We start from the raw sequence: 144,179 nt of genomic DNA, 5'->3' as shown, positions 1-144,179 counted from the left end.
CCTGTCCTGTCCTCTTCCCTTTAACCTTCTAGAAAGCCCATCTGCTCCACAAAGGCTCCCCACTACACAGACCACACACACTACATCACCTACATGTGGGACATTTGCTCTTGCAGTTTGTAGACCCAGTTATGCTAATTAGTAGGTCGATTTTTTTCTTAAGGTAAAAAGGAAGTTGGATGAATGGAGACCTCACCTGGAAACTGGGAGATTTTGAGTTCTCAATCATGTCATGGTGGAGAAAACACTTTGACTCTCTGGGTCAATGGACATCTCAGTAGCCTAGGGTGAGTAGGAACAAAGTATGTCAGAGGAGCATTCTCAGTTGCTGACCCTTCCTACAATAGGCACCCAACAGCTCCATTTCCTGTACTGTTCCTAGGCTGAGCAGGTATTCTTGTTCCTGGTCCTCTTCCTTCCCCTTCTTTCCCTAATCTGGACTACTTGGCACCTTCAGCATTTATTAAAAAAAAAAAAAAAAAACTGAAGCCTTAGACATTCCAAAAGTCAATGTTCATCCAATAAGCTTGATGAATATCTACCCTGAGGATGCCTGAGGGCCAGCTATGTATCATAAAGAGCGTGAACCTGGAAGGAATGAATATGTACATGGAGTTTGCAACCAAGAATTCTTGTGAGTGACTTCTCATCCCAACTTCCATACATAAGAGCCAGAACATTTAATAATCTCAAATAATATAATTTGATCCAACCTAGCTGAAACCAAGAAAGCAATCCATGGGTTTACACACCTGGATGCATTGGATTACAGGATGCATTGGATACAGGTGCTTATAATGTCTCAAACAGGGTCATCAGAGCTCTGCCTCTGTCTCCATCTGCTGGACAGGTGTTCTCCAAAGGTGGGGAGACTGTTGCCAAGTCCAAATCCCAGTGGAATGAGGACTTTCTGATGATTCCAACAGAAATATCCTTGGAAGATTCTCTAAGGTCGGGTGCCCATTCCTATCTTTCTCCTGAATCATGAGGCCTCCAGTGTGGCAGGGTGGACTAGGCTCAGGTTGTGAAAATTCTCCATGAGACAGAAGCACCCAGTTCCTAGAAGGATGGTAGCAGGGATGCTGGACAGGCAAAAATATCCATTGTCTCATGAACTACCCTGAGTGAGCACTGCAGCAACATCTATCAGACAGGGATGCCCCCATGCACCCTGGGCTCACCTTCAAAACCTCCAACACAGGGTAAAGAAAGCCCCAAGGCCGTGGGCTAGACAGGCAAAGCATAACCACGTGGTACTCAATTTTCTTCTACAGCGGGATCAAGCTCCTCCAGCTTGGGGGAGCTAAGCACAAACAGCCTGGGACTTTGCAGCAATCATCAAAATATTTCTATGACTCATGAGATAAAGAGAACAGCACAGGGAAGAGTCAAAGTGACACTGAAGTTAGATTGCAATCACACCCTTTAGTGCTGACAAGCCACTGACAATGTTTCCTGCAGAGAGCATACAAATTGACTCCTCTCTCTCCACAGGGAGTAGTGATGAGCCCCAAGCAGATTATCACCTCTAGGCATTCTGTGAGATGAGCTTTTCACACTCAGGTATCCCAGCAGCCACCAGCCCAGCCACTGAGCCACTTGTTAAAGGGAAACACTGACCTGCTGGCCCCAGAACCCAAATTTGGGGATACCAAATTATCTGGTGAGCCACAAAGCCGCTTACAGGACGGCACTCTTTCTTCAAACACTGACACACTAGCTTCTAAGTGGATCAGGCGGCTTTGTGACACTGAGGATCAGTCCTTCTAGCAGCAAGGACTATTTAACACTGGGGAGTAGGGCTCACTGGGGTAGGCCTCACTATCAGAGAAGAAAGGCTTCAGAAGCAAAGCTTCTCCTGGCTTTGTAGGAACCTGGATTTTCTCACTTAAGTCTCTGTCTCCAATGGGCCCATGTCTCAGTTAATAAATCACCAAAATTCATGGTGCACAAGCTAGTTGACAAGCATGGGAATGCCAAGATGCATTTGGAAGAGCTTTTTTCCCAGCAAAAGGATATTGTGAGTGCAACTTTTTTTTTTATTTGACAGATAGAGTTAGATAGTGAGAGAGAGACAGAGAGAAAGGTCTTCCTTCCGTTGGTTGGCCGCTAAGGCCGGCGCTGCGCCGATCCGAAGCCAGGAGCCAGGTGCTTGTCCTGGTCTCCCATGCGGGTGCAGGGCCCAAGGACTTGGGCCATCCTCCACTGCCTTCCCAGGCCACAGCAGAGAGATGGACTGGAAGAGGGGCAACCTGGACCAGAACCTGGTGTTCATATGGGATGCCAACACCGCAGGCGGAGGATTAACCAAGTGAGCCACAGCACCGGCTCCATGAGTGCAACTTTGGAGCTCCTTAGTTCTACTTTAGGCCCAGCAAGGATACAGGAATTGTTTGGGACACACATTTAAAACAAAATCACACTGAAAAATCAGACAAATATTTCCACAGAGGAGAAGCACATAGTGGCAAACAGAGTCAAAGCCCTGGACCTGTCTGTCAGTGTCCCACTCAAGAATGTGTGATATTTCTGGGGTGCCAGGGGGTGCAAGCTTCCAGGCATGGAGGAGGACCCGAGTCAGGATCAGGACCTGAAGCCAGGGTGGTGCTGAACTCCCTTGGTGGAAAAAGAGGTAATAAAGCTTAGCTTGCACTTCCTATAAAAGCCAGGAACCTGCAGTGTTGGGAGAAAGCAGGTACAACGCCAGAGCCCCATCCTGGGTAAAGCCACTCACTACCATAGTGGCTAGTGGTATACATCTCCAGCAAGCAACACTCCACCTGGGGCTGGAACAACACTGTAAGGGCCAGGTATAGGAAATATCAAACCTTTGCAAAAAGCAAAGGGCAAGAGGTGGAAGGAACAAAACCCAGTATCAGGGGTCAGTTACTGAGCTCTGGGATGGGACAGAGAGGAGGGATTTGAAGAACATACACGAGGAAGAATTGGCAGACAGACAACCAACTGGAGTAGGCTGAGTTTGGAGGATGTCTTGCAGAGAACTGGCAGAGTTTGATGCTTGGCATCATCATAGGTAGGTGGTGGCTTAAAGTGAAGGTACCAATAAAACTGCTCCAAAGCATGAGAGAAACTTAAGGGTACTCACAAAAGCCATGCAGAAGACAAGGATCTAACCATAAAACCCCCAAGGCAGACAAGACACAGAGAATTCTGTCATGTAAGTCACTGATTTGGGGGAAAGAGGAGGCAGTGTCATCAACATCAGTCCCAGAAGTTAAGTACCAAAAAGCATATGGTGGATTTGACAGTAAGAAATACCAGGGAACTTTGGTCTCATGGAGCTAACAGGTCTAATGTCAGACTGAATCTCAAAGAATCAATCCCATTTGCCCTCAGATTTCTCCCCATGTGACAATGGATGTTATTCTGAATTTAATGCTCTCATTAAGTACTATCTTCCAGTAGCCCGAATCTTCTCTGAACGCTCTTGAGGTTTCTCCAAACTTCAACAGTTCCCATGTAGTACACATGAGAGGCCTTCAAAAGGTTCACGGAAGCATGGAATAAGATAATGTGAATTTTTATGAACTTTTTGAAGCCCTTTGTATACTCATACATCATATACACATACATAAACCTACTTCAACCTTTGAACAGAAGAAAATCCTGCCATTTTCAATGACATGGATGGAGCTGGAGGACGCATTGCTCAGTGAACTAGCAAGACACAAAAAGAGAAATACTGATGATCTCGCAGATGTGAACTAAAATGATCAAACTTACAGAGGCAAAGAGGAGAAGGATGCCAGGGCTTGGGTGGTGAGTGGAGCAGAGGAAATGGGATGACGTGGATCAAAGGATACAAATATGGTACCAGCCTATAAGTAGAAGTGACAGATGTGTTAATTACACAGTGCTACAGCTCGAGTATGAGTTGTCTCCCTGAGCTCAGACAGAAGTTTATACCCCAAAGTCATAAGTGAATGATAAGGCTGGAAACCTAATCCAACTACTATGTTGACAGAGGGACCCCTGGAAAAGGGTTGGATTAAATTAGGTTGGTTCATTAGGGTAGGGCCCTCATGATCCAATCCTAGTGTCCTTATAGGAAGACAGACAAAATTAGACATGTCTATCTCTCGCCATGAGATGCTCTGTGCCTCCTCAGGACCCTGCAAGCCAGGAGGCCACCATGAGATGAGGCCCCTAGCCCTTGAACTTCCAAATCCTGGAGCCCAAATAAACCTCCTTTCTTTATAAAGTTCAGCTGCCTCAGGTATTTCATTATGGTAGCAAAAAAGCTAACACAGCTGGACTGTGGTCATAATTTCATCATGTACATGAATTTTTTTTAACTTTTATTTAATAAATATAAATTTCCAAAGTACAACTTTTGGATTATAGCAACTTTTTCTCCCCCCATCCCATCTCCCACTCCCTCTCCCATCCCATTCTTCATCAAGATTCATTTTCAATTATTTTATATACAAAAGATCAATTTAGTATATACTAAGTAAAGATTTCAACAGTTTGCACCCACACAGACACACAAAGTATAGAGCACTGTTGAGTAGTAGTTTTACCGTTAATTCACATAGCATATACATGAATATTAAAACATCCAGTTGTACACCTTACATACATACAAATTCTATATGTTAACAACAATAAATAAATGTTAGGAAAAAACAAGAATTCCTAATTCCTATCTTTCACCAATTTCAAAGTGGCTAGCATAGAGGACAGATTCTTTGAGCTTCATTCTCAGACTTCTGTGCTCCTATTTCCAGGATTTTCTTTTTCTCTTTCAAGAAAGGGATCAGTCTTACTTTATCTTGAAGGAGGAAAGGAAGTCACCCAACTTTCTTTCGTATTCAGGGTAAGCTCCTTCCGTATACCAGGCCCTGAACTGGGGCTTTCACATATTTCATTTTTCTCCTTATCAACTTTTGAGGAGGAAGGCACTCTGTCCTATTTTGCTGAAGAAAAAATTGATCAAGAAAAGTTGACAAAAGCTGCTTCTTTTAAGCTAAGGACAAACAGGAACACCCCTGGGGCCATCCTTCCAGAATCAAAGTTCTGTTGCAGCCACACTGAACATAAGTAATATCCCATGGGTCTAATACTCTGAGCCAAATTTTGGAATTATGAATAGCTTCTTAAACACTTGGGTATGGAGTGCAAGTGGAACTGTTCAAACAAGTAGATTTCAGAAGGAAGGGAAAGAAAGAAGAGGAGGAGGGAAGAAAAAGCAACAAGGGATTGTGGGAATCGTGGCGAAGACTCTGGTGGCACCAGGGATGTGGGCCAGAAATGTACAACCACCACAGGAAATACCCAAACAGGACCCAAACAGCCTCCTGGCCAGGAAGAGGAGACAGCTCACACCTGGCTTCAATAAACAGCCTGTGCTGTAAACCCTGCCCGCTCTTGCAATGGTCATGAAATATCAGTTATTTTAAAACCCCAAAGGCAACTTGCCTGGCACTCTGCCACTTGAACTGAAATCCTTGTATTTTTTGGAAGCAATGAATTTATTGATGCTTGGCTCATTAAAATGCTGTTTGAGAGAGAAATCTGCTATTTAAAATGCCCAAATCGAAATGTTCTTTTCCAATGTAGGCAGAAAAACCCATTGACCATTCATTGTTCCTTGCTACCCAATACATTAATTTTTCAGTGGATTTCCAAGTTTGACAAATTAAAAGTGTTCCTTCCACCCTTTTTACAGCCTGCTCACAAAAGCACTTGGCAAAACACTTTAATGGTCTTTCTCCAGTCTCCTTTCTAGCTTCTCTGTCATCAATACCATTTGAATATTCTCTATTTTGTTGTCTGGACTTGGGAAAAAGCCATTGTCAATCTGGTCACTTATGGTTTCCTTAACTTAGTGATTAAGCCAGAAAAGTTCTGTTTGAAATGACATCTAATTTCAGGCTTCAAGATCCAACCATGTATTTCCACTTGCCTGTGGTCCCAAACGATTTCAGTATTTCTTAACGTCTCAAAGTCTCCCCGGATCCGCAGATATGACCTCCAGCCACCCCACTCAGCAACCTAAAGAAACTGGTGGGCTTTTTCCACCTAAGGCCACAATTTCTGAAACCACTTCCTCCCACTCTCCTTGACCTTACTTCAGCATTTGGCTATATTAACCACACCCTTTCCTTTCTCTCTCTCTCTCTCTCTCTCTCTCTCTCTCTCTCTCTCTCTGTGTGTGTGTGTGTGTGTGTGTAGAGCAAAGATTCTTGCATCAACAAACCTGGATATGAATTGCAACCCAACAATTTCTAACTGCAAGACATTGAGGAAGTTGCTTAAAAACTGAATCTCTATTGCCAAATCTGTAAAAGAGGAATGATTATCCCTGCTTCACAGCAGTTGTGACGAAAACTAAACCAGCTGCTTGTAAAGTGTTTAAGTCTCCATGAGATAACACTTGACTGATTTTCTCACCTTCACAATCTTTATTTACATTGAGGGCCAGACAGAGAGAAAGTTTCCACCTGCTAGTCCCCAAAATGCCTACAACAGTCAGAGCTGGGCTGAGATTGAAACCAGAGCCGGGAATGCAATCCGGGTGTTCTGTGTGGGAGGCAAACACCCAATTACTTGAGCCATCACCACTGTATCCCAGGATCTGCAGAAGCAAGAGGCTGGACACAGAAGCTAGAGCCTGAATTCGACACAGTTCCTCTGATGTGGGATGCATGAGTTTTGACTGCTAGCCTACACAGGCACCCCCAACCCACGCACCCCTGCACATTTTTTGTCTCCTCCACTGCCTCCTAGATATTGACATTGTCAAGATTCAGTCTTCAGCCACCTGCTCATGCTAACCTCTCTCTACCCTCTGCATATGTCTCCAACTTCCCCTTCCTATCCCAAACCTCTCCTGAGAGTCAGCAAACCAGCACAGTAGTCTTCCACTCACAATATAAGTCATGCAGAAGTGGATTTATCCCTAAGTCTTGGTTTCCATGTCTGTAAAATAATAAAATGAGGAGGTGAATGATAAGGCATGATTCCTCATTGTCCCTTCCTGAATAAATGAAGTAATTTTCCTCACCTCTTTCTTAATCTTTCCATTATACCCTCATTATTCCTCTCTTCTTCTTCTAACCAATTTCCTAGACCTGAAGTAGAATTTGGATAGTTTGCCAGGCTGCAATTAGCCTAGACTGGGAAATACTGGTATAGGATTTTCTCTTATCTCCAATCACCTGGCTATGGTTTTGGAGATGTGGAATGACTTTGATGCCTCTGGTAGGAAGGTTTTTAAGAACACTCTAAATAAACTTAGTTCAGCCTAGTGAAAGGCATACAATTCATTAAGGACAATGAAGTGTCCTCCCTTGTCAAGCGCTGTATAAGAATGGTCACTGTGGCATAGACGAGGTGAGCAAATGGGTAAAAGGAGTGAAGGTAAAGGATGCAATTCAACAGCAGAAGCTAATAATTTGATGTTTACATAGCAGTACAACTAGACCTTAAAAGCACAGTGCTGAATTTCTGTAAAGGGAATACACATAATGCAATATTTAGCTCAATATCATTTATGTAATTAATGCCTGCCTGCGCAATTGGCCACCTTGGAGAATGCAAGGTAATCAATCATTACTTTTTTTTTTTGACAGGCAGAGTTAGACAGTGAGAGAGAGACAGAGAGAAAGGTCTTCCTTTTTCCATTGGTTCACCCCCAAAGTGGCCACTACGGCTGGCGTGTTGTGGCCGGCATGCTACGCCGATCCGAAGGCAGGAGCCAGGCGCTTCGTCCTGGTCTCCCATGCGGGTGCAGGGCCCAAGGACCTGGGACATCCTCCACTGCACTCCTGGGCCACAGCAGAGAGCTGGACTGGAAGAGGAGCAACCGGGACAGAATCTGGCGCCCAACCGGAATTAGAACCCGGGGTGCCGGCGCCTTAGGCGGAGGATTAGCCTATTGAGCCGCAGCGCCGGCCAATCATTACTTTCGAAAACTCATCAATAAGCATGAAGAATCAACCATTTATTATGACTTTCCTTGATGAAAATTATACCACGGATAACCAAATAGTATAAGGCGGGGGGAGCTCCTTTTTATAGATGTATTCCAGGAAATAAACACAGAAGAAATGTTCAAATTGGAATATCACTGTTTTGCAATCCCAATTGTGGCAGGTAGATTCTAAGACAGCTCCCAATCATCCCTGATATTCACACCTTGTGCAATTCCATCCCCTTCAGTGTGGGTAGAACCTGTGACTTGCTTCTAACCTGTGTAATACATAAAAGCAATGTGATGACTTGTCCACAGTACATTACGTGAGATTGTAGCTGCCATCCTGCTTTCTGTGTGGACTCTTTCTCACTGACTTTGATGAAGTGAGCTGCTGAATGGAGAGGCTCACATGGCAAGCAACTTGGAGCAGACTCTGACCACCAGGAGCAACCAGGCAACCCCCAAAGAACCAACTGCCAACAGTGCAAACAACCACTAAACTTGGAATTGGGTGCTTCCTTAGTCAACCCCAGCCCTAGCCAACACCTTGTCTATAAATTTCTGAGAGACCTGGAAGCAGAGAGTCAACTAAATTCTGCCTGGATTTTTGATCCACAGACACTGTCAGATATTTAATGTGTTTTGTAAACCACTGAATCTGTGGCAACAGTGCCATACGACAATAGATAACAAATTGATAACTAAGTGGGCCTAGGCTTTGGTTACCAAGATCTGCTGAAATGACATATAAAGAAGAGACAAGTAGAGATTATCTGCATCCTGATGGAAGAACACAAGATAAACCATGAAAACACGTTGTCAAAAAATAAACATGGCCGGCGCCGCGGCTCACTAGGCTAATCCTCCACCTTGTGGCGCCGGCACACTGGGTTCTAGTCCCGGTCCGGGCACCAGATTCTGTCTCGGTTGCCCCTCTTCCAGGCCAGCTCTCTGCTGTGGCCAGGGAGTGCAGTGGAGGATGGCCCAAGTGCTTGGGCCCTGCACCCGCATGGGAGACCAGGAGAAGCACCTGGCTCCTGCCATCGGATCAGCGCGGTACGCTGGTCGCAGTGCGCCAACCGCGGCGGCCATTGGAGGGTGAACCAATGGCAAAGGAAGACCTTTCTCTCTGTCTCTCTCTCTCTCACTGTCCACTCTGCCTGTCAAATAAATAAATAAATAAATAAACATGAATCTGATCAGATCCCTAAGTCCAGTTAACAACTCAATGAAGCTACAGAGTTCAGAGGACCTTGTTAAACTACACCACAAAGATAGAATCACGCAAATCCATGCTGTGATAAGTTCTATACCACAACACCTAGGCTCCTCAGCAAATAAGCAGCAAGAAAAAAAAAGTTCAGTGGGAAACCTATTGATCAAAAGATACTTAAATACAACCAATCAGTATGCATGAGCCTTATATAACCTTCAGTTCATATAAAAAAACTTCAGAAGAAATTACATTTATGGCAGGATGGGAAATTTGAGTGCTGGCTATTCAATGATATTAAGGAAATGTTGTTCTTTTCAAACTATTGATAAGAATATTGCGTTTCTGCTGTCCTATAGAGCTATGCATTTAATGAATGAAATGATCCAATGTGTGGGAGCAGTGCAGTGGATAGGAGGCAGCTAGGACAGGATTAATCATGGGCTACATGATGGACACAGGGGGTTCCATTCTTCCATTTACTTCTGGGTATGTGAAAAATTCCTCATAAGAAAGAGTTTTTAAAATTACACACAAACAAGAAAACAACTAGCATTTTGTAGGAACACTTATCAACCAAAGCAAAATGCTAGAGTGGTTGCATGCAAGGAAGGAAGAGCGAAGAATGATAGTGAAAACGATAGGTAAACCATTGATGAAGTAAATTAGGGTTCTGAGCATGCCTGTGATGATGATGGTTACAAACAGAAGAGTGTGATTAACTCGACTTTCTAGTCATTGAGGCCCAAGAGGAGAAAGAAAAATATGGCAAGTCCTGTCCACTAGTCACTATCACCCCCTGGCCCAGGTGTGCATCTCAACCTCCAACAAGATACAGTTAAAATCTTTCAATATTCAAGGCCTTCAAAGATCAGGCTACAATTTCTTTTCCTACTTTTTCTCAACCTGACCTCAACACCCTCCCCACATCCATCCACCCCAGCATCCTACCCCTCCTCCCCAGCTCAGCCAAACCCAACAAACCCACTCACATCCTAGGCAGCACTGCCCCCTGAACTCTGCTCACTAACCAGTCTCTAGCAGAGACCACCCCCCAAACCAGCTTTTAGCTCCACCCCAAGAGGAGGACTGTGAATCTGATTGGGTTGCATCCTCTGTGTATGTGCTAGGAGATATGGTCTGCAGAGAGCTGGGGTGGGTTTTCTAGCAATGGGGCCTCCCCTTGGCTAAAGTTAAAAGTTGAGCTCCCTGCCCAGACCTGCTGAGTCAACTCCCTCTCATGCTCTCCCTAAGGGTTTTGCTCACGTCTTACCCCAATGCAGAAGGGGTAAACTGAGGTACAGCTGCTCACTCTGAACAGGCCTAGATGTCTTGCTCTGCGTCCCCTCTCTGTGTGTGCCTTGAGTTCCCATGCAGGTGGGTAGGAGGAGTAAACAGTTTGGCTTAGGCTGTGAGCCTGTGCGGCTCTCTGTTCTGCTCTGACCCTAGAGCCCCCACAGTAACAGAACAGAGCAGTGTCCTATGGCAATGAGTTAGGTGAAAATCTTAAAGAGTTGAAATTACCCTAAAAAGTTCCTTAAACTGCCCCTCAGATTCTGCCTGGAGTAAGATGATACGTGTATATATCCTCTGAACATCCCCCAAATATTTTGTTGGTCAGTGTTTATGTGCCTTTCAACTAATTCTTTGATTTCTTTCTCCGGGATACCACTGTGTGTCAGGCCTCCCGAACAAACTGCTTCCTTTCCCTGTCAGTGGCTGGAAGACCAATAAATCATCTGCAGAGATGAGAGGGTAGGCTGAGGGGTGGGGCTCTGACGCTGCTCTATTTCTTGCCTCAGGCTGTGGTTACACAGGTGCTTGCACTCTGTCATAATTCATCAAGCTGTGCTCTGGTGACAGGTGTGCTTTTTATATGCAAATTGTTCTTCAAGTTCTGAGCAGTTTATTTTAGACATGCATATCCTTTCCTTGGATTTCCCAGTAAGCTTTGCCCTGTGTCAGGCTTGACTGCCCAGGAATCATCTCGTTCAACAAAGATCCAAAGATCTATTCCCCCCCCGTCTCACATGTGTGTGTGTTTTCTTTGTCTCAATAGTTGAATTACATTCAAGTAATTAAGGATCGGATGAGAATAAGTGAGAAAGCATCTCCTGGGCTCCATCTTCAACTTGCTGTGACTTCTGACAAACATCACCTAGCCTCCCTCTGCAGCAGTCTCCTATCTGCACAGTGAGGGTCATAGGAGTACCACTCCCCACTGCCTCCTAGGGTTGTTAAAGGACCCGCTGGCATGTATGTAAACTGCTTGCAAAGGAGTGGCACCTAGGAAGCACCTCAGGCATCTTATACTTTTGTTTCCCATTTGTCATTTCCCCCTGAGCCTATCTTTCTGCTTGGGAGGATGCGAGTGGCATCCCAACACTTTCACAAATAGGAATCCCTTGAGCCATGACCATGAAATAGGACTCAATCTCTCCTAACTCATCTAACACCATTCTCCCATCCAAATGTTTCTGTCCTCGAGTCTCTGGCCCCACTTCACTCTTTAGGACTTTTCCCTACACACTCCAGCCCTGAGATTTTTCTTGCCTCTGAACTTGGCATGATCATTGGATCCACTGGAAACCAAACCTCTATGGCTCAGGCCAGCTCTGTTGGAAACGGGAATTCCAGCTGTGTCTCTACCTGCAGCTGCAGAAGCCAAAGACTGAGTCCCATCAGGCCCAGAGATGTAAGTGACAGATGTGGAATTTATACTTTGCCTGTGGTCCTAATTTCTTTCCTGAATCTTTTCCTCTCCTCCTTAGCCTCCACCTCCTCCTCCTTCCCAGCAAGGTAGGTGACCAAGGATGTGTGTCTTCATCTTTTCCTGTCATGCAGACAAGCTAGACTGCAACCCCTGACTCACTCTCGCTAAATTATGTCCCCTTCGAATTCAGATTAGCCCAGTACCTCAGAGTGTGGCTAAATCTGGGGATGGAGTCTTTAAAGAGGTCATTAGATTACGAAGCTGTCACATGGATAGGCCCTACTCCAGTATAACTGGTATCCCTATATGAAGAGGAAATTAGGACTTAAACATGGATGAGGGGCCATGTGAAGACATAGGGAGATGTCCATTTCACAAGCCAAGGAGAGGGTCCTCAGAAGAAACCAATTCTGGCAACACCTTGATTCCAGACTTCTGGCCTCCAGGACTAAGAGGGAAAACAAACATTGTTTAAGCCACCCCGTAGCCTCTGGTGTTTTGTTATGGCAGCCTTACTAATTAGCATAAGCATCCATCTCCCTTGCTAGTAAACTATTGCTATTAAAAAACCCACAAATTTTCATGCTGTATGAACTGTCTCCAAATGAACTGGAAATGTCTTGATTTTAATGACTATAATTTTTATTCCTAAAAATCTGTCTTAAAGCATGGCACCCCTTAGATACCGAGATGCTCAGTAAATATGTATAACTTGTTTATTTTTTAAATGTATGTATTTATTTATTTGAAAGAGAGACAGAGACATACAGACACGCAGAGAGAACTCACACACATTTCACTCCCCGAATTCCATGACAGCCAGGGGTAGGCCAGGACAAAGGGGGAAGCCAGGAACTCCATATTGGTCTTCCATGTAGGTGGCAAAAATCCAACTATTTGAGCCATCACCCTTGCCTCCCAGGATACACACTAGCAGAAAGCTGGTATCAAACCTGGAACTTGAACCCAAGAACTATGATATGGGACGGGGGCATTCCAAGCAGCATTCTAACCACTAAGCTACATCCCCACCCCTGGAACCCTTTTTGTAAACTACAGGATATATGGAGGACTTCTTTGTCCTCATCTATTCTAGGGTTTCTCAACCTTGGCATGAGTGACATTTAGGACTGGACAACTCTTTTTCATAGAGGGCTCTCCTGGAATCTGTGGGACATTTAGCAACTCCCTAGACTGATGCCAGTAGTGCACACGCCCTCCCCCATGTTATTATAACCAAAAGTGTCTCCAGGCCCTGTTAAATGTTCCCTAGGATTAAAGCACTCTGGGTTAAGAACTACTGAACTACTGTGGCTCTATACTTTTCTCTTCTTCTTGGACATTTTTATATGAATCTGAGGATTCCTTAAAAAAACTATGCTAAGACTTCTGAGTATCAGAAGGATCTCAAAAAATAAGCCCACATTTCTGGGGTGGAACGAGGAGGAATGACTAGGGCAGCCCAGAATCTGGTCTTTTAGGGCTATTTTGTCAAGTTTGGCCTGTAGGAAGAAGAGTCCAGTAGGACAGGCCCAAAGAAGAGGCTAAAAATGGCAAGACGGTGGTTTCTGCTGAGTCAGAAGCCCAGGCTTCTCTTCCCAAGATTTCACCTCCTGGTCATTGGTCACTAGCTGAGATCAACACAGACAAGGAGTTATTTCTATCTCCAGTAGTATTGGCTATTTTAAATGACCTCGCGGTTTCTGGCCATTTCTTAGTGGACAAATCCCCACATCACAGAAACCACCAGGGAAATTGCCACTAATTAGCGTGCTCGTTAACGACCTTAGTAAAGAAGGCAGTGGCTGGAAGGGCTGGGGCTCCAGAACTGCGGTCTCCCCTCCAGTGTTGGCCCGGCAGCCTGGGGCTAAGGTTGGGAGTGAGCAGACAGCATGGCCTAACCACCTCCCTCTAGGAGATGCATCTCAGGGTCTCAGGATTATCCCCTAGATTCCATCAATTCACTCCAAAGTCTCTCATGGGTGTTAAGTAAACAAAATGATGATGGTCAAGGCCATGGGGGTTGTTCTATCTACTAAGAATCTGAAAGAATGATGGGTCATCCTTTGGGGTTGAAAACTGCAGTCTAGACTAGTGCTTCGGCCATCTGAGATCAGAACTCATGAAAAGGGCAAGCAGGGGTTAGAAATAAGGCAGCCTGGAGTTGAATTATGGAAGACCTCCATGCCAAAAATAAAGAATTTGGACCATTCCTGGATTCCCATGTTAAGAAGTCATTGTCTCTGATACTGTGGAACTATGAGTGGTATTAAAGACAATCCTTGGGCCCAGCGCTGTGGCTTAGCGGGTAAAGCCGCCATCTGAAGTGCCGGCATCCCATATGGGTACCGGTTAAAGTCCTGGCTGCTCCACTTCTGATCCAGCTCTCTTCCATGGCCTGGGAAAGCAGTAGAAGATGGCCCAAGTCCTGGGTCCCTGCACCTATGTGGGAGACCCAGAAGAAGTTCCTGCTCCTGGCTTCGGATCAGCACAGCTCTGGCCATTGCAGCCGACTGGGGAGTGAACCAGCGGATGGAAGACCTCTCTCTCTCTCTGCCTCTTCTTCTCTCTCTGTATACCTCTGACTTTCAAGTAAAATAAAATAAATCTTAAAAAAATTAAATAAAGATATTACCAGGGGTTGGCATTGTGGCATAGCAGGTAAAGCCACTGCTTGCCATGGCAGCATCCCATATGGGCACCGATCTGTGTCCTAGCTACCCCACTTCCCATCCAGCTCCCTGCTAATGGCCTGGGAAAAGCAGCAGAAGATGGACCAGGTGCTTGGGCCCCTGCCACCCACATGGAAGACCTGGATGAAGCTCCTGGCTCCTGACTTGCGCCTGGCCCAGTCTTGCCATTTGGGGACTGAATGAGCAGATGGAAGATCTCTCTCTCCTAACTCTGACTTTCAAATAAGTAAATACATTAAAAAAAAAATACACCACTAGTGACTTTGTTAGATAGCAGGGAATTCGTGTAATCACCACACTTCTTAAACTCCCAGCTCCCCATTGATAGGCGAGCAATAAAAAGTGACCCAGACAAAAGAGAAGGAAGCACAAGACTCACCACGCTTCTCTAAAAGCAAAGATAGTGCTTTTGATGCAAGGCGGGTCCAGTACAGACATAGTGACACTTTCTGTTTCCGTTCTCTGAATTACTCACTGCACCATTTACCAGCCTCCATGCACCAAGGGGAGCAGTGAGACACAAAATGTACCGCATTTGGACTTCACAGGAAGTCTGGGTTTTGTTCCACACCTGCTCCCCCTGCCTCTGCTCCGCCCTACGTGACAGATGCAAAACTCCCTCTGGTTTGACTAAAGGTAACCCGCACTTCAGGAGTTTGAATACCCACAGGCCACAGACTAAATCTGTCAGAGGGATTTTTCTAGAGTCCCCACTGGTTCCCCATTTCCTTTCACCTAAGCAGCAGAATGCACAGGGTCCCACTTGTGCGGCAGTCTGGGGATTCAATAAAGACGAAAGGATGAATCGCTTTCAAGAAGGCTGTGATTAGCTGCCCTCAACCATCACACTCCATTCAAACTACACCTTATTCACATCATCACTGTGCACATTGTCCTCTCTGCCGTTTTCTGTGACACATTAAATTTCTCATACAAAAGTCATTTTTTCTATCCAGTTATTTCCTGTCTCCCTACTTAGCCAGTAAAAGAAGTCAATAATGACCACTTTGCTTGGTGCTTACAATCGTTTCACTACTTTTGTACTCGATTATAATAGTCACAGCACAGTCATTTTAATTCCATTTCACAAACAACAGAAATGAATCAAAAGAAATGAAATGGAGTACTTGAGCTCGTGACATGCAATATACTACAAGTGCCTGGAATGGAAAGTGAGCCGTGTCCATTACCTTGGAATACAGTATTACAAATTTCGAAGTCATTTTTTCTTTTTCCTTTTAACATACACTGTGTCTTACAAACCTTCATCCAATGGAAGACTAGTATGGAAAATTCAGAATACTTTTAATAAATAAGGCATAGCCCAATGTGCTGTAACCCAGCTACCCCAAAACACAGGGCCTCAAGTACAGCAGAACCACATTTTCCCATTAGCAGAGGAGAGCAGAGATTGTGGGCAAGACAGGGCAAGGATGTGACTGCCCTGTGAGGTCTTCCAGGGACACAGGATCTTCTTCTTTTTTCTATTTAAGTCTAATTTATATAGAGTCAAACTCACCTCTTTAAGTGTACCCTCAACTTGCTACTCCACTATTTCCTGAGCCAAATGTTTCTCAATTGTAGCCCCTGTTTCGTTCTCTCCTATAGGAAGAGTAAAACAGGACCGGGCCTTCCTTTTTTCAAGAGTATAGCAAGAAGCTGAAGCTCACAACCCATTGGCCAGAATTTAATCACATTCCTAACATAAGGAAACCTGAGAAATGGGCTGTGTGTGCCAACCAGACCTTGGAAGATTCTATTACCAAAAGGATGAGGGTAACAGGAATATAATTAGGGTACTGTGTCACAACATCAAAGTCTTTACGAAAGTTGGGAACTGCATTCTTGTACAGTATCTTCAAACAAATGAGAACAGAGTAGAGTACTAATACTATCTGCAAATAATCATGAAGCAAAGGTTTTGTATGACATTTACTTCTGGCAACCTTGTTTGTTGCTAATTTTTTTGGGGGGGGGTCTTTTTTGTTAAGCTGTTTATATTTCTTTATTTCAACTTAATATTTTTTTATTATTTTTGAGATATTTTAAATTTACATTATAGTCAAAGCTTAATGTGCCACAAATAAAGAGTTCAAGAAATAAAAGTAAAAAGTCTATAATTTGGACAGGAAAATAGGCAAGGGCTAGAACAATCATCAAATGAAAAATGTTTGACTTCACTCATATAAATTTTAAAATATCATAATAATTAACAAATTGACAATCATTTAAAACAAAGTTTAGCAAAACACAATTCACAGTAAAACTGATACACATAGGCATTTCTTTTTTTTTTTAATCTTTAAAAAAATTTACTTCCCACATATAAGGGAGAACATGCAGTATTTGTCTTTCTGTATATGGCTTATTGCACTCAACGTGATATCCTCCAGTTCCAACCATTTTGGTGCAAATGAAAGAACTTCATTCTTTTCTATAGCTGAGTAATATTCCATTGTATGCATGTGTACGTGTGCAGGCCACATTTTCTTTACTCATTCATCTGGTGATGGATGCCTTGGTTGATGCCGTATCACACACATTTTGTGTGCATATGTTTTTTATTCCTTTCATTAATGTTCTATAATTTAATTGAACTTTCACTTCTTTGGTTAATTTTATTCCTAAATATTTGATTTGTTTATATGTGTACTGCTATTGTGAGTGGGATTTCTTTCTTGGTTTCACTTTTGTTAAGTTCATTATTGGCATATTGAAAAGCTGCTGACTTTTGTATCCTTATTTTGTAACCTGCAATTTTACTGAATTGGTTTATGAGATCTAACAGTTTTTTTATAGAATGTTTAGGTTTTTCCATGTACAATATCATGTCATCTGCAAACATGGGTATTTTGATTTCTTCCTTTCCAATTCTTGAGCCCTTTATTTCTTTCTCCTCCATAATTGCTCTTGCTAATACTTCCAATATTGTATTGAATAAGAGTGGTGGAAGTGGATATCCTTGTCTTGTTCCAGATACAGAGGAAATGCTTTCAGCTTTTCCCCCTTTAGTTTGATATTGGCTGTTGGTTTGTCATAGATAGCCTTTATAATTGTGAGGTATTTTCCTTCTATACCTATTTTGTGGGTTTTTTAAATTTACCATGCAGCAATGTTGAATCTTATCAAATGCTTTCTCTGTATCTATTATGAGGATCACACAGTGCTTGCTGATCATCCTGTTGATGTGAGTTATGATGTTTATTGATTTGCATCTGAGATAAATCCTACTTAACAGTGATGTATGATCTTTGTGATGTGCTTTTGGATTCGAGTTGCTAATATTTTGTTGAGATTTTTTGAATCTATATTCATCATCTTGGATTCCCTTGTTAATTTTTGCAAATCACTTACTTCCACTTTTTCCATAGATGGGAATCAGAAGCATGAAGTATTTTGTCAAACAGAAGAGACAATGTTTTTATTATTTCCCTTGAAGACAATCCAAAAATTTTTTCAGTGGCTCTAGTTATCCCAAAATGAAGAAATCTGTGTAGCAAAAACCCTTCAGCCCAGAACATTTCCACAATGTTTGGCAAGTATCTATAGATCAGAGTTATCTGGCAACAACATCAAATATCCTGTGTGCTTTTGAATCATAGATTTCCTAAGTTATAAGCTATGACTCTGATGCTGATCTTAATTTCTCATAACTACTATGAAAATGCAAGAAGAACAAAATTCTGTAGAATATCAATAATCTTTAGGTAATCATTTCTCTGGGTGAAAAAAAAATGACTAATTTTTAGTGGGGGAAATTTCTGATTGAGTAAAGGAAAGTAAAAGATGCTAGCAGCGTCTTTGTGAAGAGATTCTTAATGTTGTGCCTACAAAACAAATATATGATGATGTCAATTCCAAATGATCAAGACAGCAGTGCCACAATGCTTTATCTGTTTAGAAAATGTCGATGCCTAAGAGCAGTAACTGCTGTAATCTGTCATCATAACATGTTGTGCTGATGGCTTAACAGAAGTAGAAATCCTGCCAGGCTCATCAGAAATAATAGCAACAACATCAATACCAGTTGCAGCAACAATTTCTTTAATTCTATTTATTTATTTATTGACCATAATGGCTATTTACTTTTCACATAATCTGACAATTTTCATAAGAGTGTTGCAATGTAAATACAATAGACATTATTCTCAGAGAATTAGGCTCAGAGAATAATTTACTTAAGCTCATCAGGTGGTGCTGGCAGTATTGATAACTAACATACACTGAACACACTGTCCAATGCCAGGTGATGTGCTAAGCATACTGAAGCCAAGACTGGAATTTATGGCATCCTTGTCTGGTGCCTCACAATATGAGAGCCTTATTAACACAGAAGCTATAGGCATCATCCAACTGTGTGCAACCATGCATGTTGTCTACACGAAGTGTGGTTTCTGAGCATACCAACAAGCCCAGCAGTGATGTGCCACCTTAAAGTAAACCTGTATCATTGGGCAGTTGATATTCATTTTTTTCACATAGAGTACACACTTTCTCTTGCAATTTATTAAATGTGGTCAAATTGGGATGGGTCACGGGGGCAGGTAATAACAAAGAGATGCTAGAGTGGAATTTGTGGCTATTAACAATTGTGTTTTAATTCAAATCCCCCCAATTTGTCTGAAGCAGATAAGTAGTGTTGATCAGGAGACATGGTAAGCTGATTAAAGAACTGAGATGATGCTGCTTACTAGAAAGGTTGAATGGCAGATTTCTCCACTGATTTTCTTCCATTAAACATACAGACATTAAGAATACAGGAGCCTACATTCACTCATCTAACTGTAAGCTTCTGTTTGTAAAACATGTTATAATAGGTTGTAGAAAGTCATGACTGACACATGGTTAGGCGAAGAATAACGATAATCACCAATTAGACTTATCATCAACTCCTTCAGATACAATTGAATTTAAAATAAACTTGCTGAAATCTATTTCCATCATTGTTACTATGAGCAGTGGCAGTTGTATTTACCTGAATCATACTATGCTATGTCTTTGTTCTAAAAAAAATTTTTTTAACCTAGAAAAGTGCTTCATTGTTCAAATAGCTGTTAGAATTTTGTCTCCCTTCTAGAGAATCTGACAGCAAATACTAGTAAGTGCCAATCAAATAACAGTACTTCTGATGGTCTCTAACTCTCAGCATTCAGGCCTCATATTGTTTATGTCATAAAACTTGTCTCCCCACCCACTCAAGGGGACTTTGCAGGGTAGGGTTTCTGTCTTAACAATTCATTATACTTGACCTACCTTACCATAGTCCAGCAAATTCCCCCAAGTCTTTCTAAAACAGAATGATCACCTTAGTTCATAAATTCCTTGAGGGGTAGAATTTTTAATCATTTTTTCAGTGGTGCTTAAATTTCTCCTGATTGCATGTTTAGGCATCAAATTTGATAAAAGAAACAGAAACCAAAGTAAATGTGTCAGCCATTGCATCAGTTGATAAGAAAACAGAAGCTAATTTGAAGTAAATAGGTTGATGTTTTACATTTATGGGTACACATGGGTTTTTAAGAATACATCTAGGGGCCAGCGCTGTGGTGCAGAGGGGTAAAGCCCTGGCCTGAAGCACCAGCATCCCATAAGGGCGCCAGTTCTAGTCCTGGCTACTCCTCTTCCCATCCAGCTCTCTGCTATGGCCTGGGAAAGCAGTAGAAGATGGCCCAAGTATTTGAGCCCCTGCACCCATGTGGGAGACCTGGAGGAGGCTCCTGGCTTCGCATCAGCTCAGCTCCGGCCATTGCAGCCATCTGGGAAGTGAACCAGCAGATGGAAGACCTCTCTCTCTGTCTCTGCCTCTCCTCTGTCTGTGTAACTCTGACTTTCAAATAAATAAATAAATCTTTTTAAAAAAGAATACATATATTAAATTGGGAGCTATGACTGAAACTGCAGGGTCTGTTGTCTCTACAAAAGCTACAACCACATCAGTGGAGCTTACAAAGTTGGTAAAGAAATTTACATGAATTGGGATCATACTTATTGAGTACGTACAAGGCCCAGCACTGTGAGAAATATAAAAAAAGCAATGAAATTGTATAAAGAAGAGGTTACTAACAATCCAAGCTATTTACCCCTAAAGATAATGGTATGTGTAGACTTACTTCTTGTGTTTTCTAGCTGTTTATTCTTCCAACCCTTTGACATTCTTAAATACTAGTGAGGACCCCAAAGAGCTTTATTTGTAAGTTTATATCTATCAGTATTTAATCATTTTATCAATTAAAGCTAAAACTTTTTTTTGGGGGGGGGGGGGTAGTCAGAGTTAGACAGTGAGAAAGAGAGACAGAGAGAAAGGTCTTCCTTCTGTTGGTTCACCCCCCAAATGGCTGCCACAGCCAGCGCGCTGCGCCAGTCCAAAGCCAGGAGCCAGGTGCTTCCTCCTGGTCTCCCATGCAAGTGCAGGACTCAAGGACCTGGGCCATCCTCCACGGCCTTCCCAGGCCACAGCAGAGAGCTGGACTGGAAGAGGAACAACTGGGACTAGAACCCGGGATACTGGCGCCGCAGGATTAGCTGCGGCGCTGGCCAAAGCTAAAACTTCTTTAACATATATTAAGACAAAACAGCAAAAATAAAACCATTGCATGTTTTAAAAATAACATACCCATATGTGTAACAAATAACACTGTTTTCCATTTTGGCAAAACTTCTTAGTATCTGGCTTAATAGATTAAGTCGAACTCTTAGATCCACTTATCAATTCAATCTGCTACCATGCATGCTATTGGTTGAAGAATAGGAATAATATTGATACTTCAAACATCAGCAACTGGTAGTTTCTTAAAGATGAGTTTTAATATAAAATCTAAAACCATCACATGAAAAATTCACTGAGCTTTCTTGCAATTTGAATTTCATGCATTGGTAATGCATGATAACGTGCAGATCTTCAAATGCTAATGCTTCCATTATATAATATTTAAAAATTACACTCCTTCATGTCACCACTGTTCTATCAGAAAAATGTCTGAGACTGTGAAGCTGCCAACCTCATGATGGCATGTCCAAGTTTTTTGAAATTCTAATTCCCACTTGAAAGCTCAAATTATATCTTTGTCATTCATTCCCCTTGAAGTGTCAGACTCAGGTTTCTCATTTTTGAGAAATTGTTTGCCAAACCTACAAGTCTGGATAGCCATAGCCTGTCTTGTCAGTCATCCTTTCAAAAAAATATGACATTATGTGGAAAAAGCAGTTAACTGAGCTAACAACAGTATCATAAATCTGCTTTTCCTTAAAAGCCTGCATTTAGGGGCCTGTGCTATGGCATAGTGGGTAAAGCAACCACCTGTTATGCAGGCATCTCATGTGGGCGCCAGTTCAAGTCTCAGCTGCTCCACTTCTGATCAAGTCTCTGCTAATGTGCCTGGGAAAGCAAAGGAAGATGGCCCATGTGCTTGGGCCTCTGCACCCATGTGGGAGACCCAGAGGGAGCTGCTGGATCCTGGCTTTGTACTGGCCCAGCCCTAGTTGTTATGGCCATTTGGGGAGTGAACCAGCAGATGGAAAATCTCCCTCTCTCTTTTCTTAATTCCACCTTTCAAATAAATAAAAATATATTTTAAAAAAAGAGCCTGCGGCCGGCGCCACAGCTCACTTGGCTAATCCTCCACCTGCAGCACCGGCACCCCGGGTTCTAGTCCCGGTTGCTCCTCTTCCAGTCCAGCTCTCTGCTATGGCCCCGGGAAGGCAGTGGAGGATGGACCAAGCGCTTGGGCCCTGCACCTGCATGGGAGACCAGGAGGAAGCGCCTGGCTCCTGACTTCGGATTGGCACAGCACACTGGCCGTAGCAGCCATTTCAGGGGGTGAACCATCGGAAGGAAGACCTTTCTCTCTGTCTCTCTTTCTCACTGCCTAACTCTGCCTGTCAAAAAAAAAAAAATTTTTTTAAAAAGAGCCTGCATTTACTCTTCTAAAATGTAAAATTCTGCTTGTAAGACATATTTCAGTACTTGTAAGAGAGTCGTGAAAGAGAGGCAAGGGCAAGACATAAAGATGCTCACAAATTACATTGCAATGCCTATTAGGAAAAATACACTGACAGATAGGACGTTTGGCAAAACTGCCTCAACTTATCTGAATATACCAGCAATTTTATCCACCGTCAGGGCAAATGTCAGCCTAGTAGAATGGGCAAATCATGGCGTTGCATTATTATCAAAATTGTTTTTACCTTGAGGTTCAACTAAAAGGGCATGAGGACCTTCCCTTAGAAACTGCCGAAGCCCAAGGACTTATGACATTCAACCTGACTTAAGGATTTAGGGTTCTTGGTGTCCTAGGACTTCATTAGCTGCATCAGTGACTATTATCTCAAGTATAAAGTAAGCTATTTAACATCCCTTGATCATAGATCACTGCTTCTGTACCATTTAAAATCATGGTGGTTTGCAACTGGCCACCACTGCTATTGTTAGGTACCAGAATAAAATTAAAAACCCTATTGCCAATTCTTTTTTTATCCATAAAAGCAAATGCATTTTCTGACATTCTTTCTCTAAATTACCCCTGATGGATGGCTAGCAAGATGATTTATCCTTTCTGAGCTCAGCAATCTCTCCAGTAGCTATCAAAAAAGGAAAAGAGGGTTAAATGTCACCAGCCCTTCTTACTGAGATCAGAAGGGCTGCTTTCAGGTTTCGTTTTCAAACCTTATATCAAATGTGCCTGGGTGCCTGCCACACACTAACTGAAAAGCAAAAGTGTTAGAAAATGATGGGAGATTTACAACAAAGAATGCCAGAAAGGGATTCTAACTTGGTTTTCAGGCCTGGAAACTTCTCTCTTATATTACAAAATAAGTTTAACACAATAAGTATTTTTAGATATTTAATAGAGAAAAGAAAGTATATTCTATTTCCAGCTATATTATTGCATAGGAACAAACAGGTTTGAACATTCTAATTGTAAAGGCAAAACTAACAGAGATACATATGTGTGTCACACACACACACACACACACACGCTAAGAAGCTCCACAGTGGGTTATTAAAGGGGCCCTGATTCATCAGGTAACAGACTTCATCATGCCCAGTGCTCACTGAACCTAGTTTGTGTCTTCCTACACCTTGCTCCATCTGTAGAAAAGGAAGATTTGAACCAAAAAATGGCGAATCCTTTAATTCATAAATTTTCTTCTTATGGCAGTTCTAATTATGTAGAAAAATAAAACAGGTAGCATAGTTCATATCTACTCCCCCAAACACACTTGGTTTCTTTCATTATCAGCATCTTGCATTAACGAGATACATCCGTTACAATGGATGATTCAGTATGTATGTATTATAGTAATTAAAGTTCACAGCTTACTTTAAGATTCGCTCTTTGTGTCACAGAGTTCTATGGGTTTTGACAAGCACAAAATGTCATGTATCCCTCCCTAGGATATCACACAGAAGAGTTTTTTTCCATACTCTAAAACCCCCTGGGCTTCACCTAAGTCATCCTTTCCTTCCCTCCCACTGGGCCCTCAGCAACCAATCATTTTTTCCTGTCTCTATAGTTTCACCTTTTCCAAAATGTCAGAGTTGTAGTCATGCAACGTGTAGCCTGTCTAGACTGGTCTCCTTCACTGAGAAGTGAGCATGTAGCATGGGAGTTTCCTCCATGGTTTTCCAGGGATTGTTAGCTCCTTTCTCTTTATTGTTGAATAATATTCCATTGCGTGAATGGACCAGTTTGTTTACTCATTCACCTGTTGAAGGACATCCAAGTTCCTTCCAGGTTTTAGTGTTAATAAACACAGCTGCTGCAAACATTGGTGTGGACATTTCGTATGAACATGTTTTCAACTCATTTGGGTGAACGCTAGGGAAAATGATTTCTGGATTCTATGGTAAGACTATGTTTAGCTTTATTTTGGATTTCTTTTTATATGAAATGTTATTTTTTCATGTTAATGTAATATTAATACAGAGAACAGATTCAATGTAGTTCATAGATAAAATGCTGAATACAATATTCCCTTCCTCCTTTCTATTTTCCCCTCCCTCTGACCTTCCCTCTCTCTTCCTCTTTCTTCTTTTTTTCCTTCTTTTTTAGTTTTTGACATAACATACTTTTAATTAACATTAATGCTCCACTAAATAAAGAGAATGGGGGTATGGTGGTATCTGTCGGTGGAATTTGTATCAATTTGTGGTGCTTTAATGACATAGGACATTAAGAACCTTTATATTTGCTTATTTGCCATCTGTGTGTCTTATTGGTGGGATGTCTGTTCAGATCTTTTGCCCGCTTGTTCATTAGCTTTTCTTGAGTTTTAAAAATTCTTTGTGGACTCTGGACACAAATCTTTTATTAGATCTTTGTCTTGCAAATATTTTCTCCCAGTCTGTGGCTGGCTCCTTTTTCTAACAGTGACTTGGGCAGAGAAGAAGTTTTTAATTTTAATGAAGCCAACTTCAATTTTTTTCTTTCACAACTTGTACTTTTTGTATTGTCTCCAAAAGCTCATTACCAAACCCCAGATCATTCAGATTTTTCTCATATGTTATCTTATAGAACTTTTACAGTTTTGCATAGTATATTTAAAGTTCATAATTCCATTCTGAGTACACTTTTGTAAAAGGTATAATGTGTGTTGAGATAGTTGGTTTTTGTTTTTTTGTTTTTTTTCTATGCATGGCTGTCCAATCATCCCTGCACCATTTGTTAAAAAACTGTCCTTTCTCTGTTGGGTTGCCTTTGGTCCTTCTTCACACACCAGTTGATTTTGTTTGTGGAGTTTGTTTCTGGGGTTTTGTTCTGTTTCATTGATCTATATGTTTATTCTTTCACCAATAGCATGCTGTCTCAATTCCTGTGTCTGTATAGTAAATTTTGAAAGCAGTGACTATTCCACTGTGATCCTTTGATTTTGTTCTTTAATACTGTGTTGACTAGTCTGGATTTCTCACCTATTAATATAAACTTGAAAATCAGTTTATCAATATTCACAAAATTGTTGAGATCTCAGCTTTTAGCTTTGGCCTAACCCAGCCATGGCTCATGCAAGCAACTGGGAGTGAATCAGCAGATGGGAGTGCGCTGGCTCTCTTTCTCTCTGCCTTTCAAGTAAATATAAATAATCAACTGACTATTACAGAAAAAAAATACACACCTCCCTGGAAACGAGTACTTGATCTATAATTAATTCTTTGGTAAAGGGAAACTAAAACAAGTTATACACCATTTAGGAACAGCTATAGAAATAGCCCATAGAAAACTTGAGAAATACAGCCAGTGTCATTTTTAATAGAAAATATATTACTTTTTATATTGTTATTACATAAGAAAGATTTCAAAAGAAAAAGACATTCAACTCAAGAAGCTAAAAAAGAAAAGGAAAAGAAAATAAATTATAATCAGAAATAAATTATTTAGAAAGAAAAATTATCAGAATAAATGAGTTTTCAGTGAACAGATGCATAAAATAAACTAGCCTGAAAAATATTTTCTATGTGAAAACAGAAAGAACCTCACAAAGCATTGATTTATATTTTTTAAAGATTTATTTATTTATTTGAAAGTCAGAGTTACAGAGAGGCAGAGGCAGAGAGAAAGAGTGACGGGGGGAGTGGGCGAGAGAGAGAGAGAGAGAGAGAGAGAGAGAGAGAATTCGTCAATCTGCTGGCTCATTCCCCAAATGGCTGCAATGGCCGGAGCTTAGCTGATCCAAAGCCAGAAGCCAGGAGCTTCTTCCGGGCCTCCCACACCAGAGCAGGGGCCCAAGGACTTGGGTCATGTTCTACTGCTTTCTCAGACCACAGCAGAGAGCTGGATCAGAAGTGGAGCAGCCAGGACTCAAATCGGCGCCTATATGGGATGCAGGCACTGCAGGCAGCAGCTTTACTTGCTATGCCACAGGGCCGGCCTCTTGATTTATATTTTTAAAAGAATATATTAACATAGAAGTCAGATTTTTTTTGTAAATAAATACTATGTATTGTTACAATTCTTTCTAAGACAATTGAAATTAATGGAGTTCACCAAAGAAATATAGAAAAACTATATTTATTTAATGTTTACTATTTAAGCATTGAAATGTAAAGATTTACCCCTTGAAAGTAAATTTTAAAAGGCTTGATTAATTTTATAGGTGAGTTACAGCAAGCATGCAAGGACTATCTAATTCCTATGATATTTTCTGGTTCTTTACAAGAGGTCTAGAACATTGTCACTTTCTATACTTGCACAACCCTGACCCTAAAACCTGACCATGACAAATGGAAATAACTACCTTCCAATTTTCCTCCTGAATATTTATGCAAAACATAAACTAAATATTAGCAAATATTTTAATAGCCAAAAATAAAAAGGTAAATATTAGTGATACATTCAAATAATGCAGAGCTGGCATTGTGGTGTAGAGAGTAAAGCTGCCATCAGTGATGCCAATATCCCACATGGATGCCAGTTTGTGTCCTGGCTGCCCCACTTTCAACCCAGCTCCCCGCTAATGCACATGGGAAAGCAGAAGATGACCCAAGTGCTTGGGCCCCTGCACCCACAAGGGAGGCCTGGAAGAAGCTCCTGGGTCCTGGTTTCAGTGTGGCCCAGCTTTGGCCACTGTGGTCATATGGGAACTGAACCAGCAGATGGAGGACTCTCCCTCTCAGTCTTTCTCTCTCTCTCTCTCTCTGCCTCTCCCTCTCCCTCTCTCTCTCTCTCTGTTTCTCTACCTTTCAAATAAATAAATCTTTCTAAAATATAAAATAATGCATCGTAATTAAAAAAAACTTTTTATAAAAGCTACAGTGTAAATTGTCATAAGAGAAAAAAATTATGAATTCCAAAAAGATTTTTGATAAACATTCTTATTGATCAAAATACTCGGTGAAGTAGGAATAGATATCAAGCTAATTATTTCTGCGTGTATGTGTGTGCACCTGTATTTGCCTATAATTTACACTCTAATATAAGACATGCTCCAAATTAGCAACCACAGGGTGTCCTCCATCACCTAATGGAAGCAATTCACAAAAATTCAAAATAAGAGTCAGTTTTAGAAAGGAAGTGGTCAAGTTATCATTATGTAGGGTTAAAACAACAGAGTTAGGTAAAGGGAATGTCTACTAAACCTTTATGTGGATAATCAGTAGATTTCCTTTAGACAAGTAAATCCAGTTAAAATGTTTCATATAAGCCACATATGCCCACACTCAATAGCAACAAAAACCTGAAACAGCCCTATGTGAGAGGAGCCACTTGGCTCCCAGAGGACTGCTGCTGCCTCCCTCAGGACCCCAGCAATGCTGACTTCAGCAGACTTTCCCCCAGTGAGCAGTGGGTAATCAGAGATTAGAGGTAAGTCACATCTCACATCAGCAAAGCTCTGAATTCACTTGCAAAACAGGTCCTGCAATCATGAGTAAAAGATCCTGCCCCTCCCAACTCCTCTATAAACATGGAAGGCCCTGGAAAGATCCAGGTCCTCTCCTGGTGTCCAAACCCCAGTGTTCAGTCCTGGTGTAATAGCCACATGCCTCCTGCTGGCCTAGCCTCGGAAGCTTTCCTCACAGATCTGCCTGAATCTGTCCAGCAAGACATTCTCTCAGTCCTTCGGGTACCACTTGGGGTTTGATCAAGGAAGCAGATCTATCATCAGTGTTAAAGAATAAGGAACTGACTGTAGAGTTTGACTTTCGATTATAGCAAGAGAAATTAGGAAAGATAAGGTGTAATCTTCAAACGATGGGAGAAAAGTCAGCTACCTAGCCCTGGGTAGGGAAAGTGAGCTGGAGGCTGCAGGAAACAAGGCACACCCAGTTGCTGCAATGGAACTGAGGAGAACACTGCTGAAGGCCAGGGATGGTTTCTGGCTCCTCCCTGCAGCCACTTGTGTGAGTCGCAGTGAAATGCCTTTCTGGTGGTGCCCACAGACTCGCCGTTTGTCAGCTGTGTCTGCAGAGAGGAAGGAAATGGGGAGCTGAGAGAGGCAAGGACCCACTGGAACCCAGCAGCACCTCCTCATCCATACCTCTCCGCTTCTAGCCAGAGATGAATACAGAGCTCAATAGCTGTAGAGCCCTAATTTCAAATCCTATGCAGATGTCTCTAGAGGCCAACCAGAGCCAGGGTCCACAGAGAAAAGAATTCTGGGAAATGTAGTTCTGGATTAGTGACCTTGAGATCACAACTAGAAACCAACTTCATCAGCAATGCTTAGAACTTACACAGAAAAGAACACAAAACAGTTAAAGACATCAAAGAGAATATGAATAAGAAATAGTGATGGATAAAAGGAATCACTATTATAAAGATATTTATTAATTCTGCTAAATTAATCTATAAATTTGGTGCAATTCAAATCAAAACTAGTTAATCAAGAATGCTCTGGGCCGGCGCCGTGGCTCACTAGACTACTCCTCCGCCCGCAGCGCTGGCTCACGGGGTTCTAGTCCCGGTTGGGGCGCCGGATTCTGTCCCGGCTGCTCCTCTTCCAGTCCAGCTCTCTGCTGTGGCCCAGGAAGGCAGTGGAGGATGGCCAAGTGCTTGGGCCCTGCAACCACATGGGAGACCAGGAAGAAGCTCCTGGCTTCATATCGGCGCAGCGCACCGACCACAAGGTGCCGGCTGTAGCAGGCCACTTGGGGGGTGAACCAATGGAAAAAGTAAGACCTTTCTGTCTCTCTTTCTCATTGCCTAACTCTGCCTGTCAAAAAAAAAAAAAAAAAAAAAAAAAAAAGCTTCTAAAAGATTGCTGACTTAAAAACATGAAAAAAGGGGCCGACACATGGTGCAATAGGTTAATCCTCCGCCTGTGGCACTGGCATCCCATATGAGCACCGGTTCTAGTCTTGGCTGCTCCTCTTCTGATCCAGCTCTCTGCTATAGCCTCGGAAAGCAGTAGAAGATGGCTCAAGTCCTTGGGCCCCTGCACCAACGTGGGAGACTAGAAAGAAGCAGCTGGCTCCTGGCTTCAGATCGGCGCATTTCCAGCCACTGTGGCCATTTGGGGAGTGAACCAATGGAAGAAAGATCTTTCTCTCTGTCTCTCCCTTTCACTGTCTGTATCTCTAACTCTCAAACAAAATAAATAAAATCTTTTTTAAAAAAATGGAAAAAATCCACCTGAAAATAAGAGAAATTGTAGGTGCATTTGACCATAGGGAGTTTGACCCTTCTGGTATTTAAAAATGCCTAATAGTAGGGGGCAGACCTTATGACACAGCTGGATAGGACACTCTTTGGGACCCTCTCCACCCTCAATCCATTCTGGTATGCCCAGGATTGAGTCTCGCCGCCTCCAATTCTGATCCAGCTTCCTGGTAATGACCCAAGTACTTGAGTCCCTTCAAACCATGTGCGACACCTGGATGGATTTCCTGGCTCCTGGCTTTTGTCTGGCCCGGTGCTGGCTGCTTCTAGTATTTGGGGAATAAACTAGCAATGGAAGTTTTTTTTTTTCTCTCTCTCTCTCTGTCTCTTTCCCTTTCTTTGTCTCTCCCCTTCTCTTCCTTTCAAATAAATTTAAAATGAATAAACATTAAAAAAAGAATACAATAGTTATTTCATAAATGAGTCACTAATGCAAAAATGAGTCACTAATGCAAAAATGAGTCAACTGATAAATAGAATAGAAACATTTTAAAAATAAATCCAAATATATATAAAATAAAAATCACTTTTAAATCAACAGAAAAAATATGATAAGTGAAAGACACTAGAAAACAGGTAAATATTTAGAAAAGCAAGATTACTGCCTCTGTCTTTATAATAAAACAAAATCCAGATGATTGAAGATTTGAAATATAAAATTACATACCATAAAATGATTTCATTAAAAATATTTTTATAGTTTTGAGAAAGAAACTTAACATATGCATGCATACACATACCAAGACAGAAATAAGAAGACTGATAAATTTAACCACAGAGTTGCAACTTTTACTTTAGAAATATATCACAAAAGGGACCAGCACTGTGGTGTAGCCAGGAAAGCTGCCGCCTGCAGTGCTAGCATCTAATATGGGCGCCGGTTCAAGTCCTGGCTGCTCCATTTCCGATCCAGCTCTCTGCTATGGCCTGGGAAAGCAGTAGAAGATGGCTCAAGTCCTTTTGCCCCTGTACCCATGTGGGAGACCAGAAGCTCCTGGCTCCTGGCTTCAGATTGGTGCAGCTCTGGCCGTTATGGCCAATTGGAGAGTGAACCAGCGGATGGAAGATCTCTCTCTCTTTCTCTCTCTCTGCCTCTTCTTGTCTCTGTGTGTAATTCTGACTTTAAAAAAAAATTAAAAAAAAAAAGAAATACACCACAAAAAAAGATTTAAAAATATTAGCAATACAAACAAAATAGAAAATACTTGCTATACATATGAAGGACAGGAATGTGCAAAACAGGCACTCATGTATCACTACTGGAAGTATAATTTATATAATATGTAGTGGAGTGTACATTTTAGCATATACATCAAAATACAAAAAGACTCAATAAACTAACTCCTGAGGAATTCACCTGAAGTGATAACCACCCATGTGAAAAAGTATATGCCCAAGGATGTTCATTTTAATATTGCTTATCACAGCCAATCAAAAGGAGACTCTTTTGAGTAAATTATAGCATGATGAAATATTATGTAGCCATTAACAGTAATGACAAAACATTTACCTTTAGACAAGAGCAATCTGTTCAAAATGTATTGTTGAGTAAAAGTGTAAGAAGCATAATACCATTTATGTAAAGTTATATAAATATATTTTAACTATACAAATGCACAAAAAGATATCTGTAAGGATGTTTACCAATTTGTTAAGAATTGCTGTCTTTATGTACAGTTCAGCACATGCTCACTTGGACTTACCGTAATGGTAGAGCTAGAAACATACCAGGGAATTCCAATTTAATCCCATCAAGGTGGACTGTACCAATGCCATCTTATTTGTTAAAGTGATCAGTTTAAGTTCATAATTGATCAAAAAGATAGGATTAATTGTCAAAGGGATTATATAAATAAGACCAGTATCTGCAAATAATTGATAGAATTAAAAAGGAGAGAATGATCCTTCATGGGAAGCAGGATATACAGCAGACCCATGGAATGGCAAAAGCTCTAAACAGCACTCTGGCCTCAGAATCAGCCCTTAAGGCATTCAGATCTGGCTAAAAAGCCCATGAGTTTCACAGCCATGGAAAGCCAAGACACTGTGGCAAGAAATGACCTAAATGAAAGATCTCTGTGAGTGAGATCCCAGCAGAAAGAACTGGCCATCAAAGAAGGCAGTACCTTTCTCTGAAGGGAAGAGAGAATTTCTGCTTTGATTATGGCCTTGTCTAAATAAGGTCGGAGTTTGTGAATTCAAGAGGCTTCCATAGCCTTGGCAGTTCATGACAAGAGCCTCTGGTGACCACTGACATCATAAACAAGAGTGTCAATTGTTAAATCAACAACGGGAGTCACTGTGAACCTGCTCCCCATGTAGGACCTCTGCCCTTAATGTGTTGCACTATGAGAATTAATGGTAAAACTAATATTCAAACAGTACTCTATACTTTGTGTGTCTTTGTGGGTCCAGTCTGTTGAAATCTTTACTTAATATATACTAAGTTGATCTTCTGTATATAAAGATAATTGAAAATGAATCATGATGAAGAATGGGATGGGATAGGAGAGGGAGTGGGAGATGGGATGGCTGAGGGTGAGAGGGAGGTTATGGGGGGAAAAGCTGCTATAATTCAAAAGTTGTACTTTGGAAATTTATATTTATTAAATAAAAGTTGAAAAGAAAAAAAAGAATTGCTATCTTTAAAGGCTTGGATATCAAGCTATTTCCCCTCTTTTCCAATTAATTATATGTTTAAATTTACTATGCATAATCTAAAAATATTTAACTTGGGATTTTTTTGAAACAAGGTCGTTCAGCTCCACAGTGATCCATATGCAGCCCTGCTTCCTCCTTAGCTCTTACAGACCTCTGTCAGACTTCACACAGAAACTTGTTCCCCTAGCTGGGTGCAGGATGTCTTCCTTCCTTCTACTTTTCCCTTGGATGAGCTCTCATAGAGATCACTTGTAAAAGTCTGATTATACTTGTAACAAATGTTGACCAGAGACATTTTTTTCAATATAAAAAATGTAGCAAAATCATTCATGAGCCACCTCATTTCAGTGCCTTGACTCCTATTGCAAAGCTTCTACTTCTCATGTCTTTAGTGTAATTTGAGAGCTACCGTAAGTCATAGCATGCAGTTCAGCAGCTTCTTTCTAGAAAGCTCTTGTTTTTCTTTATTATGCAGCAGTGACATTTTAACAGTGGTCTTTTCACACAGACTTCTGGGTGGAGAATCTGCAGAAATGAGTTTGTTGTTCTAATACTCCAACCGCCCCTGTAAAGAGCTTTATCCTGGGTCTGAGCTCATGTTATACGTGGGATATGGTGCCTATCACCAAAACACTTCAGTGAGGAGACACCTGTTCCACTTATACAACAGTCATGTCCCTTTGGAAGGATGCAACCACCAACCACTTGCAGGCTCTTTTTTGACTAGAAACATTCACATTAGGAGAATGAGATGGAACTGAAAAACAAGAGTTCATCAGTGCTAGCCACTGCCTGGAAATTAAATAAGAACTCTCTAGACAACCTAAATGTCTAAAGCAAGGACAATTTGCTCTCCTTGAAGTGGAAAAAGAGAAAGAGGGGAAAAGATGAAATCCCAATAGGAAACAACATACATGGTTTACCCTGTGCTTGATGTTTTAGTGGTGCTTTCAGACATTCAGCAATGCACATACAATACTCTTGGGCATCTGAATTTATTGTCCTTTCATAGAAAAGAAATATGAGGCTTTGAAGACAGGAAGAAACTCATCCGAAGGTCACACAGCTAGAGATGAGTTGGAAGTTTCCCCAAAGATAGGGACAATTCCAAATGTATACCGCATTTGTAGTGATCACCTGATTTTTTTGAGAGAAATGTTGCATATTGAGAGAAACTCTCTAGTTCTTTGATTTTTTTTTATAAGACTAGACTACAACACTGCAGTACAGCTGATTGCAAGTTAATATACTACTTACGACTCTCCTCTGTGTACAAGGCAATATGCTTTATAACTGAAAACTGTTCACTAAAAAATGCAAATCAAAATATTGATGAACTTAATGACCAGAATTGATGGCACCTGGAAATACCATTTTTGAAGTCCAGTTTTCTGGAGTCAGTTTTTTCAAGACTTCTAGTCTACTTACCAGATGGTAAAAAAAGAAAAGAAATTTCCTGATTTACTTTACTCTCATGATCAAAAGAATGTCAGCTAATCTATATAAGTTTTCCTGATTTGTTTATTGAAAATGTTCCACTAACCTAATCTATTCCCTTGTCCACCATGACAGATTTCCACTGTGATCCACAGTAGGCAACCCAACACACTGGGAAGGGCACAATACATTGATAACACAAAGAAAAAAAGGCTTTACAGGAATGAGGTGGCTACACATTTAATTTTATATTATCACAATTAATTACAATGGTAGAAGTAGACTAGAACGAACCCAGCATCCACACAGGTCTTGATTTTGACACAAGTGGTTATGCAACTTTAGCGAAGCCACTTCAACTTTCTTCATTTATAGAAAAGGAAGCAGAGATCTGATGAGTTAAGATGCCCAAAAACCTTTCTAGTTCTCACATGTGATTTAGTAAATAGCCAATACTTTTGAATATTTATACTTTCAGTGCTTCGTTTGCTAGCCAAAATACTTGGAAAAAACAAAAGCTTTTCCAACATATCTTTTAGAGGCTGCCCCATTTTTTTTCCTCCATGTATCCATAGGCTAAGCTATTTTTACTCTATGTCCATGTGCCAGTACTCATCTTTGGACAACAACTGGATGGACTACTGACTTCTTATAATACTAAGACTTGCTGATAAAGCAGAAAATTATGGATCTAAAATTATTTCCATCCTATCTTATAGGTTAGTTCTCATATAGATTGCACATTTTCAATTCAACTCCTCACACATTTAATCATTGTCAAATAAGACAGGCAAGGTCCCAGGTCTCAGAATTCACAGCATCAATACTTCAGTCCCTTCTCTGGACAGCAAATCATAGTTATCATGTATGGAATATTTACCAAGCCAGAGGGCCTCTCCTCTCCTGTGGGACTGTACAAACACAGAAGCCCAGGTCCCATCCCCAACCTTGGAATCAAATATCAAGCAGTAGGATCCAAGCATCATTAATCATATGTGTTCCACAGTGACTTTGACAGTTGACTCCAGTTAAAAAGTGCCACCAGGGGCAGATATTTAGTCTAGCAGTTAAGATACCAATTAAGACATCCATGTACCATATCAGAGTATTGGCTTTCATACCCAGTTTGAGCTCCTGACCCTGGCTTTCTACTAACAAGTACCCTTGGAAGGCAGTAAGTGATGGTTCAATAATTGTTCTCATGTCACCCATGTGAGAGATCTGGATTGCTTTCCAAGCTCCCGCACATTTGTGGAGTGAATCAGCATATAGGAGCACCCTCCCCCTGGTTTCTCTTCTTTCCAACATAAATACAAACTTTAAAAACAAAAAAGACAAAGAAGTGCCACTACACAGAGACTATAACAGATGCAGGATTCAGTAAAGTCGGGTTCAATAAGATGAGGTCAGAAAACACTTGCCAGAGCAGTAACACACAAGACAAATAAGTAGTAATTTATCAGGAGGCCAACAAGAGGAGGAAATGTGCACAACAGCAGAGAGGGATACAGTATTAGGCTTTTGCACAGCTGATTTTGATGCCAAGGGAAGAGCAGAGAGGTGAATCTAAACTGGATCATAGCAGATGTGGATAGCCACAATAAAGAGAGTTGACCTTATGCTATTGGCAAAGAAGATGTTAAGCAAGAAAAGACCTGGGTCTGATTCGCCTGTTTTAAAAATGCCTTGACCACACCTTGGAAGAAGGAATGGCTACAGAGAGATTGGAGGTGCAGTGACCAGTCCAGACACAGCCCAGGTGAGAGGTGAAGAGAACTAAATTGGGACAGTCACCTACTGCTTGATATTTGATTCCAAGGTTGGGGATGGGACCTGGGCTTCTGTGTTTGTACAGTCCCACAGGAGAGGAGAGGCCCTCTGGCATGGAATTTCTCTGTTTATGTGTTGATTTCTTTCCATAGCAGTGGGGAGCCGTGGTTCTGGAGCAAGGTTACCTGAGCTTGAATCCTGGCTTTGCTATCTGGTTGCTGAGTTATCTCAAGGAATTGTTTTCCCCTTCTCTATAAATTAGGTAGTAACATTTACAAGTTGTGAGGGTTAAATGCTTGATACATGGAAAGCCCATGGAAAGGCTTAGTAAATATTCCATACATGATAACTATGAATTGCTGTCCAGAGAAGGGACTGAAGTGTTGATGCTGTGAATTCCAAGACCTGGGCACTGGGAAGAATGAACAATTCAAGAAGAGTTGGAGGTAAGAGGAACGCGATGAATCTAAGAAGGTTCTACAGCTTCCAGTTTTGGTAAGTGGGTGGTTAATGGTGTCACAAACAGAGTAAGGAGAAAAGAAAAATGTTGGGGCTTAGGGAGCTCCTGAAGAGTTCAGTTTTGTACAAAGGTTCAATCCCTCTGTGCAGTGCCCAGGCAGAAATATAAGTGGAGCACACAGGAAAGTAAAGAATAGCAAGCTTTCAGAGCGCATCCACTGATGTCAGGGTGTATGGATGGTTCCTGCAGTAGACCCAGAAACATCTCTTGGTTCTGGGTCTCCCTCAAACCCCAGAAGCCTTACCACCCACCCACCTGTTAGAAATAATTTTGGATGTGGCACCTCTATATATCAGAAATGTTGGTGCTCCGTGTGGGAGATAAGGAAGAAGCACCTGGCTTCGGATCGGCGCAGTTCCATCCATTGTGGCCATTTGGGGAGTGAACCAATGGAAGGAAGATCTCTCTCTCTCTCTCTCTCTCTCTAACTCTACCTGTCAAATAAATAAATCAAAATCTTAAAAAAAAAGAAAGAAAGAAATGTTGGTGCTAACAATCCTCACTTCAAAATGAAAGCCTAACCTTCAATGACTCCCCATTGCTTAGGGATGAGCATTAAGGCAGCAGGTCCAACTTCATTCCCCAGCCTCACCTCCTTCAGCTCCCCATTAAAGATTCTATTCTGTTGTCCTTCCTCCAAACCAACTACATTCTTTCATGCTTCTCAATTTTAAACTTTTCATTCTTCTACCTAGATTGTTCTCTCCCTCTTCTCTGAGGGCCAATTTAATGCCCAGGTCCAATGCTGGTCTTATCTGAAGTCCTGCCCACTCTACACAGCTGTCCTCCATGTACCTGTGTTACAGTGGCCATCTAGAACTGCAGGTATACCTATCTGCCTCCTCTATAGGTGAGGAGCTGGTTGAGGGCAGCAATATCCCTAGCACCTAATACAATCACAAAGCAGGCATCCCTGACATGTATAATGAGTAAGTAAGGGAATGAATGAATGAATGAGTGTAAAATCTGCACCTTGGATCCTCACATTGCCTTTAAGAATAGCTCAGTATCATGAAAGAAGGGAGCAGTAGCTCATACCTTGGAGCAGCACAGGAAGCTTAGTCTAGGGAAAACAAAAAGCAGAGGTTTAAGCAAAGCTGCAAAGAAGTTTCCAGGGCACTGGGATCCAAGGTGGCCTGGTAAGTTACAGCACACAATGTTCAGGATGACACCTGAAGCCTTTGCTCAACTGAGCAGCCAGAGTGATCCTGGTAGAAGGTACGTCAGAGCCCACCACACCCTTTCATTTTCTCCCTGGCTGGTTCAGTGTTGAAGCCAAGTACTTATGACGACACCTCAGGCCCTCCCGCCTGGCATTCCCTGTTCCATCTCTCACCATTCCACTCCCATCACTACTCTTTCTTCTTCATTTGCTCCAGTCCAGCCACACTGGCCTCTGTGCTATTCCTTTGAGTTCTGCACCACACAAAGGCTCCCACCCCAGAGTCGTTGCACTGGCTGTTCCTTCAGCCTAGAGTGGTCTCTCCCTAAATAGCTCCCGAAGTCACTCCTCCAAAGTCACTCCACCTCCAACTCTCCAACCTATCCCTTCCCTCTTCAGGGTGCTGTTCAGATAACACCTCCTTGGCAAGATGTTCCCTTAACATCTTATTCAAAATTACAGCCTCTTCCCCCCAAGCCCACCATAGCCCCATTCCCCTTCCACACTTAACTCTGTGCCATGGCACCCATCACCATCATTCTATATACTTTAGCTAGTTGTCTGATTTATTGTCCCTGCTCCCACTTTGAGAAACAGCACAACTATGTGTGATGACTTGTATCCCAGCAGAAACAGGGTCCTACAAGCTGACACCAAGAGCAGGAGGAAGGCATGAGGGAGGTCCAAATTGTCTCCTTCCCATGAAATATGGCAGTGACATTCATTTGATTTCATTTTTGATTCAGAATTGCTGACTGCTAAAGCTATTGCTATGGATGGAAGCTGATGTATCGGAGGCTCTCTCTGTTTTCTAAAACATTCAGCATGGCAAAATAATTATAAGCCATGAGGAGGAGAGAGCAGCCCTGATCAGCTGCCTGGTAGCCTTTGTACTAAGAACCCCAACTCTTTGACCCACACAAACACTGAAGTTCATGACAGAGCTGAAATTAGAACATTTGGCTCCAAACTCCCAGTTCACTGCTCCTATCCACAAAGCTTCCTATCAAATGGAGGAAGACGATATGCACATTAAAAATGTTCACAGTGGTGTTTACTGCACTGTGGTGCAGTAGGTTAAGTCTCCTCCTGCTACACCAGCATCCCATATGGGTGCCAATTTGTGTCCCAGCTGCTCCTCTTACAATCCAATTCTCTGCTATGACCTAGGAAAGCAGTAGAGGATGGCCCATGTGATTGGGCCCCTGCAGCCATGTGGGAGACCTGGAAGAAGCTCCTGGCTCCTGGCTTCAGATCAGCCCGGCTCTGACCATTGCAGTTATTTGGGGAGTGAACCAGCAGATGGAAGACCTTTCTCTCTGTCTCTCTCTCTCTCTCTGTAACTCTACCTCTCAAATAAATAAATAAAATCTTTTTTAAAAATCATATAAGGGGGCCGGCACCATGGCTCACTAGGTTAATCCTCCGCCTGCGGCACCACATCCAATATGGGCGCTGGGTTCCAGTCCTGGTTGCTCCTCTTCCAGTCCAGCTCTCTTCTGTGGCCCAGGAGGGCAGTGGAGGTTGGCCCAGGTGCTTGGGCCCCTGCACCCGCATGGGAGACCAGGAGGAGGTGCCTGGTTCCTGGCTTCAGATCGGTGCAGCGCCAGCTGTGGCAGTCATTTGAGGAGTGAACCAACGGAAGGAAGACCTTTCTCTCTGTCTCTCTCCGTCTATAACTCTACCTAACAAATAAATAAAAAACTTTAAAAAGATCATATATGTACAGCCATATTCATGGGCCAGTGAGGCATGACCCAAATGGTTAATTTCTTGAGGACTGAGGAACCTCTTGGGAATGACAGGAAACCCATTGGGATGATGACAGCCATCCCCCAAAGAAGGACTTCATTTGGTCTCTCCAGCTTCCCACATGACTACTTGCAGTTCCTCCACCAAACCACACCCCCTCAGTCCCTTTCTACACACACATGAATTTTGACACAGCTAAGTTTTGCACAGATCTTGAAACTTCGCTAAGGTATTGCCTTTGTTTGGATTAGATTTGCCCAATGGGTGCCCATAATACCATATTATAATTCCCTTATCACCTTATCTGAATCTTTGGGGCTACAACTTACTTTTGATCTTTGTGTTTCCAAATTCTAATATAATGAATGGATACACAGAGATGAGTAGACAGCTGGAGCAAAAGAGAGAAATCCCATCTATGCAGTGAGAATCAGAAGGTACTACTCTTAATCAAAGATGGAAAATAATGGGAGGCAGCTTTTGCAGCATTAACAAACTGCTGCAGAACTTAATAACATAAATCATCCACTGATTTCACTCATGATTCCACAGGTCCCAATTAGAGCTGAAATGAGCTGGATCACTTGTTTGATTTAAGCTAGGTTCTGATTTTGCTGGGCTTACTTATGCTTCCACTGATAGTGGATTGCCTGAGGCTGGCTGGGTTATGACAGCCTTGGAGGTCAGTGGAGACATTTAGGGCCTCTCTACACGTGGTTTTCCAATCTCCAGCGGCCTTCCCAGGTGTGAGCACATGAGGGTTTTAGGGTTTCCAGCAGTAACAGTAGAGAATATGTGGTCTCCTGAGGTTTAGAGTCAGAACTTCTGCAAAGAAACGTGGCCAAAGAAATCCACAAGATAAAATACTATGGATGGGAAAAAATATTAGATTCTACTTCTTTTTTTTTTTTTTCTTTTTGACAGGCAGAGTGGATAGTGAGAGAGAGAGACAGAGAGAAAGATCTTCCTTTGCCGTTGGTTCACCCTCCAATGGCTGCCGTGGCCAGCCCGCTGCGGCCAGCACACTGCGCTGATCCGAAGGCAGGAGCCAGGTGCTTATCCTGGTCTCCCATGGGGTGCAGGGCCCAAGGACTTGGGCCATCCTCCACTGCACTCCCTGGCCACAGCAGAGAGTTGGACTGGAAGAGGGGCAACCGGGACAGAATCTGGCGCCCCGACCGGGACTAGAACCCGGTATGCCAGCGTCGCAAGGCGGTGGATTAGCCTATTGAGCCGCGGCGCCGGCCTAGATTCTACTTCTTAATACAGGAGTTGCAAAGCACTGTGGTCATTGCAGAAATCTCCCTTTGGGAAGATGAAAGGAATAACTGACTTTTAATATCCCATGTAACATTCATGTGGTCCTTTTAATCTGGTGTGTATCTTTTTATTATCTTCGATTAATTAATTTGAAAGGCAGAGCAACAAAGAGAGAGTGAGAGACAGACACAGACACACACATACCTAATCTTCCATCTGCTGGTCCATTCCTCAAATGACCACAACCGCCAGGCTGAACTCAGGAGCCAAGAATTCCATCCAGGTGGCTGGGGTCTAAGCACTTGGGCCATCCTCCACTGCTTTCCCAGGTGCATTAGCAGGAAGCTGGGTCAAAAGCAGAGCAGCTGAGACCCAAAATGGCATTCTAATATGGGATGGCAGCATCCCATGCAGCAGCTTCACCAGCTATGCCACAACACCAGCCTCTCTGGCATCTATCTTTTTATCCCTAATCCCCATTTCTACTCCTTGCTCCCTATCCACAGGCAAGCATTCTGCTTTGTTCATTTGCATCTTTTTGTTTCTATATATTCCTGAAAACAGTATAGTGGTATTTTGTGCACATGTACTTCGATCTTACGTAAAAGGTATTTCGTGGACAAGTATAACATTTCACTCTGTTTTTTACTTTACTGAATTTTATGCCTTTAAAGATCTATCTGTGATGCTATGATACCTTTAATGTTAATACTCTATTTTGAACTTACCCCACTTGATCAAAATATGCTAATAAAATCTTTGTTGAATTCAGCTAATTAATATTTATTTAAGGATTATGCATGTACATTCAATAGTGAAATGAGCCTATGTTTACAGTTGTAGAAACATACTTATACTCATCCTTTGGTTTTTATGGTAAAATCCTTTATGGCTTAATAACTGGTCTATTTTCTTTGTCTTGATCTGCTTAAATTTCACTGTAATCAGTCTAAGTGTACGTGTCTCATTATCTTCTATGAGACTTCCCATCTGCTTTTCCTTCTGTAATTCCAGGAAGTTAATCTCTGTGATTTCTCCAGGTATTTCTTCTTTGATGCTTTTCTCTTTCTGTTATTTCTATGAGATGAATAATGGTGTTTTTCCTTCTATTCTCTGTGTCCTGGGCTTTGAATTTTCTTTTTAACCTTCTATTTCTTGACCCTTCCCTGCATTCTTTGAGATTACCCCAATTTGATAGTCTAACTCTCAAGCTTAGTCTCAGTTACATTCTTCTAAACATTTATCTCTTCTCTGTGCTATTTTTTTCGGTATCACATTTCTCATGGACAATTCCACTTTGTTCTTTTTTCTCAATCGTGTTTCATAGCATTGATATTGTCTTTATATCTCTGTGTACTTTATCATGCGCCAACGTTCCAGTGACAGTTTGTGATGGTTAATGCTGTGCGATTCATAGTCCTTTGGGAAATTGCTATGACTTGGGAGTTCATTTCCTTGGGAGTGTTAGTTCCTGTTTTCTGGAAATGTGTTTTGGGGGAGAACCAAAAATAAGACCTTAGTCCATATCACTGTGTTTGATCTTAAGAAGGAAGCGGAATGGGGATGAACCCCAAAGGTGGAGCCCCAGAAGTACTACTGGTTGCTCTCCTTTGCTCCCTCCTTACCAAGCAACGACTCCAGCCAGCGTTGTGCATGTAAATCCTACAGATGCACAAAGCTAACCCCAAGACCTAGAAGAAGGCTCCAGTCAGCAGGCCAGGCTACACAATTTCCTTGGCTTCTCAGTCCAGTAGGACCTTTGCACTACTGTGAAGTCACCCTAAAACCCTGGTAGCATGCATACCACTGAATAGATTCCTACTGCTGTTCTAACAAATTACCATGAACTTCATGGCTTAAAACAACAGAAATGTATTCACCCCAACCTCTACTTGCAGGGTCATATTCCCTTTCTCTTTGACTCCCTTCTGCAAAGGATTGTTGTGCTAACAGCAGGCCCATTCCCGTCATACAAAATAAATCCCCAAATGCAAACTGTGGAAGACAGTTTGGAGATACCTCAGAAATCTGAATATGGCCCTACCATATGACCCAGCCATCCCACTCCTTGGAATATACCCAAAGGAAATTAAATTGGCAAACAAAAGAACTATTTGCCCCTCAATGTTTATTGCAGCTCAATTCACAATAGCTGAGACATGGAACCAACCTAAATGCCCATCAACAGAAGACTGGATAAAGGAATTACGGGATATGTACTCTATGGAAAACTATATGGCCGGCGCCGTGGCTTAACAGGTTAATCCTCCGCCTTGTGGCGCCGGCACACCAGGTTCTAGTCCCGGTTGGGGTGCCGGATTCTATCCCAGTTGCCCCTCTTCCAGGCCAGCTCTCTGCTACGGCCTGGGAAGGCAGTGGAGGATGGCCCAAGTCCTTGGGCCCTGCACCTGCATGGGAGACCGGGAGAAGCACCTGGCTCCTGGCTTCAGATCAGCGAGATGCACCAGCTGCAGCGGACATTGGAGGGTGAACCAATGGCAGAGGAAGACCTTTCTCTCTGTCTCTCTCTCTCTCACTATCCACTCTGCCTGTCAAAAAAAAAAAAAAAAAACTATACAGCAGTAAAAAAAAAAATTAAATCCGGTCATATGCAACAAATGGAGGAATCTGAAAAACATCATGCTGAGTGAAATAAGCCAGTCCCAAAGGGAAAAATATCATGTTCTCCCTGATCTGTGACAACTAACTGAGCACCTAAAAGGAAACCTATAGAAGTGAAACTATGAGAAGCAATGACTTGATCAGCCCTTGTCCTGACTGTCAAGGAACAGCTTACTATTTTATTCTTTTTAGTATTTTATTTTTCTACTTAATACCATGGGTTGAACTCTTTACTTAACAGATTTATTCTTAGGTGTTTAAATCCAATTGAAAATTGATCCATGTTAAAAATAAGAGTGGGAATAAGAGAGGGAGGAGATGTAAAGTTTGGCACACGTTCCCATGGACTTATACCTAAGGGTAAAGTAAACTTGCCATGGGACTCTAAATCCCATTAGGTTGGCAGGTACCAATGCCATCTTACTAGTTAAAGTGATCAGTTTAAGTTCATAATTGATCATAAAGATAGGATTGTCAAAGAGATCACATAAAGAAAACCAAGTGTCTGCTAATAATAATTGATAGAATTAAAAAGGAGAGAACCATCCAACATGGGAAGCAGGACACACAGCAAACTCATAGAATGACAAATGCCCTAAACAGCACTCTGGCCTCAGAATCAGCCCTTAAGGCATTCAGATCTGGCTAAAAAAGCTCACGGGATTATGTCAGGCATGGAAAGCCAAGGCAAAAAATGGCCTAAATGAAAGATCTCTGTGAGTGAGATCCCGGTGGAAAGAAGGGGCCATCAAAGAAGGAGGTACCTTTCTCTGAAGTTAGAAGAGAACTTCCACTTTGAGTATAGCCTTATCTAAATAAGGTCGGAGTCTGTGAATTCAAGAGGCTTCCATAGCCTTGACAGCTCATGACAAGAGCCTCTGGTGACCACTGACGTCATAAATAAGAGTGTCAATTGTTAAATCAACAACAGAAGTCATTGTGCACTTGCTCCCCATGTAGGACCTCTATTCTTAATGTGTTGTACTATGTGAATTAACAGTAAAACTAGTCTTCAAACAGTACTTTATACTTTGTATGTCTGTGTGAGTACAAACTGTTGAAATCTTTACTTAGTATAGAGTTGATCTTCTGTATATATAAAAATAATTAAAAATGAATCTTAATGAAGAATGGGATGGGAGAGGGAGTAGGAGGTGGTATGATTTGTGGGTGGGAGGGTGGGTATGTACTTACGAAATTTATATTTATTAAATAAAAGCTTTCTATAAAAAAAATCCCCCATTTCAAGATCCTTGGTGTAATCCCACCTGCAAAAATTATTTCGCTGTACAAAGATAACATTCACAGGTCCTGAGGATTAGGCTAGCCATTATTCATCCTACCCCAGCCACCCAGGTTCATGGAGGCTGAAGAAATTTGGATGGTACAAACATTTGTGAAACATCCACTACACACAGAGAATTGTGTTGGGGAGGGAACTTGAAAAAGTTCGTGGAAATGTGTGACACACATAGCTGCTCAGCTCATTCATTCTTAGAATCATGTTGGAAAGCCTTTATCCTTTATGCCCGAAAATAAGCTTATCTTTTAATTTCATTTTCCCATCAACTTTTTGAAATTCTGTTAAAGATTGTATCTCCACATTGAAAGAGATTTGCAGTACAAAAGTAGTGCAGACATGGAGATGAATAGGATGTGGGTTGAATGCAACATTAATCAGATTGGAGTTTTATAAAAGTTTTGGTTTCACCCTGCATGGGTGACATGGCGGTACTTGCAGGAACCTCCAGCTCTGGTGCATCGTCGCAGCCTCCTTGGCTTTGGCATAGGGGTACTCTTCTTGCAGGATCAATCTTCCTTCTTGGGCAGATATTTGGCATTCAGAATGGCGGAGGTGGTGTAAAGATAAATATAGTCTAGCTCCCTCTACTGGCGAAACAGGCACACAACAACTCATGGAGAATACCACCAGCCCCAGTACCGATGTGAGCTCCATCATCCCTCAAGTGAAATAAGCGTTCTGACACATCGTGCATCCGTAAGCAGCCTGGTGCACTTGGCTTTCTGAGAGCCTCTTTCCTCTTTCCAAGTCTTAGGAAGATCATGATCAAAGTCTTCAGCTTGCCTCCCCCTCCAACCTTCCTTCCTGCTCTCCTTTCTTCTTTCTTATTTCCCCAGTGGGGGAATGAACGAGGAGACATCACAGGCCATTATGGTGGCTTTCCCCTCTCAGCTCAGGTCCTTACGCTGCAATATACCAAACGCCCAGAGCTTGGCAAGAGAGACAGAGGAAAACCAGCGGCAGTGATGTTTGTCAACTCTCAAGAGGGCTGACAAGTCATTTCATCTCCGGAAGCTTATCTCGCATTCTTCCAGCACCTGCCTTCAAAGGCCTCAGAGCTTTGCAGATCTTCTCTCCGCCCTCGAGTGCACGCAGAGCTCAGCTCTCAGCACTCTGCTTTACAGATGAGAAAGGAAAGCCAACAGGGTCTCAGCTCTCCCGAGCAGGCCTCCCAGGGGGCTGCCACAAGCTCAGACCCCATCTCTGGGCACTGGGTCCCATGGGAAGAGCCAGCACTTTGTTGTCACAAGACGAACTCTGAAAACAACAGTCTCCAAAGCGACATGGGCCGTGGCTATTTTTTGTATTTCTACGCTGTTGTTAAATGGGAAAAGAAGACTGAGAAAGCACTGCCTTTTTTTTTTTTTTTTTTTCAATTTCCTCCACAGTATTTATTTCTGCAGCCTCACAGGGGAGAACACATTAAAATTACCATAGCAATGGAAAATGAAAAAAAGGCCTCTTGTATGATACAAATTGGACCAGATATCTTAGACCATTAATAACGTGTCTCCTTCATAAACATGGAGTCAGGAAATCCACAAAGACCAAACTGACATCAGAGTTCCATTCTGGCTAATAATGACTCCTTCAGTAGGCAGAAGCAAACAGCCACAACTCTAGTGCTAAACCTGTGTGTAGCCTTCTCCCTAGGAAGAACTGGAGGCTGTCCACATGGCCGGTCTAGAGCGCCAGCCCTAAGATTGCCAACTGCACGCACCATGCCGAGCACCCATGTGCCCTACCAGCACTGTCCTTGTGGGCAGTCCTCGCTGCTGAGGGTGTGCTGCAGCTGGAAGGCTGCCCCGGGTTGGGGGCATCAGACGGCCAGGCTCCATAGTCCACAGGGATTACTGTGAACAATGCACACAGTTCAGGGAATGGCAGCAGGCTGGCTGTGACCCAAGCCCAGTGCAGAAGCCTTGCTACTGAGGAGGGGATTCTGGCAGATCTCCCATTGCGGAATGACTGGTGGCATTCAGAAAACCACTATCACCAAGTTGCCATGGTAATTTTATTCACAATTCCAGGCTTACTTGAATGGGTTATACTTGCTCCATGAGTAACACAGAATACACTGCATGTTTTCACACCAGATGTGTAATTAAATCACCCTATGCTTCTCGATCATGCATTCCTTATGCTTAAAAACAAGAAGTGGGTTGTGTCTCATAGGACTAGCAAGGGGCTTTCCAAGGAACCTATAATTCTTAACCATTTGATCCTTACACATTTGTAGCATCTAAGGAAATACCTGAACCAGATGTGATTCTTTAAGAATATTCCTGCTCTTTGAAGCATATATTGCAAATTATAAAAGAACAAATGCAATGATTTTCAGTCTATGAACTTGGAATAGATTATAAAAGAAAAGATTAGAGTAAAAACTGATCTGTATTCTCCGTGAGGATGAAAGACCATTCCTAACTCCTCCAATGCCTTTTATCTTATATTGTATATAATGCTAGAGATAGAAAGCCAATGTTGTTATGCATTCATTTGTTCATTCACCCATTGATTCAAAATCATTTTTTGAACATTTACTATGAACTAGACACTTCTAATGGCTGGTAATATAACAGAGGGGAAAATACACTAGAGGATCCCTGCCTCATAGGACTTGCATTTTCATCAGCAACAGGATGAAGTTGAAGGGCAATGAAGTCCCTGAGATCAAAGACCCTGTGCCTTCTCTAGCACCATAATCCTGACCTCACAAGGAGGCCATGGGGAGGAAGGAAAAAAATATAGCAGGATAATAATTGATTGGCTGTGGTCTGTATTTATTGCATTCATTTACAGGGCTGTTATAAAGGAGGTTATTTTTTCTATTATCTAATATTCTTTCAAGAATCTGTGTTTTTTTCTCCTCACAGAGCAAATATAAATTTTTAAAGTATCATTTCAAATAATGCATTGGAGCTTTGCTAGTTGTATAAATACAGAGAAGAAAACCTGATTCAGAATGCTTAAGCAAAATAGAGAACTTATTTCCTCAATTGACTGGGATATCAAAGAGGTCATGCTAACGTCAGGCACCTTGGATCCCAACATTTTGAAATCCATGTTCAAGATGCCAGATCTTCCCAGCAGGCTCTCAGCTCTGCCTTCCTCTGTGTTAACATCTTTTTTTGGTGTCATTACATTCAATGGCAAAGATATCCACCTACGACTCCAGGTCTTTGTGATCCTTTGTGCTTGCAATTGACCTGGGGGATAAAAATGGCCACCAGGAAGGACACTGGAGACTCCAGAAACATAACCAGACCAGCGTGTCTCTCTGTACCCACTCCCACAAGTCTTAGCTCGGTTATTCCGTGCATGTCAGCCTTATTCTATCACTGTCATGCATTTCCCCCAAGCACAGGGAGAAGGAGAGTGCAAGGGCAGGGGGAGTTTCAGTCTCGCATAATCCCAACTGAGAAATTCTAGGGGAAAAGATCGCAAGATCACCATCTCGGTGGTCAAATGCATTCCCTGGAGAGAACCCTGAGTAGTCTGGCTCAGGTACTAGACCATCAGGGAGAGCATGTCGTGACTGAACAGAGCTGGTTCTGTGCCCATTATTCTAGCTGGGGCACAAGAAGATTGACTGCAGTTGGCAGCCCCATTGGGGCAAATATATGCCTGTCACCTAACCCCTATGGATGCACACTGCTTTTAGGAAAATGACCACATTTCTCACAGTCCTACCTCACTTGTCATAGCCAAAGTAGAACTTTCAAGTGTTCAGCAGACACCTGTGGCTAATGGAGACCATAACCAACATGGTGGTGGTATGCCATTGACCTGGGTTCTCTTTGACTCTGGAAATCACAAAGCATTTGTTCAAACAAGGAGGCAATGTGTTTATTTCCTACTGCAGCCACAACAATCCACCATGAGTTCGTGGGTTAATACAACAGAAGCTGATTCTCTTACTAGTTCTGTGGGCCAGAAGCATAGAATGGGTTTCACTGATCAGAATCCATGGACATGGGCAGAGCTCCACTCCCTCAGGAGGCTCCAGAGGACAGCCTGTTCCTTGTCCTTTTCCAGTTTCAAGAGCTTGGCCCATGGCTCATCCCCCACCTTTAAAGCTAGTATCACTGCATCTTCAAACTCTTTTCTGTTTCCATTATCACACTGCCTTTTGCCTTGTATGTCAAATCTCCCTCTACCTCCCTCCTAGAACACCCTTGGATTCACCTGGATAATCCAAGATACTCTCCCCTGTTCAGGAGAGTCGCTTTATTCATATCTGTAGATTCCCTGATACCATTTAAGGTCACCTTCATAGGTTTCATGGGTTAGGACTTGGGTATCTTAGAGGCTGTTATTCAGGGGTTGGAGGCAGACTGAGCATTCTGAATAGAAGTAAAAGCCTATGTTAATTCCCAACTACAGGGTGGAGAAGATAAGTACAGAGACAGGAAGAGGATGGATCAGATAAAACCAGAGAAGAACAAGAACCAGACTACCAGAGCCTATATCTGACGAAAGTTTTGGTCTTATCCCAAAGAATATTGCAAACCTGCTGGGAGAGGGGAAGGAATGCTCACTGAGTGCCCACCTCTCACCATTCCTTTCAAAAGATCACTCTGTATGTTGAATAGAAAAAGGTTTTGAGGAGGAAGGCCAGGAAGAATTAAGGAAAATCAAGTGAGGATACTGCTGCTGCCATCTCAGTGAGAGGTGATGGTGGCATGGACTGTGGCAGAGAGGCAGCGGAAATAGAACTAATTAGAGCTAACTAGCAGAAACACTTATTGGAGGAGCTAATAATTGCATCTGGAAGAAGCATGAAGGAGAGGGCAGTCAAAAGAATGACTCCTGGGCTCCTGGTTTACATAGATATGGTACAGTCAGTAAATCAGGAAGCAAACCAAGATGGTGCCTTGGGAAGAGCATGGGCAGCGTTAGTCTAGTTTAGACCTAGTTCATGGTACCCAAGAGATCTTCAATTAGGGACATCTATAAGGTACTAGTCTGGTCCCCAGAAACAGGAATTAAGGAATTGCCAGTATAGATACAGTCACTGCAGCCCTTTCTTTAGATGGTGATGCACTGGGAGGGTGAAGAAACAAACAGAGGCAAGAGGCTAGGGCCAAACTTTAAGAAACACCAATATTTAACAGCTGGATAGAGAAGGGAGACTCTCCAAAAGAGACCAAAAAGAGAAGTATGTGTTATGAAAAGAGAAGTATGTAATGAAGGCCAAAGGAAGAGTACATTTCAAGGAGGAAGTGGTCAACAGGGTCAAATGGTGATGAGACATTTAATAGAAGAGAGCTAAAGAACTGGTTTAATAGAAGAGAGCTAAAAAATGTGGCATCTAAATGCCATCTTTTTACACCTTCCTTACCAACACCAATCACATATGTACTGTAACATGTGCACAATAGGTATTAAATAGTGGTATACAAATATAGCAATATACACTGAATAGTAAGAGGCAGTGTAATATAATGAAAGAGCATAAACTTTGAATCTCACATCGTTCACTTGCTGTGAGAACTAGTAAAATGAATACAGCAACGACGGGCTTCATATGGTCTCAAGGAATGGTGAGAGGTGGGCACTCAGTGAATTGGTTAAGACAATGCTTAGGCTGCCCTCATCCCGTGTCCAAGTGCTGGGTTTTGAGCCCTGGCTACTCTGCTTCTGATCCAGCTTCCTTGATAATGCACCCTCTGGGAGGCAGCAGATATAGGTCCAAGTACTTGGGCCCCTGTTGTGCACGTGGGAGACTCAGTTTGACCAAGAGACCAAGAGACCCTGGTCTCTTGTCTTTGGCTTGACCCAGCCTTGGCTATTGTGGGCACATTTGGAGACTGAATCTGCAGATGGAAGATCTCTCTGTCTCTGTCTTTCTGTCTCTGCATTTCTAATAATATGAAAATCAATTAATCAGCTTTTTTTTTTTTGACAGGCAGAGTTAGACAGAGAGAGACAGAGAGAAAGGTCTTCCTTCCGTTGGTTCACCCTCCATATGGCCACTGTGGCCGGCGCGCTGCACCGATCCGAAACCAGGAGCCAGGTGCCTCCTCCTGGTGTCCCATGCAGGCGCAGGGCCCAAGCACTTAGGCCATCCTCCCCTGCCCTCCCAGGCCACAGCAGAGAGCTGGACTGGAAGAGGAGCAACCAGAACAGAACCGGCACCCCAACTGGGACTAGAACTCGGAATCAGCTTTTTAAAATGGTGACAATTAATATTAGTGGCTCTTCATCCTTCATGGTGTTTTCTTTGGCAATCCTTAGATTAGGCAAGCTGTCTAAGAGCCAATCAGCTGCCAAATCCAAGTCTCTTGACTGCTAGGACAGTGCTCTGCTAAGGAAAAATGCTCTCGCAGGATGTCAGAGTTGTTGCTTTGTACCTCTGCTGATGGTTGGTTGTACAGCAGCCATTGTTGGAGACTGGCATTCTGGGAATGATGCTGGAGAGGTAAACATGAGTGAGACACAGACAGATCCTCTTCTCTGGGGATCAGGGTACCTTAGTGGGTACAGACAATATGAATGGATAATTAGAGGAGCATATGATCCTCTCTCCAGTGGGGGGACTTTAAAGGTAAGGCCTGGTGGGAACCCAACACAAGGGGTGGTGAACATTGCGGGGGGGGAGGCAAGATCTGGGAGGGGTCTTGGTCAGTAAGAACAACCCATCTGGACTGCAGTGAGAGAAGGCCTTTTAAAATTACAACACTTATACCAAGATATTGGAATTGAAGACACAAAGGTGAGGTAATTTCCTAAGGCCAAGAGTTGGCAAAAGACTCCAGGAGTCCCAACAATCTGTCCACAGATCTGTCAATGTGGCTTAGTGTGAGTCAGGAATGCAGTAATCTGGCAGAGGGCTCTTCAGTGTTCAGATGGTCTGGCCCATGAGTTCAGGCAAGGCTCAACTGACCTACTCTGAACTGGACACCTTGAATCACAAGAACCAGAGCCTGAAGGCATTGGTGGGCACTCACTCGAAAGTTGTAAGAAATAGATATTCTCACTCTGTGATAGAGAAAATTGGTTTCTTTCCTTAAGTGGTTCACGTAGCTGATTTTATACAAATGCAAGATATGGTAGGGTAGAAGGAAGTCTAACAGAAGCTCTATTAACACGGGGGATACAGATTGGGAACAAGGAGAAAATGGCTATTCAATCTGCATATATCAAAGTAGGAACCATTGTGAGAAAATCTCCTAATGAAAACAGATGGACAAGACCACTACCTTACACCTTACACAAAAATCCTCTCAACATGGATTTAAGATCTAAATCTATGACCCGAGACCATCAAATTATAGAACATTGGAGAAACCTTGCAAGATATTGGCACAGGCAATCAAAGCCAAAATTAACAGGTGAGATTACTTTAAACTCAGAAGTTTCTGTACTGCAGAAGAAACACTCAGGAAAGTGAAGAGGCAACTGATAGAATGGGAGAAATTATTTGCAAACGATGCAACTGTTAAAGGATTAATAACCAGAATATACAAAGAGGTCAAGAAACTCCACAACAACAAAATAAACAACCCAGTGAAGAAATGGGCAAAGGACTTAAACAGACATTTTTCAAAAGAGGAAATCCAATTGACCAACAGACACATGAAAAAAATGCTTAGGATCAGTAGCCATCAGGGAAATGCAAATCAAAACCACAATGAGGTTTCACCTCACCCCAGTTAGAATGGCTTTCACACAGAAATCAACAAACAAATGCTGGTGAGGATATGAGGAAAAAGGTACCCTAATCCACTGTTGGTGGGAATGTAAACCATTACTGTAGCCACTATGAAAGACAGTATGGAGATACCTCAGAAATCTGAATATAGATCTACTATATGACCCAGCCATTCCAATCCTGGGAATTTACCCAAGGGAAATGAAATCAGTAAATAAGAGTTACCTGCATCCCCATGTTTACTGCAGCTCAATTCATATTAGCTAAGATATGGAATCAACATAAATGCCCATCAACCAAATACTAAAGAAATTATGGGATATGTACAATATGGACTATAATACAATGGTAAAAAAAATGAAATCTGGTCATTTGCAACAAAATAGATGAGTCTAGAAAACATTATATTTAGTGAATTAAGCCAGTCCCAAAAGGACAAATATCATATGCTCTCCCTGTTCTGTGAGAATAGAGCACCTGAAATGAAATCTGTAGAAGAGAAATTGATACTTCAAGAAGGGATTACTTTAGTGGCCCTTGTCTTGATTGTTGATGAACAGTTTTGTGGGATTTTTTTGCTTCTTTCCTTTTTTCTTCATAATATTTGTTAAACTCTTAAGACAGAGTTAATCACATGTGTATAAAGTCAATTGAGGATGAATCTCATTTAAAAAGAGTGGGAATAAGAGAGGAAGGAGGAAGCTTGTAACTGTAAAGCTGTGTAGTTTTGCAAACATTCCTACAGATTTACTTCTAAGGGTAGAGTTTAAAAATTTGCCATGGGACACCGAATCTCATTAAGCTGGGTGGTAAAAATGCCATCTTAAGTGTTAAAGTGATCATATTAAGTCTTAAAGTGAACATATAAATAGGATTAAGTGTTAAAGTGATCATATAAATAGGATAAAGTGTCTAGTATTAATAAAAGGATTAAAAAGGAGAGAATGTTCCAACATGAGAAGCAGTCCACCCAGCAGACTTACAGAATGACAATCGCTTTAAGTAGCACTCTGACCTCAGAATCAGCCCTTAAGTAATCCTGGTCAGGCTAAAAAGACCACAAAAGCATTTCAGGCAAAAAATGTTCTGCGGCAAAAAATGTTCTACATGAAGGATCTATGTGAGTGAGACCCCAGTGTAAAGAAGTGGCCATCAAAGACGGATGCACTTTTCTCTGAAGGGAGGAGAGAACTTCCACTTTGCTTATGGCCTTCTCTAAATACTGACGGAGTTTGTGGATTCAAAAGTCTTCCAAAGCCTAGACAGCTCATGTCAAGAGCCTCAGGTGGTCAGTGACATCATACATAAGAGTGTTAATTGCCAAATTAACAACAGGATTCACTGTGCACTAACTTCCCATGCAGGATCTGTGTCCTTAAAGTTGTGTTATGTAAGTTAACTGTAAAACTTGTTCTCAAACAGTTTTGCGTGTGTGTGTGTGTGTGCAAACTGTCAAAATCTTTACTTAGAGTTGGTCTTCTGTGTACAAAGTTAATTGAAAATGAATCTTAATGGAGAATGGGACTGAGAAGGGGAAAGGTAGGAAGAGGAGTAGGGGTAGGAGGGTGGGTGGGAAGGCAAGTATGGTGGGAAGAATCACTATATTCCTAAAGTTGTACTTAGGAAATTTGTATTCATTAAATAAAAGGTTTCTTTTGGAAAAAAAAAAATAAATTGTGTAATAATTATAAAAAAGAAAACAGATTGAAAGGCCCATAATATCAAGAATATTTACAATATATTCACAAAACAGCCTATCAAAATGAGGTATTTACCTCAATAATTCTGATTCCTTTAAGGAATGAGAGAGGGTTAGGAGAAAATCTGACTCAATAGAAAATTAAGTAAAACAAAATGTATTATTTGGGATAGGCATTTGATCTAGCTGTTAAACCATCCCATATCCCGTATCAGAGTACCTGTGCACAAGCCCCAGTACCACTCCTGATTCCAGTTTCCTGTTAACAATGTACCCTGTGAGACAGCAGAGTGTAGCTCAAGTCATTGGGCCCCTGCTACCCACATGGGAAATCTGGATTGAAGTTTTGGCTCCCTGTTTCAGGATGGCCCAGCCCCATCTGTTGTGGGCATTTGGGGCAGTTAACCAGCAGAGGGAAGCGCTCTTTCTCTCTCTCTCTCTGCCCATGTCTCTCTCCATCTCTGCTTCTCAAAAATTTAAAAATTAAACCTATCAATTCACATAGATTAATAGATTCCTATCAAGTAAAGCCTTTGGAAGTTAAAATTTAAAAATTAGATCTGTAAACCTCTTATGCTACATATCAATAGTTTGTTAGCACATACCTGTAACAAAACTTGATAATACTGAAAAAGTCTCCTTCCTGAAAGTGAAACACAGGGCTTCCTTTGAATAAACGTTATCTTTATAGACATTAAAGACATAAGCTTCTGTGAGTCTTTTTCTGAACTACAAAATTCCAAAATGGAATCCAAACTAATTAATTTGGAAAGTCCCTTGAATTCTTTGGAATGGAGTTAGACCTGCAGGTCATTTTTCTGAGTCTTGCCATGGCCATTATCAACAATTTACAGTGACACTTTCTTAAACAACTTGGACGGAGAAGGACAAATATAATCAAAGATTGTTAAGCAAGTAACAAGCAAACAGATCTGTCTGAACACAGTATTTTTTTAAAGTAATGGTATACTTCAAAAAAAAATTTAAATAAAGCAAAGCCACATTTATCCAGCATTGTTAAGCAATGAGGTTGTCCATACAAGTGTATTTCTAGGTAGCAGCTGAAAAATTATCTTGATGGAGAATATTTTAAGATGTAATATATACTTCTTTACTAGTTTGTTTGATCTTCTGTCTTTGCTAAGACTAATTTTCAAGACTCAAGACCCCCAAACATTAACAGCTATTGTGATAACTGTAGTACAGTTTTATCAACAGGTTGGCCAGAATTCCTGGGGTTTTAGCTACAGACCCAACAGTTACATTTTCTTAATTCTTAAAGGTCTCTTTCAACACTTTATCTCTTTTTCTTAAATTTTCCACATTGTTTTCTGCCAGCAATTCTTTCCCTAATTTGATATGTTTAAAGTGTTTTCTTGTGTTTAGTTTTCAGTTATGAGAACACATGCTCATTTCATAAAACTCAAGGAAACATGGAAAATTTTTAAATATTCATGTACTTGTACACAGATATTCCTTCCTTATCTTTTAACTTATGAATTTTTAAAGGATATTGAAAAGCAATAGCTGCAATAATGAAAATGTGTTCTGCTTTTTGTACTGAAGAGAGAAAAATTATTTTTCATCAAGAGTAACAATACAACACTTCACATCACATCCCCAAAGCAAACCCACTTCACAGAACATGACTGAAAAATGCGGATTCTGTGGAAGGTTTTCTGGAAAGACAAGGAAGCATTCATCTCCTAATTTACAATTTAATAATATCCACCAAAATGAAAATGTATTAAAATCATCATGTGCTATTTATAACAAAAAGGATGAGCACAACTCTTTTTTTTTTTTTTTTTTTTGGACAGGTAGAGTTATAGACAATGAGAGAGAGAGACAGAGAGAAAGGTCTTCCTTCCGTTGGTTCACCCCCCTAAATGGCCGCCACTGCTGGAACTGCGCCGTTCCGAAGCCAGGAGCCAGGTGCTTCCTCCCAGTCTCCCATGCGGGTACAGGAGCCCAAGCACTTGGGCCATCCTCCACTGCCCTCCCGGGCCACAGCAAAGAGCTGGACTGGAAGAGGAGCAGCCAGGACTAGAACCAGCACCCATATGGGATGCCGGCACCGCAGGTGGAGGATTAGCCAAGTGAGCCATGGTGCTGGCCCCAAACACAACCTTTTTAAGTGACTATTTTTATTTATTTAAAAAGTAGAGCAACAGAGAGAGAGATCTTCGATCTTCTGGCTCATTCCCCAAATGCCCACAACAGCCAGGGCTGGGTTAGGCTGAAGTCAGGAGCCCAGAACTCCATGAAGTTCTCCCACGTGGTGGCAGGGACTCAAGTAGCTGAGCCATCACGTGCTACCTCCTAGGATATACATTAGCAAGAAGCAGGATTGGAAGAGAGGAGCTAGGACTTAAACCAGGCACTCTGATGTGGGTTGTGGGTGTCTCAAGTAGCAGCTATGCCATAACACTCATCCTTAGATGCAATCTTAATAATCCATTTATAAGGGAATGATTTCATATATCTATGAAATGAAATACTATTTTGTTATGCAAAGGAATTCTCTAAATCCATTCCAGAATGATCACTAAGATAAGTTATATGAAGGCAGGAGGTATAAAACTGAACATTACATATATATTTATATATATATATATATATATACACACACACACACACATACATATTAATATATGTATTCACACAAACACATTTCTGAAACACATGCTGGGAAGTATACACATATATATATGCTCCAGAAACTCAAACTGATTGTGAAAGATAAACAGGAAAGTGTGACCACCTCAGGATGGGGAGGTATCCAGAGCCAAGGTGTAGGAGTCACATTTACTGTTCACCTAGTGGTCCTAACAGAAGGTCCTGTTTATTATTTTGTTTAACCTTGTGCATAAATCACCCTGTGCATAATCAACATTTAGTTTTTGAAAGTGTAATAGCAATAGTGAGTACTTACTGTTTACTTTGTGCTAGGCAGCAAGAATGTGTACCCCCATTGTCCCTTTTAATCCTGTCATCCCAACAGGTACGCACTGCTATTATCCCCATTCTACAGATAAAGAAACAGAGAGGTTAACTGATGTACTCAGGACTTCACCTTTGGGAAGCAGAGCTGAGATTTCAACCCAGACAGATGGATCCCAGAATCTGCATTCTTTACTTATATATCTTTTAAAATTTATGTGAAAGGCAGAGCAACAGAGAAAGAGACAGAGAGAGAGAGAGAGAGAACTTCCATCACTGATACACTCCCCAAATACCTACAGCAGTCAGGGTTGGGCCAGGTCAAAGTCAGGAGCCTGGAATTCAATCCAGGTCTTAAAGATGGGTGGCAGGAACACAAATACTTGAACCACCATCTTCTTCCTAACAAGGTATGAATGAACAAGAAACTGGAATTGGAGGCAGTCCAGGACACAAACTCAGGAACTCTGATATGGGGTGCTGGCATCCCAGTTGGCATCTTATCTGTTGTACCAAACACCTGCACCAGCATATGCATGCTTAAACCCCAAAATATATAAGCCACAGGCACCAGATGAAAATTAAAACCATAAAGCCATTTACAAATTCAAAGTAGACTCCACAAGTAAAAAGAAAATTTTCATTTTAGGAAGTAAAAAATTCATAGAGGCACTAGGACACTGGTGCATATATTTTTTTTTCCATAACTTTGCAGCCCAAGATTGAAAGCAACAATATAACAGGGAGGACAGTCAAACTGGACAAAGAATTTACTGCATATGTGTATAAAAAGTACTTTTTATACACAGTTGGCCTTCTAAGTTTATGGGTTCCACATCAACAGATTCAACCAAGGATCAAAAATATTCAGAAAAAAATGCATCTGCACTGAAAAAGTATAGCCTTTTTTTTCTCATTATTCCCTACAAGGGGCGGAGAATCTTTTTTTCTGCTAAGGGCCACTTGGATATTGATAACATCACTTGTGGGTCATACAAAATCATCAACTTAAAGATGACACTGCTATAGATTAACTGAATTTTGAAAGTCCTGCCTGCAGTTGCCTTGGCAGGCCCAAACCAAATGTTTTTGTAGGTCTTATATGCCCCTTGGGCCATGAAGACAATCCCCACCCTGTGCCTACATGATTCAGTAATGTTTACATTGTATTAGATATTATAAGTGATCTAGAGATGTATAGGTTGTATGCAAATACCTGTACTCTATATACCATTGTATATAAGGGACTTGAGCACTCTTGGGCTTTGGTCTCCTTAGGTGAGGGGAGGGAAGTTCTGGAACCAATCCCCTGTGGCTATCAAGAGAAGATGATAGCTGCCTCTGGATCCCGTGGCACAGCACCCTCTTGCTGCAGAAGCCATCAACAGCATCACTCCCATGTCCCATCCCATTCCTATTTCCCACATCTCTCCACAAGTGCCTTAGCAGCCACATAGGTCTACTCATGGTCCTTGAGGGAAAGCCTTGACTTGTCCTACTCCTGGGTTCTGTTATGCCTGAACTGCTCCTTCAACTACATATTCCTGCCATTCATCGTCTGAGACATCCTTCAAGGTCATGACTAAATTCCACCTCTCACAACATTCACCTACAACAAAGCTCCTATTTTTGTACTCAAGGGCTTTCTTAACTCCATTCAATAGAAATACAAACACAAGTAAAGGATGCAAAGAAAATGAAGATTGTGAGAATATTTGTTTACCACTGCCTTGCAAGGTGACTCTCAGGAAAGCCACAACAACCTTCCTATTATTCACACCACCACTTGCACGCTGACACAATATTTGAATTTTCAATGGAAGATTGAAAGGAATGGACTACAGTACAGGGAATGGTGTGTGAGTCATCAAGCAAAGCCATGGCAGATGGATATGTGGGAAGTGTGAGCAGTCCCCACTGAGCCCCAGGATGTTAGTTATCCTCACGCACTTCAAGGTATGAGATGGAGGTGCCCTTCACACAAGAAGCAAGAACTTGCTACCAAAGGAAGCCTGTGTTTTGAAAGAAGCAAAGTGGACGGGGCACCTACTTCTGCTGCAGTGAGGCTTGCATTCTGCAGCCAGCCCTCAAAGCAAGACAGAGCATGGGATCTGAAGGCTGCTGGAGAAATGGTCAAGCCACTAAACAAGCTTGTCTTCAAGCTCACCCTCACAATCTCACCCCAGTTTGTTTCTTTTGAATGTTTAGGGTGGGAGGGCCTCTGCATATTATGCATCCAACTTTTCTATTACCAAATTTGTTTTGACTTCCTTTGTTTTGCTTTGGTGGGGGATAATCTTATGAAAAATACTAAGGACTCAAGGTCAACTGAATTTGTCCACACCTAAATAAGAAAAGAATATGTCCTAGTAGCAGGATGAAGCAGAACCCTGAAAGAGTGAGAGAGAAAGAGAGCGGAAGAACACGCAGAGGGAAGAGCAAGAGGAGAGGGGATGGAAGTGTGTCCAAAGGAAACCCTGGATGAACCCCCAAAGGAATGCTACACCACATTTCAGCCTCTGGGTGGCTTCTGCTTGGCCATAATGGAGAAAGGATGCTTCTGACAATGGACCAATCCAAAGCCAGGTGGCAGCATATTAATGCATAAAGAAAGCAGGCTTCCCTGAAGACTAAAACCTGCTTTCATTGTTAGGTAGCATTCTAGAGGATCTTTGACAGTATGAGGAGAAGAAATGAGTGAGGGGTTAGGGCAGAATCCCTCTGAGACCACCCAGAGGAAGGGAATGAAGAAGGTGACAACAAGGTCAGAGCTGGGTGGCTCGAAGCCCAGAGGAGTGTCCTGGGGGAACAGACAGGAAAGTACCTCCTCAGTGGGGGTGGGGGGAATGGAGAGGAGCTGGCAAGGGGAAGCTAAGGCAGAGCAGCCAGGGTCACCATCCTACAGGCAAGACCGCTAGCTCCGCCTAGCGCTGTGTTCAGATACACAAAGACACGCAGAGATCTCTTTTCTGACGCTGTCTCTATCCATTTGACAGTGGCTGTCACCATTTGGTTGCTTAGTTGTATTTAATTTGCTTCTTCAGCCAAAGTATCATCCTCCACCTTTAGGAGCCTTAGAATGTGAAGGAGAGAAGAAAACACCTTGAGTGGATACACAAAAGGGCTCCTTGAAAGTCTTCTCCCTGGAAAGTCCTTTCTGGACATAGCTACTTGCACAAATTGCTGGATGGGAGATGCTGGAGTTGTTTAGCACACACTCACATTACATTATTTCAGATGTAGCTCTTTTTCCTCTTTCCTTTAGGAATGAAATGACAAATTCTTCCCTGGTGGCAGCAAGAAAATTAAAAGTACAGCCCATCTGTACTCTTGCCTCAAATGGAAAAAAAAAAAAGAAATCCCATTTTGAATGAATTTCTGCCATCAACTCAAGCACAGCAACAGATGTGAAAAAGCCCCTGTGAGACACAACACAACAATCCCAAGTCCCAATAACAATAATCAATACTGGCTTTGGTGCCAAACAACACAAGTGCCTCTGGAATACTCTGGGGTGTGCCAAAAATTGTACCTGGAAGACAGCAGCTGCTGACAAGGTAGCCCACCTAGTGGAAGATTACCTGGGAAGTTCTTCCATTTCCACAGCAGAACTGAGGGAGAACAGGTGAGGAGAAGTCCATAAGAGTGGCATGGGGCACCAAAGAGGAAGACAAAGCAGAGGGCACAGCTTGAGAGTTTACACACTTATATCTGACAAATGATCCTTGGCCATGAAACCAGGACATTCAGTAGTTTTAAAATGTCCTGAGGCCAAGGAGTGCATGTAATTTGTTGTTATCACTTAACAGAAATACTACCAGATGCATTCTGCAAAGGTAAACAGATGTTCAGCTGTGGTATAGGAGCCAAGACAAACATGGAAACCAAGAAGAGCCAAGATAAGCAAGAGCCAGTTAACGTGATGTTGGGGTGGTTTAGGGGGATGTGGCTGAATTTTCATCGTTGCTATAGAGTGTTCAAAGAGATTGTGAAATGGGTGTTAGGTACCCCTCTATGATTTGCTGTGTGAGCACAGCATGTACATTCTCTGCACCTAGCTATCAGTCTAAATTCAGTTACAAAGGCCAGATGGCACATTTCCAGGCAGACAGGAAAGATATTTACCCATGTGCAAGTCTACATGGACACACATACAGACACTTGCTTGGTGCCCAACGCAAACACTAAGTCCCATTTCTACAGTGCAGGCTCACCCACGACCATTCACTTCCCCTGCATAACTCCTCCCTGAATTGCAGCCCAGCCCCATCACACAGCCGGCCCTTAGCTTTGCTGTCCCTAGGTACTTTCTGAGCCTCCCTCTCTGGGAAGTCTCCAGAAAATTCTAAGGAAGCAGATGATATGACTCCAGATCCTCTTTGATGAGGGCTGGGTGCTAACTCACAACAACTGCTGTGCTCACCCAGTGGTGTGCCCAGATGCCATGCAGCTCCTGAGAAAAGACTTCACTGATGATTCTTCTCTGGTCTTTAACTCTCTTTTTAAAAAATGCTATGTTTTGAATGCTAACAAATAAAATCGTACATGAGGGGACTTCAAAAAGTTCATAGAAAATCAACAACCCACAAGTAGAAACACATGCACAAAGTTCATTTTAAACAGTGGTGATGGTACCAGCCTGTCCCATGGCCTCCATTTATACAAGCTTGCAAAGTAAAGAAAATAAAAAGGAAAATAAAAGACACTGCTTCCAAGAGCCTTCAAACTGAACATCACAATTCATGGACAAAAGCTATTCATTCCCCAGAGCAGTAGCAAGATAGTGGAGGAAGTATGTATTTCTTCAAAGTTTGATCCAACTGTGTTTTCCTGTACATGGTCTCATGGTATTCTCCAAATACCAAACTTTAGGTTTGGTCAATTAGAATATAATTTTGGCTAATAAAATAGTCTTCAATATTTGGTGGAAGCTTTGAATGACTATGAAAATGGTTTGGAGAGGATAAACATATATGGGTATTATAAACTATACCCATATCATTACAACAGGTTGCTTTAGACTATAACAGTTGAATTGTATCTTTATTGTTCTCAGCACAGATGTTTAATGCCTTGATCCCTTCATTTTTAGCTTGCTTTTTGGCAGATATAATATTCAACTATGACACTTTCAGTGATAAGATGGTCAGTTACTCTCAAACCATATCAGTTGTCCTAACTTCCACACTTTCTTGAAGCATCAGGAAAAATATAACTCTGTGTATGTGTGTGTATTTGCATGAATATTTAACTGACCAGTCATAGGGCAGCACTGTGAGAAAGGACTATGACTACGAACACAAAGTGTCTTAAATAACCAGGCCATCAGAGTTTTCCTCAGTAGCCACCCATACCATGCCCCAGCATGGGATCCAGACAAACGAATGATCTCAGCCTGTTTCCCAGGCAACTGTCTCCACGGACAATGTTTTCATGACTAATTCTTCTTGCTCTTGGGATTAAATTCTAACACCCTCTCTTTTGACCAAGGTGCAATGAGTTCTCAGCCTAACCAACCTAGGAAGGGGCTTGCTGTAATTTCTAACAGACCAGCCATCTTCTGAGGGCTCATGAGCAGGTTTGTTCTTGGAACACAGCCTAGATTTGGAGACTTTTGGTCTAAACCAGAGAAACATAGAAAACATTTTATGGAATAACTGGAGCTCAAATCCATGTTGCTAACCTCAAATGATTAGTTTCCATATAGAAAACAAAAATAAAGATGAGGACAAGATAAAGTTGATTCCCCAGACCACTCTGCTACATGAATCATCACAACCAAGTAACCAGGATATTTCCGTCCACAATACCTCAAGATGGACTCAAATGACATTAAAATAAATTGTATTTCCCCATTTTTAATGGCACAAAGTTCACTTGAGTTAAGCAAATGACGTCACACAGGGGGTGAGTAGGGGAGAGAAACCAGCAACATTTAGCTACGTATAACCATGGGTGAGTGCTTTCAAATATGATATTTTGGACCTATAAAACAGTTTAACCATAACGGAATCCACAAATGTCAAGATCAAGGTCCAGTGAAACAACTATAAGTTTCCCAAATCCTGTGCCAGGATAATTTGTTACTAAAGCAAATTATTCCTGCTATTAAATATATACATATATTTTTAAGTATAAACCCTAATTAATCCACACAGAGCCCAGTACAGAGAAACATAATAAACATTTGCCTTTTACAGCAGGCATGATGAAGGAAACTACAGGGAAGCAAAATAGTTTTTGGAGCAAATCACTGGCAAACCAGAATTTCAAATGAAAAATTTGTCTCCTATCTCTGAGCTCAAGCTGTGCTTCTCTGTATGGGTGAGAAAGTGTCACAGAGATAAGAAAGGGGCCAAATAGAAATCACTACACAGAATGCTTCTTGGTATTTGGGCACAGACATCAGATGCTGCCTCTTGGCATCTTTCTTTCCTGGAAATGGTAAATGACCCTGTCCAGGATGGGTATGATAAGTAACAAACACTAGCCAACAGGTGAAAGGCCCAGTTGTTGCACCTTGCTTTCTGTCAGGCCAGTTTCAAGTTTCTTCAGGGCCATTGCTCAACACAAGGGTGCACTTACATCTCAGGGCTTGTCAAAGCACCATCTATTGGGCCGGCGCCGTGGCTCAGTAGGCTAATCCTCCACCTTGCGGCGCCGGCACACCTGGTTCTAGTCCCGGTCGGGGCACCGATCCTGTCCCGGTTGCCCCTCTTCCAGGCCAGCTCTCTGCTGTGGCCAGGGAGTGCAGTGGAGGATGGCCAAAGTGTTTGGGCCCTGCACCCCATGGGAGACCAGGATAAGCACCTGGCTCCTGCCATCGGAACAGTGCGGTGCGCCAGCCACAGCGCGCCTACCACGGCGGCCATTGGAGGGTGAACCAATGGCAAAAGGAAGACCTTTCTCTCTGTCTCCCTCTACTGTCCACTCTGCCTGTCAAAAAAAAAAAAAAAGCACCATCTATGGTCAGCAACAGCAACTGCACGCTCTGCAATTCTGAGAGCTTGAGCCAACCACTCTGCTAGGTGCTCAGTATATAAAGGTCAGTGCCATCTTCCCTTATGGTCCAGTTCAGGAAGATGCAAGACAACCTGACCCTTCGTTTTGGAAACCCATACCTGAATGTTCTCCCTGCTCACCACTTGGTTGCAGAATGGCCCGCTGTTGAAATGACAACCTCTTAACCTTCAGGGAGGCTTCCAAAAGAAGTATCATGCAGACTGAAAGTGCATGACACACGTGTGTTTTCCATTTTCTAATAGTCACATTAAAAAATGTTTTTAAAACATGTGAAACATATTTTAATAATGTGCATCATTTAAGCCAATCACTCTCAATATCACTGATATGTAATCAATAGGAATAGTTTTTAAATTAGTGAGATATTTTACTTTTCTCACACCACATCTTTATAATATGTGAACTCTGTACTGAACAGCACATCTCAGTTTGGAACAGCCACGTTTCAAGGGATAAGCAGCCACACGCAGCTGGTGGGTGCAATATTGGATGGTGCTGCTCTAAACTCTGGTCTGGCCTCTGTGCTCCTACTAAAGGGGAACTCAAAGTATCCACTCATACAAGAACTCAATGTATCTGTTTCCTTTTTTATTTATTTATTTTTTTTTTGACAGGCAGAGTTAGACAGTGAGAGAGAGAGAGACAGAGAGAAAGGTCTTCCTTCCATTGGTTCACCCCCCAAATGGCTGCCATGGCCAGCGCGCTATGCCGATCTGAAGTCAGGAGCCAGGTGCTTCCTCCTGGTCTCCCATGCGGGTGCAGGGCCCAAGCACTTGGGCCATCCTCCACTGCCCTCCCGGGTCACAGCAGAGAGCTGGACTGGAAGAGGGGCAACCAGGACAGAACTGGCACCCAACCAGGACTAGAACCCGGGGTGCCGGCGCCGCAGGTGGAGGATTAGGCTAGTGAGCTGCTTTTACTGTTATAACAAATTAGCACAAACAGTGCCTTAACTCTCATAAATTTTATTACGTTACATTTATGATTAATGGAGGTCAGACATGGGTCTCATTGGGCTAAAATGAAAGTGTCCTCAGGGCTCCCTCCCATTCTGGGAGAATCCATTTCCTTGCCTTTTCCAGTTTCTAGAAGTTTCCTGTACTCCAAGGGGCTCTTAGCTCTCTTCCTCCATTTTCAAAGCCAACGAAGTCACCATTCTCTGACCTGCTCTGTGATTACATCTTCCTCTGGTCAGAGCTGGGGCAGGTTCTTCCAGTTTAAGGAGATTAGATTGGGTGTGCCTGGATGATCTCAGATACTTTCCTCTCTCAAGGTCCTTAACTTTATCAACTTTATCACTTCTGAAAAGTCCTTTATGCTACGTAAAGTAACAACATATTTTCAGCTCCAGGGACCAGGACCTGGGCATGTTTAGGAGCCTTTTATTCTGCCTGCTGCTGGTTTCAAGTTTTGTTTTGTTCTGATTACAAAGAGAGTAAACATTTGAAACGGGGGGTGCTTGGAGAACCCGCTAGTTACAATGGAGAGGCACTGCCTTTTCCCCTCCGTCTCATTTAGAAGGAGCAAAGATTTCCTTCCTTGAATAAGAAAGGTAGAATCATTTTCAGGAAGTACTTCATGGATTTTTTTTTCTCTAGCATGTTACTGACCATCATTCAAAAATTACTTTAATGCTTCTACATAGAAGACATGTATCAATCCCATAAAACAACGACAACCAAATAGAGAAAAACCATGGCATAGTGAGGACTCTTTTTCAAAGGTAAGGGTTTTTATTATTATAATTTTATGTTTAAACCTTTTACCATGTCAGAAGCACACCAAGAACATGACAGCCTTCGCAAAAGGATGTTCCTACTGAGGAGGCATAGCCTAAGAGTTCAAATAAAGCAAAAAAAAAACAAAAACAAAAAAACCCACAAAACTCTTGAGAAAAATTAAAATCATTAGTACATGGAACCAGAGGTCAACACGGAAACATAGACAAAGATCAATATATTGGAGATTTTCTTAGGGAAACAATTTTTAAAGAGTGAAATATTTTGAAGCAGTTCTGTTATCCACACACATAAACTTATCTTCCAATGCAAGGTTATTACTTCGACAGTGCCCTGCTGCAAACACATGCTGTCTGTCACCTGGATACGCCCTTGGCCCCTTTCTGAAGCATATCACAAAACCAAAACTGTCAGGACAGGAAGGAACTTCCCACCACACTGTCCAGCTTACTCACCTTACAGGAGGGACAGGACATGCTGACAGTCAGGAGACTGGCTCCCAGTCCTACAGGTAACTGCAGCCAGGCCCTACACATCAAACTCTCAGGACTGTTTTTCCCACTGGCCTGGTGGGGAGGGGTACGACTCTCCTAGCCATCCATCCGTCCCTCTGTCCATCCAACAAATAGTTGCTGAGTATCTCCTAACTGCCAGACATGGCCCCATGGCAGAGACCAATACTAGCAAAATCCCAGCTCTCACGGACTTTACTCTCTTGAGGGTGAAGCAATAACAAAGATCTTTGAATGTCAGGTGGTAGACAGGCCAGGAAGGAAAATCAGGCAGCAGTGTCCAAGGGACACTGAGTAAAGGAAGGTTCCTGCTAGTGGGTCCCAGGTGTTAGGGAAGACCTCGAGGATAAAGTGACATGTTGAATGGAGAGTGAATTCTGGAGTCAGATTAATACTACTCGAGTACTCTTAATCTTAATGGTGCAGGCATAATGGGATGGTAATGCTGGACCCAATGAAAATTTCAAAAAGGCTACTGAGGGGTGGCTATGGATGTGTGTGAAGGGGAAGCAGGTGGGAATGGGTAAAATAGGAAGCAGGTGTTCTCAACAGGGGAGGCATGCTGGTAGTGACGGCTCACCTGAGCAGGATGTGGCCATCCTGGGAGCCCCTGTGAACTCACCTGTGCTGTAAGCCTGGCCCAGGGCCAGGTGGTGCCCATGAGGCCAGCACCATTCCCCCAACACACACACCCTACCACCACAGGAGAGCAGTGCTGATCTGAAAAGGAGGTTGCACCTGAGCAGAAGCGGCTTTTTGTTTGCAGCAACCAAAGAATTGAGAAAACCACCCAGATTCTGGCTAGGGAGGGAAGCGGAAGAACCTGCAAGAAAGGTGAAGCTAGGGGAGGAGCCAGAAGGTAAGAAAGTGAGCCAGGGTTCAAGCAGGCAGGCAGGCAGGCAGGCGGGCAGGCTTATCAAGCCCTGGGAAGGTTTTCACAAGTGTGAATCAGGCTTTAGGAGAGCGGTAGACTGTGCTGCTGTACCACCTGGAGGCTCAAAGAAACATTGCAGCCTAAGCACAGAGGTTGGTGTTTCTGGACAGGGTGCCTGGGCTTCTGTGGTCTCTTTCCAAAGTCTGCTTCTGTCTCTGGGCTGCACATAAGCACTTCTCTGGACTGAACCAGGGAACACCTGGAGAAGGCAGCCCCCAGGGTGGCCAGCCCACCCTGCAGCTCCAGGGACAGTCCAGCCTGGCTGTGGGGTGCAGGGTGCCACTGTCAAGGGCAACCTGCCACGATGGCCCCCTTAGCCCATCCAGAGTGCAGGCCCCTCAGCCCCTGGGTCTCACAAGCCAGCCTCTGAGCCCATAGGCTTCCTCCCACACTGGCCACCCCTCAGCTTTGTGCCTCTCCTACCCCCAGGTCAGAGGTATTTATTTGTTCTTGATGAAGGCTCTGGCTTTGAGCCTCGCCCTCCATCTCCTTCCCTCCTTCCCCTGAGACCTCCTCCTCCAATGCAGTGCCTGTGCAGGATAGCAGGTACCTCTGTGTTAGAACCACACGGTTGGAGTTGGGGTCTGGGATTTGCAAAGCTGAGCCTCTATGTCAGGAGTTGGGGTGGGAGTCCAGACGGAGGAATAAGGACTGAGAGGCTCAAAACAAGCAAAGATTCATCATTGCAAAGCTGCTCTTTCTCTACAAACTTTCAATTTTCATTTTATTGAAAGGCAGATAGAGAAAGATCTTCCTACTGGCTCACTCACCAAAGACCTGCAACAACCAGGGCTGGGCCAAGCCAAAGCCAGAAGTCTGGAATTCCATCCGCGTCCACACATGGGTGGCAGGGGTCCTGGCGTCTAAGCCATCAACTGTGGCCTCCCACGGTGTGCATTAGCAGGAAGTAGAATCAGTAGCGGAGGGTCGCAAACCCATGCACTCTGATATGGGAGGTGGGCGTATTAACCGCTTTGCTAAAAAGATGCCTATAGCTTGTTTTTGACTGACTGCCAGCAGCCAGCAGTCTCCGCCTCACCCCTGCCCACTCCAACTTTAAGAGACAGAACAGTTAAATAATGTGTCCTTTTCCCAGGAGGCAATCCAGGAAATAAAAGTTTTCTTTTTTTTTTTTAATAAACCATTTTCAGTTGTGCTTGAACAGTATTTCTCCTCAAAGCTCTTTTTTACTTTTGCAAAATTTCAGAAACCACCCAATTAGTACACCCAAAATTCCTCGAACAAAGCATGCTCTTCAATGATATATTGTATTTCATAATGGAAATTTTATTTACAAGAGTACTTCAAAACGTTCGCGGAAAATGAAATCCAAATCTGACACACATTTTTCCATGAACTTTTTGAAGCCCTCTGGCGCAGCATCCATTTGAAATAGTATAGAGATAAAAGAGCATATAAAAGTATGTGTACCGGTGCTGCCACGTCCCGGGCTGCTCGCAGAAGCTTGGTGTGCGTCGACAGGACGGCTATCTTGAGCCCGTTGCTGGGCCGGCATGTCCGCGCTGCCTTCTCTCGCTGTGGGTTCGCGACCCCGGGGATGTGGGCAGGGCCCCAGTGGGCCCCGAGCCAGACCCCGACTCCGACTGGGAGCCTGAGGGGCGGGAGCTGCAGGAGCCGGAGAGGCAGCAGCTCCTCCGCAGGCCCTCGGGCGTCCTGCCGTGGCGTTCGGGCGGCCCCTGTGTCGCCTTCCCTTGTCAAGGCGCAGGGGAGGTGAGTTCAGCTCCCTTGGGCCCACAGGTCTCCTTGCTCATGGTGTATTCCCCCATCTGTGTAGCGTTCGGCATGCTTGTGGGCAGCTGCTGTGCTAGGGGTTAGATTCCAGGGGCGGTGCACAGAGCGGCTCCACGCCGGGCACCCTCGCCCGGCGGCCTGGCAGACAGAAAGAGGCTGGGTGCCTTGTGATTCAGCCCGAGGCAGGCTCTTCAAAACCCATCTCGCTTCCACGCATGGCTTCTGCCATTGGTTTTCTCCCCCAGCACCCTGAAACTGACTTCGGACAGCTTAGATAATTTTAAATCCATGAGGGGGAAGCCTCACCTCCTTCGCTGTTGCTATGTTTATCTGTCAATCAGGGGACCCCCCCCAGGAAGTACCTCCTCTTACCTGGGACGTGGGGGTGGTACCACGTAAAGACTTCCGTTTTTCTAAGGCATAAACTACTAGGAAGAGCAGGTGATGTGCGTTCTTTCTCAACGTGGACTCAGGACCAGCACAGCGGGGTGTGACAGTCCCCTTTCCATGGCGCCATTCTCCCTTAATAAAGCCCTAATGGGCTTGTGTATTTTTGTCACTTTGTAAATAAAGTTTATCACACTGCATGCCGTGTTTGGACCTGTATTTATAATTCTTCTCCAAGTAAAAGGCAAGGGCCTGGAAAATTAATTTAGGCCCTAAGCTAGCCCATAACAAAAGGACAGAAAAAAGCAATCCGATTCCAGAAAATTTGGAGGCAAATAGAGGCACCTGGGGCCCCACCCAGAACCCTGACTGGGAAGCCACGGAGCAGATCCCACATAAGGAATTTGCAGAGACCTAATCACTCCCCAGATTGGCTGAGGCTTTGATGTAAGCACCGATGTGATCTGAAGGTTTTAAAAAGCAAATTTGACCAGCTCTCTGCTGTGGCTAGGGAGTGCAGTGGAGGATGGCCCAGGTCCTTGGGTCCTGCACCCCATGGGAGACCAGGAGAAGCACCTGGCTCCTGCCATCGGAACAGCGCGGTGCGCCGGCCGCAGCGCGCTACCGCGGCGGCCATTGGAGGGTGAACCAACGGCAAAAAGGAAGACCTTTCTCTCTGTCTCTCTCTCTCACTGTCCACTCTGCCTGTCAAAAAAAAAAAAAAAAAAAAAAAAAAAGATTTAAAAAAAAAAAAAAAAAAAAAAAAGCAAATTTGAGGCCGGCGCCGGGGCTCACTAGGCTAATCCTCTGCCTTGCGGCGCCGGCACACCGGGTTCTAGTCCCGGTGGGGACACCGATCCTGTCCCGGTTGCCCCTCTTCCAGGCCAGCTCTCTGCTATGGCCCGGGAAGGCAGTGGAGGATGGCCCAAGTCCTTGGGCTCTGCACCCCATGGGAGACCAGGAGAAGCACCTGGCTCCTGCCATCGGAACAGTGCGGTGCGCCGGCCGCAGCGCGCCTACCGCGGCGGCCATTGGAGGGTGAACCAACGGCAAAGGAAGACCTTTCTCTCTGTCTCTCTCTCTCACTGTCCACTCTGCCTGTCAAAAATAAAAATAAAAAAAATAAAAAAGCAAATTTGCACGCTCATTGGAACAGAAGTTGTAACAGGATCAAAAAAAAAAAATTAAAAAAAAAAATCCTTAAGAACGCTGGGCTTGCCCGTTCACTGCAGCGGCTCCAGGGCTCAGATGCAGGGAAGCCACTCGTCGCAGGCCACTCTGTGTCACGGTCTTTGCTGGTGCCAGGAGATGAAGCCTCATCGAAAGGTCAAGAGTACAGTTTTGAAAGCAAACATGCCTCGAACAGGGATACCAAGGAGAAAAAAGGAAGGAATCAAGGAATCCAGGGCCCGGAGAAGGAGGGCTCTGTGCCTGATGCTACAGCCTTGGGTCAGCAGAGAGAGCTACCAGTGTCCCCTACTTGTGACTGCATGGGTACCAGAGAAATGACAGTCAGTTGTTAAGTGATGAGAAGGCAGAGGGAGCAGGTGACCAGAACTTAAGCAGCAAAGTAGTGCAGAGGGGTTGGGGGTTCTTTGGCAGCAATGGGAACTTCCTGTGCAAAATTTGAGCAGGGCCTACCTTGTAGAAATGTCTTGTGAAACTCAGATGGGCCAGTGTATTTGGAACTGCCTGGTTTTCTGCATATGGATTAGCCATCTTGGGATAGAGGAAGTTGGAGGTGGCAAGAAGCTACTTGGGTAGATGGAAGCTTTCCTGGAGCACTGTTCCCAGTCTGAACCCTGTGAAGCTTTCATGCTCATCCTTCTTACTTGGGCTCTGTGTTGCAAACCAGTGTTGCATGTGTTAGGGAGTTTCCGTGATACTTGTACAGTATACATTTGGGAGGAAATGAAAAGTTTGCCTTCTAACCTCATTTCCTTGTTGATCAGTGAACACAGCCTGGTCAATTGGTTATTTCCTTATGTGTAGAAAAATAAAATGACATAGCAAAAAAAATAATAAAGAATATGTATAATTTGAAGAAAAAATAAACACCCAGGAGAACACAACTCATAAATCGAGTGTTACTAGGATCGCAGAAGCCTGTATGGTAGCCTGCCTCCCCTCCCCTACTGCTCTAGGTAATTCACTATCCTGCATGTTGTCATTCTCTGACACTTTTGCATTCATATGTATTCATAGTTACATTTAATAGAATGTATTTTTGAGAGGCAGAGAGACACAAGGAGCTTCCAGCTTCTGCTGGCTCACTCCCCCAAAAAGCACACGATTGCTGGGATCCAGGAATTCAATCCAGGTCTTCCACTTCGTGGCAGGAACCCAACTACATGAGCCATCATTGCTACCTCTCAGAATCTGTATTAGTAGGAAGCTGGAGTCATGAGCTGATTCCAGAGCTGGGTATCAAACCAGATACTCTCATTTGAGACATGAATATCTTAACTGCTAGGCTAAAGACCTACCCTAAGTTTTGTCTGCTTCAGAAACTTAACTAAATGAGGTCACTCTTTTGCATCCTTTTGTGACTTTATTGAGACTATGTTTTATACAATCTATGTTGATGCATGCAGTTGTACTTCTTTTTCATGGTTTTAATCAAATTCCAATAGATGAATATAGATATTCATCTCTTGCTATCCAGTGGAATTACTTCCAGGACCCCCATGGATACCAGTTCCAATGGATGCACAAATCCACAATGGCCTAATGTTGCATATAACCTCATATGCCCATCATATACTTAAATCTAATCTCTAGACTACTTATAAATATCTAATACAATGTAAGTGCTAGATAGCTGTCATACTATATTGCTTAGGGAATCATGACATGGAAAAAATTCTGTATATATTCAGTACAGGCAAAAATATTTTTCTGATATTTTCAGTCTTCATTTGGCTGAACCTGTATGTTTGGAGGGTTGACAATATATCACAATTCATTTAGTTATCCAGTCTACTGTGGACAAACATTTGGTTGATTGTAATGGTCTCCCACTGGGAGCAACTCCTCTACAAACATCTTCGTACATACTTCCAGGTGTATATGCAATGTTTTCTTGGGAGTCTGTGTCTAATAGAAAAAGTGTGGCACAGGGCACACACAAGTCCAACTTCATGGATGTCCTTTTTCCCAAGAGTATCCTAATTCCTACTCTTTCACAGCTTGGGTTGCTCTTGAAACAGATGTTCTTGTCCAGGAGTTTTATGGAAGAGTACTCTCAGGAACATCAGTGAAGGGAGAGGCCAGGTTCTACTATCTTGTTTTGTTTTCTATTCTAGGCATCCGTCTGAGGCTACTACAGGTACCTATGAACATTCATATACAAAGTTTTATGCAGTCTGCACCATTTTAAATTCCCACCAAGAATACTCATCCCAATTTCTTCACATCCTTTACACACACACATGCACACCCTATGGGTTTGTTTCTCTCAAGAGTTTGGTTTTTTTTAAGATTTATTTTGTGTATTTGTTTATTTGAGTTACAGAGAGGCAGACAGAGAAAGACAGAGGTCTTCCATCTGCTGGTTCACTCCCCAGATGGCCACAATGGCCAGAGCTGTGCCGATCCAAAACCAGGGAGCTTCTTCCGGGTCTCCCACATGGGTGCAGGGGCCCAAGGACTTGGGTCATCCTCTACTGCTTTCCCAGGCCATAGCAGAGAGCTGGGTTGGAAGAGGAGCAGCAGAGACTAGAACCAGCGCTCATATGGAATGCCGGCGCTTCAGGCTAGGACTTTAACCCACTGAGCCACTGCACCATAGCACCGGCCCCTCTCCCAAGAGTTCAGATAGACCAGCTTCTTCCTATACGCCATTGGCTAAGCAACCCTGAACCTCAGGTTCATTTGGTGGAGCGTCTTCAAAGCCAAGGTTGGCTTTACCGCCTGACTGCAGCTCTGAATTTCTACTTCACTAGGGTTTTGGCCTGCATATTACTTGTGTTCATTTTAGTCCATCAATACATTTAAGACTTTTCAACATTTGATCCAGAATGTTCAGTTGTTCCCACTGAGAAGGCTGAGCAGGTGTCATCTGCCGTAACCAGTTAAACTGGAAGTCCATACTGTGGGGAACAGCAGGCTGGCCACCTGTGGGAACCTCATCTACATAGTTTGCAGCAATCGGTCGACCACAAGGCCTACGAAAACAACCAGGTGAAGCAGATGAAACAGAATGGACTCTGCATAAACTAGGAAGAACCAGGTGAAACAGATGAACTTTCGACCTGAGGCTATATGCGCCCTTTCATCTGATTGGACAATATCAGCATAAAGGGACATTGGGATCTGGGCAGGCCGGCGCAGCCACCGCTGCTGGCGGCCGCCACCACGATCCCTCCTCTTCTTTTCTCCTCCCCACTTTCCTTCTGCCCCCACAAGTAAAAGTTTATGGAGAACCGAGAAAGGATGAAAGTTCCTTGAGAACCGATGAACAGTGACCGTGTCGTGACTGCGTTGGACCCTTGCTGGTGAGGGTCCGACACATACAATACTGATTTACTGAGATTTCCCTTAACTTACCTTACAGACTATTTAATCATGAAAAGTAGCTCATCCCTCAGTGACTCCTGGATATTACAATGCCATCTCCATTTTGTCATACTCAGCACATACTATCAAATACATAATGTAGCAATGATTAGCACTACACCTCTTCAAAATCACTGAGAAGCAAGTTAGATCTTTACTGGCTGTCTCTGATGGCTGTGGAGTACAGGTTTCCATTGTATCTCACTATCCACTCCCCTACAGACCTTTGAACATTTTACTTTCTCTCCACATCCTTCTGAATGGAAGACTTTCCCTGACACCTGCCATCTCTCCTGTTTCTCCTGTATCACCATCTCCATCTTCCCCCTCAGATAAGGGAGTCAGGGTGGAGAGGAAGGGGGTCTGAGATAATTAAGCAACCATTGAAAGAAGTCAAATTTGAGCGGCTAGGATAATGCATGGTGCACAGGAGGAGGTGCACGTTTGCTGGGCAGGATGAGCTTGGTTTGAGATATACTAGAGTATAAAATGGTGAGAGAGCAAGGGGAAACACTTGACAATGGGCAAAAGGGGCCTAGAGCTTGGAAAGCACATTTGTTTTTTCTGGAACTTTCTGTTCACATCATGTTCTGAGGGGCATGAAAAGCACACAAGAAATAGTATCTATTACTGTGAGCTCTTGATGGGCAGAATTAGAATGAAGGAAAGGAAAGAGGAAAACCACAGTTAAGCTGACAGAATAAATACTTGCGCCTGGTTTCTGGAAGCCAACCTGAGATTCTCCTGACATATTGTCCTTCTCAAAAGATCTACTTAAAATTCTTAGATTGTAAAGACTGTCAGTTGTATCAGCTTGAAATTCACAGCAGCACCACATAGGAGTAAAAAGGAAACACAACCATAAAGCAGAATGAAAGGCTCTGAGAAATCTCTAGTCAAGAAAGTGACCAGATTCATCAATTACCAAACTTGAAAAGTTCAAAGAAAAAAAAAAAAGTTCATGGTTTTAAAAAGTGGACAAACGTTTCTGAAATAATTTTCAATTTTATTATATTTATATATTTGTATGTATATGTGTATGTATACACTTCGGGGGACCTAGAATGAAATATACCAACCAGAAAACAGTTGTTTCTATGTTCTATGACAGGTGTTTTGATTGGTATTTTATATATGTTTTAAAGTATTGTGGGATGGTGTGGTTTAATAGGCCTGACAGACCCAGACATTACCGCAATGTTCAGTGGGTAGAAACTCACCGTGAAAACTAGGACTAATGACAACAGGGCTGATACTGGAGCCAGTCATATGGAAGTGCTTGCCATTGATGGGGAATAGGAATTCTGTTGAGTATGACTGCATTTGGGACATCACCGTCTCTCATTTTCTCTCTCAAACCATGCTTCTTCATTATTTCCTTACGAGCTTGAGTCCCTTCTTACATAAGCACTCTTTTCCAACACAGTTCGCTGTAAACTTTCAATCTATTGGAAATTACCTTAAAGGGGCATCCACTCCTGACAAATAGTTTAGAAAGATATGAACTCTTACAAACAACTTTTTCTTAACCCAGTACTTAAAGCCTTATTTTTCTTTTATTGGAAAGACAGGGAGAGACAGACAGGCAGAGATTTTCCATTCACTGCTTCAATTTCCAAATGCATAGAACAGCCAGGCCTGGGCCAGACCCAAGTCAGGAGCCAGGAACTCAATCCAAGTCTCCTCCGTGGGTGGCAGGGACTCAACTACGTGAGCTAGCTCTGTTGTGTCCCAGGGTCTGCATTAGCAGGAAGATGGAACGGGGAGTGGGGCTGGGAGTTAAACCTAGGTACCCTGTTATGAGATGTGGGTGTCCCAAACAGCGTCTTAACCACTGAGTCAAACATCTACCCCTATCATAAGCGTTAAGCAGACCACTAGATCAATTTTGTTTTGCAGATAATTCATCTGTACAGTCTCTGGTGGTTTTTTGTTTTTTCCTTTGACAGGCAGAGGTAGACAGTATGAGAGAGAGACAGAGAGAAAGGTCTTCCTTCCGTTGGTTCACCCCCCAAATGGCTGTTACCGCCGGCGTGCTGCGCCGGTCCAAAGCCAGGAGCCAGGTGCTTTCTCCTGGTCTCTCATGCGGGTGCAGAGCCCAAGGACTTGGGCCATCCTCCACTGCACTCCCGGGCCACAGTAGAGAGCTGGACTGGAAGAGGAGCAACTGGGACAGAATCCGGTGCCCCAACCGAGACTAGAACCCGGGGTGCCGGTGCCGCAGGCAGAGGATTAGCCTAGTGAGCTGGCGCGGGCCGTCTCTGGTGGTTTTTAAAGACAATTGGTTGGTGGATCCCCACTCACGCGGCGCTCGGAATGCCGGGGCCGCACGGTCGCGCCACGTTCCCACCCCAGGCTGTGGCTGAGTGCCGGGAAGGGCGCGGCCAGCACCTTAAGGACTTTTAGGGCCGCTCTGCTCGCGTCTGCGGTGGAAACGAGGGGCGCGTGGCTGACAGGGGCTCTTCCCTCCGCCACGCCCGCAGTTCTGGGAGGTGAGCACAGCATCGACCCCACCGGCACCTACCATGGGGACAGCGACCTGCAGCTGGACCGCATCTCCGTGTACTACAACGAAGCCACAGGTGGCAAATCCGTCCCTCGTGCTGTCCTGGTAGATCTAGAACCGGGAACCAGGGCCTTTCGGCCAGATCTTCAGACCAGACAACTTTGTTTTTGGTAGTCCGGGGCAGGCAACAACTGGGCCAAGGGCCACTACACAGAGGGGGCGGAGCTGGTCGACTCAGTGCTCCACGTGGTGCAGAAGGAGGCTGAGAGCTGTGACTGCCTGCGGGGCTTCCAGCTGACCCACTCGCTGGGCAGTGGCTCAGGCTCTGGCATGGGCACCCTGCTCATCAGCAAGATCCGGGAAGAGTACCCCGACCGCATCATGAACACCTTCAGCAGCTACTTCGTGGAGTGGATCCCCAACAATGTGAAGACGGCCGTGTGCGACATCCCGCCCCGGGGCCTCAGGATGGCAGTCACCTTCATCGGCAACAGCACGGCCATCCAGGAGCTGTTCAAGCGCATCTCGGAGCAGTTCACGGCCATGTTCTGGTGCAAGGCCTTCCTGCCCTGGTACACGGGCGAGGGCATGGACGAGATGGAGTTCACCAAGGCCGAGAGCAACATGAACGACCTGGTGTCCGAGTACCAGCAGTACCAGGATGCCACCGCGGAAGAGGGGGAGGATTTCGGGGAGGCCCCCTCAGCTGCCCCATCCTCTCCCTCAGAATTTGTGTTACTGCCTCTCTCTTTTTCCTTTTGGGGAGGGGGATCTAGAACAGTGCCTGGCACATAGTAGGAGCTCAATAAATCTTTGTTTGTTGAATGTCTCCTCTCAGTCTCTCCACTCTGGGAAACCCAAATCCTGCCATGTGTTTCTTTCTGGTGCCCACTGCTCCCATCTGTTTAGTTAATATTTCCCTTCTGTTTCCAAAATAATTCTCCATAAGCCCAAGTACTAGATAAGAGAGAAAAGAGGTCGGAGCCCCTGCCAGGGAGGAAATCTTTGCTTCAGGTATCTCACGATCTGTCTGGGCTTTGGGGGTGTTAACAGTATTATCTCTGTTTCCAGTCTCCCTCCAGGCTCTGTCCTGAGCTCTTGCTCCCTGTCTCACATGCTCCATTCCTGCCTTTCCTCTGATGAAAGAGACTCAAGGAGGAAGGCCAGCCTTGGTCCCTGAGCCTCCAGAAACGCCCTCCCTGCCTTTTCCCACCTCCACACCCCACCCCCCTATCCCCCCACCCCCATCCATCCCTGCCCCTGCAGGAGTGAGTCGCTCCCTAGAGCAGAGGGGACAGGACAGCCTTCTGTAGGCGACATCTCAGCTCCTCCTTGGCTGTTCTTGCCCCTGTTCCTTTAGTTTTGTCCCACACTTCAGATTTCTATTTTGTATTGAACTTGCTTTTTTTTTTTTTTTTTTTTTTTTTTTTTTTTTTTTTTTTTTTCATGTTGAAAAGATGACATTGCCCCAAGAGGCAAAAATAAACAGGAATTGAAAAAAAAAAAAAAAAAAAAGACAATCGGTCTTACAGTTGTGTTTTGGGGTGTGTGTGCGTGTATGCACATGCAACTGTTATATGAAATGTATATACTGAATTGTACAAACTCCATACAGAAAGTTTCACAACGCAAGTAAAAAAGCAGAAGTTTTGAGCCATAGGAGCTTCCTATATATCCTTCTCCCACAGAAGTCACCACACACCTGACTAAATGACTGTGGTTGTCACTCCCTATTTTTTGACACTTGCAAATTTACATCCACCAATCAATTACAAGAGCCCACCCAAGCTTTGGAAAGTCCATATAGCATGTCATCCTCAAAGCAGAAACTATGGAGTAGTTGTCTCCTGGAGGCGGTGCTTCGTAGCAGTAGAGCAGGAAGATGGACACTTGTCACTGCACTTTCTTACACCTTTTGGAGTTCTATATACATATACCCCTTCCAAAAAGATGTAAGAGAAAATAAAAAGGCACTAATGGCAAAGAAATAAGCAAAAACTAGTAGAAGTTTTATATGTAATTAAAAATATTAAGAGGCCAGCGCTGTGGCTCACTAGGCACCCCAGGTTCTAGTCCTGGTCAGGGTGCCAGATTCTGTCCCGGTTGCTCCTCTTCCAGTCCAGCTCTCTGCTGTGGCCCGAGAGTGCAGTGGAGGATGGCCCAAGTGCTTGGGCCCTGCACCCCATGAGAGACCAGGAGAAGCACCTGACTCCTGGCTTCGGATCAGCGTGGCGCGCCGGCCGCAGCGGCCATTGGAGAGTGAACCAATGGAAAAAAGGAAGACCTTTCTCTCTCTCTCTCTCACTGTCCACTCTGCCTGTCCAAAAAAAAAAAAAAAAAAAAAAAAAGAGTGGTTGCCTGAGAAGGAATGTTGGATAAACTATTAAAACATCATTCTAAAGGATAAGACAGCTATTAAGACATCAAGGACTCACTAGGTCTCCCATGTGGGTGGCAGGGGCCAAAGCCCCCAGATCAGCCTCTGCTGTCTTCCCAGGCATTATTAGCAGGGAGTGGATCAGAAGCACAGCAGCTAGGACTCAAACTGGTGGGATGGGCATAGGCTTAACCCACTGCACAACACAACCCATTTTTTTTTTTTAACTTTTAAAGTTTTTTCAAGATTTACTTGAAGGAAGAGTTATGGGGGGGGGGGCTGGGAGACAGAGGCAGTTTTATTTTTTTCATTTAAACATTTTAATGATTTGTGGCTATTTTAAAATTTACTGTTTATGGGTGAAGTTGAGCATCTTTTCACCTGATTATTGCTTTAAGCCCCTGCCTATATTCCTGCTGAACTATGGTCTTTTTGGTTTTTTATTTGTTGAATTCTTTATTTAGTGGGGCATTAAGCCTTTGACTATAACATAAATTAAAAATGTTATCTCAAAAGGAATTAAATGCTGAAAAAAGAAAACTTGTAGAGCAAAAGGAAAAACACGTATTCCCACTCCTAACAGGTCACTGGCACTAGCCTGCTTTCTCTCCCTGCAGCCTCTTGGAACAATGCTATCAGCCTTGGGAGCTTTCCCCTACCCAAGACCTAGAATTCACCCTCCAGACCTTATCAGAGCACTTAGCCGTTTGGGCCTTTTGAGGCCTCACTGGAGCTCTCATTCACCACACTGACTGCATGCCACCAGCTCTGTGCACCTTGTGGAAGCCATGGCTTCTTAAAAGAGTTCAAGGGTAGTGAAGACGTCCACTGGGTTATGCCAGCTTAGACAGCTTAACTAATATCCCTTTTATTTGCCACTACCCACTGAAGTCAGCCTCAAAGGAAGAGCCTCAGAGACTGGAAAAGCCATTATAACATTATAACCTCCCTACACCATGCTCACCCATCGCACAGCCACTCATGCTAACAGAAAGGAAGTAAGAGGTAGATTGCAGGTATCAGTAGTTTTGGCAGCAGCTTTTACTTTTCTTTTCTGTTGTGGCCTTGTTGTGACTTTTTCAGGAGCCCACAGCATTTTACGCCCTATGAGACCTCTTGTATCAGTTCCCATATTTTTAGATAACCTGGATTCACAGAATTTTATATAAATGACAGGGAAAGAATGAAGCTTGTGTCAAGAAAGCCATGAAAATATAGTATCTGGAAGAAAATGTTCAAACCCATAGTTATAAAAGGGCAATACGTAAATAAAGAACCTTCCCACACCTGGAGGCAAATGTCAAACCCATGATTCATGTTCACAGGCCAAAGAGAATAGATTCAAATCCCTCACTGCTCCCCTAGTTTATTTCTCTTCTGTTGGGACATTATCCCTCCATATGGTTACTGTATTGTTCAGCAGAATGCCCAGAACCATCAACACCCCTGCCCAGCATATTCCAGCAAAATCTTCACAGCTATACAAAAAGACTGTACATGAACGGGCTTCTGACATTTCACCATGCTGACCTCCAGGGAGATAAGATCTATATTAACCACAGGTCTTAGGAATACACTCTCAAAATGTTAGTAAGCCACAGTCATTTACTCTTTCTCGCCACAGAAAACACATCATTAAAATCTATATATGGGGCACTTCAAGACATCTGTGGAAAATACATATTATGAACAAACTATGCATGGACTTAAAATTTTTGCACGAAAATAAACATCCTTTAATTCCATCTTCCTGTGAGGTTCTGAAGTGCCCTTGAACTATGTCTCTAGTATTCTAATACGCCATGAGAATAATTCTGAAGATGAGATGTAAATCTATAGTCTGCCCTTGATACGTCCATGCTGGTTCTCCCTTCTTCACATACTTAAAGAAAACTATGCTTTGAACAGTTACTACTTGCTTCCTGCTCAGGAGCCATTAACTAACCAAGTCTACACTTTTTGGAATGCTTCTCCACTCTTTGAATTCTAGAAATGGAAGAGTTGCTAGAATGTTGTTCAGTTTTTCAAAGCACACTCATGATCTCTCTGCTTTGTAAAAAAATTCATCAAGGTTTTTTCACTCACAAAATACCATGGGCATAGATTTACTTTCACATAGCTGAGTGTGTTTAGTTTTATACTTTCCCTCTTCTATCCCTGGACTTAATTCTAGTAGCTTTCATCTGCTTTAAGTCAGGGGTCCCCCAACAGACAGTAGAAATGAAGGTCCCAGAGTAAGTTACAACAGAGGCAAAAACCGACTCTAGCACTTGAAGAGACTAATTATTATTCAGATCCTGCCAAACTGTTGCCACATTAAGCAGGAAAAAAGGCTAACCAATGTTCTAGAGCTTCAACTTTTCAAGAAGCTCAGAATATAAGACGCATTTAAATGTGAAATCTCATTTTTAAGTGTGGGTAATTAATTTTTTAAAAAATGATCCAACCCCATGTCAAACATTATCACTGGACAGAATGCAGCACACTGGAATCCAGTTGGGTTTTTTGTGTGTGTGTGGTTTTTTTTTTCTTTGACAGGTAGAGTGGACAGTGAGAGAGAGAGAAAGGTCTTCCTTTTTCCATTGGTTCACCCCCCAATAGCCGCTGCGGCCGGCGCGCTGTGGCTTGCTTCTCCTGATCTCCCATGGGGTGCAGGGCCCAAGCACTTGGGCCATCCTCCACTGCATTCCTGGGCCACAGCAGAGAGCTGGCCTGGAAGAGGAGCAACTGGGACAGAATCTGGCACCCCGACCGGGACTAGAACCTGGTGTGCTGGTGCTGCAAGGCGGAGGATTAGCCTATTGAGCCATGGCGCCAGCCTGGAGTCCAGCTTTAACCACTTGCTGTAAGCTAAGAAATTCATTCAGGTGTCTGTTTAAAAGGGCAAGGGGAAGAGCTGAAGTGAACGCTAGGGTTTCAATCTCTTGAATGGGTTTTTCATTCTTTCCAGTCTAAAATGTGACCCTCTGGCATAGAGCACCAAAGTAAAATGAGAGTGAGGTTACAGAATTACAAAGGATACTCTACTATTCCCGCTATAAACATGATGCTGCACCAGCATCATGCAGTGTTCATCACTGACACAACACCTCTCCGTTTATCAAAGATTTGAGGTTAATTTCTCAAGCTCTATCCTAGCTAAGATACCAATCTCAAGTGACCCCAACTGCAAAAGTGTTCAACTACACACCGCCATACTTCCCACTCCAGTGGGGCCATTTTTCCTTTCTAGAATTACACTCTATGGAATCTCACGCTTTGTCAACATTTAAAATTCTTAAACTGCTTTCTTAGTATGTGGTATACACTCCTATCCAAGCCTTCCCACTGCTGCTACCTCCTAGCGTTTTGAAACATTCACAGAAATCTAAATTTGCTCTCGTTTCATGATAGGGCATTGAAACTATTTGTATACTACCATGGTGGAACATATTATACATCTATCCAAAACCATGAATGAGCAATACCAATAGAAAACCATAATATGAACTATGGACTCTGACTGACGACAGTATCTCAATGTGGATTCGGAGACTACAGAAATACCACTGTTGCAAGTGCCCACATGGAGACTGGAGAGTAAATGCAGGGGCACTTGTATGTGGGAATTATGCAGTTTATACACAATTTTGCTGTGCACCTAAAACCATCATTATTTTTTAAAAGATTTTTATTTATTTATTTGCAAGTCAGAGTTACACAGAGAGAGGAGAGGTAGAGAGAGAGGTCTTCCATCCGATAGTTCACTCCCCAATTGGCTGCAACAGCCAGAGCCGTGCCGATTTGAAGCCAGAAGCCAGGAGCTTCTTCCTGGTCTCCCACGTGGGTGCAGGGGCCCAAGGACTTGGGCCATCTTCTACTGCTTTCCCAGGCCATAGCAGAGAGCTGGATTGGAAGTGGAGCAGCAGGGTCTTGAACCGGTGCCCATATAGGATGCTGGCGCTTCAGGCCAGGGCATTAACCCACTGTGCCACAGCGCCAGCCCTAAAAGGTTTATTTAAAAAGCAAAAAAAATAAGACAAAAAAAAAAAAAAACAGCAGCAGCAGTTAACTTTTAGTATTTTAGTATTACAGCAGCAGTTAACTTGTAGTATTGCATGCATATGTAACAGAAAAACAATCTATAGGAGCCAGCATTGTGGTATAGTGGGTTAGACCACCACCCACAATGCCGGCATCCAATATGGGCACTAGTTTGAGTCCCAGCTGCTCTATTTCTGACCCAACTCCATGTTAATGTGCCTGAGAAAGCAGCAGAGGATGGCCCAACTGTTTGGGTACCTGTACCCACAGTGGGAGATCTGGAAAAGGCTGCTGGCTCCTGGATTCAGCTTGGTCAAACCCTGGTTGTTGTGGTTGTTTTGGGAGTGAATCAGCAGACGGAAGATTTCTCTCTAACTCTATCAGTTAAATAAATAAAAAAGTTAAATAAAATAAAAAAGGAACAAGTATGATCTCTATATACTATGGAATGAGCGCTCAAACCATGTTCATATTCAAGGCAACCATAATACTATACTTTGCATTCAATCCAAAACAGACTGGGAATCAGCTTTTAAAGTCACTTATGCTTGCTTTATTTAGGTGCCTATAAGTGGGTAGAATCCAGCATCCAATTAAAAATGTTCCATATAGGCCGGCGCCACGGCTCATTTGGCTAATCTTCCGCCTGTGGTGCCGGCACCCTGAGTTCTAGTCCCGGTTGGGGCGCTGGATTCTGTTCCGGTTGCTCCTCTTCCAGTCCAGCTCTCTGCTGTGGCCCAGGAAGGCAGTGGAGGATGGCCCAAGTGCTTGGGCCCTGCACCCACATTGGAGACCAGGAGGAAGCACCTGACTCCTGGCTTCGGATTGGCGCAGTGCACCAACCGTAGAGGCCATTTGGTGGTGGTGGTGGTGGGGGAAACCAATGGAAAAGGAAGACCTTTCTCTCTGTCTCTGTCTACCTCTACCTGTTCTCAAAAACCATGGTGTGCACTGGCATAGGCAAAGGCTTCTTGGAAAAGAATCCAGAAGCATAAGCAATCAAAGCCAAAATCGACAAATGGGATTACATTAGGCTGAGAAGCATCTGCACTGCAAAAAACAAAGTGAAGAGGCAACAGACAGAATGGGAGAAAATGTTTACAAACCATGAAACTGATAAAAGATTAATATCCAGAATCTATAAAGAACTGAAGAAACTCAACAACAACAAAACAATCCAGTGAAAAAATGGGCAAAGGTCTTGAACAGGCATTTTTCAAAAGAGGAAATTCAAATTGCCAACAAACACATGAAAAAATGCTCAGGATCACTAGCCATCAGCGAAATGCAAATCAAAACCACAATGAGGTTTCACCTCATCCTAGTTAGAATGGCTTTCATATAGAAATCAAAATGCTGGCAAGGATGTGGGGGAAAAGGTACCCTAAATCCACTGTTGGTGGGAATGTAAACTGCTGCAGCCACTGTGGAAGACAGTATGGAGATATCTCAGAAATCTGAAAATAGATCTATCATATGACCCAGCAATCCCGCTCCTGGGAACTTACCCAAGGGAAATTAAATCAGCATATAAAAGAGTTATCTGTACTCCTATGTTCACTGTAGCTCAGATATGGAATCAACCCAAATGTTCATCAACTGATGAATGGATAAAGAAACTATGGTATATATATACAGGATACACCATGGAATACTATTCAGTGGTAAAAAAAAAAAAACAACAACAACAACAACAATGTATTTTACAACAAAATGGATGCAACTGCAAACCATTATACTTAGTGAAATAAGCCAATCCCAGAAAGACAGATACCATAAGTTTTCCCTAATCTGTGATAACTAATAGAGTACCTAAAACATAATGTATTGGAATAAAACTGACATTTTGAGATTTGATGACTGTTTACATCCTTTGTCTCTACTCCTGAGGAACAGTGTTTTGTTTTTTTTTTCTTCATACTATTTGTTGAACTTTTTACTTACTGTATAGGGTTAATCTTAGGAGTATAAAGTAAACTGAAAATAGATTTTTGTAAAAATTTAGAGTGGAAATAGGAGAGGGAAGAGGAAAAGGGTGGGAGCATGGGCAGGAGGGAAGGTAGAGTGGGAAGTACCACTATGTTCCTCAATCTTAAGTAAAATTTTTTAAAAATAAAAACTACTTTAAAAAAACATGATATGAACATTTAGATATTTTTATGTGTCTTCCATTGTTAACAGTCCCACAAATATGCCTTTGTTTTAGATGAGTACAAAACATTACAGAATGAAAACCACACCTAGGCATTTCTTATATTTATTGAAACATTCTTAGTTGGGAGAGGAAAGATCACAGGCTTAAACAATTGTAAGATAAAGGAATAATTAACTGCAAATTATTACAAAAGCAATTTGTGAATTTTTGAACCACTGCTAAAACAAAACTTTAGTGAATCTTGAAGTTCATATTTTGGAAAGAGAACATATTAAATTACTGAAAAGCAAACCAAAGTTACGTTACACAGTATGAGATCTTAATGTAGTAACTGGGCATAGCCAAATAAACAGCTATAGTTACACAAAGCTGCTTTTGTTATATATCTGGTGTATGAAACAAGAATGTGTATTACTTTTAACACTGCACAAGGAACCAAAGGTAGCAATATTAGAACCTGATATTAAATAGAATTCAAACATTACAACAAAAACAAAGCAAAAGCCCTGGAACTACAACTACTACCCAAATGAAAGGAATGTACATGGATGGTAAAAAAAATAAATAAATAAAGTGACGTGAGTGACTAACACTGTATCTGCATCTTCAGAGCAGGAATACAGTCAATGAGTAAATGCTTACAGGGTTTTTGCTGAAAATGAGAAGAAAATGCATTTCACTTTAGTACAATTTTTCTGATTTCCATTAAAGCTCTCATTCTCTTGTGCTGGTGACAGGTGAATAGGGTTTTAATGGAACATATTTTTCCTACACCCTGAGTATGGATGTGTCATTAGAAAAAAAAAAAAAGTCTATGGCAAGTTCCCTTTGGAGACATAAAATTTTCAGTGATATACCGAAGGGAAACTGACAATAGTACTGTGGAAGAATACATTTATAAGTAGACATTTGAGTCTGGACTCTGATAAGAAATCAAGATTAAATTGTACATTTGGGAAATGTGTACTAATGTCAAAATCACCTAAAAAAAAATCAAATAAGTAAACTTTCACTTTCTACATAAGTACACTTAATTAAATTCTAACAGCAAATAAAATCCTTATTTAAGCAAAACTGAATTCATATCAAATGTCTGAAAGGATCAGTGGAACACTATTCAGAATATAAAGATGTTCTACATATATTCACTGAGTGAACACTCTCAAAGGTTTTCGAATGCCATTAAGTCATATCAAACACCAAAGAGACAGTCATTTTCTTTTTGATTTGTAAATAAGTCACTTCTTTTGTATAAATCAGGAAATATTTTCAAAATCAACATCATAATACCAAAAATATAAATGTAATTTAAAGTTGGCTTAAGAAAAGAACATGGCATTTCATCTGAAATAAATGCTCTGAAAACCCCATTTCAGAGGTCTTACTTCCTTTCCACAGATCACAGGATGGTTTTGAAACTGGTAAACAGAATTCAGCTCAATGCACATCACAACTTTAACAGTACTGAATAAGACATATTTCATGGAGCCAAAATGTGTAGAATGGCAATATTACAATGCCACAATATAAACACATCAAGCAGATTTGTAATAAAGTCAGAGCTGTCCTCCACAGACTGAGCAACCAAACAGATCTGGAAAGTCTTTGGGAAAATACAAAGTGCCTTTAAAGAAAGTTTAGACTCTACGTAAGATACTGCTTTAAATTTAAATGTTTGCTCTCTGTATAAGGAAGCTTAACTCAAGCTTCTTTTCACATCTGCCACCATGTCAAGGCCCTTCCACAAGGTCTCTGCCCCTGCATTGAATTTCCTCAGTGTGGAGTTCCATGATTATTTTAACCACGAATGCTAATGCCTAGTGACTCATCTGTCATTATGTAGTGGTTAAATAAGGGAACTCTAAACCCAGCACAGATCCAGCGAAATGCAAAGGAAGTAAGAACATGAGGCAAACCTTACCTAAAAATGATTAAGTCATTAACATAAAAAACGTTCTCAAGCACAGAAAGTTTTACAAAACTAATGTACTGTCACTTTAGTATAAAAGAAATTCAGAACTCAGTTTTGCTGTTAATCAAACCCAAGTTACTAGACACAATTTGACATTAGATACTTATAAAATGTACTCTAAATTTAATGATCAATTAATCCATGTTATAATTAACAAGAGCAACAAATTCAACAAGTTAGATACTTGTAAAAATATACTCTACATTTAATAATCAATTAATCCATGTTATAATTAACAAGAGCAACATGCCTAGTCCTATCATCTAAATACCCCTCCTTGATGCTGTCACAGCTTAAAAGTTCTGAAAAGCTAAAGGCAGAAACAATTCTGATTATATATTCCCTATATCTCTCCACCTTAAACAATACTTGAGGACATTTTAGGAAAATCGACGTTTAAGGTATAGTCTTATTTCTGTATCTTAAATTGAGATAAATCAAAGCTTACAGTGTAACCACCAAATATTTAAATAGCTTTGGGGATTTTTCTTAAAAAGCAAATTTGAATCTTTTACTATAAATTACGTTTCTCTAGTATAATTATTAATTCACATGTAATGTAAGTGCCTTTATTCCCTACTCCCTGGCAGGTGCTGTGTCTTCTATATTTTGTGCGGCCTCTATAGTCAGTGCTCAGGAAAAAAGAAAACATGGTGGAGCAAAAATCAAAGCCCCAGGAAAAGCAACTTATCCTACATTACAAAATCCACTAGTGGGAGAACCAGAAATGTACATAGAGATATCCATACACACAAAACAGAGACATAATCCTGGTCACCAAGTCACGTCAGCTTGCAGGTTCCAAAGACAAAGCAGTAGGAAAAATGCAGAGCAGAGAGAGACCACATCAGAGAACTTCACAACCGCAAATAAATTCTATCTGCTGGACAGAGGTAGAAGGGGATCCCAATATTTTTAGAAAAAAATTATCCTTGGTAAAATGAAGAGCTTTTCTCAAAAATCCAACAATGAAAGTCACTCTTGGGCTTCTTTAAATGCTCTTCTATATTAAAATTAAATATTAAAATTTCAACATGTTTTGCAACTTGAATTTTCATCGACAGGATAAGCTGGGGATCCAAAATTGTCAAAAAGGAAAAAAAAAACTTCTTACTGCACAATCTTTATAGACATTTTCCTTTTAAAGCACCTTTTTAATATTAACAGCACAGCAGATTTTTAACTAGAAAAAGAACAAAAAAAACGAGGGAGCAAACCACTAGTAAAGGCTGAAGTACCTTTACACACACACACGCACACACACACACTTCCACACCAGAAGGATTGGCATCATTGGCAAGTAAGATAACTGCATGAAAGGCCAGAGAAACTATCACTGATGGTGTTTACAGAAATCTAAACTACCAATGTTTCTGCTTTAAATAGTTAAGAGGAATCACAAAGTTTCCTACAGCTGAACTATGAAAATAAAACTGATTTTCAAAAGCAGAACAAAAAGACTAAATCTATCAGAAACAAAAATTAGCCTCAGATTTGTATTCTGATGTCAGACTAGTTATTAACTGGAAACCATTTGTTTGCAAAGGGGCAAATTACTAACACCATCACTGGACCCTCTCCTCAGCCACCTCAGTAGAGTTCCTAGCAGCACAATTTAGATGCACAAGAACGCTGTTAAGACAACGCCCAAAAAGCTCCCACCAGACCTGCCTTCACATACATATTCTTAGGGTCTCAACACACAGCACATGTGTACAGAAGAATAACTGAAGGTACTATTTTGACAGAAATTACAAAAGTATGAACTATATACATCGTGTGATGACATAAAGCACTTAAAAAGCTGTTATTAACTTTCCTCCCAATTCAGTTAAAATGTTAATATTTACTATTCAAATTTCATCCTAAGCATCTTTATCTGTTTTCCCCTCTCCCAAAACAAGCAGTAAAATATACTGGTTTGGGGTGTATGCATTTCTTCTATGCATTTTCCATGAGCCAATCAAACAGTGACTTGCTTTTCTCCTCACTGGAAGTGTTTTCCATCCCTTCATAATATTTAAGCACAGCCTGCAGAAGGTCTCCCACTTTGCATCCTTTTTCTTGTAATCGTTTGGAAAGCTAAGAAAGAAAAAATATGTCAGACATTAACCATGAACAATCACATAACAATAAAGTTTTCACTTTTATTTTTACCATCAAATAAAACTATGAATCCTACCACTGACGATTAAATGTTGCTTCCCAGTTATAACAAGTTCTCTTCCCCTAAACCAGTACTCTTTTACCCAAATTAAACATGTTCCCTTCTGGCCCTTCACACACACACTTCCTGCACAGACTTCTGGGACTTCTGGAGCCCAAGCTGCACAAACCTCACGCCGCGCAGAGTCCGTGGCATGTGCAGAAGCTTGTTTTCTACGGGAAAGTCTTCACCCAGTGAAATACACCCACCGCACCCTCAGTTAGGAACAGCAAATAATAAAGGCAACATCAAGATTAATAAAAGGATGTGGGTTTTCCTTCCACACCTTGTAGTGTGGTTTTTTCCTTTTTTTTCTGGAAAACACACTCTAGCCTCAATGGAAACATGGCTTTCTAAGAAATGTTAATGTTTCAACCAAAAGCAACCAAAACATAAAGACAGGTTTAAGAAAATTCTACCATCACCAAACAGAACATGCGTTCGTCATTTTTTTTCCAAGTAAGTTCTGCAAAAGTTCTTATGGATCTTTAAATCATTTTATCTATCTATCTATTTTTGTTGAAAGGCAGGAAGAGAGAAGTAACTCATCTGCTGGTTCACTGCCCAAATGCCCACAACACAGCCAGAGCTCGGCCAGATTAAGACAGGAGCCTAGAACTCAGTCCAGGTCTCCCAAGTGCATGACATGGACCCAAGTACTTGAGCCATCACCTGCTGCCTCCCAGGATGACATCAGCAGGAAGCCGGATAAAAAGCTTGAGCTGGGGAGCTGGCATTGTGGCACAGCAGATACAGCTGCTATCTGTGACACCGGCATCCCTAATAGGCACCAGTTCAAACCCTGGCTACTCCATTTCTGATCCAGCTCCCTGTTATTGGCCTGGGAAAGCAGTGGAAGGTGGCCCAAGTGCTAGGGCCCTGCAACCATGTGGGAGACCTGGAAGAAACTCCTGACTTCTGGCCTCGGCCTGGCCCAGCCCCAGGCCATTAAGGCCATTGGGGCCATGTGGGGAGTGAACCAGAGGATGGAAAACTTCTCTTTTAAAAATCCTAAAAAAAAATATAGATGATCCAGCACTTGAATCCAAGCTCTCCAATATAGGATGGAGGTATACCTAGCAGCATCTTAACCACTGTGTCAAATGCCCAACCAAATTCTAAAATTTCGAAAGTTAAGTTCTGAAAAACCATTTTAGTTTTTTGTAATATAAATATGCTTAACCATTTTTTTTCTATTTTTTTTTTATTTCATAAATGTGAATTTACAAAGTGCAACTTTTGTATTGTTGTGGCTTCCCCACCCCCTAACCTCCCTCCCTCCCGTGGCCCTCCCCTCTCCCTCTCCCATCCCGCCCTTTATCGAGTTTCATTTTCAATTACCTTCATATATTGAAGATCAACTTAGTATATACTAAGCAAGGATTTCAACAGGCTGCATTCACACAACCGCACAAGGTATAGGGTATTGTTCGCCTAGTAGTGTTTTTAAGTTTCATAGTAAAACACCTTAAGGACAGAGATCCTACGTGGGAGCATGTACCCAGTGACTCCCGTTGTTGATTTAACAATTGGCACTCTTATTTATGACGTCAGCAATCACCCGAGACTCTTGCTATCAGCTGTCTAGGCTATGGAAGTCCCTTGAGTTCACCGAATTTGAACTTATTTAGTCAAGGCCATGTCACAGTGGAGGTTCCTTCCTCCCTTCAGAGAAAGGCGCCTCTCTCCTTGATGGCCTGTTCCTTCTGCTGGAGTCTTCTTAACCATTTTTAAAGTTGGTTTATTGATTTATTTATTTATTTATTTTTTGACAGGCAGAGTGGATAGTGAGAGAGACAGACAGAGAGAAAGGTCTTTCTTTTTGCCGTTGGTTCACCCTCCAATGGCCGCTGCGGCTGGCGCATCGTGCTGATCAAAAGCCAGGAGCCAGGCGCTTCTCCTGGTCTCCTATGTGGGTGCAGGGCCCAAGCACTTGGGCCATCCTCCACTGCCTTCCCGGGCCATATCAGAGAGCTGGCCTGGAAGAGGGGCAACCGGGATAGAATCCGGCACCCCAACCGGGACTAGAACCCGGTGTGCTGGCGCCGCAAGGTGGAGGATTAGCCTGTTAAGCCACGGCGCCAGCCGGTTTATTGAGATTTAATTCACAAAGCATATAATTTACCCAAAGTGTATTAGTCAATGACTTTCAGCATACTCACTGAGTTGAATGCAACCATCACCACAATCAATATTAGGACATTTTCATCACACCAAAAAGAAAGCTCTACCCATCAGAAAATACTCCCCCCCACCCCCCACCGCCAACCAAAACCTGTCAACTCTAGGCAATCACTAATCTACTTTTGATCTCTATAGATTTGCCTATTTTGAATATTTTCTTACATATATGGAATCATGAAGTATGTGTACAGCCTTTTGTTGACCACCTTTTTTTTCATTTATTGTAATTATTTCAAGGTTCCTCCCTGGTGCAGCATGTTCCAATATTTCATTACTTGTTATTGACAAATAACGTTTCCTTGCATAGGTATAACACATTCTATCCACTGTTTAGCTGACAGACATCTGTGCACCAGGTTATGATTTCATTTCTCTTGGATATATAACCTAGGAGTGGGAAAGCTGGGTGACATGAGAAAATAGTTTAACTTTTTAAGGCAGTGTCAGAATGTTGTCCAAACTGGCCATACCACTTTACATTCCCATCAGGAATACTCATATGTGAAGGATCAAATTTCTCCAACTCTTTGCCTACACCTGCGATCTTTCTGATTACAGCTATGCAGCAGGTGCATCTCTGAGTGGTTTTGATCTACATTTCCCTAATGGCTGAAACTGAGTATCTCTTCATGCATTTATTTGCCATTTGTGTATCTTCTTTGGAAAAATGTATGTTCAGATTCTCTGCCCATGGAATATTTACCTCTTTACTATTGAGGAGTTCTTTATACATTGTGTGAATTGTCTTCATTTTCTTGATGATGTCCTTTGAAGCAGCAAAGTGTCTATTGATCTTTTATCGTTTGTATACATATGCTTTTCTATTTTCCTGTCTCTACAATTATCTCTCATTTTGTTGTTAAACTGATGGCAATAGTGCTGTTTCTATTTACCAGTGAAAATTTAGAATTTATAGTATATTATTCAGGAATATACAAAATAAAGTATTTCCACTATCATCATTATCACCAAAGATATTCTGTACTTGCCTCATAATTGCTTCACAGCATGACAGTAGTGCTGGGGGGGGGGGGGCTCTAGCTACACATGACCGATGATGGTCATTAGCGAAAAGAAGTCATAGACATCACAAGACAATGCTGTTCATAATTAAGTATCCTATGTCACTCAATCTTTAGGCAAAGATCTCCTGGTCTACGTTGACTGCCCTGTTTCATCTGTACACATTACATATGCATGTACTGAAATAACACACTGTAACCCATAAATATGTACCATTATTAACAATTTTTTTTCTTTTTTTAAAAAAGATTTATTATTTGTTTGAAACAGAGTTACACAGAAGCAGAGGCAGAAACAGAGAGATCTTCCATCCACCAGTTTACTCCCCAAATGGCTGCAACGGCCAGAGCTGTGCCGATCTGAAGCCAGGAGCCAGGAGCTTCCTCTGGGTTGGGTCTCCCACTGGTGCAGGGGATCAAGCTCTTGGGCCATCTTCTACTGCTTTCTTCTACTGGACTGTGGCTGTGACTGAGCAGACGTGGGCTCCTCTGGGAGCGGTCTCACCTGACCCACCATCAACCTTCTCAAGCTGAGCACCTGCCAGCTTTGGAAGCCTAGCGGCTTTTTTAGTCTTGGTAACCATTTTATATACAAAACGGTGTTTTTATTGGGGTTGGGATGGGAAGGCCTGCAGGCACCTGGATGGATAAAGGGAGCTGTCTGGGTATCTATTTTAGATGGGTTCAGTTTTTAGATTGACTATCTAATAAATTCTGTATTCTCTAAAAAAAAGAGAGCTGGAATTCCATTCCAGAGAGCTGGAATGGAAATGGAGCAGCCAGGTCTCAAACCAGTGCCCATATGGGATGCTGGTGCTGCAGGCAGTGGCTTTACCAGCTATGCCACTGAGCCAAAGAAATTGCACAGGGTTGGTGCTGTAGCATAGTAGGCTAAGCCTCTACCTGCGGTGCCAGCATCCAATATGGGTGCCGGTTCATGTCCTGGCTACTCCTCTTCCCATCCAGCTCTGTACCATGGCTTGCAAAGGCAGTAGAAGATGGTCCAAGTCCTTGGGCTGCTGCACCCATGTGGTAGACCTGGAAGAAATTCTCGGCTTTAGATAGGTACAGCTCCAGCCACTGCAGCCATTTGGGGACTGAACCAACGGATGGAAGACCCTTCTCTCTGCCTCTCCCATTCTCTGTCTGTAATCTACCACCTCTCAAATAAATTAATTAAATACTAAAAAAAAAAATGAGTGGGCATTTGGCTCAGTGTTTTGAGATCCTGTTTGGGATGCCCACATCCTATATTAGAGTGCCTGAGTTCAAGCCCCAGCTCTACTTCCAATTCCAGCTTCTTGCGAATGCATACTCTGGAAGTCAGTCCTGGCTTCTGTGGGCATTTGGGTACTGAGTCAGCAGATGGAAGACCATACTCTCTGTCTCTCTATCTGTATCCCTCTAGCTTTCAAATAATTTTTTTTAAAAAAATCCTGTTGTTCAAAATCACATTGTATATCATATATATATAAAATTTTTATGTCAATTAAAAAAATATATATAAGAAAAAGACTAAATGACTCCTGAAAATGTCTGTCTCCATAAGGTCTAGCACTTCCTCTACCTGTTCTTTACCTTGACAATGCACTACCTGAACATCCTTTTCTGTCCTGTTGTCTCTTTCTGTCCCAAAACAGAAACCCAAACTTGAAAAGTCCAAAATGTCTACACATAAATTATAAAGTGCAAAAAAGTTATTTTTTATAACATCTTCTTCACCTACTTCAATAATATCTTCATAAAATCTGAATCAGAAAATAAGAGTAGGGTTGGTGTTTGGTATAGCCACTAAGGTGCCACTTAGGACACCAACATTCTACACCCGAGTGCCTGTCTTGGAGTCCCAGCTCTGCTCTTGATTCTGGCTTCCTGTTAAAAATATACTCTGGGAGGGAGCAAGTGATGGGTCACACGATTGAATCCCTGCCACTTATGTGGGAGACCCAAATTGATTTCCTGGCTCCTAGCTTTATTTCCTCTTTCTCTCTGCGTTCGTTTTTAAAAAAAAAAAAAAAAAATTATTTTAAAGAGTAACATGACTGTTCCTTTTTTATTACTGCTCAATCTATTAAAATAGTTATTTACTAAGCTATTTCATACCATGTGATAAGATTAAATCAAAGTTCTAATAAGAGGGGCTGGCACCATGGCTCACTTGGTTAATCCTCCGCCTGCAGCGCCGGCATCCCATATGGGTGCAGGGTTCTATTCCTGGTTGCTCCTTTTCTAGTCCAGCTCTCTGCAGTGGCCCGGGAAGGCAGTGGAGGATGGCCCAAGTGCTTGGACCCCTGCACCTGCATGGGAGACCAGGAGGAAGCACCTGGCTCCTGGCTTCGGATCGGCGCAGCGCCAGCCGTAGCGGCCATTTGGGGAGTGAACCAATGGAAGGAAGACCTTTTTCTCTCTGTCTCTCTCTCACTGTCTAACTCTATCTGTCAAATAAAAATAAAAGTTCTAATAAGAAAAATTATGGGGACAAAATCAAGACTGTAAACTGAAATCTTGACTAACAAGGTGCTTGGCCCATACTAAGTGCTTAATAAAAGGATCTTTTAAAACTTTTCATTGGTTTTTGAGTACCAGAGAAATATGTTAGGTACAATTATGATCAATTAAATATATAACTCAATTTTCTCATAGAATGCATGAAATGCTTAATGGCAGCATCTAGCTTTAAGAACTTGGTGTGTACCAGGCAAGAGATTAAGTATCTGTTTTCTTTTCCTCAGTTTTATATTTATTCCTCACAAACCCCTAGTTTTTATATTGATTTCCATAGTGCAGCTAAGGAAATTGAGATTAGACTGGTTAAACTGCCCCAAGCTATACTCCTAAAGAGTGGCAGAATTGACATTCAAGTCAAATATTTAGACTCCAATGCTCATACTCTAAGCATTTAACTCATCTGCCAGTCACAACCATCTCAACTAGACCGACAACATGACAAGAACATCATGTACTGTTAAATATATCCTCATAATCACTTTCTTAGGCAGGTACTTACTTGTATAAACTCCTTCTTTTCAGAGTCATGAAAATAAAGTTCTGTAACTTCAGCCTCAGAGGCAACAAGCCACTGCAGAACAATCCTTAGCTGGGGGTCTATGGTGCATGGCTCCATGTCAACATTTGTGATTAGCAGAGTCTTTCCTTCTTGCCCCAAACCTAATATTTATATTTAAACAAAGGAAGTAAAACTTATCAGTTCAACTCTAAATCTTCTGGCTTCCAAGTGCTTGCAAATATTTTACATTTCTTAAGATTCCAATGAAGGGTGAAAAAAATTCATACTTTCTTAACCACATCATAACATCAACTAATATGTTTCTTCAAAACGGAAAATACTAAAACAAAGGGATATCAGTTGATCATTTACTGATAGTACAAATGTAAAACACTGTTTTAAGATACTAAATTCAAGTTCTATAATACCACAATTTGTGTTAAATTAGGGCCGAATGCTAGGAAAGAAAATACAGCTACCAAACTATCATTGAAATTAAAATAAAAATAAACACAAATAAATAAATTAAGAACAGCAACAGGCACTGTACAAGCGTACTTCAAAAAGGTTATAGAAAGTGGAATTAAAATATTTTGGTTCAAAAACTTCAAAATCAGTGCACAATTTTTCATAATATGAATTTTCCATAACTTTTTAAGACTCCTTGTATATAATATTTCATATTTTTGTATCAAAAATGAACTTATCTTTTAGTTCCATCTTTTCACAATTTTCAAGTACTCTCAAATAGCACATATTAATACTGAGTATTGTTTTGAGGTCTTTATACATACAAACACCCTTAACACTCACAGCCTGCCTATTAGGACCTATTATCATCTCCTGGGGCCAGCACTGTGGCACAGCGGGTTAACACCCTGGCCTAAAGTGCCAGCATCCCATACGGGTGCTGGTTCGAAACCTGGCTGCTCCTCTTCTGATCCAGCTCTCTGCTGTGGCCTGGGAAAGCAGCAGAAGATGGCCCAAATCCTTGGGCCCCTGCACCCGCGTAGAAGACCCGGAAGAAGCTCCAGCCATTGCAGCTAACTGGGGAGTGAACCATCAGATGGAAGACCTCTCTCTCTCTATCTGCCTCTCCTCTCTCTGTGTAACTCTGACTTCCAAATAAATAAATAAATCTTTATAAAAAAAATTATCTCCATTTACAGGTGAGGGATCTGAGACAGACAGACACAAGGTCTTACAAAGGGAAAATGGCAAGCTAGGATTTGAATACAGGCAGTCTGGCTCTATGCTCTTAGTCACTCCATTCTTTTAGACAAAAGAGGAAAAATAAAAAGCCTTATGCAACCACTTACTTACATCCCAAAAGCCAGGCCTGTGAATTTTCTGGTACATCTCTAATATATGGACGGCTACTCTCAAGTTTATTTTCTTTATCACAAACAAGAACATTTTCAACATAAACAAGGATATCCCTGTTGACTGCAAAACTAAAGTTTGTGGACCAGTATCATGAGTTTACCAGTCCTGCTTCAGAATTACTGAGCATAAGGAATACTGAGACCCGGAGCCCACAGCACACCACCAAAGGTGAGCACCTGATGTATGCAGGTAGGCGCCGTGCCAACACCTACCATAATGGAAACGCTGTACATGCCCTGATGCTCTCTTACAGTTTGCAGGGCATTCTATGCCACTACTAACCAATTGTAGGATTTGTACTGCAATCTAACTTTTAATTGGAAAAATTTGGTCCATATTAAAATAAAAATAATAATCTTTCCTTCCCCTTTTCCTAATGACTCAATAAAAAAAAAAAATAGGTCTGATACACTAATGATACAAGACATGGTCTTTAACTGGTTTTGTAAACCCTGCAGAGTTGGTGAGGCTGGAAGCCAGGTCACCCTATACCTCTCTGTACTGCTAGTGTCTCCTCAGATCAGGGCTCCTGGCTGGCCTGACAGTACCCACCAAACAGCTCACTCTTCAGACAGGTCACCAACCACTAATGAAAAGGGAAGGGACTGAAATCCTACACAAACAAAAAGGAAAAAATAAAACAGGCTTGTTGCCTTAGGATTTCCATAATTTGCAACTTATCTCCTAATTTATCAATTTCTAATTTGACAAATTTGAAAGTTGCCTATAACTTTCTATACAATGAGAGACTCCTATGACCTCAAAAGCTGACTAGTAACATATATGCGTATAATTAATCTTCTGATTTCTACCGACTCAGAAAAGAAATCCTCAACAGTCTGGCTTTTGCTTAAATTATTATTATTATTTTTTTTTATTTTTGACAGGCAGAGTGGACAGTGAGAGAGAGACAGAGAGAAAGGTCTTCCTTTTGCCGTTGGTTCACCCTCCAATGGCCGCCGCGGTAGCGCGCTGCGGCCGGCGCACCGTGCTGATCCGATGGCAGGAGCCAGGTGCTTCTCCTGGTCTCCCATGGGGTGCAGGGCCCAAGCACTTGGGCCATCCTCCACTGCACTCCCTGGCCACAGCAGAGAGCTGGCCTGGAAGAGGGGCAACCGGGACAGGATCGGTGCCCCGACCGGGACTAGATTCCGGTGTGCTGGCGCCGCAAGGCGGAGGATTAGCCTAGTGAGCTGCGGTGCCGGCCCAAATTATTTTAATTCAATTCATATGTATATTAACCAGCATCTTTTTCTCTTAATCATCTCTCAATCAAATGAGTTAGGTAATAACTAGTTCACTACAGAAAATACTCAACTTTACTCACAGGTATTACAAAGTTAATGCTTTACTCTGGCCTCAGAATCAGCCCTTACGGCATTCAGATCTGGCTAAAAAGCCCACGGGATTATTTCAGGCAGGGAAAGCCAAGACACTGTGGCAAAAAATGACCTAAATGAAAGATCTCTGTGTGTGAGATCCCGGTGGAAAGAAGGGTCCATCAAAGAAGGTGGTACCTTTCTCTGAAGGGAGGAGAGAACTTCCACTTTGATTATGCCCTTGTCTAAATAAGGTCGGAATTTGTGAACTCAAGAGGCTTCCATAGCCTTGGCAGCTCATGACAAGAGCCTCAGGTGATTGTTGATATCATAAATAAGAGTGTCAATTGTTAAATCAACAACAGGAGTCACTGTGCACTTTCTCCCCATGTAGGACTTCTGTCCTTAATGTGTTGTACTATGAGAATTATGGTAAAACTAGTCTTCAAACAGTACTTTATACTTTGTGTGTCTGTGTGGGTACAAATTGTTGAAATCTTTACTTAGTGTAAAGTTGATCTTCTGTATATAATTAAAAATGAATCCTAAGAATGGGATGGGAGAGGGAGTAGGAGATGGGATGGTTTGCAGGTGGGAAGTGCTTATGGGGGGAAAAACTGCTATAATCCAAAAGCTGTACTTTCGAAATTTATATTTATTAAATAAAAATTTTCTATAAAAACAAAGTCAATGCTTTCCAGTGGAGAAAAATAAACAATCACTACCTGATCAATAACTCTATTGTCCTACTACAGAACTTGATGTCTGAGGAGAAAAGCTTACTTCTAGAATCCCACTTTAAAATGGTTACTTACAGAGGCTTTAGAAGAAAATACTAACACTACTACCAATAGTGATCTTGCATCTGAGGATTTTCGCTTGAAAACTATTACCTGGCCTCCATAAACACGGGAGTACAATCAGTACGAAAACTGACTGTAAACTTAAGTTCCACAAAATACATTTAAAAAATTCTGTTTGGGCCGGCACCGTGGCTTAACAGGCTAATCCTCCGCCTTGCGGCGCCAGCACACCGGGTTCTAGTCCCGGTTGGGGCACCAGATTCTATCCCAGTTGCCCCTCTTCCAGGCCAGCTCTCTGCTGTGGCCCGAGAGTGCAGTGGAGGATGGCCCAAGTGCTTGGGCCCTGCACCCGCATGGGAGACCAGGAGAAGCACCTGGCTCCTGGCTTCGGATCAGTGCGGTACGCTGGTGGCAGTGGCCATTGGAGGGTGAACCAACGGCAAAAAGGAAGACCTTTCTCTCTGTCTGTCTTTCACTATCCACTCTGCCTGTCAAAAAAAAAAAAAAAATTCTGTTTGGCATTTTCTCAGTTTGTCTGCTTCTAAATAAACAATTACCCAAAAATCCACTGGTTCAAAAAACAAGTATCTCAAATGTTACAAATCTTATTTATATGTGTCACTCCATAGAATGCATTATGAGTATTTTCATAAATAAGAAAAAAATTGAATTTTGGGGAACAAACTCAACAACTATCCATATACAATGAAAACTCAGTTTCAATGTGGAAAGTTACTAGATTCACTCAGACAGTATATGAATTACAAACTATAGTCCAAAACTGTGACCAGTGATATTGAGTATTTACATATCTGAAAGATAAATAAGACTTGAATATTTTCTGCAAATACATGTACACCTGCATGAGTATAATGATCTGACTGGAATAGAGGGAGAGAAGAATTAATTGACTTACAAAGATCTTGTTTACAAAAATAATTTAGGACCTCTCTGATGAAAATGCACAAATACAAAAAAGCAAATAGAGTCCTTTAGGGAACATTATGCAAAAAACACTTTCAAAAATAAACTGTCAATTACCTTCTACATCGTCCTCATTCTCCTCATCTTTATCATCTGGTCCATCACTTTTCGAATAAAATAGCAGAAGAGTGTAAAAAAAATTTCAATTAGTAATGATATTAAAATCAATTTTTAAATATACGGTAAGCAATGAGTGTTACAATATGACATATGACATTTAGAAAGAGAAGAAATGACAATAAAAAAGGAAGCTTTGCTTCTCACATCATTTCATGTTAAAATCGGAACTGCAAATAATGTCTAAAGTTAGCAGTAACCAAGAAGTCCTACTATGATATATAGAGCCAAGTAATTTCATAATAAAATTTAATTTTATTTAAAGCTGAAATATTTTAATTTGATTTTAGATAATAGTTTTTGAATATTATAAAATGCTGTGAATAATTATTTGTTAATGTTTCTGCTGATGCTATTTATCTTTTAACACGTTAAAAACACATCTTTCCTATAGTTTTTTCATATATAAAATAAAATAAAGCAACAAAAAAGGATCCAGAAATCCTGTAGGAAGCAAGCTCTTTTTAATGAAATAATTGGTAGGATGAAAAAGAGCAAGCACAGCAATACATGCATAACAGTAACATATTTTTGCAATTAGATGTCAGTCATATCTTAGCAGAGTTGAATTTTTTCATTAGATGTGAATTTATCAAGCAGAATCATGTCAGGATATAGGAGAAAAGCAGGTTGATACATATTGGCATTGAACCCACATTCTCTTAAGAATATGACATCATGCATTAGTGGTGAAAGACTCATCAGGTTTTAAGTTTCTAAACTGGACCAACCTGTCTGATGTTGGAAAGGATAAATTGTCCTCATACAAATCTCCTTCTAAACCAAGACTGCTCCAGCTACTGCTGTTACCATTACTGCTGGAGGAAGAAAAGAACAGGGCTGAACTAGCAAATGAATAGTAAAGAAGTCCTTCGGTTTCCTTGGCACAGCTTCAGTCCTTGTTTACTGTGGATATTCTGAAGCTGCCACAACGGAGCGGAGCATTCACCCAGGCAGAGACCATCCCTGCTACTTCTTTAAAAGGTACTGACCAGTGTGGAGATTCAGGAGCTTTTCTCATTGCTCTGAGTTGATCATGAAAATTATTCTAAACCTACATTTATTTTGCAGATTAAGACAGAATGGCTTATAAGACAGCAAATGAACATACAAGTTTCATAATAAAAATCGATGCCTTAAGGCAAATATTTGGATTTAATTGGTTAAAAGAAAAGTCAGGGGCCGGCTCTATGGCGCAGCAGGTTAATCCTCTGCCTGTGATGCTGGCATCCCATATGGGCATCGGTTCTAGTCCCGGCTGCCTGTCTTCCAATCCAGCTCTCTGCTATGGCCTGGGAAAGTGGTAGAAGATGGCCCAAGTGCTTGAGCCCCTGCACCCGCATGGGAGACAGGAAAGAAGCACCTGTCTCCTGGCTTCGGATTGGTGCAGCTCCAGCCTTGTGGCCATCTAGGGAGTGAACCAACAGAACCAACAGTGAAACTCTCTGTCTCTCCCTCTCCCTGTCTGTAACTCTCCCTCTCAAATAAATAAATAAAATCTTTAAAAAAAAGTCAATACTCTTCAGTTTGAATTAAGTTTAAAAAGAAAAAAAGACAGGTTACCGCTCTCTCAAGTCTTCAAAAACAGTGGCAAGGCTTGAGTGGGTAAGGCGGGAGGGGGCACAAAACACACTCACACACTGTCCCAAACAGAACTTTTCTAAATTTTTCGGGGAAATGATGTACTCCAATTTTCAAATATTGTACAAATTACCTTCATTTCATATATTAGGTATAATTCAGTAGGTGGCAAATAACATACAGTTCCTTCAGAATAAAGCTATAATAACCAAGTTTTAATCAAGCATTACCCTTGTCTGGCCGACCAGTCACCAGTGCCACGGACAGATAACTTCTTATGCTACCTAACCAAAAGAAGAAGCAAGCAACTATATTCTAAAACTGCAGCAAAGCAATGTTTAAGAAAGCAACCATGTTTAGAAATAAACTTAAATTCAAATTCAATGTTTCAGATTAACATCTTCAACATGCAATTTTTTTAAAAAAGTTCTTATTCCTAATTATTTAAAAAATTAGTAAGCACATTAGTTTGCAGTGATAAGCAGCTCTACAAGTATTTCCTAATATTAGGCTAGGCAATTAAAAGTTAATATTTATAAAAACTAGAATTTTGGTTCTAAAAATATAAAAACATTTTATATGCACTCATAAATGTTAATTAGGTAACAAAAAAAGGATAATTACACCAAGTTCTAAACAGTTTCCAATTTCAAGTAACTTGCATATCTATTTTCATTTTAATACTACATCAAACTGTCACAAACCATAATGTATCTAAAAATCAAAGTTAAAACTGAGAAGTGTCTTTTCAACATATGTTCAAATAAATATATCTCTATTAAAAATATTAAAACAACCAGATTTTTGCCCACATAGTCTATTGTCAGACAAACTAAAAATGAGAAACACAAATACATAATGGACTGCTGTGAGCCAAGGAAAAAGAAAATAATCTCAAGTATTGATTTATTTCTATAAATAGAATGATTATCTAAACAAAAAGTTATAAAATCAAAATCCTTGCCCATCTTCTGAAATAACTAATGATTCCTCCATCCATTTAATGATAAAAATCTGTCAACTGAGTGTTAGATGAACATGAAAAAAGTAACAGTTAAATAAAGACTACAGATTCAAACTCTAACTACCTCATATCCTCTCCCATTTTGTACCTCAAAATGGGTCAGATGTGAAGTCAATTATTTATAAAATATCACCTCCGGCTTGGGTGGCCATATAAATTTTTCATCTAACTAGGAGATTTTTCAAAGATGAAAGAAGTCACCATTAAAAGCTACATGAGAACAGCAGAAACAATCCAGGACTATCCTGGGTAAACTAGAAGGTAGGTTCACTCTACATTAACCCAACATTTAAAAAAAAATCTTAATTCTTTTCACCTAACAGATTTCCTATTTTGTTCTTAAAACATTGTCCTACTTCCATCATTTTCTTGAATGTCTTCTGATCTTCCTCACATATAGAATAGCCATACTTAACATCCTCAAACGAGTGGTAGTCAAGTACTAAAATTTTTTGTTTTCAGTCATATAAAGACCATGATGAATTCTGACACATCTCAAAAATTTTCTCCAAAATTACACAATTTAATCTAATACAGAATTTCTGAGATTCACAAACTACTGGAAATATTTAAGAGGTTTACATACAGACTAGTTTTTTTCTTTTGCCAAATAATTATAGAAGTCTCCTAAACACTTAATAAAAATCTGAAATTGTTTAATTGTTGCCCCACACTGAATTTACTCAGTAAAAGTGCAAGGTGCTTGAAATCATTCAAGTCTATTGCCCATCTTGATTACTATACCAGAAAAGAACAGTAAATGTCATCCAAGGACACAGCATATAAAGCAATGGACATTCAAGTATGGTCTCCGAACCATCTGCACAAAAACAATCTGAGGTGCTTATCAAGCATGCAGATTCTCAGGACCCTCTGCTGACCTCATCAGTCACTTGTTTATGGAGGTGAGGACATGGAAACTGGTGTGCAAGAAGCACATCACCAACCCCAGATGAATCCACTATCTCTTTCTTTTTGCCCAAACCTAAATACCACATAGCATCATTAGTTCATAATAAGACCAAGTATTTTCCTGACAAAATGCTTTCAAGCCAGGTTTGCTTCCCATCTGAATTCAAACAATTATTTTTTTTTTTTAATTCTAAATGCAATTATCAATGTTCAATGTAACAATTATGGCCTCAGTCCAATTCAGTCTTTTTGAACCATGGTTCTACTAATGGGATTATCTTTCAGCTACTTTTCACTAGCCACAAATGAGTATTCTCCATCATTAATAAAACAGACTCCTCCTTCTTTTTGTCAAATTAGATAACACTCCACAGAGAGCTGTTCAACTGGCTACAAATCCTATTCATGTCATTAGCCTTTACCCACAGTTCTCCTGTTTTAACACCAGGATTTTCCTAAGCAACCCTCCCTGAAATCCTAGAAGCCTGTGTTTCTCCAAGATGAGGGAAGAAATTAAATGTTAATAGTTGAGTCTAAAGTTAGGGGAAAGGACCAGATTATGATTTGTGAGACTATTCCATTTGCTTCTACTACCAGTTTTAAGGACTGCCTTTTTGGATCCCGATTTTAAGAAACACTGGCAGTTCGGAGAACATTATGGTACAGTAGGTTAAAAAGCAGCTTGGGACACCAGCACCCCATATAAGAGAGGGCCAGTTGAGTCCTGGCTACTTTGGGATTCCAATCCAGCTTCCTGTTAATGCTCCCAAGAGGCAACAGGTGACAGCTCACATAGTTGGGCTCCTACCACCCATGTGGGAGACCTGGATGGCATTCCTGGCTCCTGGCTTCAGCCTGGCCTAGCCCCAGCTGTTGTGGGCATTTGTGGAGTTGAATCAGATAGAAGATCTCACTCACTCTGTCTCTGTCTTTCCCTCTGTCTGTTACTCTGCCGTTCAAGCAAAATAAATCTTTTAAAAAGAAATACAGGTGATTTATATAGCATTGTAAGTAACTATGACAAAACAGATCCTTTATAAAAATATTTATAGCTACTGGTTAATACAAATATCGAACAAAATACTCTGATATGAATTGTTTTAACAGGTGACAAGCCATTTCCTTTCCATATGCTACCTCATGCCCTCCTCCAACTGTCTTCTTCCCTCTTCATCCTAGCAAGTCAATTTCAAGGCCTCTGTTTAACTGAGGCTCACAAAATCCTTTCCACACATGTCTGAAACTGAAAGTACACTCTGAACCCTTTCATCTCCCTACACTCAGTAATGGATGGTATTTATTACTTCCAATTATCAGTTAATGTGTACAAGATTTTATGGATTTTTATATGTTAACGCAAAGTGCCTTTAAGGTAGAAGAATATCAGAAACAATGGTATTGTAATTAATAAAAATATTTCAAAGACTATAGTTATGAACAAAGTTAAATAAGAAAGGTTATGCATGAGGTAGATGCCTTGTGTTACACAAAAGTATATTTTTATGATGAGTTTAATTTACAAAAGTATTTTCAAACATTCAAGTACAAAAGCTTCAGAGCATTCTGTTCCTAATGGCAGGACAAGTAAGTTCCCTCCACCAATATGATTTTAAGTAATATCAAGAAAATCACAAGACTATTTTGATGCCTTTTATAGATAACTGTCCTTTTTCCTATGCACTGAAGAAAAAAAATACCCTCTTTAAAGTGAAAAAATATTTTCCTAGAAAATTCACTAAAAAGTTCAGGAAAAGCTTAAAAGGTATAGAATCATATATATTCAATATTTTTCTAATCAGTTATTAGCACAACCAAAGAAAATTAGCTTGGCTGATTACTGCATTTAATAAGTGGCAAATGTCAAATATACTGTGAAAAATATATCTTAAATTAATGGCAGATTTTCAAATCCATAATTTTTAAATAAAACTCAATGTAAATTTATAATTCAAACTGGAGATCTGAGAACTTAAACTACACAACTATACACAAAATTTTAGTTACCTTTCACTCAGATGATGAAAACTGCTGCTTTCGTCTTGGTGTTCATCCTCAAAACTTAAGTTAGACCAGCTACCAGTGCTGTCATCACCAATACTGAGATTCATCTGCTGGCTAACAAAAGACTCAGTTGACTGAAAGTCTTCTATCTCTTTTGAACTAAGAAAAAAAAATAAAAGCAAAAATGTCATGGATCCTGAACCACAGACTACTGAGTTGACAATAAAGATAACAAAAACAAGAAGTGATATGCAGTCATTCCAGTGGCCCATCCGATCCTATGTGTGAGAATTTGCAAAACAACGTATTAATTTCAGAGTTAACTGAGGTCAACAATAAACTCACCTTGTTAATCTATTATGGATCCATTCCCCAGGGCATCATTTATCTAAACTCTGATTCAAACAATTTAGACTGAGGCTAGTGCTGTAGAGTAGAAGGTTAAGCCTCTGTCTGCAGTGCTGGCATCCCATATGGGCACTGATTCCAGTCCCGGCTGCTCCACTTCCAATCCAGCTCCATGCCAATGCACCTGGGAAAGCAGCGGAAGACGGCCCAAGTGCTTGGGCCACTGCACCTTTGTGGGTAACCCAGGTGGAGTTCCTGGCTCCTGGCTTCAGCCTGGCCTAGCGCCACCGTTGTAACCATTAGGACAAAGAACCAGAGGACAGAAGGTATCTCTCTCTCTCTCCTCCAACCCTTTTCTCTTTGAATCTCTGCCTTTCAAGTAAATGAATAAATCTTTAAAAAAAAAATAGGGGCCAGTGCCGTGGCTCAGTTGGTTAATCCTCCGCCTGCAGCACCAGCATCCCATATGGGCACCGGGTTCTAGTCCCAGTTGCTCCTCTTCTAGTCCAGCTCTCTGCTGTGGCCCATTGGGCAGTGGAGGATGGCCCAAGTGCTTGGGCTCCTGTGCCCACATGGGAGACCAGGAGGAAGCACCTGGCTCCTGGCTTCGGATAGGTGCAGCACCGGCCATAGTGGCCATTTGGGAGGTGAACCAACGGAAAGGAAGACTTTTCTCTGTCTCTATCTCTCACTATCTAACTCTACCTGTCAAATAAAAAAAAAAAAAATAGTTTAGGGGCTGGCCCTACGGCGGTAGTAGGCTAAGCCCCCACCTACAGCACCAGCATCCTATACGGGTGCTGGTTCATATCCCAGCTGCTCCTCTTCCGATCCAGCTCTCTGCTAATGGCTTGGGAAAACAGTGAAAGATGGCCATGTCCTTGGGCCCCTGGACCCACATGCGAGACCTAGAAGAAGCTCTGGACTTTGGATCTGCCCAGCTCCAGCCATTGTTGTGCATTTGGGAAGTGAACCAGCAGATAGGAGACCTCTCTGTCTCTCCCTCTCTGTAAATCTGCCTCTCAAATAAATAAATTTAAAACACACACACATACATACACACAGTTTAGACTTTCACTGGGGATATTATGCAGGAATGTCTTTAAGTTTATCATCTTAATACAACAGTCCTTTCATTTATATTAAAGGAGACTCTTTATGGCTTTTAGAACAACAACAAAAAAGTAGTTGAAAGAATTCTAATATTGTGAATCAAACCTATATTCAAACAAGCCAAATCTCTTCAAGATCTTTACCATAGATCATAACCTTTTCACTTTTCCTTCCAATGAAGAACCATTTATATTTTTACTCCATCTTCATAACCCACTCATTCATTGTTCAACTATCATAACTGCCCCCTCTTCAATTTACCCTCAAAACAGTTTAAAGTGAGGTTGACGTTGTGGTGTAGCAGGTAAAGCTACCACCTGCAATGCGAGGCATCCCACATGGGTGCTGGTTCTAGTCATGCTGCTCCACTTCTGAGCCAGCTCCCTGCTAACGGTTTGGAAAAGTAGCAGAGGATGGCCCAAGAGTTTGGGCTTCTGCCAGCAACATGGGAGACCTGGATGAAGCTCCTGGCTCGGGCCTGGCCTAGCACTGGCCGTTGTGGCCATCTGGAGATCTTTCTCTTCCCCTTTTCTCTGTAACTCTAACTTTAAATAAATCAATAAATCTTAAAAAAAAAAAAAAAAACTATCTGCTTGCCTCCTAACGTTTAATTAAAAAAAAAGTTCAAAGTGATATCTTTAAATATGAAGAGGGAAAATGTCAGTCTTCTAATCAAAATCTTCCACTGGGGGTAGGTATTGTGGCACAGTGGGTTAAGCCACAGATTAGGATACCCACATTTGCTACTCAAGTGTTAGTCTGACTACTCTGCTTCTGATCCAGCTTCCTGCTGAAGTATCCTGGGAGGCAGCAGGTGATGGCTCATGCCTGGGACTCTGCCACCCACATGGGAGACCCCAACAGAATTCTTGGCTCTTGGTCCAGCCTTGTCTGTCGTGAGCATTTGGAGAGTGAACTAGCAGGTAAAAGATATGTGTCTGTGTGTGTGTCTGCCTTTCAAATAGATGAAAATAAACAAAACAAAAAAAACAGCTTCCAATGGCTTCTCACCAATCAGAACAGGAACTGAAGTCCTAAAATACACTACATGGTCCCGATTCCTAAGGTTCCCATTGCCTCCTATATGCACTCCACTTCAGCAACACAATCCTCATTGTTTCCCAAACACATAGTTCCACTGCTTTACCTGGAACCCATTTCTCCCTGATTACCACATGATTTAATCCCTGGTCCCCTCCGGCTCTTGGCTCTAATGTTATTTTGTCAGCACTGCAATCCCTGCTACCTATTCAAAATTGCAAACCAGCCCAAACTGCTCCACTCACAGCTACTCTCTTTGATTTTTATCACCAAATGGTATACTATACATTATACTTATCTATTGTTTATCTTAGTCCACTATAACCTCCAAGAGAGGGGCCAGTGCTGTGGCATGGCAGGTTAAGCCACCGTCTGCAGCACCAGCATCCCATATGGACACTGGTTCAAGTCCTGGCTGCTCCACTTCTGATCCAGCTCCCTGTTTATGCACCTGGGAAAGCAACAGAGGATGGTCCAAGTCCTTGGGCTTCTGCAGCCACGTGGGAGAATGGAAGAAGCTCCTGTCTCCTGGCTTTGGATCAGCCCATCTCCAGCCATTGCAGCCATTTGGGGAGTGAACCAGTGGATGGAAAACCTCTCTCTCTCTCTCTCTCTCTCTGGGTTATACTGTCTTTCAAATACATAAAATAAATCTTCAAAAAAAAAAGTGTTAAAAAATTAAACTCCAAAAGAAGACATTTTTGCCTGTTTTACTTAACTTCTGAATCCTCAGTACCCAGAACAACTCCTGAACTCTCCTGAACAACTCTTTCTTCGGGCTATTTTCACTTTCTACTTAAAACACAGCAATCAGCATTATTCTATCAGGCAGTCCAAGGACAGGCATATTACAGTTGTGGGCCACAAGAGAGCATTACTTTCTTCTTTGAGCCTTTTTCCTGTTATGTGTCACATTCATATGGCTTTGGCTGAAATGCTCCACAGGATGAAGTCTAAAGAAGAGTTTTTGATGACTGCTGGGTTATTCTAGCTTAGAAAAATGATAGTTCAGAATGTAGTCTAGAGGTTCTGCCCTTCTAAAAATTCACTTCCCAGGTTAAGCTGCTGCCTTCAGTGCCAGCATCCCATTTGGGCATTGGTTCACATCCCGGCTGCTACTCTTCTGATCCAGCTCCCTGCTAATGTGCCTGGGAAAGCAGCAGAGGAAGGCCCACGTGTTTGGGCCCCTGCACTCTTGTGGGAGACTAGGAAGAAGCTCCTGGCTCCTCGCATCAACCTGGCCCAGGCCTGGCCATTGTGACCATTTAGGGAGTCAAACAGTGGATGTAAGACCTCTGTTTCTCCATTTCTCCCTCTCTCTCTCTCTCTCTCTCTCTCTCTCTCTCTCTCTAACTCTTTCAAATAAGTAAAATAAATCTTAAAAAAAAAAAAAATCACTATCACACAATTTCCCATGGACATTCACATGTCTCCCCTCCATACATAATCATTCTTAGTTTGAAGTCTATACAAAATCAAGCAGTGGAGTATATCTGGCAAATAGAAAGCTCCCCAAGTTCACCAGAAACCTGCAGCCTCTCTCATCTCAAGAGGATGCCATGGAACAACTGGATTCAAGAGCCCTGGCCAAGCTCCATCTCCCTATTTGAAGATGACTGACAAAAGAAGCAATCCTAGTCACAGTTTTGACAAAAACTACTCAACAATCCAGGATAGCACACAAATCCATTAAATTCCACCTTAACTCCGAGCATTTCTCTTTCCAGTGAGACTTACAAAATACAATCCCGCAAACAAGTAACACAGGTTGGCACCAATGTTTTATCAGGGAGAAATAAGGTTAAAAAAAGAGGTTGATGGCCGTTGCTGCAGCTCAATAGGCTAATCCTCCACCTGCCGCACCGGCACACCGGGTTCTGGTCTCGGTCAGGGCGCCAGATTCTGTCCCGGTCGCTCCTCTTCCTGTCCAGCTCTCTGCTGTGGCCCGGGAGTGCAGTGGAGGATGGCCCAAGTGCTTGGGCCCTGCACCTACATGGGAGACTAGTGGAATGAGAAGGCCATGCCAAGGTGGCCACTGGCAAGCGAGCATCAATTAGTCAGGAATGGCTTTGAAACCCACCTGGCAATGGAAACTGCCTGGCAACAGGCTGTGATTGGATGGATTTGAAACTGCCTGGTGACAGACAGGCTGTGATTGGATGGCTCTGGAAACTGCCTGGCAACAGGCTGTGATTGGATGGCTTTGGAAACTGCCTGGCAACAGGCTGTGATTGGTTGGGGCATAGACCGCCCCTTGACCAGATTGGCTGGTCTTGGCTATATAAGCTGTTGTACCAACTGTAATAAACGAGTCTGCGGGCTGCTCGCCTCAAGCCTGCTTCACCCGACTCCTGGGGTCTGTGTGTTGACTCCGCGCCTCTTGCCCCCACCATGCTACTCCTCTCAGAAATGAACCCACTGCAACATTGTTGAGAATTCAACGGCAACAGGAGACCAGGAGGAAGCACCTGGCTCCTGGCTTCGGATCAGTGTGGTGTGCCAGCCACAGCGCACCGGCCTCAGCGGCCACTGGGGAGTAAACCAACGGAAAAAGGAAGACCTTTCTCTCTGTCTCTCTCTCTCTCTCACTGTCCACTCTGCCTGTCAAAAAATAAATAAATAAAAGATAAAATGTTTAAAAAAAAAAAAGAGGTTGACTGTCAGGTACAAAAACACAGGTAAAGACGAGGAGGAAGATCTACCGTTCTTTACAAACTAGAGTGACTAGGGGTTAACAATAATTTATCGTGTACTTTAAAATAGCTTGAAGAAAAGATTTTGAATGACCTTCACATAAAGTAATGATAAATGTTTTTGGGGAACAGATATGCTAACTATCCTGATTAGATTACACTTGCATATACTGAAACTATCGCTTTGTATTCCATAAATGTGTACAATTATTATGTGTCAATAATTTGAAAAGGGAAAAAAGTGAAAACATTAACTAGGTTGTTAGAATCACTGAACTCAAGAGACAGCTACTCAAAGACAAGACCTGAAAGACTAACAAAAAGAACTGTCCTTTTAGATTGTGAGCTGATCAAAAGAGGTAGCAGAAGTATCTGAAGAATTTCTCTTTTCTGCCCCAGGGCAGTTGGATTAACCCAAGCTGTCTACAAGAAAACTTACCTTGTAGGCAAAGAAAACACTATATGAAAATTTAACCTTAGAGTAGAAAATTAACATGCTAACATTCCAAATTCCCCAGCTATTTCTTTCATTCAACTTTACCTACCCAACAGCTCTGTGAATTTGTAAAAGTAATGATCTCCCACTAACTCATCTTCCAGCTCAAAAGGGATCAGGAAACAGAATCTATGAGTCTGCCACAGGATATGAAATAATAAATGGAATAGGGAAAATTTGTTAATTTAGGATTAAAAATAACAATATCTCCAAAGAGGGCCTAACACAACTGAGTTTAACTTTTCATGTTATCTTAATATCCAAAAGAAATTTGAAACTTACCAGCTAACAGCCTGGCCAACATCTGTCATGGCTGATGTCATTATTTCTGTGGTAAGGCTTTCAGCAAAGCTAACACCATCTTGCCCAATGCCACTATCAGCTGCCAAACTGGCATTGCTCAGCTCTCTCTCAGCTTTTTCAATTGCTTCAGCAACTATCTTCTCAGCAAGCAACGTCTTCTTATCAAGGTTAACGTGAATTTGAGGAACATCAAGATGAAAAATTTTTGATTTCTGATAGACACTGCTAAATTTTGAATTTGAAATTGGCTTCCTACAAGAAAGTGAACTCTGTCTGGGAAAGTGCTGAGATGAATTTCCGGTGCAATCATGAAGTTCTTTAAGGTCACAGTATCTGCAAACTCGACTTATAAGTGGTGACAGCTTTTCAGCATAAGTGAGCCTATCTGCTGATCTCGTGGCATCAGACACTTGGGAAACTGCAGATCCTAAACTTAGCTCTATAGTGTCATCCACCACTTTTTTAGCGTACTGTTCTATAGCTTGAACAACATTCTCTCCACAACCATGTCCAGTAACACTGCCTGTTCTTTGGTAAAATCTGTGATGCTGAGAGGAAGGCATAGGAGATTTAGGAAATTCTGGTTCAATGCGATGCTCAGTGTCTTCAACACACACCGATTTGTCGTAAAGGCAAGGCTCTGTTGAGGATTTTGGCAAGCCAACTGCGGATTCTGTCAGTTCTTTTTTAACGTCTCTTGCTATCCTGTGAGCAAGAGAGGCTGAAAAACTACACAGTTCAGAGCACTCGCTTCTGTAAGCATCCTGTGTCCTTTCACAAGTGTGAGCTTTACAAAGGTAACTTCCATTTCTTTTACTTTGTCTTTCTTTATCTATTTCTTGACGGTGCTCTTTATTTGACAGCATTAGCAGCTCACTGTTTGTCTTCACCTGTGAGCTCTGCACAGGGAACACTGTTGCACTGCACTTCACTTTGGCTGTCTTAGCTGCTTCTTGTAATCCTGACTTAACAGATCGATAAGCAAGTCTATTGGCATACTGATCCATTATTAACTCACTGTTACCACCTTCCTGTTTTAGTATTTGGATAATGTGGCCTGCATATTCATCTGTCACACTTTCACAGCTGGGATACTTATACGTCAGCCCTGACATACAAGAACTTGGTGGTAATGAAAGAAGAAATGGGTCCACTTCTCTTGGGTGTGCTATAACGTCCATATTTAATCTCTCTTCTGATCGATAATCTCGGTCACCATCAAGATAACAACTGTTCTTCCTCTGCCTAAAAAGCATGCAACGTCTGGCTTTTGCAATTTTCTCAGCTTCTGTAATGACTTCCGTTGCCATATCACCTGCAAAGCTGCACAATGTTTGCAAATTTTCAGCTGAGCAATTTAAAAAAGTAGGCGATGCATTTCTTTGACTCTGCACATCCAAGTAAGCACATTCACCCTTGGGTTCTTGAGTTATTTTATTATCTAAGTGGGAAGCTGCCATTTCAGTTGCCACAGAAATGATGTGTGTAGCTAATCCGTCGGCAAATTGAACTTTCTTCCCCAAGTGCTCTGACTTCACATCCAATTGTGGGTGCTCTTCATCTTCACTACCTTCAACTTCTTCTGAAAGAGACCGCATGAGTTTCAACATGAACTCTTCTTTCTCTATGGTATTTTGTTCATTTTCAGACAAACTACCAACAGATGAGTTGTGAGGTGTGGAAGGTGGCGTAGCAGGTGCAAATTCTTTGGCTAATTCACCCTTCAGCTTTTTGGTTAACTTCTTAATATCCCACTCAGAACTGGCCTGGGATGGTAGCAGAGGAGTCGACGGAGGAGTGTCAGGTATTACATTTCTGTCTCTGATTTTTGGCTTGTCTTCCACATGAAAGCCATCTACACAGGTAAGCACTGAAGACGAGAAAGCATGTGAATGAGGAAAGGAATTTTCCTGCCCAAAAGTCAAGGGCTCAAGTGCTGTACTCTTCACATTATGCTTTTTCACTGTTTTATCCTTAGCAAGTTCTGTCAAATCAAGTTTCTGACCTGCCGTGGTTGGATAAGTTGGCAGTGTCTCCAAAGGAAATCCATGAGCCATAGAACCTTTATGTTCTAGAGCACAATCCTTTCCAACTGAAAGTGAACAGTCAGTCAAGTGATCTTGAACATCAAGAAATTTGGGGAACTTCTGGAAAGTCAACTGTAGTTTTTCTCCAGGAATTGGTATGCCTTCCTTACATACGGTTTTATCTCTATTTGGGGTCACTGATTTGCTTTCATCTATGGAATGTTTAATAATAGATTTAGATAAGCAGTCAGCAAACACGTCCCTACTGCTGACTTCACTCTGTCGCGACGTTGCTGGTTCACAATGGGACAAAGGAGAAGTTCTTCCCTCTATTGCTTTATTTAAACCATCGTATTCAACAACTGTTTCTGTAACTTCAAATGATGCCACTGACTCTAAGGTTTCATTTACTAATGTATGCGCCATTGCTGAAGAAAAGTTGCTAATAATCACAGGAACACTTGTTAATTTTGAAGAACTCTGCATTTCAACATCATCATTAGCTGTTTTAAAATCATTCTGGTTAGGAGGATTGTGTTCTGAAGGCAAACAAGTATCTCTTAGACAAGCTACTTCTTCTCCTTTGCTTTTTGTGGCAACATTTGCTGAGGTAGGATCACCATTTGAATTACTACCATCAGAGGACAGAGGAGACTTCGCCTGGCATCCAGATGAAATATGATATGGGAGAAGGGCACTTCCTGCCAAGGGCACTGGTATAGAAGTAACAATTCCAGAAGTACAAAACAAGGCCTGCTGCACTGTGTATTCCTTCTTATAGTCCTGTGTTGGTTTCGTCACCATAGTTGCTTGGTTGTTGAAAGGAGAAACTGTGAAGGTCTGTGTTGATGGCACTACGCTTTCTGCACTCACATACTTGACATTATCCACAGAAACACTAACTGCTGCCTTGGTTGCGAAGGTCATATCAACTTGTGATAGTTCAATGAAGGCTTCCTGTATTACAGATTCAGACAAATCTCTTGCATACGACTTCACTACTTTGTTTTCAAAGTCAAATGACTTAAATTGTGGAGATGCAGGTGTTGGCGGATACGAAAACTGACACACTTCCATGATGCCTTCAAAAACAAGCTCTTCAGCAAGATCTGCAGCAAACCTAGCAACTGTGTTTGTGAATATCTGCTTCTTTACATACTGTAAATCTTTTAAGGCATTGGCTAAAGCTTCACTCACCAAAAAATTAGCCAGGCCACTAATGGCACGTTCTTTCAGTGAAAATGCACGTTGTCTTCTCAGTTCATTAAATGCCATCTGAAAAACGGATGACGTCAATTTGATGGCTAAGTGGCACAAGGCATTGGTACACGAAGAGAGTCCTTTCTGCAAATCTTTAAATGCACTGCCCAAACTTTTTTCCACAAGGTCTGCTGCAAATTTCTGAATACTATCTTTAATCATTAATGATTTGTTTCTAGATTTACTTTGCTGGTCAAGGTTTCCATGCTTAAGAGCTACAGTTTTATTTTCTCCCCTTTTAATAACATTGATGTTTGATAGTGAATGACCGTGATGGGTATGAAGAACTGAGTCCAGCACTCCACACGAAACACTATCTGCATAATCTTCATAGGCGTAATAAATGGAATCATGATTCTCATGAAGCCTATCTCCTCCACCATCTGTCTGGCAGAAACATTCAGCAGGGGTACAGCCTCCAAGAGGACTAAAAGCAGAAGAACGAATAGGACTGAACAAACCACTGTCTTCTCCTGAGGCCTTCCCTGGGCGAGGAGAATCTGGAGCATCACACAGATTACCATATGGAGATTCCGGTTTCCGAGGAGTAGGCTTTCGAACGTTAGCTGGCAGGGCTGGACGATCGAACTTTTGAGGATTCATACAAGACTTTTCATGTTTCTGCGCTTTCTTTTGTGATGACTTTCCTATAGCAGGATCTTTTATAAACAGACAAGAAGTCTCTAAGGTTTGCTCTAGTTCATCAAACTGATCAAAACTATCAAAAAATTCACTTACTTCCGAGTCTGAATCTTCAATATCATCTTTCATCACAGGTATTTTAGGCAGCTCAAGTTTAGCCTTTAAACTTTTTTGATATCCTTCTTCATCCAAGAAAATCACAGGACTTGGGCTTGAACATTCTGATTCGGAGGAGTAAGCAGGTGAAGAAGACAAAAAGGTTTTCTGTATGTCACTGCCTTTCTCAGAAGCTTTAGAAGATCTGTAGAAACTCCTTTGGATCCAAGGCTCTGAAATCGGTGTTGTGACTGAAGTTTTCACAGAAGGTAGTTCTTTATGTTCCAGAACATTTATTAAGGAGGTTGAAGGTTTAGTCAATGACTTCTGTTGTCCAGAACTAACCAGAATCCTTAAATCGTGGTTTTCTAAATGGTGACCAGAAATAGTCTGAGAAGCAGCATCACACTGGCTCCTTAATGCAATAACATTTATTCCTAAATGAAAAGAAACATTTCTATATTATTCCTTGCAGAGAAAGTTTAAAATTTTTTTAGAAATTTAAATCAGTAGAATAAAGTATGAAATATTTATTCCTAATGTGTCTTCTAAACTATGTTAACAAAAAGATTCATCCCAAGTAATACTTGAAAGCAAAATACACCCTTTACTATAACATCATTTTACCCTATGTCTGTGGTACTCGGTCTATAGAATGGTTGGCATACTGTCACACATGTTAGAAACATACTAGGGTAGGTCTGCCAGCTAACTCTTCTGAAATCTGAACCTAAGCATGTTCCAGACACTGATGATAAATAGGTAAACAGTGCTTGAACAGTAAATCCTAAGAACAGAAACAGCAAAACTGAAATCCAGTTAACAATGAACTTAAAAATCATAAGAAAATTAATTCTTCAATCAGAAAAAAGGAGCTAAAACGTTTAACTGGACCAAATTTCAACTGAGTAAGTCTGCCTTAAAACTTTCAAAACTGCAGTCTAAACTTTAAATCCCTAGTTTAAGAAAAAGTCTAGCAAAAGAACAAACCATCATTATACAGTTTTGAAGTCTCTTCTTCCTCTAAGTGCTCAAAAGCTGTGACGAAGTCATCCTCTATAGAAGACACGGACTGGTTAGTATCATCATCTTCATCAGTTGTCTCAGGTTGGTGATTTGGATTCAAGTATGTGTTCAGGGTGTATCTTATGCCAGTAGTATATTTACTTAGGAGACTAAAGATAAAATCAATTCTGAGTCTTGGTAATGTAGGTGACACTCTCATGACACAAAGCATTCCAGAATGATGACTCTTGGGAAAGATGAAAGATGACAACAACTTTAATTTCAAATAAAAAATATATTATCTGAAAGTGAAGCCTAAAAATAAGGGGATCTCAGATAAAAACAAAAAACAAAACAAAACAAAACCAAGAAATATTGTACCCTGAGGGCTCCCTAGTTTTACAAAGTTTAATTCTTTTCTTCACTCTTTACGTTTCTCACTTCCCAAGTAATTTTCTATTTTTATCTCTTATGGAGGTATTCAATTCCTACTTACTTTCTCTCTTTAATTATAGAACATACTATCTATCCATATCTTAACATAATTATGTTTTCCTGTACTACTGCACAAGCCCCAGGGTAGAAATCAGGTTCTAGGGGCTGCGCTGTGGTGTAGCAGGTGAAGCCGCCACCTGCAGTGCCAGCATCCCATATGGGCGCCGGTTCAAGTCCTGGCTGCTCCACATCCGATCCAGCTCTCTGCTGTAGCCTGGGAAAGCCATGGAAGATGGCCCAAGTCCTTGGGCCCCTGCACTGGTGTGGGAAACCCAGTAGAAGCTCCTGGCTCTTGGCTTTGGATCAGCACAACTCCAGCCGTTGTGACCATCTGGGGAGTGAACCAGTGGAGGGAAGGACCCCCCCCCCCCCCGCTCCTTCTCTCTCTGTGTAATTCTTTCAAATAAATAAATAAATCTTAAAAAAAAAAAGGGGGGGGGCGGCGTTGTGGCATAGCGGGTAAAGCAACCACCTGCATTGCCAGCATCCCATATGGGCACCAGTTCAAGTCCCAGCTGCTCCACTTTCCATCCAGCTCTCTGCTATGGCCTGGGAAAGCAGTAGAAGATGGCCCAAGTCCTTGGGCCCCTGCACCCGCATGGGAGACCAGGAGGAAGCACCTGGCTCCTGGCTTCGGATCAGCACAGCTCCGGCCATTATGGCCATCTGGGGAGTGAACCAAAGGATGGAAGGCCTCTCTCTCTCCCTTTCTGCCTCTCCTTCTCTCTGTAACTCTGCCTTTCAAATAAATAAATAAATCTTAAAAAAAAAAAAAAGAAATCAGGTTCTATTTTATTTTTATAACCCGATTTCCAACAGCTACCACCTTTTCTCCTATTACCATCAAAGAACTATATCCTCCTTTTACATAAATTTCCCTAATATTAAAATTTAGAATGTTTTCAGCTTTGATTAAAAATGCAAGTCAGAGTTTTACCCAGATAATATCTAAAACATGCATATATTGATTGATTTGTTCAAAAACTAGACACCAAATAGCTAACCACCTCATATAATCTAGCAAATAAAGCAAAGTAAATATGAATATAGATTATAATTAAGGAAACAAGCAAGCATTCTTAATTTTATTGGTAGTCTTCATAAAAAACACAGGTTTTCTATCTGGAATAACTAATCCAATATTGAAATCTATGAGTTCAACTGTAAATTAGCTATCTCCTAAAACTCTGATTTATTATTAAAAAAGTCATACCCACTAAAAAACTAAGAAATGAATAGTATGAAACTAATCACCTGTCTGAAATGGTAACATTTCTGTTTAGAAATAAAAAATATTATCAGGTATCTACTTTACATGGAATTATTTTTTTTAAATAGGAAATGAGTAGACATACATTCTCTAAAACATACAGCACAACATTTTTGTAACTCTGGAAGAGGTCAGAAAGGAGAAAGTCCCTATGGCTTATATAAAGGTAGAGGTAGTTCAAGAAATCCAAAAATAATGAATTTGCTGAAAAATTAATATGTATTTTCATATCACTTATGGAACTACAGACAGAACATCTAATTCATAAGCTGTGACCAAAATTATTGTAGCTTTCAGAGATGTCAATATCATGGGAGTTAAGAGTTATGAATTAGATTTCCTTAAGAAAGCATTTAAAAAGAAAAAAACTACATCCGAGCGCTTAAAACTTTTATATTCTTAATCAAATGTGGCAAGACTCACCTTAAAGAATTCATTATAGCTAAAATAGTTACCTGATGTAGAGAATCATTGCTAATATCTGATGATTTATTTATATCCTTCGTACAAATAATTTCATTTTCATTTAGGCTGCAGAAGTGGAGTGAATTCAGAAGCTCCGGAAGTTCCAAAGACACAGCAGCTAAATCCTAATTTAAAAGAATAAAAATAAACATCACTGTAAAATAACCATTTTGTTAAGGTTTCCATAATGAAGATATTATACAAGAAACATAACCGCTAAACAAATTCCCCTATTTCAAATAGTTAATGTAGTCAATTTTAAACTCAAACAAAATACACTAATATTATTTAATAGTGGCTTTTCTTGTAGCCTTTCAAACACATTGATAAACTAAGCTATTCTGCAAATTTTACATGGTGCTTCACACATCCATGACAATTCTGCATTTAATAATTCTTAGCAAATGTCAACCTCAATTCTTCAGGTCTAACTCTGGAATTTTTCAGACAGGATTATCAATCACAGAATGAACTTCCTCAGAGCTTAAGTCTTAATTTTGTAAAATTCAAGTCCATTTTTCTGCCTTTCCTCTCCAGGGTACTATCAGACTTTACCTGAAAATTTTATAAAGCTAAAGAACATAGCTCTTACTTCTTTCTTATTTGCAGTATTTATGTCAATATCTTATCAGTTAAAGAATTATTAAAGTTTTTGATCCTTTACTGAGTACTGTGTTTTATAAACATGACATCTCAGTAACTCTTCAAGAAGAGTATCAGAAATACTTGGAGTATTTCTCTTTACAGCCATATTTTCAGGAATATGTCCTCTTTTGTTCCTTCCAAACTATTTCCTGCAAGCAAGGGCACAATCAAGGCACACAGCAGTTTCCATTCATAATTATTCGGCACCCAGTAATCAGGAAGAATGGAATAATGTTACTTCTTCCTCTGTCAAGAGACATTTTACTGTCACAAAAGAAAACAAGTAGCAATTATAAATTATTTTTTAGTTATTCCAGAGGCAGAGACAGAGAGAGACAGACAGACAAGAGACAGACAGAGCACTCATCTACTGGTTTACTCCTCAAATGCCTGCAACAGCCAGGCTGAGCAGGTACTGAGCCAGGAGGTTCATCCAGGGTTTCCACGTGGATAGCACAGACCCAATTACTGGAGCTATCTCCTGTTGCCTCCCAGTCTACACAAGGACAAGAAGCTGGAATCAGTAGACAAAGCTGGAAATCAAACCCAAGCGCTCCAATAAAGGGATGTGGGTGCCTTAACCAGCATCTTAACTCCTAGGCCAGACATCTGCCCCATGATCACAATGTTTAAGAAGCAGTGTGAGGAAAAAACTGAAGTACCATCTCCAGGAGCTTCAACCACTTTTCATGTGATGGTGAAGCTTTCCACTGTTGGTCCTCATCTCAAACATCAGTCACTCTGTAGCTAACTGCTTAAATCAAACACGCTAAGCTTTTTTAAAGTTCTGTTACTTTATACAAATTTTATCTTTTTGTTTTAAAGATTTATTTATTGGCTGGCACCTCGGCTCACTTGGCTAATCCTCCGCCTGCGGCGCAGAACCCCGGGTTCTAGTCCCGGTTGGGGCGCCGGATTCTGTCCCTGTTGCTCCTCTTCCAGTATAGCTCTCTGCTGTGGCCCTAGAGGGCAGTGGAGGATGGCCCAGGTGCTCGGGCCCTGCACCTGTGTGGGAGACCAGGAGGAAGCACCTGGCTCATGGCTTCGGATTGGCGCAGCGCGCTGGCCGTAGCGCACCAGCTGCAGCGGCCATTTGGTGGGGTGAGCCAATAGAAAAGGAAGACCTTTCTCTCTGTCTCTCTCTCTCTCTTTCAGTAACTCTGCCTGTCCAAAAAAAAAAAAAAAAAAAAAAAAAAAAAAAAAAAAAAATTTATTTATTTATTTATTTGAAAGGCAGAGTTAGAGAGAGAGCAGAAGAGACAGAGAGAGATCTTCCATCTACTGGTTCACTCCCCAGATGGCAGCAATGGCTGGGGTTGGGCCAGGCCAAAGCCAGGAGCTTCTTTCTGGTCTCCAAAATGGGCTGTAGTGGCCCAAGGACTTGGGCCATCTTCCACTGCTTTACCCAGGCCATTAGCAGGGGGCTGGATCAGAAGTATGCCATGTGGGATGCCAGCATTGCAGGTTGTGGCTTTACCCACTATACCACAATATTGATCCCATAAATTTTATCTTCTAAATTTAACTCTATTGCAATGAAAAATACAAGAATTTTTAGTCATGAAGTCAAATTATGAAAATCATTAAAATAAAAAAACAAGTGTTAACATTCTATATTATGAACAGAATGGAGAAAAACGCTGCAATTTCAACCTACTCTGATAAATGCCTTGTGCTGCTTTCCACAACAAAATACTCAATAAGAATAACACAGGTGAAACTGTGCAAAAGCACAATCAAAAGCTGACCTGAAAATGTCACTTTTTGACATTAAAAAGGAAAGACCTTAGACGAATTTAGTATAAATTCTTTTTTTTTCTTTCTTTTTTTTTTTTTGACAGGCAGAGTCAGACAGTGAGAGAGAGAGACGGGCAGAAAGGTCTTCCATTTGCTGTTGGTTCACCCTCCAATGGTCACCGCGGCCAGCACACTGTGGCCGGCGCACTGCGCTGATCCGAAGCCAGGAACCAGGTGCTTCTCTTGGTCTCCCATGTGGGTGCAGAGCCCAAGGACTGCACTCCCGGGCCACAGCAGAGAGCTGGCCTGGAAGAGGGACAACCGGGACAGAATCTGGTGCTCCAACCAGGACTAGAACCCGGGGTGCCGGCGCCACAGGCGGAGGATTAGCCTATTGAGCCGCAGCAACAGCCAAGTATAAATTCTTAACACAAGAATTCATGTAAATTTAGGGCATCAAGGGAAATTTTTTAGTCTCAAAATGTTTCACAGTCCTTTGAGGGTCAACATACCTGTATATGAGCAGTATCTGTTTCTTCATTAAAACTAAGAAATGTGACCTAAATAAAAAAACAGTAAAGTTCTATTAATTTGAATTTTTATGTCTTATCTCACATTTGTTGATACAGCTGAGAAACATTAAAAAAAGAAAAACACAGTAAGGATAATTTTTTCAAAGATGACCAAAAAGCTTTCTCCCCAAGATTCATACTCACATCCCTCAACAGCAAGTTCAATCACATCTACCCCACATATCTGAAGAACATCTACTTTCTCCATCCTTCCTCACATGTACTACAGTTATCTCCCAGTTGTTCCTACTTTGATTCCACTTCCTTGTCACAACTCTTGAACACTTCCCCGTACAAAATTCCCAGTGGGAACCAGCTGATCCCCTCAGGCCCCCCTCATTTTCATTCATGCACACAGGCCTCCCTTCCAGGTCTGTAACACGCCCTGGACGTGCTTGCCCAGTCTGGGTCTTCCTTTCTTGGATATGTACAAGCCTGCATCCTTCTCATTCTTCAGGTTCCAATCCCAATGTTACCTCTTTGGAGAGGCCTTCTTAGAGTAGACCTCCAAAGCTACTTCTTCACTGACTTTCTATGATCATCAGTTACTCCCTTCAGAAGTACTCTTTTATAAAGATTATTCTGTAGAAGTTTATAATTTCTCTAATTATATGTGAGGAAATGTCATAGTACTAAGTAAAAAAAAGCTCAGAAAAATGAAGCATAATATATAAACATTTTTAACTTTATGCATGGAAAATACTGAAAGGCAGTACACCAAACTATCAGTGAATAACTGGATGGTGGAGTTACGGATGATCTTTTTTTTTTTTTTTGGACTTGTTTTTCCTGTGCTTCCCCCCAATTCATAGGATCAATGATAGTCATTTCCCTTTTTACAGTTTCAGTGTTGTTTTTCTACCAAGAGTATGTACTACTTTTTACGACATGAAACATATTACTTCAAAAAGTCATATTTTCTTTATATCTTTGACATGAAATTTTTTTCCATTTGAACAAAAATATTAAACTGTCTACTAAGCAAGGACTGTGGCTAAATGCAGGTAATATTTAAGTGATAGCATATGAATAATCAATTCTCAAGAGTTGGGGAGAAACAGCATAGTTAAAATATAAAGCAATACCAAATAAAACTTCTGAGCTCTTTCCAACAACTGAGAAACAAATGAGAATCTTTACTCCAGGATCTTTATTCTACTCATGGTTTTGCTTCCCAGAAGTGCTATAATTAACTTCCAGGTATTAAGGTAAACTGTTGGCTCTAGGAGCCTGTCCCCTCACCTATAAAAGCAGGGCAATGCACTTGCCATCCCACAGCTGTGAGGGTTAATTAAAGTAGAGGAAAGTGTTTGGCACTTTCACAGGCAAGTAGTACTCAAAAAACAAATTTCCTCCCTTTTTTCAAAGATACTTTGAAATATGCACACCTGAAAGTAGGACAGAAATTCCTTCTATTCTCTCAAGTTTCCTTTACTGACCACAAAAGACAAAATGAGGTGACAGGGGGTTCTGAAGATGCTGGGGAGTTTTTATTTCCCACTGATCAAGGAAGGCCACATCAAACACATCTGTGCTGGAAACTGTTGGAGGGTAGGACATGGGAGACTCATCACACTCGGCAACGATGGAACAGAGTACCAGTGAAAAGGGACCACAAGAAGATGACAGTCAAGTTGAGGTTCAACAGAACAATCCAACCCTAAGAGGTTCACTTATCTTGCTATGAAATGACACCAAGGATATGAAAGAAAACCATTCCAGAGTAAACGAATAATCGGGTTTTCATTGGAACCCTTATTTCATCAGTTTGAAGCTGCAGTGACCGATACCACATCTATTATTTTGGTTACAGGAATATGATGATGAAGTATGGATAAATTAAAGGAAAAACTGTACTCCTTTTTATAGCAATAAATTTAAATGAAGACTGGAAACTATGGCTGCAGCAGAGAAAAAAGCAAGCAAGCCATACTGGTATATAGCTTATCCTCAAGTACTAGATTAACTATCTTACTTTCAAAGACAAATCTATCACTATCTTTTCATTTTGAATCAAAGCATTAAGTTTAAACAGTGAAGGAAACTAACAATAATCTGAAAAACAGGTAAGAGATAAGCATTTACTCTATGTTTCAGGGTAGAAAAACTTGGTATTAAAATTCTGCTTATTGGATATGGTAGGAATCATCTAATGCGATGCTGCATGTCCCCTGAGTAGTCAACAGGCTCCATGCACTGAATGACATGTGTTCTTCATGACACTAAGACAATGATGTTAGCCAGTATTTGAAACAGATGCTTTTAATCCATATAATAAAAAATAGAGATTTTAAGCATTTTTAAAAATATGGCTTGCAGCCCTACAAATATGCATGAAAACATGTTGTGCTTTATTAGGAAAGATTTAGAGAGTAAAATGTCGCACCTCAGTTAAATTGGCATGTTCATCCTGCTTTAGACTGCCCTCTGGTGCTACACTGCATAGTTCCTTCTCACTCTGTAACAAAGACTTTACAGACTGGAACACATCTTCACTGAAGCTCTGGAAAGAAAAAAAATACGTTTTTACTTATTTATTTAATTTTAAGATAAAGGAACAGACCCTGGAGACAATCAGTTTTTAAATGTAGAGTCACTGATCCTCCAACTAGTATTCACTGAGCACCTCTTGATACTGGATGCACAAGACAATTTCAGGTCAGGAGTACAGCTCCAGTCGGCTGAAAACAACCATGTACCTTTCCACATGCCAAAAACCCACATCCACACCTGAGCCTAGGCATTCAACTCACTGGAAGTCCACATACAGCCATATGCCAGGTTTACTTTCTTACTCCTAGACTAAAACTTAAAAAACTCTATGTCTGACTTTCAACTCACTTGAAGAATAGAAGAAATAATTTATATAATGAGTGATAATATGGAAGCTTTGGTAAGGCACTCTAGCAGCAGCAATTATTCCCTTAACAAAGATTAAAGGAGACAGTAACCCAAACCAGGGTTTGTTGGCAGTCCTAAGGCAGCTATATGATAAAAATGAGGGAGATTTCAATCTGGGGTAAAGTCATTATAAGTGCAATGGAATAGAGGGAAGAAACAGTTACATAAAGAAAATAATGAATACTATAGTCATACACAAACAACATTAATTTCCTTCTACCTTACTCACCTTCTGCTGATTTGTTTATCTGTTCTTTTATTAGAAATGTCCTTATTCCCAAGTCTTTGCCTATAGAAATCCTATCCATTTTAAGACATGTGAAGATTTTGTTTCATCCCTTAATCATAACGCACTCTCAAAGTTCCTGCTGTGTTGCTTGTGCATTAATATCATTTAATGTACATCACACTGTATTATAATTACAATACTCACATGTATTTATCTTTTCCACTCATTAAACCAACTTAAGGAGCTTAGCATTTCATTTACTTTATTTCCTCAGATTTCAGGACCTCACATACTACATGAACTCAAGAAAACAGGCAGCTCATTTATAAATAAACATAATCAAAATCTATGATCCAAGGAAAGAGACACAAATATGACACAGAATTTAAGAAAAACAGTGTTACATTTGAATGTGATGTGCCAACATGAATTCATAATTCCTTAATTATATGTATTATGTTTTCCCACTGAAACGCCTTCGGTAGCAATGAGCATACCAACTCTCAGATTTTGGTTTCTAAATACCACCAGTTAAAAGAACTAGAGCCCCCTGGAGAAACGGTTGACACATCTGAGGAAGAGAAAGTATGAAATGGGCATGGAACATCTTACTATGCCAGAATGCAAGGAAGTACTCCAAGAGTACTTGGGTTATTTAAAAAAGAAAAAGAAAAAAGAAAGAAGGAAAAGAAAATGGAAGGAAGGAAGGAAAAAAAAAACCTTAGAAGCCAACTTGAAAGAAATTCCAAAATTTCCAAAATCCCAAATGCAGATAAATAGGGGATCAAAAAACACACAAAAGTAATGGATTTTAACTACTGATGTTTATAAAAATCTATGAGCCCATAAAAAGAGGGAGGGAAAAGTCAAGGGGAGCATTCTATATCTACAAATGCTGACAAACATGGGCAGTATGGCAAAATTAGAAAATCCCATTTGTAACACTCATCACAATTACTGATAGGCAAATATCATCAATGTATACTAAATGTACAGGTTAAAAGCTTTTAGAGAACAAAATGCCCACATTATCTAAACCTATCACTCCACAGAATATTTACTAATCATATTAATTGTAAAAGTACTGTATGATAAAAGTACTACACGCATTCAGAGTAGGGATATCTGGTGGTTAAATTCTTGACCACTTGATCAAGCTTGGTATCAACAATATATTCATCCTGCTCTGTCAGATCAGGAGGAATACAACATGACCTCTGGGGTATTTCTGCTGAATCTAACCATAGGGAAAGACAAATGAACCCACAATAGGGTGATGCTCTACAAGACAACTAACCTAGACTCTTCCAAAGGTTCGCTGTCATGAAAAAACAATCTAGACCACTGGAGTGATCTACAGGGGGGGAGACCAAAGAGATAAAATACCCAAATGCAGCATGTGAACCCTGATTGGAATCCTAGAGAGGCAGGAAAAAACTGCTAAGGATATTTGAGACCATGGGGCAAACCTGTCTATAGATCACATTAGATGAGATTACTGGATTGATGATTTTTCTTAGAAGTGTTAATGATGCTGGCATTCTCAGAAGTACAAATTTATGCAGGCCACTCTCATACAACTGCAAAAGGGAAGAGTGCCTGTGTGTGTGTGTGTGTGTGTGGTGGTGAGGGGAGAAAATGAATGGGCATGGTAAAATGTTAATGGAGGGTGAAATAAACAGTATAAGATGCTCATTGCACTAGTTTTTCTTTGTGCAAAAGTTTCTGTGGACTTGGACTTAAATATTCAATATTTAAATAATTTTGTTTTCATTAATAGAGGTTTTCATACTAATTTATTACCATGAAATTAAAACAAGAAAAAATATGAAATGTGAACTCAGAATCTGAACTATCAATATAAACTCATGGCACTGTAGGAGTAAAGGGCACTCCTAGATCATGGTTTCTAAATATTTTTCAGAGTTCTCTAAGGAAATAGCTAATTCCAGACAAGGAAGCAGTCAGAGTGATAAGCCTAAGACAAAAAGGACACAGGCAGCAGCTTGAAATTCTCCTAGGTATCTATTTTGGGACAATGAGAACAACTTAAAATGAATGAATGAATGTAAATAAATAAAAGATTGAGGAATATAGGAATGTGAAATCTGTTAGTCCAGAGTAATACATATGAATGAATGAAGAGAAAAACCAGTATAATGAGCATCTCACACATTCTTCACTTGCCACTAGTGAAGGTGACTATTACACCCTGTATTAACATGAAAATTGATAATTAAAGGGCATTTATCCTTTCCTCATCTTCTTAGATGAACTAGATGAAAGCAGGAAAAACATTGCATTGAAAGAAGTCAAAGCCTGTCTTAACACGTAAGGGCCGGTCAAGAGAGTCTTATCATGCAGAAGATGTAGCCTAGAAAAAGCACTACCAAGATTAACCATCCTGCTCTCTTCCCTTGTTCTTTTAAGTAATGCCTCAATTTTTTTTTCTTCAGATTTATTTATTTGAAAGGCAGAGTTACAGAGAGGCAGAGGCAGAGAGAGGGAGAGAGAGAGGTCTTCCATCCACTGGTTCACCCCCCCACCCCGACAGCCACAACGGCTGGAGCTGTACTGATCGGAAGCCAGGAGCCAGGATCTTCTTCTGGGTCTCCCACGAGGGTGCAGAGGCCTAAGGACTTGGGCCATCTTCTACTGCTTGCCCAGACCATAGCAAGGAGCTTGATCAGAAGTAGAGCAGCCCGAGGCTGGAACTGGTGCCCTTATGAGGATACCAGCACTGCAGGAGGCAGCTTTACCCACTAAGGCACAGTGCTAGCACCAATGCCTCAAGTTTTATGAAAGACAAAAATGTCGAGAAACAGGTTAACCAAGTCATCTTCAGAGAGGAAGTGAGGGGACCATAAAGAAGAAAGGACCAAGAATTGTATTTCATTTGCTCATTACTAATTACCCAACAGGTGGCATGGTATTTGACATATAAGTACAAGTTAAAACAAAAAGCACTCAAATTCACATTTACTGAATGAATAAGTGAACAGTAATACTTCTTATACAATTTAGGTTAAAGCTAAGAGATAGCCTACATTGCTAACAATACAGATGGAAATTACCGTTGGTGAGAAATGGGGAACAGGCACTGTGGTCTTCAGAAAATAAAATCTTCGTGATCATGATTTCATAGCATTATTTTCATACATGCCAATCTTAGTATTTTAATGTTACTAAATAAGATTCATTTAAAAACAAAACATCAAAGCAATAAGACTCAAAAATGACCAACTTTTTTTAATAAAAAAACTATCACTTTTTTTTGAAACTTACTGTTCTGACAGGCGCTCTCATCTTCAAGTAACTGTTCCTGAGCTGCTGGGAAGTCGCCATAACTATGCTGCTGTGTGTGTCATCAACAAGGAGGAAATCCACAAAACACCTGAAGGAAATACATGGCGACAAATTACTCAGTGACTGATCGCAATAACTCAAGCAAGCTCCTTACTGCTAAAATAAATTTCTTTAAACTTGGTCATTTAAAGAAAAACGAAAGCAAATAAAAACGTTCTGTGCCCTAAAAATTTACTTCATAGTTCGACATGAATATCTGAAAAATATGTGAATATCACAAACTTATTATAAAAATCTTATTTTAGGTTCAAAATCATAGTTTACCCTTATCCAATCTCATTGCACTTTTTAAATACAAAGCTGCAATAAAAGATATCTGAAAATTCTTTTTAAATCTTACATAGAAAATATCACAACAAAGAATCCCATCTTTCCTGCCTCCTAAAGTCACTTTTATCTCTACAGCACTAGTAAATGCTGCAGACATCCTTGGTTCTTGGGCAGAAAGGTGTGATAATACTCGAGTATATGAAATCTGTACATATTAAATTAGACAGATGAACAAAAACAAATTCCTTATATAGGAAGCCTAAGAACATACCAATGACTACAGGTCAGAAAACATCCAAGTTACATGATTAATAGCACTTACACAAGCACACACACCCCTGGGGAGAAGTTCTAAAAATGAAATCTCAATGTTTGAACAACGCTTTCATAAAATATCTTTGAGAACTTAACATTTGGCTAATATAAATTTATACTGTGAGAAGATTTATGAGCAAAAGCAACTTAATCTAGTTCTCCCTTCAGAACTTTAAGCTACATTTTAGTGAAATTCTGTATTCTTCCTCTACACAGAAAACACAGTGAGTGCGCTGGAGATGCACCTTGCTTTAAGGATTTCTAGATGTTGATTTTTAGACAAAGAATTATGATGGTATTCTGATCTGAACTAAGGTAAGTTATAGCAGTCTCTACAACAATAAAACGCAGCTAATTACTGAAAACCAAAGCAGCATTGGGAAAGAGTCTCAGCGGAGAACCAGGGAGCTCCCCTCAGCTAAAAGAGAACCACACACCAGCATTCAGAAGAGTGCCATTCCTGCCTCGGGTTAGCTCTGTTCCTCTTGGTAAATGCAAAGTCTCTCTGTCTCTTCTAGGTAGATGGCATCCTATTTACCAATGTCTACTCTAAGAATCAAATGGAAAAGCACTGATGGGAGGTACTTTGCAAATAAGAAAACACAGACCAAAAAAGCATTTTAACATGTGCCTAAAATATTAAAATGATCTGGAGGAACCAAAACCCTCAAAACGAGGCTTAAGTAAAAAGGGTTACATAGCCAAAGCAAGAAGATAATCCTTTTATTTATCTCAGACCACAATGTTGTTCTCTTCACTGCCAGAAATCCTCAGGGGCAAGTGCACTGGCCTCAAACTTCACATACAACATAAAATATAAAGGCCAGGGGCTCCAGAAAAGCAGAAACCCTCCGAGTCAGCTCCTGAAGAAAGTCGCACCAACTTTCTGGAGGGTGATCTTGTAATACACTTGAAAGCCCTAAAAAGAGTTCTACTGTTGGACTTAGCAATTCTACTTCTGGGAATTCATCAAAGCAAATAATGAACCTGTAACACCTAGGGGTCTAAGGAGAGCTCATTTTACCTTACAACCAGCAGGGTAATATTATCATTTTATAATGGGAAAAGCTGCAGCAGGCGTAAGTTAAGCAATTCATCCAGGCCCACCCAGAAAGTGTGGACATTTTCTAACTCCAGTCCTGACCACGTAACCACTACTCTACAGGGCATAAGGGTTTGGTAAGCTGTTCCTCCCACTGTGCGGCAGAAATCAGTAGTGCTCTAGATGCAGAGACAGGAGAGGGAGGGAACAACCTTAGGTTCTTTCCCTCGGTGATACCACGGCTGAAGTCGGAACGATGCTGAAGGACAGGGGACAGCACACACATCTGTATTTTCTCTGACTCCATTCCTAATGTTGCCTGAAGGAGTCCAGAAAAGAGATGGGAAACAGCAATCACCTTTGCAGCTGCTGGCTGAAGTTGACTGAGCAAAGGGGAACACTAACTCATAAGAGATGTCACCATGAAAGGGACTAAGTAGATAGGCTGCTTACCCTACGGTGCAGCATGTCTCTGGCAGAGACATAGCTTCAAGAGGGGTTGGGGAGGCCACAGTGGTCTGAGACCACCCCCTGGATCTGACAAATCCAGCTACCCCAGTTCACTGTACCCACAACATTCCTGAGCAGCAAGGCCACACAGAACACCTTTATTTATGGCTGAAAAAATATGCACAAAAAGAACCCAGATAAATAAAATCATGTCCCCCTAAAATTCACATAATCTAAAAGTACTACAGAATTATATCACTGTCTGAAACTGACTTTTAAACTAAGTTTAATTCCACACTAACATTCTGCTTCACTTCTAGAAGAAAGATTACTAAACTCTACTACGTTGTATTTAATTTCAACATAAGTGTTGCCTCACAAGAAAAACATCAGAAAATATCTGTACACCCAAAAGTGGCTCCAATAAGAGATGACACATACAGGATTTGTAATTCTGGTAAAGGGAAGAAAAAGAAACAAAAGCATCTTGGAAATGATGCAAAGAGAGATGGGGGCAGAAAGACTAACAGCTAGAGCAGGGTGTCGTCTTATAGTCCATGAGAGGCAAAAGCGCAATATTCAGTATTTTCCCTGAGACTCCCCTTGTGGGATGATAAACCTTTCACTTAATTTTTTTTTTTTTTTGCATTGTGCCCTATTCTGGATGAATATAAAAAAAAAGAGTTCTAGGTAGTGAATAACTAAGTAGGTTAGATATAGTAAAAAAATAAGTAGGTTAGATATAGTAAAAAAATATTAAAATGAACCTAGATCGTATGGGTGGAAAAAAAATCTGGGAGACTAAGTATAGATGGACAGCCAAACAATGGACAGATGAGCTCCGAGAGCTTAGGAAAGACACAGAAAATAAAAAAGAACATGACTAAATTTGAAATCCTCTTACAAGAAACAAAAAACAACAACAACAAAAGCAGAACAGGTAATGCTAAAAACAGTGGACAACCAAGGAAGCCGCAGCTCACTAGGCTAATCCTCCGCCTGCAGCACCAGCACACGGGGTTCTAGTCCGGGTTGGGGCGCCAGATTCTGTCCCGGTTACCCCTCTTCCAGGCCAGCTCACTGCTGTGGCCCGGGAGTGCAGTGGAGGATGGCCCAAGTGCTTGGGCCCTGCACCCCACAGGAGACCAGGAGAAGCACCTGGCTCCTGCCTTCGGTTCAGCGCGGTGCACCAGCCGCAGCGCGCCAGCTGCAGCGGCCATTGGAGGGTGAACCAACAGCAAAGGAAGACCTTTCTCTCTGTCTCTCTCTCTCACTGTCCACTCTGTCAAAAAAAAAAAAAAAAAAAAAATAGAATAGACTATAGAAGAAAACAAAAGCAGCTAGAGAAAGAAACCCTGGGAACACTGACACGGAGCACTCTGACTAAATATGCATGCCCCTTAATCTGCAATTTCACCTGTTAAAACTTATCCTACATATGCACTGAAACAAAATCCAGACTGGTGAAAGAACAGTCACTGACACAAAACACAACAACAAAAAAAAAAAAGGGAAAAAACCCTAGAAATGTATCAGTTCAAATGAATTAGAATACACCTGATTATGACCTAGCTGTTGGAAAAATGGTTTCGAGTCGGACACACTGGTGTCAAACAGCAAGTTGTAAAATGGTATAAATACTGTGCTCTCACTTGTGATTTAAAAAAAAGTCATAGACACATACAATTCTGACACATAAATGTACTTGTACACACCCAGGAAATGTCTTGAAGGAGGTATACTAAGGATGACAGGGACCAACCATGACAACTGAGATTCTTACAAAATGTTTTAAGTTCCCATTTACCTATAAAATGGGAAAATTATGGATTAATAAGTAAAACAAGAGACTGGCACATGTTGGCATTACCCCATTTTGTATAAAATCTGTACATCTACATATGTATATTTATAAAGGCAATGTAAAAGAAGTTATATTCTACATAGGCATAGACATTGGTTTTCTCTTGGTAGATGAAATTCTAAGTGTTTCCTTTTTGTCTGTGAAAGCGTGTTTTGTGTTTTTATGAATGATCATAAATTCTTCTAAAATAAAATTTTAAAAATAATCCCCAAGTCCTTCTTCTCTAGCTGAAGAATTGTTGAAGTCAGGGGCAGACATCCAACGCAGTGGTTAAGATGCCACACAAGTCACCTGGATCCAAGTGCTGGCTCTGCTTCCAATTCCAACTTCCTGTAAATACACACTGTGGGAAGCAGCAGGTGATGGCTCAAGTACTTTAATATACCACCATGGAGGAATCCTGGACTAAGTTCCAGGCTCCTGGCCCAGCCCCAGTTATTGCAAGCATTGGGAAAGCAAACCAGTGAATGGGAGATTGCTTGTCTGTTTCTGTCTCCCTGCCTTTCAAATAAATAAAAATTATTCACCTTTTTATAGCAGGAGAATTAACTGTGTCAAGGCACTTTTGAAACATGTTTCTTCTATCAACAATTTCCTACCTTAATTTTCCTACTGCATTGATCTTCTCAAACTTCAGTACAGGTACAAATTAACTATGTTTTTATTTTTTTTTTTAATTTCTGATTTTTCATTTATTTGAGAACCAAACAATCAGGGGATAAAAGATCCCATTTGGGGACGGCACTGTGGCTCCCTTGGTTAATCCTCCACCTGCGGCACCGGCATCCCATATGGGCACTGGGTTCTAGTCCAGGTTGCTCCTCTTCCAGTCCAGCTCTCTGCTGGATAGCAGAAGATGGCCCAAGTGCTTGGGCCCCTGCACCCGCATGGGAGACCAGGAGGAAGCACCTGGCTCCTGGCTTCGGATCGGCGTAGCTCCAGCCGTAGCGGCCATTTGGGGGGTGAACCAACAGAAGGAAGATCTTTCTAACTCTGTCAAATAAATAAATTTTTTTTAAAAAAAAAGCTCCCATTCACCGATTACCTCCCCAAATGACTGCTATGAGTAGGGATGGGCCAAGGCAGCAGCTGGGAGCTGAGAATTCAATACCAGTCTCCCACACATGTGGTAGGAACCCAGTTACTTGAGCCATCATTGCTGTTTCCCAAGATCTCCGTTAGCAGGAAGCTAGAATCAGGAGCTGGAAGCATGTATTGAGTCCAAGCATTCCAATATTTGGACTTGGATGTCTTAACCGCTTTTGTCAAATGCCTGACCTGAGTGAGTTTATTTCTAATCCACTCACAGCAAGAAGATTCAGATTTGGTAGGTTTATGTGGAATGCAAAAATCTGTATTTTAATAAGTGCCCTATGTAACTTCTGACTAAGAAGCACTTAGCTCTCCATTAATCTCCTTCCCTAAATTCCTCTGTAACTTATTACTCAAAGACTAATATTTTCTAACCTTCACCCCGTCCTCTTCAGGTCTCAGTCTGTTTGGTTTGCCAAAGATAATCTACCCCACCTCTAGTTTTAACTATGCAAATTTTTAAGTTTAGTTCTTTATATTCAATTTTCTGTTCAACACTTTCACCTGAATATTAGTTACCCCAAAATTCTAAGTTCAAAAATTGAATAAAACTTTATTCCTAAATAATTTCCTCTGATATTCTCTCTTAGTAAACCAATCCCAGACAACAGCCAAGCTGGATCTTGCCTTTCCCCAGATCCCTACACAGCACCATGTCCAGTAAATTATCATGTCTTCATCTGTGCTCCTCCCAGTCTTCTTTTTTTTTTTTTTTAAGAGTCTATTTATTTATTTGAGAGGTAGAGTTACAGAGAGAGAGAGGGAGAGACAGAAAGAAAGGACTTCCATCCACTGGCTCACTCCCCAACAGCCACAATGGCCAGAGCAGAGCTGATCTGAAACCAGGATCTAGGAGCTTCTTCGGGGTCTCCCACAGGGGTGGCAGGGGCCCAACCACTTGGCCATCTTCTACTGCTTTCCCAGGCCATGGCAGAGAGCTGGATTGGAAGTGGAGCCACTGGGACATGAACTGATGCCTAAATGAGATGCCGGCGGCCACAGGCAGAGGGTTAGCCTACTGTGCCACAGCGCTGGCCCCACCAATCTCAAATTTACTTTTTCACTTTCTTCACCTGAACTACTACTTCCTCTTCATGCACCAATTCAAGGACTTCCCTCCCTGAGTACCATTCTACTTCCTGGCCCATAGAGTAGACAGGCGGTAGAAGGCTTCACCTTTTAATCCTTTGGTGCCATTCTTTGCATGCTTCCCTCCTGTTGTGAGTTTCCTCAAGACAAAAGTGTTTTTACCAATACCTATTTTAACACAATAGGTACTCAAACAGCTGAATTAGTAAGAGTAACCTATTTAAAGGGATAAAGTATGCCTTTAAATGTTTAAAAGAATATATGTACATTTAATGAGATTTTTGTGAAAATACATTTAAACATTTCCAATAATTTCTATTTGAGATATTTGTAATAAATGTTCCAAACACACATTTTGACCAAATGCCAAACAGCCAAGTGTTAAAAAAAAAAAATCAAGATTCTGTTGACTAGAATTACAACAAGATGGCATAAACTATATAGAAAACACTGGTTTCCAAACAATAGATAAGAGGCAACACAAGACTATGATCCCAAGGGAAACACTGGCTGCCAGCTACTTCTAGGTTACCACACAGGAACATGGAAGCCAAGCAATCAGCCTGGGGAGACCAGGGTGGCTGGAAATTATAAGGTCCAGTCAGTATGTGAGAGAAAGTTCAAAAAGAGTGAGAGCCCCAAAGATCTGCAGATGGGCTCCCCTAGGACCTTTGGCCGAATCCCAATTCGTGCGGAGTGCCTGAGGTTGAGGAAATAACAACCGGAGAACAGCAGGCCAAACAATACCTGGAGTCAGACTGGGCTTGGAAGGGTTTGCGTTCTCACTAACCAGAGTGGAAAAATGCTGTACTGTTCAAGCAAAGGACAGGCTCCTCAGAAGGAAGCTGCCTGATTAGGTGGACTATGTACTGGCCCCACACTAACAAAACTTAAAAGCAAGCCTCAAAACAATCCAACAGATTCCAAATAGCCCACTGTGCACCCAAACTAAATCCAGCACTCTTAAGGAATACAACAAATAAAGCAAGCTTCAGTGTAAGACTTAATGCTGGCAAACAGACAAAAATCACCAGGCAGAGGAAGCGAAAAACATGACCCAGAACTAGGAGAAAAACAGTCAATAAATGCAGAGCAAGAAATGATAGCATAAACAGAAAAGGACTGCAAAGCTGCAGAGGAAGTATGTTCCATACATACATTCAAGAAGGGATAAGAAAACATGATCAAGATATGGAGAGAACAGAAGATATAAAAAAGATTCCAGAATGGAACTTGTAGGGATGAAAATAAAATATAAAATATATAAAATGAAAAACATACTGGCTGCAATAAACATCAGATTATTGCACCAGAGTATAAATGTTTGGACAACTTGTAGACACTGCAATAGAAACCATCCAAAAAGAAATACAGAAAGAGAAACAACCACCCAACCCAAGGCATCGGTAACTTACTAACCACTGTAAAAGGTACTCCCAAATATAGAGATAGAAAAAGAAAGTGAAGGCAAAACACCCCAGAATTCCCCAAATTTGATGATGAAAACCATAAACTCACAGTTCCACAGAAACAAAAAACAGAAAGAATAAGCCAAGATACATCATAACCAAACTGCTCAAACTCAATGATGAAGAGAAAATCTTAAAAGCAAGCAGAGGCTGGCGCCGTGGTTCACTAGGCTAATCCTCCTCCTGCGGCGCTGGCACCCTGGGTTCTAGTCCCGGTCGGGGCACTGGATTCTGTCCTGGTTGCCCCTCTTCCAGGCCAGCTCTCTACTGTGGCCCGGGAGTGCAGTGGAGGATGGCCCAGGTCCTTGGGCCCTGCACTCACATGGGAGACCAGGAGGAAGCACCTGGCTCCTGGCTTCGGATCAGCGCAGCGCACTGGCCGCAACGCTCCAGCCTGGGGGGTGAACCAACGGAAAAAGGAAGACCTTTCTCTCTCTCTCTCTCTCTAACTCTGCCTGTCCAAAAAAAAAAAAAAAAAACAGCTACAGAAAACAAGGACAGCAGACTTCCTGTCTCTGCAAGAAACAAGACAATGCAGCAACATCTCAGTCACACCCAATGAAGACATTTCAAAAATTAAGGAAAAATAACATTATGCAGACTAATGAGAGCTGTTGAGAATTCACCAGTAGCTAACCAGCACTAGCATAACTGTGAAAAGAAATTCTTCAGCAAAGAAAAACAATGCTAAATGGAAATTTAGAGCTATTCAGGGGTAGGGAACGCAGGGCCAAATATGGCCCACAAAAGCATTTGGTCTGGTCTTGCCACTGCAACCACAGGTGAGATTTTTTTTTTTTTTAAGACTTACTTGAAAGAGTTACACAGAGAGATGAGAGGCAGAGAGAGAGAGAGAGAGAGAGAGAGAGAGAGTGTTAGAGTTCTTCCATCCTCTGGTTCACTCCCCAGATGGCCACAACAGCCAGAGCTGTGCCGATCCAAAGCCAGGAGCCTCTTCCAGGTCTCCCAGGTGGGTACAGGTGCCTAAGGATTTGGGCCATCTTCTACTGCTTTCCCAGGCTGGAGAGCTGGAACGGAAGTTGAACAGGAAGGTCCTAAACCAGTGCCCCCATGAGATACTGGTGCTCAGGCCAGGGTGTTAACCCGCTGTGCCAGAGCATTGGCCCCAAGATTTTAAATTCTGTACATCTATAGCAGGCTTATTTTTAAGTCAATAATTTTGTATGATCTGTGAATGTTATAAATACCCAAATGGCCCTTGGCAGAAAAGAGGTTCCCCACTCCTGTATGAAGGAGCAAAGAATACCTGAAATGGTAAATATGAGAGTATCATAAAAGTAATTTTCTAAGTCTTATCACATATTTAACTAGTTAAGTGTTGGCATGGTGGTACAATGGGGTAAGTCACTGCTCGCCAACACTGGCATTCTCATATCAGAATACCCGTTCAAGTCCTGGCTGCTCTGCTTCCGATCCAGCTCTGCTAAAGTCCCTGGGAAAGCAGCAGAAAATGGCCCAAGTACTTGCGCTCCTGCCACCCATGTGGGAAACCCAAATGGAGTTCAAGGCTCCTGGCTTCAGCCTTGTCTAGCCCTGGCTGTTGTGGTCACTTGGCAAGTGAACTAGTGGACGAATAGAATATTTGTCTCTCTCTCCATCTCCATAGTTCTGCTTTTCAAATAAATACATAAATTTTGAAAAATATATATGTATACCTACATATAACTAATAAAAATGTATTACTGGGTTTACAGCAGACACAGAAGTAAAATTTGACAAAATAGCACAAAGAATGTGGTGTGTGGGAGATTTAAAACTACCATCATGATTTCTATCTTATATGTCAAATGGCATCATCCAAGAAAGTCCAGGATCAGTTTATCTTATAAACTCTACAGTAACTACTAGCAAAATCAAACATCAAGTAAGTGAACAGTGGAATAAATGTGACGTTATCTCCCTAAGGCTCACCTTCACTGACTGTAGTGAGAATACAATGCAATAACAACATACATAAAAACAGTACTGATACAGCAGGAATTCAAAGACTAGCTCCTTCCCTGGGTATCAATCTACAAAATGTAAAATGCCATAGACATTGGTCATTATTACTTCATCATTCAAAACAATCATATTAAAAACATTTCAGTATGCCCTAATGTCTATTAAGATAGTTATTTCTTTGTAGTTTCTGCCCTTTTGCTTTTTAATCCTAAGTCTGCCTCTTTCCTGTATTCACATTGTACATTATGTTCTGACTGTTCCAGGATAGGAATGCTGGCAATACTGACATTTTGTTAGATGAGTCTTTGTGTCAGGGAACTATCTCTGCATTGTAAGACATCTCACAGCATCCTTGGCCTCTAGCCACTAGATGCTGGTAGCACCCACCCAGCTGTGATAACTAAAAAATGTGTACAACCATTGCCAAATGTCGCCTTGAGAGCAAAACTATCACTGCTCCTTTTCAACACTTGAGACTACAGTGTCTTACGTAACCGTCAAATATACACTTGCCCCCACCTTGCACTGCACTGTAAATAACATTAACCAAGATTTCCAGATGTCTGTGCAACAGTGATTAGGAGACAATAGTGAAAAGAGCTCGCACTCTATGGTCATGCCTTACTCTTTTATGCATTTCCCCAAGGCCTTAATCATGGTAAACAACCATATATTTATTGAACTGGGCAAGCTTTAACGTGAGGGGAAACTTTCATCAAGGACATGAAATTTAGAGGGACATTTGGAGGCAAAACCGACACCACTAAATAGAAAACACTTGGGGCAACCTACCTAATGACTTTTCAAAAGATTAACTCAGGGATGTCTGTTCCGCCCCTTGGTTTTCTCGAACATTCACAGAGGAAAGTTACTGGTCCTTCAACTACACTCCAGGTTGGGATTCATTTCAAAAGTATGTCTGTGCCTGGGTCAGTCGCTGCTATCTGCAGTAATAATATGGGCCTAGTGTAAACTGCTGTTGGCTTCAAAACTCCCTGTACAACAATAAACTTAAGGCACATGTGGATATGCTGCCTAGAAGCTGAAGTAATGGTCTTATCTTACACATAATCTCATCTACAAAACTGTATTGAACCACAAATAGGGGCAGGATCCAGAAACACATTTTTCTTGTTATCAGTGACATCTGTCCTTCCCTGACATCGAGAGTATGTTGCTGAAATGGCTTTTTAGGCAGCTCTTGCAAAGACAGATATAGAAAAGTTCTTCCCTCAATTGCCAATGGCAGGAAAGAGTGAAGGTACCTGGTTTGGAGAAGATATGGTGCTTACACACAGGAGGCATCGCATGATCCCATGGAGAACCTATGAACTAACAGGAAATAATGCTGGAGGGCGGGCATAACAAAAAAGTGTGAAATCCATTTTAGGATTTCAGCTCTGGGGAGCTAAAAGGAAGTGTTTTATGACCATGTGTAATATCCAAAGGCAACTAAAAATTAAGACTTGGTTGGAGCCAGACTGGAGATGTTACTTGAAGAACCACATTTACAGAACTTCAAAGCTGATCCAAGAGTCTAGGAGAGAACAGAAGATCAAGAGAAAGTCTAAGGGGACAGTCACAATCAAGGGTTCCAGGGAAGGTAAAAAGAACCATAAATAAATGGCAGTGTGAAAGGTGAACAGTAGCCACCACATGGTACACATTCAGTAAGGGAATACCATACCCTCAGTACTGTACCTGCCATGTGCCAGACAGACACTGGTTACTGCTTTCAACCCATGAATTCCTAATTCTCCTAACAGGTGCCATTATTATAGCCGTTTCAAACATAAGGAAACTGAGGCACAGATCAGTTAAGTAATCTAACTCACACACCTAGAGGAATCTGCTCTAAAAAGTAACCACTGGATTTGATTAAATTATCCCCAGGCTGAGAGCGGTTCAATGCAGTGCTGGTGGAAGAAACCAAATTGCAGGACGTTGACGTACACTGGAGATACCCATCATTTCCTCCTTGTCCACACTCCTTTTTTAGGGAACTTGACATGGAGGCCTACAAACTGCGGGATACACCTACATCTCCTGTCTATCCAATTTTCCCATTCCCATCTTCCTCCACCCCAGCCAACTGGACTAGATGTAGATACTTGACCAATTGGATTCCCTCTCCAGAAATTTAGAACCAAGATTTAGAGATAATCTTTGAGAACCATGCTCCAAAGTCACAGTGAAGCTGTGTTGGCGCCAAATAAACCCAAAGTTGGGGGAAGCAGCAACCAGGAGCTTTCAAGACTGATCTGAAAGAAACTGCAAAAATCAGTTAAGGGCAGAGATACAAGACCATGTGTTTTTGGAGGAAAAATGAAGAGTAACTAACTGAAATCTTTCTGGTTTCCAAGACGCATAGCTGGAATCACACAGTGGACTTCAGAAGCAGTACTCCAACTGTTACAACAAATGCTCTTTAAAAGAAGCTAATTCAACGGCTTGTTGTTCCTTGCAGCCAAATAATCCTCAAGCTATTAAGAGAGGCCAAATGAAAAATACTGAGCAAGCAGCTCCTGTGTGCTTCACATTAACCTTCTGTGATGGGCATCTGAACTCGGGTCAAGGATGAGGAAAACCAGGCTCAGGGATATTAACTAACACATGTGCCCGACTCCAAAATCCAAAGTCTTTACACTGTACCTGATCACCACACAACTGTCATTCTCACTGTTCCAGATCACTTCACCATTTATCTCTGTTCCCCATGAAACATTTTCAGACTGATCAGAAAATGCTAACTTTTCTCCTTTATCATGCCAGTCTCTGATCTATACATTCCAAGTGACTATGTCCCCAGGAAATATTAATTTAAAAAAAAAGAAAGTTCATGTATGAGTGGAAGAAGGAAGACACTTAGATCTGACCAGACTATTCTAATAAAACATTTTCCTTTCCCTTCCCCACATCACTATTTTCTTATGCCCTTAATTCATACCCAAAATAAGCTGAGATCTTTTCCTGACCTCTTTTCTTCCTCTAAGTAGTTGATTTTGTTGATAAAATGAAAATCACCTGACACCTGACACTCCCCCCAAAAAAATCAGTACACCTAAGTAACTTATCCTAACCAAAATTACTTCAATTACCTTTCAAAGTCAAGACAAAACAACAAACACCCTAAACACTTGAAATCCTTGCCATAAGGCTATAATGACAGGCAAAACATTATATTTTCTGAGACTGAGTTTGTCAAGATGTAACGAGAGAGAACTTTTCTAATCTAGACTAGTCATCTCTGCCCATTCACAAAAACACATTTTCTGAGGCCCGCACTGAGGTGTAGAGGGGTAAGCCTTCACCTGTGGCGCCAGCATCCCGTACAGGTGCCAGTTCATATCCTGACTACTCCTCTTCTGATCCAGCTCTCCGCTAAGCCTGGGAAAGCACAAGATGGTCCAAGTTCTTGGGCCCCTGCACCATGTGGGAGATTCAGAAGAAGCTCCTGGCATCGGAACCAGCAGATGGAAGACCTATATCTCCTGCCCTCTGTCTGTAACTCTACCTCTCATATAAATAAATCGTTTTAAAGCAACACATTTTCTAAGTTTTTCACAGCTTCTTCAAGTGCAGACAGAGAATTCCTCTACCCGTTTATTGCCCTTAATGTGTCCTCAAATGTGCTGTCTGAATTGGTTAAAGTTCCTTTTCCAGAAGTTCCTGAAATTAAAAACACAGTACCATCCTTTTTCCAGTATACAGGCAAAGGAAGACTTCAGCTTCCAGACTCACCCCTGGAGTTCAAAGGCTTCAGAAGGCTGGAGGATTTCTGACTGTGGTTCTGGGTCTTAGGTAACTCTCATAACCTCCACGACTGGGAAGTAACTCTTAGACCCTTATCTATCCCATCAACAGTGCAGTTATGCAGGTCCATGTACTAATCACCAGTGCAGCTTGGGAACTCGCTTCTTCCCTGATTCCCTTACATTCTTTAGCTTCTCCTAAATAAATCACTTTGTTACAATGACAATTAATTGTGAAACACAAGCTCAACCTCTGGGTCACAGTTTTGCAAAGAGGAGCATCACAAAGTATGAATAACCAGTGTACACAGTGTGACTGTGTTTTTAAATTGCACTATTGCAATGGACATCAACAATGCTGGACACTGCACTGTCATTTACCCTAAAATTATAAACAAAACATTAACAACAAAATCATTTTTGCATTACTGAGTTCCTTATCTTTTCTGAGTATTTTCAGACATAATAAGATCAGTACCTATCAACAGAACAAGGTGGGAAGAAGCTAAGGAAAATTTGGGCGTTTTGCACACGACTGAAAAATTACAAATCTGGAAGGAGAACCGAAATTTTTAACTTCAGTTTGCAAAAGACCATTAGATATGTGTCTCTCAGCAGTATTTCTCACCATGAAATTCCTGAATATCTATGGCTAACCCATCTCCAACTAAGATTCTGGAAGAGAGGGAATGAGGAGGGAAGAATCGTTACCACCCCATACCACTGTAGCGGTTTACATCTCACTATCATTGTAATTTCCCAAAAGTTTAAAAAAAGAAAAAAAGGGACTTTGGCTACATCAGCGTTTTTAAATAAAGCCGTTTAGATGTCTGGAAAAACAGACGTACGCTCAATCCTTTCAGATTCGGGAATGACCAGCATAGAGAATCTGACAGCAAACTATGGACACTCAGAGGAGTCGCTGGATGCGTTCGGTTTCTGTGACAAGACCGGGGCAGAGCCCGGCTCCGGGTCTCAGGGGTTCTGACAGCGAAGGATGCTGTTCGGGGTCCAGGTGCAACGTCTTTGCCCGCTGCAAACGCTCCCGTGCGCAGACCGCGAACACGAACCGAGCTCACCCCCGAGGGCCCGGCTCCGAACACCACCGCGGGGTGGACACCGAGCCTGTCATCCACAGGAGCGACAGCTCGGCCACCACCCTCAGGACCCCCGGACGACCCGTCACGCGCTCGACGACACCCCCCACCCCCACCTCCTCGGGCCCGCGCTCCTCCTGCCCTCCTCCCACCGCCGGGAGAAGGCGCCGGGCTCGGGCGGCCCCGAAGCCAGAGCTGGGACGTCGGAGACAGGCCGCTCCATCCATCCCCGCCGCAGGACCAGCCGCCAGCCCGCTCCACGAACGCGCTGCTCACGGCCGCGGGCGAGTCCGCTCCCGGCTCACCTGGCAGCCTCCGCAGCTCACAAGCATGTCACCGGCCCGCCGCCGGCCCGCAACGCCCAGCCGCGCGAGCCGGCCGAGCAGGCGGACGCCCCCTCCCGCACCGGCCCCCAGCCCTCCCCCCTCCCAGCCCCGCGGCCCGCCCCCGCCCTGCCCACCCCTTCGGCTTCCGCCGCCGCCGCAGCTCCGGCCAGCAACACCGCCTTCTCCCCACGCCTCCCACTCACTCTCGCGAGAGGCTGCAGTCCCTCTCTCGCGAGAAACACCCCGAGGCCAAGCCCGCGCAAAAGAGGGTGGGCTCTTGAGAAGGAAAGGAGGAACAAGAAAAAACCTTCCCACGTGCTGCGAGGCCGCTAGCGGGGCGGTCCCGCCGGTCACATGACGCCGGGGAGGCCTACCTATTGGCCAGAACCCGCTCAGCCGTGGGAGCTTTAAACTCGAGGCTGACCTACGAACCTGCGGCGGACGTCTTGCGCGCTTCCTGGTGCGTTGCCTTGGAAACGGCTTAACCCTTTCCGCGGGCCCAATACCCGGGCCTCGGCTGGTCGCACGGGTTAGGTTTCAGGCCTTGCCCCCTGTCCTTCGACCTCTTCGTTTCAGCGCGGGGCGTCAGCTAGGCTCCTTCTTCGCCTCAAAGCTCGATGTGCTGTCTCCTGGAGCCCCGGGCCCCAGCCGAAGCCCCAGCCCCGCTAGATCCGACGGCCCACGTCAGGCCCATCCTTCGGAATAGCTCCGCCCCTTCTCCCCAGCATCTCCAGGGAGGACCACTCACAGCGCCCCTCAAGAGTTAGCCCCGAGCGGTCTCCGGGCCCTAGTGCTCGCCCTGATGGCTTTACGTGGTGCCTAAGATGGGAAAGTAAATCTCTGGTCCCTGAGAAGCCGAGCCCGAGATGCATAGCTAGTCTGTTGAGTATTCCCACTCAGAACTGGAAGGGCCGGGCCAAGCACCTCATGCTGTATCCTGCAGAGCCTCTGCCCCTCAGGACGGAGATCCTGAGAGATGATAAAGGCCCTTTTTTGAGGTGGATCGTCATCATAGAGTTCAGTTTTGCCCTGTTGAGGGGAGAGGTGCGGGTAGGAAGGAGTATTCCTGGGCTCATTTCTTTGGTTGAGCTCCTGTGAATGGTAGACACTTCTCCAGGCGGGTGATTGAGCGGTAATGAAGCGAGTCTAGGCTACACGGGCTGATCTGAGAGAGGAAAAGAAGAAAGAACACGCAATCCGTTGGTGCTGAGCGTCATGCAGAGGCGTTAAAACAGTGATGCCCCTGCTGACTGGGTGGGAGGTTACTTCAGGGACTGCCCTTCTGGGGAGGAGACACTGGAGACACATGGGAGAGCAGAGCCTTTCAAGGAAAGGTAGAAATCAAGGGCCCTGAATGAAAACCTGTTGTTGCGCATTTGAGGGGGGAAAATGGGAAAGGGGAAACAGGTTTCTCTGGGAAGGTCAACAAAGGTGGGCCAGGTCCTGTAGAGCTTTGTTAGCCAAGAAAGGAATCGGTGGTGCCAACGAGGGCATTGAAGTTTTACGTAGTAGAGAGAGCTATAGTTTTTTCTTTAAAAGGTCTTCCATGGCGAGAATTGATTTTATGGAGGCCAAAGCAAAAACAGGGAGATTAGGAGACTTGTAGTCCAGGTGAGAGGCAATCAAAAAAATGTAATTTCCAATTATCTTGAAATTGCTCTTCTAAAACCCATTAAATCAGAGCCTTAATGCTAACTGCTGCCTTTTCTTAAGAACACATATTTTGAGTAGGAGAAATAAATGGGATTTTGTTGTTGTAACTTGGAAAAAGGAATGGCCCAGAAGGAAAAGTCCTCCTCCCTCCATTAATGCCACACAGGTT

At 41.9% G+C, this 144,179-nt stretch overlaps 1 protein-coding gene and 2 pseudogenes across 8 annotated transcripts; 2 read left to right on the top strand and 1 right to left on the bottom strand.

Annotated features, from left to right (window-relative positions):
• The first annotated feature begins 68,070 nt into the window (after nucleotides 1-68,070).
• Nucleotides 68,071-70,309, top strand: LOC133762085 (neugrin-like; annotated as a pseudogene).
• A 4,788-nt stretch (nucleotides 70,310-75,097) lies between these two features.
• Nucleotides 75,098-76,644, top strand: LOC133762084 (tubulin beta chain-like; annotated as a pseudogene).
• Nucleotides 76,645-84,479: 7,835 nt separating this feature from the next.
• AKAP11 (A-kinase anchoring protein 11) lies at nucleotides 84,480-142,512 on the bottom strand. 8 transcript variants are annotated; one of them, XM_062194126.1, is made up of 12 exons: nucleotides 142,492-142,512; nucleotides 127,546-127,654; nucleotides 123,517-123,633; nucleotides 121,071-121,118; nucleotides 118,167-118,301; nucleotides 115,932-116,193; nucleotides 110,896-115,378; nucleotides 104,926-105,081; nucleotides 100,136-100,222; nucleotides 99,345-99,391; nucleotides 94,796-94,956; nucleotides 84,480-88,458 (listed from the first exon to the last, which is right to left on the bottom strand). In XM_062194126.1, the coding sequence occupies exons 2-12, from the start codon at nucleotides 127,603-127,605 to the stop codon at nucleotides 88,318-88,320; spliced, it is 5,697 nt and encodes a 1,898-aa protein (XP_062050110.1). In that variant the 5' UTR covers nucleotides 127,606-127,654; nucleotides 142,492-142,512; the 3' UTR covers nucleotides 84,480-88,317. The 8 variants fall into 8 exon arrangements, with proteins under 8 accessions (XP_062050110.1, XP_062050109.1, XP_062050112.1 ...); XM_062194125.1 differs by lacking the exon at nucleotides 142,492-142,512 and adding an exon at nucleotides 142,337-142,421; XM_062194128.1 differs by lacking the exon at nucleotides 142,492-142,512 and adding an exon at nucleotides 141,783-141,949.
• Nucleotides 142,513-144,179: the final 1,667 nt, after the last annotated feature.

Source organism: Lepus europaeus, chromosome 6 (assembly GCF_033115175.1).
Source record: "Lepus europaeus isolate LE1 chromosome 6, mLepTim1.pri, whole genome shotgun sequence".
Lineage (NCBI taxonomy): Eukaryota > Metazoa > Chordata > Mammalia > Lagomorpha > Leporidae > Lepus > Lepus europaeus.
Note: the sequence above shows the minus strand (reverse complement) of the source record. Positions and strands in the feature narration are given on the sequence as shown.

Coding starts and splice junctions, on each gene's coding strand:
- AKAP11 (XM_062194126.1), bottom strand. CDS start 127,605: ATGGCGACTTCCCAGCAGCTCAGGAACAGTTACTTGAAGATGAGAGCG. Junction 123,634..127,545: donor TGAGAGCGCCTGTCAGAACA/GTAAGTTTCAAA, acceptor TTTTCTTTCCAG/AGCTTCAGTGAAGATGTGTT. Junction 105,082..110,895: donor GTTGGCCAGGCTGTTAGCTG/GTAAGTTTCAAA, acceptor TTTTTTTCTTAG/TTCAAAAGAGATAGAAGACT.